The following is a 121,896-nucleotide window of genomic DNA, read 5'->3' on the forward strand; positions in this document are numbered from 1 at the left end:
TCCTGATCATATGTGACTGGCAATTTTTATTCCTGTCTGGAAGCTTTTAGAATTCTCCCTTTAGTGCTAATGTTCTGCATTTTCTTGACGATAGGCCTAGGTGTGGGTGTTTTTTCTTCATTCTGCTGGGCATGAAGTGGGATTTATTAATCTGGAAACTTATGACCTTCAATTAAGGGAAATAATTTGTTCTATAAGGTATTAAAGGGAAAATGTTAAAAATTCTAGATTCCAATTAAAATCTTTTGGAACCCAATCTCAGGACTGATGTCCCATCTATTGGCCATATTCTATTTGTTAGAGGCTGGTCAGCAAATTCAAAAGGAGGGGATTACACAAGCATGCACGGACCAGGAAGGGGATCATTGGGAGCCATCTTGAAGGCTGCCTACCACACCTTGCTTAAAAACAGACAAGAATCATAATCTCTTCACTTGATCTGCTTCTCCTGAGAATGAACCTGTGTTTTCTGATGGCAGTTTGAGGCCTCAGCTCTGATGGAGGGGATTTTCCTGAGATCTCCTACAGGGAGGAGAATTTTTGGGGGGAGAATATTTGATTTTCTTTTCCATAGATAAAAGTTTAAAACACTATTATTTGTTTTTGGTCAAGGAATGGAGAGTCAAACACTGCATGAGTAAATATGGTGAAAATAGTTTGTATTGCTGTGGAAGACTTTTTCCCCCCAGAACAGCAACTACAATAAATCTAAGAGATGACCTTATCCTACTAAGAATATTAACAAGAAAAATTACTAATAGGAAAATTAAGGTGAAGATTAGGATAATTAATCATTCAATTAATTTGAACAAAATATTCATTTGTCTTAATAATTGAGGTGTATAAGGATAAAAGATTACTTCTCCAAACCTATACAAATCGATGTATCAAAATTTATTTTCACTTCGCCAACAGAGACATTCATTACAAAAGTGATTATTCAAATTCAAATACAGTTATCTCATTTCTCAAAGAGAAGCCCAAAAATCCAGTAAATTAAAATTTGAGTTTTGAGGCTGTTTCCATAACTCCATCACTTCCAGTGGGGAAAATACCAGGCATTGAACACAATCTTGTTGGTTAATTAAGTTTTTCTCACTTCTTGCATTGATCGTGGGAACTACAGCACAGCTAGCTTTCCTTTCCCTATTTGCTGTAAGATAGACTAATTATTAAAATTTCCCAAACTCTGGGGAAAATGGATTATAGACTTTGGATTCAAATGTACAATTGAACACCTGTTCTCCCCTCTAATTCTGTGTGTGTGCACGCATGTGTGTGCATGCATGCACGCACACGGTGTGCCATAAATGGGCTGAACTTTATATTATTCCTCTCTCACACACAAAAATATCATAAGTTAGCATTGATTGTCAGTTAGGTGCAATATATGAGCTATTTTGAGTTCAGTCAAAGGTGACCAAATGTGACATTTTATTTAAGTGAGTTAGAAATTGGATGGGCATTGTGTGACACCTTCTCTCTCCGTGCCAATAGCTTACTTCCTATTATCAAATTCCACTCAAACTTAAACCTGCGGAAATTGACCAGCCCTGGAAGCAGTTATACGGTACAAGAAATGTTGGCCATGCTATTAAACTAAACTTTCCTTATATGCTGATGGAGTAGCTTATCATTTATTTGTGTGTTTTCAAACCAATGCTGAAATATTATTCTAAAATACATTTTAGTTAAAATAATAAAATTTGTGGCAAACCATAAGAGACTCTTAAATACAGAGAACAAACTGAGGGTTGATGGGGAGGGCAGGGGAGAAGGGAAAAAGGCTAATGGGCATTGAGGAGAGCAGTTGTTGGGATGAGGATTGGGTGTTGTATGTAAGGAATGAATCATGGGAATATACTCCCAAAGCCAAGAACACACTGTATACACTGTATGCTAGCTAACTTGACAATAAATTATATTTTTAAAAATAATAATAAAATTTTCATGTTTTAAAAAAACAGGCATTTTTTAAAGCTCCTGTTATGTGTCTACCACCAAACTAGGCATAATGGGACTGAAGGAGTAATAGAAATTATAATCCAACAATTTGCTGGTAAAACATAGCACATACAAGAGAATTTCACAATAGAAGTTATTCTATTCTATTTCCCACACATTCCTTTGGACTATGAAACTTGGAAGCATAATTCATGTTCTATTCAGTATATCACCAGTGTCTAACATAGTGACTGGAACAAAAAAAAAAAAAAAGATGCTTAAAAGATGGCTAATGGATGATGAATGAATCAATAAGAAAATCAATAATTAAATATGTAAATGAACCAGATGCATGATACAGAGTCCTATGGGAGTCAAACAGAGGAATATATTCCTGTAGGCTAGTGACCCAAGGAAATTATATAGGTAAGAGATGGGGTACCATAGATTGAATGTGTCACCCTAAAATTCATACGTTGAAACCTAACCTCCAATACAATGGTATTAAGAGTAGGGCCTCTGAGAATTGGTTAGATCATAAGGCACGGCCATCATGAATATGATTAGTGCCCTTATAAAAGAGACCCCAGAGAACTCTCTCCTCACTTCCACCATGTAAAGACACAGGGGAAGAACAGAGGTCTACAAACTTGAAGCAGGCACTCACCAGACACCAAGCGAGCCAGCACCTTAATCTTAGACTTCAAAGCCTTCAGAACTGTGAGAAAGAAATATGTGTTTCTTATAAACCACCTAATCTATGGTATCATTACTGTGTCAGCCTGAATGGACTAAGACATGGAATTTACTCAACTATTGGAAAATTGGGAATATTTTGGTAGGATAGAAAGAAGACACGACTGATGTTGAAGTTGTTTTCCTGAGAAAATACCTTTCACCACATTTTCCAAACACTCAGACACTAAGAGGTGGTCTCATAAAGACTACCTGGGCTGGGTTAAGATCCTTTCTCATTTCCTACCTGTGGCAGTGTAGCACACTGATTTAATTTCTCTACCTCAATTTGTCATAAACATTCTAGGAAAACTAACCAAACTGAACGAACTGCAATGATTAAATGGCATATGAAACCAAAGGGCTTAGAGCAGTACTCAGCACACCGTGAGTATTCAATTGGTGGTAGCTATTTTTGCAGAGACCAGCCAGCCCCCCACCAAATTCTGTCACCTCTTTCCCTTTCTACAGTGTTGTGACTGGAAGAGGCTGTGCAGTCAAAGACATTCCCAGCCTTTCTGCACATAGGTGTGAGTGACCGAGTGTCTAGTTCTCACCCATAGAATGTGAGAAGTGATATGGTCCCTTCCAGAACCTTCTTTGGGAAGCATATGTGTCTTCTCTGGGGCCCTTTTTATTCCTTCTTCTCTCAAATGATTGGGCCCTGTAACAATTCACTAAACCATTCATTATGTAAAGAGGCCTAGAATAATTTACTACTGAGAAAATTACTGAAAACATACCTTGCCATTATAATTAGAGACTCTTTGAGTTTCATCAGGATTACCTTACCTTCAATTGGAAATAGCCAGTAGGATAAAGCTTAGGTATCTTTTGACTTTGCTTTCTTCCTGAGCAAGATGGGACACAAAGGCCACAGGGTTCATTTATGTGGGTGTGTCCTGAAGTCAACATAATTACAGAAATACGTTCAGTGATCATCATGTCAAGACAGCAGGAATTATAGATCGTTTCAATGAGAAGAAGCCCCACTTTGAAAAGACTAACTTTAATAAAACTTGGCTTTGCTCTAACCAAAACATCTAATTTTGAAGCATCTTCCAAGAATGCTTATCACATTGCCAATCAAAAAAAAAAAAAAGCATCACATGATTGGTAAGATCTTAGAGAATCCATGTGTATTAGTTTGCTGGGGCTGCCATAATAAAGTGCCAGACTAGGTGGCTTAAACGATAGAAATTTATTTTCTAACAACTCTGGGGACTGGAAATTCAAGATTAAAGTGTCAGCAGGGTTGGTTTCATACTGAAACCTGTCTCCTTGGCTTATGGATGGCTGTCTTCTCCTTGTGTGCTCCCTCTGTAAATGTCTGTGTCCTCATATTCTTTCAAAAAAAATTATAATGCCTAGTTATTTTTAAGAGAGAGTGAGAGAGAGCACGAGCGGGGTGGGGTAGAGAGAGAGGGAGATACAATGCAGAGCTTGAACTCACAAACTGTGAGATCGTGACCCGAGCTGCAGTTGGACACTTAACTGACTGAGCCACTCAGGTACCCCTGTGTCCTCATATTCTTACAAGGACACCAGTCCTATTGGATTAGGACTCACCCTAATGACCCTATTTTACCTTCATTATACCCTTAAAGACCCTATCTCCAAATACAGTCACATTCTGAGACACTTGGGGTTAGAACTTCAACATATGAATTTTGGTGGCACGCACTTCAGTCCATAAAACCATGTGATCCAGAAATGGCCAAATCAAAAAATTGCAGTGCTGCCTCTATCAAAAATATCCTCCCCCAAACTGCCAGCATCCCTTCTAATATGTTTCAGATAGTAACGCGCCTCATTTTTCTCCTTTAGCATTAACTGGATGGAACTACCACGGCCTCCCAGTGGTTCCAGTATCTAAACTTCTTTTCTACCTAATACATCTACGAAAAGTGTCTTTTTAAGAAGCCTTTTTTGGAAACCGGGGATACAACTGATAACCTCAAAGAGTGAAGTGTTTATTTGCCAGGCACACAAATTCGTGGTGCTTTCTACAGTTGTGTCACATGTCACACATGATGTTCATTTATGTTTCTGCTTTCATGAAGGAGGGAGCTCTATACATCATAGGGTGTCCTTGCTTTGTCCTGAAATCCCAGACAACCTCCGGCCCTGGGCTCGTTGTCTGCTGCCCTGAAACTGGGCTCTTTCATCGGAGCTAGGTTTTGAATCACAGCCTCTTCATGTGGTTTTGGTTAGGAGGAGACTGAATACAAAGACATCTTCTACACAGATGCTCCCTGGTGTAAAAGACGATGAGTTTTGAAGGACTTGATTGAAATTTGGACAGAAGTTACATGTTTTATGAGAAAAGTAAATCATCTTCCCAGAACAGTTGGAAGGGGTGGAGTTCATTTATGTCTTGGCTCAGCTGGCAGCTATCTGGGCACTTAAGAATGAAGTAAATCATTTAATTGGAAACTCTGCAGTCACCTTTATGAATGCTGCTGCTGGACAACTGTGGATTCCACTGGCCAGCTTGCCACATTGGAGGAAGAGATTAGAATCACAAATTTGTGAAAACTTTCCAATGCTGGAGGAAGCATTTCAGCAGACTAATGTTGAAATGATAATATCTAGTCAATTTGTCAGAAGTCTGTAGACACTCAAAAATACTACAAAAGTCTGCCGAAAATTACTTCTGTTGAGATGGAAAAAGGATTCATAAGTCTTTTTCTTGCAAACATACATAGCATCAATGATGAAACTTCTGGAAAGATACCCTTTGATTTGAGGACAAAGGAAATGAAATCATAAATTCAAGCCCAAAAGAAAGAGTCTTGGAAATATCATAGTGTTTCATAAGTGGTGTTTCAAACCACTCTCACATAACAAAGTGCGTAATGAAGCATAATGAAAATGAATAAATACTCGGTTTGCCTCTTATTCCTTTATAATTCAGGGTTTTCAATGCTATTCCTGTGAAAATAAAAGTCAAAATCAAATGGATATCAAAGATACCTGTACATCGGTACTTCAATGTGCTCTCTACAATCTTACCACCTCATTATAACCTAACCAAACTGATATTAGGACAGTTTAGATCTTTCAACATTTTTTCAGAAAGTAGGGATAATTTTTATATGAAAAAATATTATTTCTATTCTTCATTATGAAATAAATTCCCAATCAATTAATTTCATTGCAGTAATATAAGTTTTGTTTTAGGAAGCAAAATCAGGTCCTAACCAAACTGAGGGTTCACATCCATCTGGATTTCAGAGCTAACCCATGACTGCTATATGCCTCTCACCTCCCCCTTTTTGGAACTAGACTGTTTACCACAGCCGTCCTATCTCTATACCAGCATTGTATCTTGGGTGTGTTAGGAGCAGACAACTTGCCCTTAGTTCCAAGATTTTTAGCTTAATAGAAACTATAATCAAGAAACCAAATCCATGGAGTCACATGGATTTACATGATAAAGCTCACTTAAATGATAAGCTCCTTGACTCAGAGCCTGAACCTCAGGCCCCAGTGTAAAGACTTAGGGGGAAGTTTGGGAAGGAGAAAGCATATTTTATCAGTGGAGTGGTAAAAATAATTCGTGACTAAAGGGAAGAATGGGGTCGTTTCAAAACATACCAACATTTGTGGACCTTATTCCCATAGTGGGGATCCATGCCTGGTTTTCTAGGGACATTCTGGGGGATGTCCAGCTGGGGACATCCAGCTACCATGTAAAAGTCCAATTTCCCTGGGACTGATTGTAAACACCAAAGGTAGTCATTCTGGAGGGCAACATTGCTGAACTCTCCGTCAACAGCCAGCAAAAATGACCAGTCATGTAAATGAGTCATCGTGGAAATCCGACCCTGTTAGGTATTCCAATGTCTGATGGGTGACTGCAACCACATGAAAGACTCCAAGTAAAAATGGCCCAGCTGAGCCATCCTCAAATTCCTGACCCCTCCAAATCATGAATTAAATGATTATTTTCAGCCACTTAATTTGTGGATGATTTTAAACAAAGCAGTAGAAACTTAGAACAGCAAACAGAAAATGTCTTGGGCTAATTTCAGAGTAACTTTATTGGATCAATAAATGTGGCTCATGGAGTCAAAGAGGCAGAAGCCAAGGCATATTCTTGAATGCAGATATCAGAAACTACTTAACAATCTCATCTGAGTCCTTCAACTAGAATGAGTGTGTTTAGCTCAGATTGCTATAACAAAATACTGTAGACCCAAACTACCATAGACTGGGTAGTTTCTCACTGTTCTGGAGACTAGAAATTCAAAGTCAGTATGCCAACACGGCCAGGTTCTGGTGACGGCCTGGGTCATATCTGACAGACTAGCACCTTTTCATTGTTCCTCACATGAAGGAGAACAAAAAGAAAAACAAGCACTCTAGTATCTCTTCTTATAAGGCACTAACCTCAGCGTGAGGACTCTACCCTCATGACTTAATTACCTTTCATTAGCCCCATTTTCAAATACTATCACTTTGGGGAATAGAATTTCAACACATGAATTTGAGGAGGGGACAAAAACATACATTCTGTATCAGAATGATTACTAAAATTTTTTTTTTTTCCATTTTTCCTCACCCAGACCCAAGTCCTTGATTGGGTTAGCTTTTGGCCATTATCAACAATTTGGACAGAACAGAGGCATAGTATTTACATTTGTAATTCTACTGTTTCAGTTAACTATTGCCATTATAATGCTATATCATAATGATAATAAGCAATCCTGAGTCTCAGTGGCATATACCAAGAACTGGTGATTACACAAGCATCTAGCGTTAGCTCAGGGTCAGCTAGGAAGCTCTTCTTATTGGCTGAAATTGCTCACATATCTACTATTAGCTTACTGTTGGGTGAAGTCCAACGGCCTCAGCTTTATGTGCCTCTTTTCTACATGTCTCTCATTTTCCACCAGGCTAGCCCAAACGTTTTCTCATGTTTACAGAGACACAAGAGAACATGAGAAACACTCAAGGTCTCTACATGCCAAGGCCAGAACTGGCCTACCTTCACCTCCACCACATTTCAGAGGACAAACTTATATTTAAGGGATAGGGAAATTATACTCCCTTTTTTTGTGTGACAGGAACTGCTAAGTCACATGTCACATGGCAAAGGCCATGGATACAGGGAGGGGTAAAATGCTGGGCCCATCAAAGCAACCCTTACAAAGGCTACACATAGTTGGTGGGAAAGCACTTATCAGAAGGAATCCACGCTGCCAAAAGAGGTTTAGGTTAAATCTGAGAAGCCAATTATAACCATAAAGTAAATTGTGTATAAAAGATTGTATGCATGTGTGAGTGTGTTTAGATTTCTTTCACTAAGTCGTCTAAAGTTTTCCTCAGATTCTCACACCAGTTTTAGAATCAAAACAACAACATTCACATAATCAGAATACATCGTGGCACTTCAGTCCCAATACGTTAGCTATAAAAGTTTGACACAGCTCTGCACTACCTGGGCCTCAAACTCTGTCTGTAAGCTGAAGGTGTTGCTTAGCTACTTAGCATTTATTAAGCAGAGTTTCCTATTATTCTTCCATTCTTCAAAAACCTCTGTGGACATACAATTTATTGAGATAGTAGTTTGTGTTTAGTCGTCATATATTCAATAACTCGGAGTAGCAAGAATAAAAGGGTAGACATTGAAACCAGGCAATGAAAACCTGTCCCAAATGTTTACTAGCTGTGAGAATTGGGCAATTTACTGAACCTCTTTGTGCTACAGTTTCCCCTTTCTATAAAATGGAAACAATCACAGTAGTATCTACCCCTCAGGTTGTAGAAAGGCAGAAATCATAGCCACTGCTGGAACTTTTTGTTCTAGCAACATACTATGGCTGCAATCCAGAGATAGGTTGCCAGCACTGAAACACTAGGATCTTGTTCATGCCCCAATCCCTGGCTCTCATCACCCCTCCAATGCTGTTGGCTCTGTATCAGAACACCGCTATGTGAAAACCAGTACCATGGCTGTGCTTGACAACAGAAAATAGCAGCCATGGAAAGATCACCTGTGCCTCACTCTATCTTTCAGATCTCAGGTGAGTATATCATATTGGTAGAAATAAATTATATTCACAACTGCAGCTGCAAAGGAGCTTACAAAATGCAAGGTTCTTTTCTGCCTCTCCATCTCCTGCAGTAGACCAAGGCAGGAACCCCTGGAAGACACCATGCTCATTTTATCAGATCTCTCAAGGGAAGAGGAGGGAGGAAGAATCTTATTTCCCTTAGGGTGAAGATTGTGGAAGCCATGGAGGCAAGGGGAGGGCAAAATCTCCCAAGAGGAGAGGATGGCTTTCTGTGGCTTCCACACAGAAACAACAGAACCATAACCACCACTTTGGAAACGAGTCGGAGCACACTCGTGTAGACCTCACCTCATCTCTGAGAGACATTAAGCCTATTTAACCTCAGCACTAACCTGCTACTAAAATCCTAGTATCATCCTCAAAGACACTGGTGAGAAATTAATGAGAGGATGAATAGGAAAGCAGTTATTGCAATAATGACAAAGCTACTGAATTCCATGGAGGGTCCCTCTGAATCTCCAAGGGCAGGGAATGTGCCCTGTTCTCTACTATTCACATGCATGGTGCCTGACCCAGAATTAGATGTCAATACATATTAATAGATTGTACCAACCAGAATGTACAATTCTACTGCTAATGATGATGCATAGAAATCTGGGGGTTAAGGAAGGGAATAAAGAGAAGAAATTCCTTTACAAAAATCATGGCAGAGAGGATATCTACTTTGCCTCTATGGAGAACAGGATTTTATCTTAACTAGAAGAAAAATTAAGCAATCATTCCAATGAAGAGTGAGTTCTAAAGAAGCAAGATATTATTGCCTTTTCATATTAAATCACTATGCAAAGCACTTAGACTTCTTATTCTATGTTTCCTTATGCACTCACTTATTTCATAAATTTCTGAACCTCATCTTCATAACTTGCAACCTTCAGAATTAACAGGACAGGTAAATTGGGTTCATTTGCTGCTTTGAAAACTATTATTTTACTACTTCTGAAATATACTAAAGAATATTAGGAGAATCAAGGCAATTCCCCTGTTTTCATGCATTTTTTTTCTAAAATCAAACAGTGTGCCAAGTACAGGACAGTCAATCGAGTATAGCCAACAATTCCTGAACCTCTACTCTGCCACTTACTCTGCTGGGCTGCATACATAAGACATCTTTAAAAAGACAGAGGCTCTACATCAACTGACCTGTGTTCGTGCCACACTATCACAATGACCACTATCACTTATCTTCTTTGAGCTGCTGTGTTCATAATTCTAAAAGGGTAAAGCCCCTGAACCCTTCTATAGGGCTGTAGATAATATCTACAAAAGCAAAATGTGAAAAATGTAAAATACTTACCACATTAAGAGGTTATTAGCACTGAGCAATTTGTAGAGTTTTAATTATTGAACTAGTCAGTTGATGTACTAAGACACAAATATTTCTAAAATACAAATTTGAATACCTGAAAATGACTTGCAGTTTGATGAATTTTCAAAAATTTAGCATGGGAAATATCAGTGACAGCTCACAAATTAATATGAGAAAAAGTAAAATTAAAAATTAGAAACCTTTCTAGAATTTATACTTTTAGTCTAACAGTCATGCTACAACTACCTTTTAAAATTAACAACTTCCTAACATTCTTTAAAAGTAAAGGATTCTTCACAATAACTTTTATGGAAATTTGTACTTTGCTTAGGCTGATAAAGACTCATATCAGATAGATAAAATATCTCTAGAGAAAGAAAATCAAATTACATGCATTATAAACTTCAGACTTGCAGACAGCAAATCAAATCTGGCTTGTCTATAACAATTACAAATCATGGAGTTGAATTTTGAATTACCAAAGTTTTGACTTTAGTGTCTCCTTAAAGTCCTGCTGAAAGAAAGAAAGAAAGAAAGAAAGAAAGAAAGAAGAAATCCAACAGTTGTTAGCAATAAATGATTTTGCAAAATACAACCTGTCAATCTCTGAATGCCAGACTCCATATTGATTTTATCCAGCAAATCTGTAAGATGCTTGTAGAGGAATGAATATCATTCACATTGTCCAGGTAGGTGTTCTTTTAGATGCAAAACCAATGACTTTAATATGAAAGAGAAACAAAGAGGTTGGCTTTTCATATCTCTAAAAACAACTGGTGATGGAGAAGCAAATGATTATTTTAGTGAGAACTTCTAATCAAGGTCTAAAATATCAGAAAGGAAAGCTAAACTTAAGAATTAATACTGTACTGTTGGGGGGAATGCAAACTGGTGCAGCCACTCGAGAAAACGGTGTGGAGATTCCTCAAAAAAAAAATTAAAAACAGAATTACCCAATGACCCAGCAATAGCACTACTAGGAATGTATCCAAAGGATACAGGAGTGCTTATGCATAGAGGCACATGTATCCCAATATTTGTGCTATCAAATATATCAACGATAGATAGATAGATAGATAGATAGATAGAGATAGATAGATATAAAATATATCAACAATTTGTGCTATCAAATATATCAACAATAGCCAAATTATGGAAAGAGCCCAGATGTCCATCAACTGATGAATGGATAAAGAAGATGTGGTTTATATATACAATAGAATACTACTTGGCAATGAGAAAGAATGAAATACTGCCGTTTGCAGCAACATGGATGGAACTGGAGGGTATTATGCTAAGTGAAACAAGTCAGAGAAAGACAGATATCATATGTTCTCACTCATATGTGGAATTTGAGAAACTTAACAGATGACCATGGGGGAAGGGAAGGAAAAAAAAAATACTTACAAACTGAGAGGGACTCAAACCATAAGAGACTCTTAAATACAGAGAACAAACTGAGGGTTGATGGAGGGAGGGCAGGGAGAGGGAAAATGGGTGATGCGCATCGAGGAGGGCACTGGTTGGGATGAGCACTGGGTGTTGTATGCAAGCAATGAATCATGGAAATCTACTGCCAAAGCCAAGAGCACACTGTGTATTCTGTATGTTAGCTAACTTGACAATAAATTATATTTAAAAATATATCTATTCACCTAATAAATGGAAAGAATATTAGAGCTCATCTTGCTATTTGCAAGTAAAATTACAGTGAATCAAGAAAATAAATAAAAACAATTAAAAAATAACTAGTGCTGTAGGTTACTGCTTCACCTCTATTTTATTTTCATTTTGTCATAATTAATTCCTCATGATTGCCTATTCTCTCTCCCCTTAAAGTCTTCCTTTGCCAGTTCCAGCAGGTGGGATTTTTCTCCCCCAAGAGTGTTGGTGAAACAGAATGGTCTTCCTAGGTCTCCCTCTCTTGCTGGCTCTTTGTTTAAAGCATCTACCACCACAAGGACAATTAAAATCCACATGGGGATATTACAAAGCTTTGAAGTCTGTCATCCCAGTTGCCACTGAGCAGATGGCTTAGCTCCTCTCTTCATCCCTCCAACCCTGGGCTTGGTAGCAGCTTCCCACAATTGAAATTCTTGAGGTTCCCTTGTCTTCTGGTTGCACTTCCTAATGTCTTCATAAACACATGTAATAGATTCCTTTTATTAAATTAGCTAACATGGTTTCTGCTGGCAGGCCAAATCCTCTCTGATAAAGGAGGATATGCTGGTGATTCTTTCTTCATCAAAGGCCTCACACAAAGTCATTTAACTACCTGGTAGCAACATTTTCCATGCCTCCAGTTCTGGTGAAAGAGTCATGGCAAATTTCAGCAAAACTCTAAGAAAGTCAGTGAGGTGGTTACTTCTAGGAAGATCAAAAGACCCACAACAAGTGGGAGTTTCAAACTTCCCACTGGGCTGGGCTGGTGTCAAAGAATTGCTTAGCTAACCAAACTCTCCAATAGCATTTTACTTTACAATTTGTACAGGTTTTTGTTCTTTATTATTATTATTATTTACTTATTTTGAGATAGAGAGGGCTGAGGGGCAGAGAGAGAGGCAGAAAGAGAGAATCCCAAGCAGGCTCTGCACTGTCAGTGTAGAGCTTGACATGGGGCTCAAACTTACTAACCATGAGATCATGACCTGAGCCAAAATCAAGAGTTGGACACTTAACTAGCTGAGCCACCCAGGTACCCCTGCACAGTTGTCTTAATTTCATGTAAGGTGATAAGAAAAGTAGTTCCAAGCTTCACGTCCATCTCTAGAGTGGGTGGGCGTGGTCTCTGAATTCTTCCTATATAGCAATTCTGGAGAACCCTCCACATTTATATATATAAATGGTGAGCAAGGTAACTATGTCACTGTTTCAGGAGCTTTAGATTTATCCTTTTCCCAACACCTGTTCCTTCTGGAATTTTCTATTGAAGTCTACAGCAACTCAATTCTATTTGTTCCTCAGTTCCAAATCCCTAGTATCATCTGTAATGCTCTCTTTCTGTTATACCCTACTCTAACCCATCAGCAAGTTCTCTTGACAAGACTTCTCATCCCTTCTGTCCCAGCATATTCCAAGCCACCATCATCTTCTGCCAGGATGGTTGCAATGGACTCCAAAGTGATTTCTTTGCTTTTGTTCTTGCACTCCTATAATCCCTTCTCAACACGGCAGCTAGAAAGACCCTTCAAAAAATGTCAACCTCATTACACTATCCCTCTACCTAAAACCCTCAGATGGCTCTCCAACATTCTCAGAGAAAACCCAAAGTCTTTATTATAAGATCTAGAATATCTTATAAGATCTTGAACAGTACATAATATGGACCCCCCTTCTCCTTTCTATCCTTATCTCCTACCCACTATCCCTCTTTCCAAGTCCATTACAGCAGCATGGGTACCTTCACTGACACTCAAATATGCAGGTAAGCTCCATGCTCCCATAATTATTACAAGAGCACTTCCCAAATACAAATTTTAAAAAAGAATCAAGACAGAAAGGAATGTAATTACTCATTAGAACATACAAGTTACATGGGGAGAAAATTTCCAAATGTCCTTGATAGCTCTCTATCCCCAGCTTTGGAAAAGCTCAAATGCCTATAAAAAGTGGTCACTGTTGAGTGCAAGTGTTTCAAGGTTTCTGCCCAAGCTTTGCCTCCTGTCCTGGTGCTGTATCTGAATCTCTCAGTTTTCATCACTCACTCAAGCTAGTGTTCATTCCCTGTCTGTCTGAATCTCACCTTGGTCTCTAGATGCTGTCTTTCATATCTCCCTTTGCTCCACCATAATTTGCTTCCTGAGGGCAGATCACACTTCCAGCCCCATGCCCAATTCCAGCCCTGTAAATAATAGATTTTAAATTGTAGTTTAAGCTTCCAATTTTTGAACAGAGATGACTCTGCCATTGAATAGCCAAATAAAGATTACAGAGAAAAATACCAATACAGACCCATATTTGAAGTCATTGTAGGATTGTGTTTCAGATTTCAGGATTGGCTTAAATTAAGCTCCATGGAAACACAGCATTATATGCTCCTAACCCATGTTTTAAAAATGGTTTCCTGGGGCGCCTGGGTGGCGCAGTCGGTTGAGCGTCCGACTTCAGCCGGGTCACGATCTCGCGGTCCGTGAGTTCGAGCCCCGCGTCGGGCTCTGGGCTGATGGCTCAGAGCCTGGAGCCTGTTTCCGATTCTGTGTCTCCCTCTCTCTCTGCCCCTCCCCCGTTCATGCTCTGTCTCTCTCTGTCCCAAAAATAAATAAACGTTGAAAATTTAAAAAAAAAAATGGTTTCCTGAAGTCACTGGAATAGTGATAACATTTGAGCCCTCTTGGCTGAAAGAAAATGAAGAGAAGCCAGGGAAATCAGAATGACATGGAAGTATTTATCTATTGCCTATAAGACACAAGAACTTAATATAAACATAGATGGCATGGAGAAAAATGAGTAAGATGTGTATTTGGGATATTTGAACTTCTACAAAAGAGTCACACAAAAGATGAGAAGCTCTTTTCACATCCTCCTCTCCTAGACTGTTAGTAAGCAAAACAAAGTATGAACAGCCAGTATCCCCATCCCTGTTTCTCTTGTTCTTTCCCTGATAGATGCTGTAGTAATCTTAGTTACATTGGGGAAATGGTATAAAGTCTCGGTCTCTCCCTCTTATTAAAGGAGTAAATACTCCTGAATGTAAGGCATGATGTGGTACATTTAACAAAATCTCAGAAGAGAAAACAGAACTGGATTCATAGACAGTTGGGTTTTCCACTCCCTCCAAATGCCTGAGACTCAAGTAAATAAGCCTTCTCAAAGGAGAAGGTCAATAGGGTCAGAGAAGGTAAATGGAGTCAAGGAAACTTGCTTCATCATTTATCAGTATAGAAGCCTGGATAGAATCTCCATATTTAGCATAAACAGTCATAGGAGGGAAAAAAAGGATCATGAAGAGGAAAGAGAAGGTGAAGGAAAGGAAAAATAATAATGGAGGGAGACACTGAGGGTGAAACACACAGCAAAGATTTGGGAGAACTTTTTATACCATAGACCCATTGTAGAATAGACTCAGGATGATATTTTTAAATTCATGAAATGACATACATAAGGTTGTAAAATGATCTAGTTACATTGTAAATACAGTTAGCAAATATTAAAGCAACAAATTTGTGATACAAAATATATGTGCTTCTTTATTATCCTATTAAATAACAATATACAATGGTAGCTGTGAAACTACCATAGTTTCAAAGTGGTGATAGACAAAGTATTACAGGACCTCCATAGTTGTAATGTAATGTAAAAGTAGCTGTGATTTCTACTGATGACAAGGTCATAGTACAGCTAATGTGACTGACGGATGTGGCCAAAATTCATAATGAAAGACCTGTTTGATTTTAGCTAGAGATCAATGAAAGTAAAAATGCAGTATTTCCCCCATCCAAGTTCATAGTACCTTGCCATTCTACTCAAGGATCCTTTGGGAGTCTATAGACCCCATACTCAGAGCCCCTGTAAAACACATATAAGCCAAGGAACAAAAGAAAATTTCTTTGGAATGCCTCACACTGAAACTAACTGGGAAAAAATACCGATGAAGACTTTTGCTTCAAAAGTTTTTGTTTGTTTGTTGTTGTTTATGTGACTATACCCAATGTTCAAAAACTTCACTCTTTCTTTAAAAAGAAATACAACTTGATGGACAACTCAGTTCAGTTTACTTTGAGGATTAAGTAAAGAAATACAACTTTGCTACTTGATGGACAACTCAGTTCGGTTTGAGGATTAAGTAAAGAAATACAATTTGCTACTTGGACAACTCAGTTCAGTTTGAGGATTGCTTCTGCAAGGCGAAGTTATAGATTTCATTACACAGCACATGTTGCTGTTTTGAGCAGTTTCGGTTTGGTTTTTATTTGTTCGCTATAATCTATAGAATGGGAACAAGATACCTGTTTCGTAAGGGGGGTTACTGCTCCAGATACACATTAAATGAATCCTCAAGGGAAGTTCTCTTCCCTTTTCATTCTTTGAACACCAGTGAGATCTTTGCACCAGCCAGGTTCCTGACAAAATGTAGCCCCTAGTCATAGGACAGAAATGTGAGAATTGATTGAAATAGATCCACCTTCAGCACTTAAAAAAAAAATTAAAGCATAAGGCTTTAACAGTCTCAGATAGTACCGGACGTTTAATTCCTAAATGCTGACATCTTATCTTTTTGGAGAAGTGAATTTTTATAGGGTTCATTTTTTTCTGAATAGAAAATTATGTTTGGATTTTTAATAGGAATTACTTGTATCCAAAGAGATCTTTTAAAATGCTGACAAGAGCTTATAGAAACACTTAAATTCTAAGGCTGAACCAGTTCCAGCATGCATTAAAACAATGGTGGAAGGAGATGAACTGAAAGGGCTACTTTCTTCTGTCTGGACTTGTGTACAATGCTTTTAAAGTCAGGAGTGGGGCATAAGCTCAGGGGATTAAGGATAATTCTCAATTTGGCAAGGGAATTTCCTTGAGGCAGGAAACACTAGCCCAAAGTGTATTAATGTACTTATGAAAGTGGTTACATCATTGTGGTTTGGGGAGTGATTTTTAAAGCTTAGCAAAATACAAAATTAATTTTTTATTTCTTTGTTCCAGATTTCTCTTCAAATCCCTACTGTGATAATTAAAAAAAAAATCTGCACTTTTGCTGGAAGCATATCCTTTTCCCAAATTTTGTCATTTGTTCAAATTTAAATTCATTCTTCCAAATATTTATCAAGTCTCTCATGTGTCAGATGCTGTGCTAGGAACCTGTCATACAAAGTGGAGTAAGAGACGGTCATTCCTATCAATAGACTTAATACGGCAGATGGCCCACATCCAAATTAATTGCAACAGGTCCCTCGATGTATCAAAGAAATCACTGCACTCTCATGTTGATCTAGCATGGCTCATAATAGCCAAGACCTGGAAACACCCTAAGTGTCCGTCAACAAATGGATAACGATGTGGTATAGACACACACACACATGTAAAGTGGAATGTTATTCATAAGAAAGAAGAAAATCCTGTCCTTTGCAAGATCATAGATGGACCTCGAGGGCAGAGAGGTCAGAAAAAGACACTGTATTATATCACTTAAATTTGGAATCTGAAAAAGCCAAATGTATAAGATCCGAGAGTAGAATGGTGATACCAGAGACTGTGGATTAGGGGAACTGGAGATCCGTTATAAACCTGCAAGGGTACCACCTTGCAACTGGTAGATAAATAAGTCCTAGGGATCTCATTCACAGATAGTGATTGTAGTTAAAAACACTGCATTATAAACTTCAGAGCTGCTAAGAGACTACCAGATCTTTTTTTTTAATGTTTTATTTATTTTTGAGAGAGAGACAGAACACAAGCTGGGGAGGGGCAGAGAGAGAGAGAGAGGGAGACACAGAAGCCGAAGCAGGCTCCAGACTCTGCGTTGTCAGCACAGAACCCAACACAGGGCTCAAACTCATGAACCGTGAGATCATGACCTGAGCCAAAGTCGGACGCTTAACCAACGGAGCCCCAGGCCCCTGAGACTACTAGATCTTAATAGTTCTCATCACAAAAAAAAGAAAGACTAATTATGTGACAGAAGTGTTAGCCAATGCTACGGTGGTAACATTTTGCAATATATAAATGTATCAAACCAACCAGTTTTATTCCTTAAACTTACTTGTTACACATACGCTTAAATGTTGTATGTCAATTCTATCTCAATAAATAAAAGTCAATTATTAACAAAAGTGTTTACCTAAAAAAAATAAATCCATGGACTGGTGAATGGATAAAGAAAATGTGATATATACGTACAATGAAACATTATTCAGCCTTAAAAAGAAGAAAATCATGTCATATGTTACAATACGAATGACCCTTGAGGACATTACGTAAGCAAAATAAGCCAGTCACAGAATGACAAATACTCAAATACTGTAGGTTTCCACTTATATGAAGTGTCCGAACCAGACTGATAGAAATAGAAAAGAGAAAGGTGGTTGCCCAGGGCTGGGGGAAGGGGAGGTAGGGAGTTGCTGTTTAATGGGTGTAGAGTTTCACTTATGCAGGATGGAACGGTTCTGAGGACCTGTTGTCCAACAACGTGCATGTGGCTGATGATACTATACTGCACACATGGAAATGGTTTGGGTGATTTTATGTGGGGTGGGTTTTTTTTGTACAATAAAAAATAAGAATTGCAGTAGAGAAGGTAGCACTGTTAGAGAAGTACTGAAGATGTAGACTGGAATGTCAGCACGGTGGAGGGAACGTGAGGTGCTATCTGGGAAATCAATCTGGAATGGCTTCCCAGAAGATGAGCAGCTTAGGATGAGATGTGACTGAGCACAAGTTTACCAGGCATGAGGCAGTGAGGACCTTGGGGACCCTACAAGGAGTTCCAAAGGGCTAGTGCAGAGTAGCAGGTGCTGCTAAAGAGGGGTCTGCCGAGTTGGAGAGGAGAAAGGTGTGGGGCCAGGTGCACTGAGCTGAGACATTCTAATTGGAAAGAATGTTACGCATGAGAGAGAGCTCAAATCTTGGTGTCTTAGCTTATGTTGCTATAACAAAATACCATAGACCAGGCGGCTTACACAATAGACATTTGTTTTTCATAGTTCTGGAGGCCAGGAAGTCTAACATCAAGGTGTCAGCAGATTGAGTTCCTGCTGAGGTCCCTCTTCCTGGCTTGCAGATGGCCACCTTCTCCCCGTGTGCTCACATGGCAGAGAGAATGGGGTTGTGTTTCTCTCTTCCTCTTCTTCAAGGACACTAATCCCATCCTGGGGTCTCATCCTCATGACCTCAAGTAAACCTGACTACCTCCCAAAGCCCCCACCTCCAAAGGTACCACATTGAGGGTCAGGGCTTCAACATTTGAATTGTGGGGCAGTGGGACTCACATTCATTCTGCAATCCTTGGCTTCACGGACAGCAGACAGCTGGTATGGTAAATCTAGAAGAAAGACCACTAACTACAAACTTGAGAAAAGCAGCAGAACATTACTCCCAGATCTGTGGACAAATAATGCAGATCTGAAAGGGTACCTGAGGTGCTAGTTTGGACCTCGGGCTCTAGATTCTGACTGAGGTGGGGTCATATTCTGGCTCTCTGGTTCCTGGCAGTAGTGTGGCCTTAAGAAATCCACGTGGGGGCACCTGGGTGGCTCAGTCGGTGCAGCTTCCAACTCTTAGTTTCAGCTCAGGTCATGATCTCATGGTTTGTGAGTTCAAGCCCTGCATCAGGCTCCATGCTGACAGTGCGGGGCCTACTTGGGATTCTTTCTCACCCCCTCCCTCTGCCCCTCCTCTCTCGCTCTGTCTCTCTCTCAAAAATTAACTTAATTTTTTAAAATGCATTAAAAAAAGAAATTCATGTAATGCCTCTGACCCTCAGGTTCCTCATCTGTGAAATGGCGGTGAAAATAATAATACCTACCCCATAAGGAGTCTTGGAATACCTAAATAAAGGACGTTTAGTGTGACATCTGGTGGAAAATAAACATTCAATAATAATCCCCATGGTTGTTTTTGTTATAATCTGATCCCAAAACTGCAAGCCACTCAAGGAAAAGCAGAACTAAAGTTTAGATCACAGACGGACCTTTTAAGTATGCTACTTGGTAACAATCATTTTTTTAATGTTTATTTATTTTTGAGAGAGAGAGTCCACAAGCAAGGTAGGAGCAGAGAGAGAAGGGGACAGAAGATTTGACGTGGGCTCTGCACTTACAGAAGTCAGCCCAACATGGGGCTCATATCAAGAACCTCGAGATCATGACCTGAGCTGAAGTTGGCCATTCGACTGACTGAGTCACCCATCTGCCCCACCAATGTTTTGAAGCTATCAATGAAGAAAACCCAGACACAGCATTTGCACACACACGTACACCCTAAACCTCTGAGTAGAAAAATGCAGCAAATCTACCTTAGTGTGAACTGTACTTAATAATGTGCTTATTTGCATAAACTCCCACACATTAATGTTAACAGATGTACTGAAGAAGATATCCAATAAAATGCTAAGACAAACAAAAAATAAGTGTCATCATTGTTTAGATCTTTTAAATATTTAGTAGTTCATTTTCATTTGTTTTTTTAACTGGCACAATTCTATTTTTACCTCCTTACGTAAAACATATCCAAGAAATGCATTATCCAAAGTAATTTCATTACTGGAAGAATATTCATTAAAATGTTCGTGAAGTCACGTGGTTTTGTATAATTTGCACTTTGTTCAAAACCTTTCAGGACTAAAGCATCTCGAATTTCAGAGTAGTAAACACCCTAAAACCTGTTCCCCACCTGCACTTCTTTTGGATGAATACTTTTCAATGGGCAAGAAGTCTATGATCCCAATCCAATGTTAGACCCAGACAAGCTGGATTCACTCAAACTGTTGTCGAAAACCAACCCAGGGACTTTGAAGCCAAAACAGAACACAAAGAGAGTTTGGGACAAGGAAAAACAATAGCTTTATTGCTTTGCTGGACAAAGGAGGCTAGAGAGGCTGCGGCCTTCAAAGCACTGCAAGCCCCCTCCAGCCCTCCCTCCCCCCAGGAAGGGGCTGAGGAATTTTATAGGGAAATACAGGATCTGGCTGGTTTTGACAGGATTGTGTACTTGCTGCCAGGCTCCCTTGTCCTGTCTTTAGGGTGGTCCTGGGTGCCTGAAATAAAAGGCTGAGGAGGGAGGAGAGGAGGTTTGCAGAAGAGAGGGGAAAGGTTGCTTTAAAATAGAGCTTCGCTAAAGCATTAGTGCAGCCATTTTGATTTTTGTTCAACTTCATGTTTTTAAATGGTTTCAGTTCCCCCGCTGTCATTGTATGCTTTCCAGTACTACGGAAGAGGGGTATCCTCTACTCATCTGGCTGCTTCCTGCTGGTCAGGGGCCATGTCAGGGGATTTTTACTACAGGAGGCTTTTCTACAGGAGTGTTTTTCCCAGTCACCTTTTTCTACCTCTTAACATAGATAGGGTGTGTTTACAGACATAAAGAGACAATAAAAGATGACCTTTATTTAGCAGTGCATATAGACCTGAGACCAGAAATAAAAGAGTTAGAAGAAAACAAAACAAAAAAAATGTTTGAGAAGATGGATTTAGGCCCATCTGGGATCCATGAGAAAAGAGCTAAGAACAAGTTGGTCAGTAGGACCTGCACCCATTCCCTCCAAAAGAGAAGGGTGATGAGCTAGAGATTATTGTAACCAGGTGGCCTGTTGCCAAATTTGTTCCGCAATAGTCTCAGCTTGGGAAGAAGTATTTATGTATGCACATCAGGATGTATCTGCAATGGCATAGACACTCCCTTGCTCGGCCAACTTATAATCTAAGGCCATGTGATTCCAAATTGCTTTTATGAATATAATGGATTATTATGGCCCTATACATCACCACTTGGGATTGGGAAACCTTATCAGTAGTCCAGTGTCCATTAGGGAGTCAGATACAGTTCTTTACTGCATGTATGAATGAGTCACAGTGATCCAGTGTTGACTCTGTTCTTGGAAGGCAAATCCAGCACTCAACAGCCTGTGCAGATGAGGCCCATGTCTGAGCAATGTGAATTATTTCTCGACCCAGCAGAGAAGGCAAGTAGAAGGCAAAGTGTAAATAACATTACACACCTATTTTTTTCTTAGATAAGTATCTCAAATCTCCCAAGGGTTGATTTTCCCACTGGGATTGGTTGTCTGACTTAATATATGGTGTAGATCACTTGTTTAACTCAAGTATGATGCACCCAAGGTTTTATTCCTGCCAATTTGAGGGATGTATGGGTCATCAAGAGAACATTGTAGGGTCCTTTCCACTTCTCTTCCAACTGATGGTCTGGGCCCTGTTCTTTCCAACTTTTGAGTAGCACCTGGTCACCAGCCTTAAAAGGGTACAGTGATGCTTCCATTTGTGCAAAGTTAATAACTGATTCAACTATTGGACGGTTTTAGTTTTGTTTCCTGAACCCAATGTATACCCTCCCTGCTATCTTGGGGAGTTAGGAATGGTCTACCATACAAAATTTCATAGGGGCTTAATTGGAGCCCACTTCCGGGGGGGGGGGTCACCTAGATGCAGAGAAGAGCAATTGGTCTGATCCCATATCAGGTGTGTTGCCTAGCACAGCTTTCCAATGGTCCTTTTTAAAGTACGATTCATTGTTTTCTGTTTTTCCCATAGACTGGGGCCTCCACGATGCATGTAATTTCCATTTAATGCCCAAGACCTTTCTTATGGAATTGCTGCTGCAATGGAAGATGATCCATTATCACTTTGGATAGAAGTAGGGAATCCACATCTTGGTAGTACTTCCTTGAGGGCTAATAATTTGGCCTTTCATAATGACATGGCTAAGAGAAGCGCTCTTGCTTCCATAACACGCTAGCCACTCATCACATCATATCCTGCTCGGCGCTGTCTGTGATCAAGAAGACTAGTGCCATCAGTGAACAAGTCCCAATCAGTCTGCGTCAATGGCTGGTCAGATAACTCAAGTGTGCTGGAGTACACAATTGCAAGAACTTCCAAAAAATTACAGAGAGAGACTGGTTCAAAGGAGAAGGCAGCAGAGTGGCTGAATTTCAAGAGCTCTCGGTATTGAAAGTGACATTTGGGTTATCCAAAAGAAAGTGCTTGCTATTTTCCCATTCGGCCTGCAGTCAACCAATAGCACTCTCCCCCTTTTGTTCTCATAATACTAATACTTAGTGGGGCACATGTATAACAATGGGCTGACCTAACATGAATTTCTGAAGCCCTGAGGGAGCACACCCCAACAATGTTGGATTCTTACCTGCACCTCTGGGTCTTGCCATTCAAAAGCCAATGCAATTGAGACTCACCTTCCAAAGGAATACAAAGGAAGGCATCTTTGAAGTCCAACACCATAAACCATCCATAGTCTCCTGGCGGTACACTCAACACACCGCACGGATTGGGTACTGTAGGATGGATATCCTGAACTATTTCACTGGTAAACCCTTAAACAAAGTGATATTCCTCTGAATGGGGCTTCCTCGCCAGTAGAACGGGAGTGTTGCAGGCAGACTGACAAGGGCTAATCAGTCCATGTTGTAAAAACCAATGGAGACTCAGTTGTATGGCTTTTAATGTTTCCTCCTTTAAAGGATTCTGTTTAACACAAGGACATTTGACTCCTTTTAATGATACTACTGTCAGAGTGGCTGACTTAGCTCACCCGGATATTCCCATGTGCCCAAACAGTGGTGCGCACTTGTTCATAGATATCAGATGGTTCTGGGCCTTCTTCCTTGTCTTCTTGGTTTATCGGCAGGAGCTGGAGCTTTAAGGCATTTTCAGGTGGAACTTGTAACCACAAATGGCATTTCCCAGGTGAGAAAGCTATCTGAGCATTTAATTTGCATAAAAGGTCTTGCCCGAAAAGAGGAATTGGACAGTCAGGCTTGTATAAAAAGCCATGTCTCAACTTCTGTTCACCTAATTTAGATTCCAGTGGTTGTAACAGAGACTGCTGTTGTGCCTGTCCAGTGATGCCCATCATGGACATAGAAGGGCTTAATGAAGCCAGTTTACTATTTTTTATTTAAAAAAATTTTTTTAATGTTTATCTATTTTTAAGATACAGAGAGACAGAGTGCAAGCATGGAGGGGGCAGAGAGAGAGAGAGGGAGACACAGAATCTGAAGCAGGCTCCAGGCTCTGAGCTGTCAGCACAGAATCTGACGCAGGGCTCGAACCCACCAGCCATGAGATCATGACCTGAGCCAAAGTCGGATGCTTAACCGACTGAGCCACCCAGGTGCCCTGCCAGCTTACTATTTTAAGACCATACAGGTTACTCCAGTATCCACCAAGATGTCTTTCAACTGGGACCCGCCGTTAATTGCAGCCAGGACTCCTGTAGAGCTATTCTAATAGGGACCAGAAGCCCCAGGTCCCTTCATTCACTATCCCTGTCCAATCCTTTACTGCGAGTGACCATCTGTTTCCCAGACCTTTCAGTCTGGCCTTCCTTTCCCAGTCTATAAAACTGCACAATCTCACTTCCAATGCCTTTCTTCTTTACAATATGCACATTGGTCTTTGCTTAACCTGAGATGTCCTGATTTGCCCATTTTGTTTGTGTCCCTTTTACCAGGTGCTGACAGCAAAACTCAAATCAGCCTTGCCTTTTGTTTTTCCCTAGCATTATAAGTCTTGTAAGCCATCACCACCAAATGGGCCAGCCCCAGAGTCATGGCAACCTCAACTTATTTAGCTTTTGCCTGATGTCAGCCTGATTGACCAGCTATGTATTCTCGGGGGCCTTGGGATCTAAATTGGCATATCAGGCTATAAGGTTTTTTAGGATAATCTTGACATGAAGGGTTTTGAGATTTCCAATTTAACAAATCCGAGGTAGAGAATGGACTGTGGGTCCAGTAATAAGTAGTCAGTTGGCCTTGCCCATTCACTCCAACAGGTAGTTGGTGCAACAGAAATTGTCCTGCCCCCACATCAGGTGGCCCTGTCCAAATTGGATGCCCTGTTGGGTCTTTAAGGGAAAGACCATACCCATTCCCAGGTCATAGTATGGGGGTCCCTCTTGTTTGCACCCTCTTTCCATCCTTCCACCTAGTAATGAAGGACAGAGGTGTGGAGAAACAGCCTCTTCCTGTGACCGCAAAGGGGCTGCTGAGGGTGGTGGTGCAAGGGGCTGACTGACCATAATTTGGATTAAAAGGATTCATTACACTCAAAATTAACAAGTCCTCTTTTATTTTGTATTCTGGGGTTCAAGAATCATCAAACACGGAAGGTTGCAATTTGCTTTGCACTGTCAACTTACTGCTGGTTGTACACCATCTTTGTTCTGCAATTGCAGAAATGCCTGTACATATGGAATCTCTTTCCCATTCCTTTGACAAAAGAACTCCAACTATAATAACAGTATAATAATTCCAGCTTCCATTCAGTGGCCACCTTTCCTCACTTTCCAAAACATACATGGGCCAGGCAGCATTACGGTAAAACACCAATCTCTTTTTTGACATAGAATCATAGCTATAGGTCCACCCATCAGCTAAGATTCTCCCTAGGGGGATGCTTAGGTGAAATAGAAGCAGCACCTCCCACATTATGTCACATACAAAAACCATGCATGCTGTTCATAAAAATCAAGGCCCAAAGCTCAGCCGTCTGACGCCAAGCTGGTGTTCTGGTCCCCTCCCCAAAAGTCAGAGTTCCACGGGCTCAATCAAATGGCTACCTAGATGCACTGAGAGCACCAAATCAAAACCCCCTATTTGGAGGCAGTCAAATGGGAGGAAGAAATCTCCAGCTTCCTCTGTCCCACCAAGCCTGTGGCCAACAGCTGTATGGCACCTGCAACCTGAGAACCTCCATTTTCTCCTGAACTACAGGCAAGATTCAAAGGGCCTCAGTGTGCACACTGGGGGACTTACCCCCAATTACAGCCAAAGAGTGGCTATGTTTCCCTTTCCCTACGTGCCTTCTTCTCCCCAAAGAAATTTCCTGCTACTGGGAATTTGGACAGCCACGAGCAGGGCTGGCACAGGAAGGTCCCCAGAGTGAAACGGATTTGGTGGCTGTTGAGGCAGTCCCAGAATCTGCTCCCCATGGGCTCCTCAAAGTACTCGTTTGGGCTTTTAGAACAGAGTTGGAACCAGGGAGCAATCCGCCTGACAGAAAACGAAGTCCTCAGTGGTCTGGCCTCCACAGGGTGTTTCTAGCTCTCTGCTCCTCCTGAGGGCAAGCTGGTGCAGAAATGGATCAAACCACACAGTGTCCCTTCGCGGTCACCAAATTTGTTGTCAAAAACTGACCTCTGTGCTTCGGAGCCAAAATATGAAGTTTGGGATAAAGAGGAACAATAGTTTTATTGCCTTGCTGGACAAAGGGGGGTACAGAGGCTATGGCCTTCGAAACTGCAAGCTCCCTCACACCCCGCAAGGAACGGGCTGAGGGGTTTTATAGGGAAATACAGGATCTGGCTGGTTCTGACAGGATTGTGTACTTGTTGCCAGGCTCCCTTGTCCTGTCTTTAGGGTGGTCCTGGGTGCTTGAAACAAAAGGCTGAGAAGGAGGAGAGGAGGTTTGCAGAAGAGAGGGAAACGTTACTTAAAGATAGAGCTTCAGGGAGCCTGGGTGGCTCAGTTAAGTGTCTGGCTCTTGGTTTCAGCTCAGGTCATAGTTTAGTGGTTTCAGGAGTTTGAGCCCTGCATGGGGCTCTGCTCAGGCAGTGCGGAGCCTGCTTGGGGTTCTGTCTCCCCCTCTTTCTTTGCTCCACTCCCACTTGCATCGTCTCTGTCTCTCTCGAGATAAATAAATAAAACTTAATTTTTGTTTTTAAATCGAGCTTCACTGAAGCATTAGTGCAGCCATTTTGATTTTTGTTCAACTTCAGGTTTTCAAGCGGTTTCAAAACCAAATACACTGAGAAGCTGCTCCCAACATAGGTGTCTCGAGGAAGGCTGCGTCTCTCCCCTATTCCCTACTGTCTGCGTAATCCTGGGATATGAGACACCAGAGTTGAAAGAGGCTTTACAAACCCCTCTAACCGAAGAGTGGGAGAATGAGAAGGCAGCCACAGGAAGTGACTGCCCAAAGGCACATAACTTCTGCAGCGGCCAGGACAAGTCCCAGAGACCTGCCCCCTCTATTCGACAACTCTGTATCACCCACACCTTCTCCCCATCAGTAAAGCAAAACTGCCTCTTCACATTGCTTCTTTGTAGACCAACACTACAGGAAGCACTGTTCCTTCCAACACCACACAGCACCTTGCACCGAGATGGGAATAAACCAGGGCGGGGGAGGGGCTAGCCCCGACCTCCCAGGGCAGCCAGCCTTCGAGGGGCAGGATTCGAGGGTGGTTGACGGCCCAGGCTCCACAGCCTATTGCCCACTTCCAAACTCCTAGCTTCTGACCTGGTCTTCCCATTCTGAGAAAGAAGAGTGGGACACTAGTTTCTTGACAGAAATGCTGTAAGGTTTTAATATTGCACGTAAAACACTTTTCACATGGGCTGACGTGAGTGTCACCAACTCTACCCAGTGAACGGCTGCTGGCGGCAGAAGCAGTTACTGTAACAGGGGTTGTGCTGGTGGTAGTAATCACGTGGTAGAGACAGCAGTAGTCACTCATGGAAGAAATGGTGGCCATCATGATAATAACAGCAATAGCGGCAGCCAGCGCTGGAGTAAGGTAGTTATCAGTACTGACGGTGTCATTGATGCAATGGTTAAGAACCCCGGTTTACGGTGCCTGGGTGACGCAGCTGGTTAAGTGTCCGACTTCAGCTCAGGTCACGATCTCACTGTCTGTGAGTCTGAGCCCCACACTGGGCTCTGTACTGACAGCTCAGAGCCTAGAACCTGCTTCAGATTCTCTCTCTCTCTCTCTCTCTCTCTCTCTCTCTCTGCCCCTCCCCTGCTCATGCTCTGTCTCTCACTCTCTCCAAAATAAACATAAAAAAAAAAAAAAAGAACCCTGGCTTTGGGGGAGGCATCTGGGTAGCTCAGTCAGTTAAGCATCTGACCCTTGATCTCAGGTCATGATCTCACAATTTGTGAGTTTGAGCCCCACTGATGGCACAGAGACTGCTTGGGATTCAGTCTTTCCTTCTCTCTATCCCCACCCCCACCCCCAGCTTGTGCTTGCTTTCTCTCCCTCCCTCCTTCTCCCTCCCTCTCTCAAAATAAATAAAAAAAATTAAAAAAAAAAAAAAGATCTCTGGCTTTGGAGCTGGAGGAGCTCCACCCAAAAGAGAAGGGGGTAAGATCTCTGTACCATGCTCATACAAAGCACACACACCTGGGGCGCCTGGGTGGCGCAGTCGGTTAAGCGTCCGACTTCAGCCAGGTCACGATCTCGCGGTCCGGGAGTTCGAGCCCCGCGTCGGGCTCTGGGCTGATGGCTCAGAGCCTGGAGCCTGTTTCCGATTCTGTGTCTCCCTCTCTCTCTGCCCCTCCCCCGTTCATGCTCTGTCTCTCTCTATCCCAAAAATAAATAAATGTTGAAAAAAAAAAAAATCAAAGCACACACACCTGCCCACAGATTGACTGGTGGTAAAGGCAACGAGGTAGCAACGGGGTCCAAGAGCCGCTCCCAACAATGGCCCGCCCTCTACAGGAAGGTTGAAGAAACCTCATCCTTACAGGCCTGGTGCCGTGGCACTCCGCCAAATTAGCCATTTTTAGAAGCACGCTGACCTCTGATTTGCAAACTTCCTTCCCAGTGTCTGGGCTGAGAAATTGTTCCGCGCTTCAAAACAGACCTGCACTGCCTGACGGCAGCTATTGGTGCTCTGCAGGAGGCAAGCAAGGCCCATCTGGTGAGCCTTTCTGAAGATGATGTTAGCTAGAACCCAATGGGTCGTCACCGGGATAAGAGGGCTATAAGCTACTAGCAGAGGGAAAGAGGGGGAAGGAACTAAAGCAGGGAAAGAACATCCGTTTCCCGGAACAAGCAGCCCTTACCAAGAAGACATATGGCTACCACAAAATACCCCCTTAGGCAAGCAGGTTTGAGCTGACTGGAGCTGAACACCTATGCAAAAGCCCCTCGAGTCGCCCTAAAGTTACCTTTAGCTCATTCTGATACCAAGATCCCCTCCTTGGGGCGCCTGGGTGGCTCAGTGGGTTAGGCATCCGACTTCAGCTCAAGTCACGATCTTGTGGTGCCTGAGTTTGAGCTCCCTGTCGGGCTCTGTGCTGACAGCTCAGAGCCTGGAGCCTCCTTCCGATCCTGTGTCTCCCTCTCTCTCTCTGCCCCTTACCTGCTCATGTCTATCTCAAAAATAAACTTTAAAAAAATAAAAAGTAAAAAACTTAAAATTTTTAAAAAAAAAACCCTTTGCTTTCAACACTTCCTTGTGTTGTGTTCAATTTAATGCATCCCACACGGTGAACCCTTGAGTTCAGTTATACAATTTGTAACCATTCATGCTAAACATGTAACATTTATGCCAAAAGACATCAGCTAGCCTGCCCCATATATGGAGAACATACTTAAGAATCCACTATGATTGGAAACATTTCATTCTTTTAAAAAACATTATCTTCGGGGTGCCCGGCTGGCTCAGTCAGTTGAGCTTCCGACTTCAGTTCAGGTCATGATCTCACAGTTCATGAGTTCAAGCCCCACGTCTGGCTGTGCTGACAGCTCGGAGCCTGGAGCCTGCTTCGGATTCTGTGTCTCCCTCACTCTGCCCCTCCCCCGCTCATGCTCTGTCCCTCTCTATCTCTCCAAAATGAATAAACGTTAAATAAAAAAAAAATTTGTTTTTAATTATCTTCTTCCTATTTTTGGTAGTTCTGAATATTAAATATTTTTCCATGGGTTCAAAAGTACCTACATATATGACTGCAAGTGGAAAAATAGGGGATAGAAATCATGTATTGGTAGTTTTTCCATTTTCATTTGTGTCTGAACTTTTAATACACATGCAGAGACATAAAGCATTAATGCAAGTCAAATGTTTCAGTAAACAGGTGCCATGGTTCAACTTTATAACAATTATAAATAAACCTGTTAGATTTTTCTGGACAATGCCAGCATTTGGATTTTTTTAAAAGAGGTCAATTTCTTATTGACAGTAAACAAACAAAACAAAAACAAAAACACTGGCTTTGGTACCAGAGTGTCTGGATTTGATGCCTACTTCTGCTGCATACTGGCTAGACCAGTTTTGACTAATTATTCAATTTCCCCAAGTTTTCTTTTCTTCATCTGTAATATGGTAATAAGAAAAGTCGCATTTTTTAACTGGCAACAAATCATTTGACACATCTCCTATCAACAGGTGGAGTCCACGTTCCTTCCCTTGGAGTCTGGGAGGGCTGATGTCTGCTTCTACCCCTAGAGTCCCATGGAAGGGACACCATGTGTTTTTCCTGTCATAAAAGGCCATGAAGTTTCCACCTTCTTCCCTGGATCACCAACTTCCCCTAGGTGTCCATGTGGGAGAGGCTTGGTAGAAGAAGCACTTTGCATGACAGGCCTAGCTATGCCCAGACTTCAAGCCAACCATCCATCCCTGTCAAGGAACCAAATGTATGAGTGAAGAAGCCATTTTGGAAACGGATCCTCGAGTCTCAGCCCTTTCCGCCCCCAGATATTTGAGTCTTAGCTGAGGCTCCAGCCATTGCAGGTGGATAAAAGCTGTGTTTACTGTGACCTGTCTGAATTCCTGACTCCCAGAACCTGTGAGCATAATAAGAGGGCTATTAGTTCACACCACTCAAATTGGGGAAGGTTTGTTAGGTAACATTAGTAAGAGGGACAAATAGCACCTATAATTATTTGGTGCATTAAAGGTGTTAAAATTGGTAACACACTCAGAATAGTGCCTGGAGCATTGCAACCCCTCAATAATATAAAATTATAGTATTATCGATACTTTTTTTTTTCTCTCAGCTCTCCTTTTTTGCCTTTTTCTCCTTGTCCTGGGTCTCACAGTTCCCTGCCTCCAATTTTAAATTGCTACCACCAGCATCTGTGGGATGTCTTTTCCCTCAAAATTGGCTGCAGAGTTGGATACAGTACCTCTCTACTTTCCTGCCACCCCAATTTCCTTCTCAAAGCAAGGACGTGTGTCTTTCTGACTGGATGTTTTTATTACTAATCACTATGAGGAACATACAAAGGAAAACCAAAATGAAAAAAATGCAAAAAGGTACAATGTGTTTTGAATTTCATAAAGATTTGAAAGCTATGGTCTCCTCTAGAGACTTGGGCCTCGTTCAGAGATCATCAGTAGGAGTTTGGTCCCCTTTCTGCTCTCTGTCGTCATTCCTAAAGTAAAATCAGGACATCCCCATCCCCTGACCTCAGAGGAAGAACATAGTGACTCGTCCATTCCTCCTTGAAGGTCTTTGTGCCAGCACTATACCTAAAGGATATTTGGTGGAATTTTGGAAGAAAGATGGACAGTCAAATAAGCCTCTCTGAGAATTTTTAGAGAAGTGTGATAGTAACCTCAAAGGACTTCTAAGATTGGAATGGTCACATTCCACCATTCTTCAAGCGAACATCTGTTCTTTACCTAATTTACCCACTGTTTCTCCTTTAAGCACTGTAATTCCTCTTCAGACTTCCATCTTCTCCCCCTCTTTTTTTCCTTCACACAAGTTCAGTCCAGCCCATTCTGCTCTGGGGGTGAGTCACTTAATCTCATTTCCTCCATCAAAAGCAAACTCCCAACACAAGCAAAATCAAAGGGCTCATTTGCCTTTTTGTCCAGTGGGCTCATCCAGACAGGATGGAGTAGGTGGAAGTCTGTTGAAGGCCAGATGGCCTCCAGTCATGTGAAAGCATTTCTGAGGGGGAGAGGTGCCCAACCCAGTTAAGGAAAGGAAGAGAGCGCCAGCCCCGGGACAGAGGAGAGCAGGAGTCGCCTCAGGCGAGTTGCTGGAAAGCATATCTTCTCAGCTTTGTCAAGTGCTATTTGTACCTGAAGGTAAGGAAAGGAAACGGATCTCTCTGCTGCATTTGATGACACGGATTCCATCCTTGAAACTCCACTTCTTGTCTTCCATGGCCTTCTCTTCCCGTTCTTCCCCCGCCCCACACCCTTCCTTCTCTTCCTTATTTGTGGTTCTCCTTCTGCCCACCCTCAACATCTTGAGGCTTCAGAACTTTACTCTCACCCTGGCTCTTCATCTCACATCTCCTCTGGGTGATACCATTCATTCCATGGTTTTCAATTTCTGTTACAGTAGACCCCCAAACGTCTGTCTGTGCCATGTCTATGTGGCATAGCTGACCTGTGGGAGATGGTCTATCATCAAGTAACAAGCTACTGCTGTCTCTGTATTTACACAATGGCATACATACCCACAGAAAACAGTCTTTAAACAAAATAAGACACAGAAGACAAAGACACTTATAAAGCATACTGTTAAGAACACAAACTCTAGAGCCAGAGTGCTGGTCTCTGCTCAGTTCTCCACTAATCTTGAGACCACGAGATCATCCGGGGAATTCTCTGCATCTCAGTTTTCTCATAAACTGGTGATGCTAATTGCAGTTTTCTCATGGAATTTTTGTGAATATCAAATGAGTGACTGTATACAAATTTCTGAGAAGTGTCTCTAGCACCTAGTAAGCATTTACTAGATTGTTACTATTATCATTATTTTTACAATAATAATAATTTTTTTTACTGTTTACTATTTTATAATAATAATTATTACTCATTTTTTACTTTCTCTTTCCCCAGCCTCTGTAAGTATCTTTTGGAAAAGGATACTCTTTGATCAGTCTTTTATTCTTCAGGAACTAGAACAGAGGTAGGCTTCATTGTAGATAGTCGATGATATTTAATGAGTGAAATAGCAAATGGATGTAAAAAAAAAAAGTAAAAAAAACTGGAAGGTTGAGGTGGGTGACTGAAAAGAAGTGGAAGGACAGAAGAAAAAAGGACAAGATTCGGATTAAGAAAAATGAGTCTTATAGGCCAGCAAATTCTGACAGGAAGATAATTTGAATGAAAAATTACTAGAAGGGAACCATGCTTCAGAATTATTGTGTCCTGTGGCATGGCATTTGATGAGAAATTCCCTTTTGCACTTAAATCTCCAAAGAAATTTCATCCGGCCCTCATGAATCAGTTTCAAAGTCAGGCTGAAGCATGAGTTTGGACGTTGCCAAAGAGCAGAGAGCCGTCTTTCTCCAACCATTGGAGAGAGCGTGGCCTTTTTCTCACTGGGCTGTCCTCTTGGCCTCTAAGAAGGCCTCAGCGTCCTACTTGTCAGAGAACCCTCCGGATCCCTGCCCGCGGGTGGAATGAGCAACAGCGGGAGATGACGTTTTGACACATGATAACTTCACCCACTCAAATGGAAAGCAGGGAGCTATCTGAGGGCAAAGGAGACAATTCCTGTGAAAACGTTCTGAGAGCTTCCTAAGGGTGAAGCTCTCTTGTTGTGAAATCTTGTTTTCATTTCTTGTTAGAGAAGCTTCTTTCCAAAGTTCTTTCCAGCTGCTTTAGGATTAAAATTAGCATGGACTAATGAGAAAGCATATAATATGCCCCTCCTCAAAGGAAGATGAAAGAAATGAAAAAATAATTTAAAAACGTGCCTAGCAAGGACCCATTCACAGCTCCTCTCTTCAAGTTATGATTTCCCTTGTCCAACCCCCACTTCATCATCTGTAATTTAGAGCCATTGTGCTTTTACCTGAATTTGAGACCTGAGCAGGTCGCTTCCTTATTTAAAACCCTTTGTCCTGCTTGGCCCAACCTACTTGGTCCGGACTACCTCTCTCAAAACTCTTGTCTCCAACTCTGGACTCTACACTTACCCAAATACTTGCAACCCTCCTGCAGAGCACCCTCCATGTTTGCTAGATTTAAGAAGGAAAAACCACTGGATACCTATTTAAATCTGAATTTCCAATAAATTTTTTAGTAGAAGTATGCCCTATGTAATATTTTTAGGACCTATCTATTCTAAAAAATTATCCATTGTATATATAAGATTCAAATTTAACTGGACATCCTATATTTTCCCTGGCAGCCTTGGCCGCATTCTACCCCACAGCCCATCCTTCAGGACACAACTTCCTGAACATATCTTCCTGCTTCCCCCAACCACCTAAGTCTGAGTTGTGTGGCTTCTCCCATGTTTACCCTTTTTATAGAACTGACTACACTCTTTACAATTGTCTGTTTACTTCTAAACCTCCATTATTAGATTATAAATTCTACAAGGTCAGGACTTATGTCACATTGATCACTCTATCCCCAAAGCCCAAAAGTGCCCACAGTATAACAGTTATTCAATATTTACTTATTAAATGAACAGAAATTCACTGTTTACAAAGCACCTTCACAACTCAGCAAATTATTTATTTCTATAGTTTATAAATGGAAACTTGTTTTCTGCCCCAGAGTAATCCAAGGGGATCGTTTTAAGTATCTGTCAGAGCACTGTATACTTTTGATCAAAATCTTCCAATAACCTTTTACCATCATTAGAATAACCCCCCAAGTTCTCTATGGTTCACAAGTCCCTGTGCGATCTAACACCTGGCTGTTACCTCCAGCTCTCTGATATCAGTCTTCTCCTTGCTCACTTGTCACCAAGCACTGGTGTCCTCGATGTCCTTGTCTTTGATGCTTCCAACCAAAGTTCTACCTCAGGGCCTCTGTGCTTGCATGTCTCTCTGCCTGGAATCCTTTCCTCAGGTATATGCAGGGTTCCCTGCCTCACTTCCTTCAGACTGGAGAGTCTCCTCCTAGTGAAAGCCTTCCCTGGCTACCCTCTCTAAAATAGGCCTCTTGTCACTCTCCAGGTCTTCACCCCACATAAGTTTTCTTCAAAGCACCTGTCATTTCAGAAGTAAAATATTCAAAGATGGCAGAGGAAGTGCTTGCTACCTAAGGGCTGGGTTACAGAGTAATCCAGGAGGAATAAAAACCACAAACAGAAGAAAACGTTGAAGTAAGTGACTGATTAAGAGAGAAACCATGGCTCCTGCAAAGGTTAGTTCAACTTTGTCCTTTTGGTCCCTGTGATACCTCCAACCTCCATCACCAACGTGGCAATAGACATGTTTAATTGCCTACTCAACATCCATTCCCACTTTCTCCCTTGCTAACAAAACACATTTTTGCTTGGAACAACTGATTTCAGTTGTATTTCAGTAGATGGATCATTCCTGATCTAAGCCAGGAGGTGGTAAATTTTTTTCTGAAGGACCCGATGATAAATAGATTAAGATTTATAGACTGTATGGTTGCCATCACAATGTGCCGTTATAGTGTGAATGCAGCCATAGAAAATATGTTAATCAATGGGTGTGGTTGTGTTCCAATAAAACTTTATTTACAAAAACAGGCAACAGACAGATTTGGGCTAGGAACCACAGCTTTCCAATTCTTGATCTAAGCTATCCTGTTCCCTATATTCCCAGTCTGCCACATAACTAGAAACAGGTGATTCTTTAACAAACATGAGATGAGGGATCTAAAGGCTGGCTGCGGGGGAGGGCACAGGATGGTTGCAGGACTAGCTTTCACTTTCCTGACAAAAGAAGAGCGATAACAGCTCTTTCTTTTTCTTCTTTCTTGGGTTACCACTAATATGGCTAGAGCTGCAGCAGCCGTTGTGAAACCATAATGGATAGGACAGGAGAATTGCTGAGTCTTAGCCCTGGCACCACTAAATCCTTGATCAATAGCAGCCTACCTCCAGAGTTCCTGAAATGTGAGAAAAGGAAACACTTGCTTACTAAATCTACCCTAGTTTGGTTTTCTGTTGCTACCAGCCATATGCATTCTTAATTGACTCAAAATACACATGCATGTGCACAGCCATGCACATACACAGAGAGATACACACTGGTACACAACAGGCATAAGAGTGTGTTCACCAAAGTGTTAACAGTAAACATCTCTTTCCCAAGTATCTGGTGGCCTCTCCTTTATACTTTTCTGTTCTGCATTATTGTTATAATCACAAATAACTTAGCATCTTTTTTTCATTTTAGGAAGAAAGAACAACTTTTCATTGTTTGGGCTCTCTCTGCTGATTTATTCACAAGAACCACTAACTTATTCCCTAAAAGTCCCTTACCTGTGCTGGAAAAAACAAGCAAACTTAAAGATCTGGCAAAGGAAGAGGAGGAACCAGGCAGATGGCCAATCACTGACTCAACATAGCAATGGCAGTTCTGTTGGGAAGCTGCTCACTCAGACCCTCTTAACAGAAGAGTCAGAACCTTCTTCCACTTGGTCCATCTCCATCCCTATTCTTTTTTGAGAAGACATTTGGGACTTGTTTCAAGGGTTGATTTTTGCATATTACCATCTTTTATGGTTTAAATTGTGCTTCTAACCACCCCCCACCATGCCCACCAAAGATAGGTTGAAGTACTAATCCCCAGAACTTCACAACATCAACTTATTTGGAAATAGGGTTATTGCAGATTTATTATCTAAGTTGAGATCACTCTAGAGCAAGGTGGCCTCCAATCCCAAACAGCTGGTATCCTTATAAGAAGACAACCTTATATGAAGACACAAAGACACACAGGGAAAATGCCACATTAACCACGAAGGCAAAGATTGGAGTGATGTGCCCCAAGCCAAGGAAGGCCCTGGATTGCCCATAAACCACCAGAAGCTAAGAGGAGTCAAAAAGGATTCCCCTACAGGCTTCAAAGGGAACACGGCCTCACCAATACCTTGCTGGCCCTCTGAACCATGAGACAATAAATTTCTATTATTTAAAACCACCCAGGTTGTGGCAGCCTTAAGAAACTAATAGAGCGTTTTTGTTTTTGCTTCTTTCTTCAAAGATAAAAACAATTGCTAGGCAACTTTTGAAAACACAAATATCCAGAAATGTACTTCACTTCCCAAACAACCTTGTGGAATAGGTGAAACTGTGTGTGGGTGTTACACATACATTTTTTAATGAGAAAGTTAAAGATAAAAGGTTCTTCTAAAAAAAAAAGTTGTTTATTTTTGGGACAGCAAGAGAGTGGGAGAGGGGCAGAAAGAGCGAGACAAAGGATTATTGGATAATTGGAAATAATTGTCTCCCAATTGGAAATAATTGTCTGGAAAGACTGTGGTCTTTAAATTCCTCACCCCCCCCCAAAAAAAAAACAAAGGATTCTCGGGGAAATGTACAACCAATGTAATGTCTGGGGCATGAAATACACAACATCAACATTGGATAATTTGTGGTGGCAGAAAGAATGCTGTCATAAATAATAAGGCGTTGACAAAAAGACACAGGATTAAACTTGAAAGGCTTTCCGTGGGCCACCGATGGGACCGTTTAAGCACCAAAAAGAAATTAATGACAGCAATGTGGTCAAAACACACAAATAAATAACACTTCATGAATTCATAATAATACCAATGACAACAACAACCAAGAAAACCCTAATTGGTCACCTTAAATTGTAGCAAAACCACCATCCCCATATTCTGAAGCCTAATGAAGAGAAAAAACTCAGGCATTTATCCTGCTTTTTGTATACCAAATGTTTTCAGGGAAACTAAATTATTGATAAAGTTCTTCCTTAGAGAAGAATTCCAGCTAATGAATGCAGAAGGAATGATTAAAAAAACAAAAAAATACCAGCATTTTGTAACCGCAAATGACAACAGATCTGAACAACAATTATCAACAGCTGCTGAAACCACTAGGCGCGAGTCCCTGAGAACGTTATGGGTCCCACTCATAACACCTGCATCCGCTTGTATTGGTGATCTATCCCTGTCCTAATACCACACATTTAGCAGCTTAAAACAACACACATTTTGTACCTCACCATTCTGTGGGTGAAGAGTCCAGGTGGGCTTGGCTGGTCTCCCGGCTGCAGATTTTAGAAGACCAGAACCAAGGTGTCAGCCGGCCTGGGCTATAACTGGGAGACTCTGGAAAGACCCGGCTTCCTAGTTCATTCAAGCTGTTGGCCACATAAGCTTTGGATTTGGTGCTGCCCTTGGCTCCAGAAGCCTTGCTCAGGACCCCATGGGTCACAGCCAGCGAGGGCACACCACACCTCTCATGCCCTCAGTCTCTCTCGCTTCCCCCCTACCTCATTCTGCATCTGTCTCCTGCTTCTTCTGACTTCGGCTGGGAAGGTTTCCTGCCTTTAAAGCACATGTGACTCAACTGAACCCACCTGGACAATCCTGGCTCCTCCTATTGGAAGGTCTGTAACCTTAGTTACAACTACAAACTACCCTTTGCCAGGTAGCATGACAGATTTACATGTTCCAGGAGTAGGGTGCAGACATCGTTGGAAAGTGGGGGAATAATTGGCCTACTACACCACTGACCAAGTTTAACCTCACTAAGGTGAGGCTGTTCAACCTCACTAAGGTGACCATCATATAACCGCCATGCTGTGAAAGGATTTCATTCTCAAATGGAACTGGAGGATAGAAAATGGAGAATTTCTTGCATGTGTCCTCAAGAAAATGAAACTTAACAGACTGACAGACTGGTTTCCCCCTAATTCCTGATTTATAGAAAACCAAAACATCCCTCAGCCAATGAACACCACCAAGAACCTCCACCCACCCCCAAGCCAATAAACTTGCTGCTTGAACTCTAGCTAAACTCCCCTCTCTTTGCACTCCCTGACCGTAAAAACACCAGACCCTAAACCCTCAAAGACACACCTGTAGCTTGCCATAGTTTGTGTGACCTGAACTGTAATTCCTCTGCTATCCCCAAATAAACTCAATTTTTGTCATTCAAACTTGCCTCAGTTTACCTCTTTATTTAGGTTGACAGTGCAATGATATAGATAGGACATGGTGTCATCTATGAATTATTCTAGCTGCTAGATCTAGCTAACAGTTTTACAGTAAGTTAGGAGGATAAAGAAACATTTTTCAAATGCCACCTGGTGCTATCAGCCAAACTGAGTTATATGGGAAATTCTATAGAGCAAATGACTCAGGATTCTCAACAACAACAGCAAAATGGCAGAGATAAATAAAAGGATGACTAAAATTCAGAACACTGACAACATCAAATACCCATGAGAATGTGAACAACAGGCATTCTCCCTCATTTATTGCTAGTGGGAATTCAAAATGGTACAGCTACTTTGGAAGACAGTTTGGCAATTTCTCAAAAGTAGATATCCTCTTACCATATGGTGAGCAATCATACACACTGGTATTTACCCAAAGGAGCTGCAAACTTATGTCCATAAAAAACCTGCATATGGGCATTTATAGTAGCTTTATTCATAAATGCCAAAACTTGGAAACAACCAAGATGTCCTTCTGTAGGTGAATGGATTAAATAAGCTGTGGCACATGCACACAGCAGAATATTTTTCAGCATTAAAAATATGTGATCTATCAAGCCATGAAAAGACACGGAGGAACCTTATATACACATGGCTAAGTGAAAGAAGCCAATCTGAAAAGGCTACACACATAACTGCAACTATATGACATTCTGGAAAAGGCAAAACTATGGAGATGGTAAAAAAAGATCAGTGCTTGCAAGAGGTTGGGGTAGTGGAGAGAGATGAATAGGGCACGGAGGAATTTTAAGGTAGTGAAAATACACCGTATGGAACCATAATGATGGATACATGTCATTATACATTTGATCAAACTAATAGACAGTACAATACCAAGAGTGAACCCTAAGGTAAAGTAAGTACTTTGAGTGATTATGATATGTCAATGCAGGTTCATGAGCTGTAACAAACGCACCGAGGATGTGGATAACAGAGGCGGCTGTGCATTGTGTTGGGCACAGGGGGTATACGAGAAATCTCTGCATCTTCTCAATTTCACTACAAGCCTAAAATTGCCATTAAAAGTACAGTCTTATAATAAAAACATAAAATAAAATAAAAAATGTTAAATATAACTACATGAAAGGTTGGGAGGAGGTAGGCAGTTGTAGATTAGAGAGATGTATGAGGCGCATTAACCAAATGCAATGGGTGGGCCACCTTTGGATCCTGATTTGATCAAACTAACTCTAAAAATACATTTTTGAAAAATGTTAGTAAAACTTGAAGACACATTGATTTTAGATGGTAATAAATAATTATTAGTGGGGCGCCTGGGTGGCTCAGACAGTTAAGTGTCTGACTCTTGATTTCTGCTCAGGTCATGATCTCACAGTTTCATGAGTTCGAGCCCCACATGGGGCTCTGCACTGGCAGCATGGAGCCTGCCTGGGAATCTCTCTTTCCCTCTGTCTCTGCTCCTCCCCTGCTTGCACGCTATCTCTGTCTCTTTCAAAATAAATAAATAAATAAACTTAAAAAAATAATAATTATTGTCTACTTTGTTAGGTGAATATTGTGGGCTTTCATGTGTGATATTGTGGGGTTTTGTGTTTTTATTTTTGTCTTTTTTTAAGTTCTGATTTGTTGGAGACACATACCAAAGTATTGATGGGTAAAATGATGTGATATCTAGGGTTTGTTTGAATATCTAGGAAGAGAAAAAAAAAGAGTTGTAGGAAGACACAAGCAAAACACGATTGGCAAAATCTTTTTTATTATTATCACTGAGGTATAATTGACATATTATATTAGTTTCAGGTGTACAACATAATGATTTGATATTTATATACACTGTAAAATGATCATCACCATAAATCTAGTTACTAAATGTCACCATACAAATTACAAAAAAAATTTTCTTTTCTTGTGAGGGAAACTTTTAGGATTTATTCTCTTGGTGACTTTCAAGTATGCACTACAATATTATTGACTATAGTCACCATGCTATACATTACATCCCCTGACTTATTTATTTTATAATTGGAAGTTTGTACCTCTTGACCTCTTTCACCCATCTCACCCATGACCAAATCTTAATAATTGTAAAATCTGAGTGGTGGATACAGAGTTCACTTCACTCTTCACTTTACCTTTGTGTATGTTTGAAAATCTTCTATGGGGCGCCTGGGTGGCTCGGTCGGTTAAGCGTCCGACTTCGGCTCAGGTCATGATCTCACGGTCCGTGAGTTCGAGCCCTGCGTCAGGCTCTGTGCTGACAGCTCAGAGCCCGGAGCCTGTTTCAGATTCTGTGTTTCCCTCTCTCTCTGCCCCTCCCCTGTTCATGCTCTGTCTCTGTCTCAAAAATAAATAAACGTTAAAAAAAAAAAATTAAAAAAAAAAAAAGAAAATCTTCTAAATAAAATGCCCTCTATGTGACTGGAGTTCTACAGCAGGAAAGCCAGGTCAAATCCTTTGGCTCTGCCTTCATAAAATATCTCAAATAAAACCATTTCTCACCGCAGCCATGTACATCCTAAATTACTGTAATAGTCATCTGATTTCCCCATTTCTCCCCTTACTCTTCACCGTTTTCCACAGAACAGCTTGAGTGATCTTTCTAAAACATAAATCATATCGTGTCATCCCTCTGCTCAAGCCCTCCAATAGGTGCCTACTACACATCAGTAAAAGTGAAAGTCTTACCAAGGTCTATAAGGCCCCATGTAATGTAGCCTCTAGCTTTGTGTCAAATTTATTTATCTATCATCCCTGCTATCTTGGCTTAATCCTCTTTAACTACCTGGCCTCCTTATTAGCTCCTCAAATGAAGTACACTCCTGGCTCAGGATCCTTGCACGTACGATTCTCTCTCTCCCAGGAGCACTCTTCCCAAAAATTCATGTCTTGTTCTCTCACTTCCTTCAAGACTTTTTTCAAATATTAGCCCCTGAGAGAGTTCTTCTTTGACCACTCCCTCTAAAAGAGCACTCAACACCCTTCTTTTTTTTTAATTTTTATTTTTTAAGTAGGTTCCAAACCCAATGAGGAGCTCAACACAGGACTTGAATGCACGACCCTGAGATCAAGACCTGAACTGAGATCAAGAGTTGGACACTTAACCAACCGAGCCACCTAGGTGGCCCTTTTAATCTCCCTGCCCTATTTTTCATCGTAATGATCACCATTTATGTGACATTATTATGTGTCTCCCTCACATGATAAATATAAGCTTCGTGAAGGTAAGAACAATATTTGGTTCAAAACTCTATCCCTGGCACCTAGGATGGAGCCCGATGCTCAAATATTTACTCTTTGAATGATATTGACTGAATGCAAATTTGAAGGTAGGTCTTTTTATTCACAGCCACAGTACCTGGTCATTTGTCTTCTTCATTTCTTTAGTCTTTCATTTTCTGATATTAAAAGAACCTAGCAAATTCTAGGTGTCTGAAAGCAAAGGCTACCATGTTATGACACACACAACCTCCTGAGTGAACTTAATATCCTTCTAGACCTACAGAACCAGAGAATATAATTCATCACCTGGAAAATTCTCAAAAGATGATTTTCTTGTGGATATGCTTTTGAATTCTTTGGCTAGAGCATGAAATTGCAGAAATTCAAGTTTCCCTTCTTATTGTGAGGCTAAGCACCCAAGGTTCACTTAACTGGGGTATTATAGTCAGATACAATTTTAAGGGTTAATCACGTGGATAAGGAAGCAGCACTTTGTCCCCTTGGTTTATAACCTTAGGCAAAGTCCCGACTTGCCTTAAAGTGCATGAACTGCTCATGCTTCAGTCTTCACTTCCATGTCCCTGAGCTTTTGTTCTTGCTTTGTACTTTCCCTTTGTATCAACCCTCTGTTTATTTTTATCCACAAGCTAGTTACCCAGCTTTTACCTTTTAGCTGAGACAATTTAAGGTAAACCTGAAATTAAACTGTACATTGGCAGAGAATTTGGCAGACGTGAGAAACAAATAGCAGTATCCCAGATTTTTTTAATGCTTTCATTTTTACTTCTCTTCAAGATAAACAATGTGAACATATATATTCTAATGCTCATGCATGTATTTTAATTAGTTTAGTGTAGCCCATGACTGACCATTACTGAATGGCAAGGAAGCACCTAAATTAAATCCTATGTTAAGGGGCGCCTGGGTGGCGCAGTCGGTTAAGCGTCCGACTTCAGCCAGGTCACGATCTCGAGGTCCAGGAGTTCGAGCCCCGCGTCGGGCTCTGGGCTGATGGCTCAGAGCCTGGAGCCTGTTTCCGATTCTGTGTCTCCCTCTCTCTCTGCCCCTCCCCCGTTCATGCTCTGTCTCTCTCTGTCCCAAAAATAAATAAATGTTGGGAAAAAAAAATTAAAAAAAAAAATCCTATGTTAAAGCAAAGGTTGCTGGAGAAACAGTAGGTTTTGCAGAGATACTAGCTGGAGTAGTGTTACCATAGGCCTGTAAAGTTTACAAAATATTTTCCTTCTGGTCTATTATTTCCTTCTTCCCTTACCTCAACCTTCCAAGGAAAATTATTCTTATTTCACAGATGAAGAGGCTAGAGTTTAGAGAGAAATGACCTACTTCATGTTGGAGGAGATCATTGAGAGGATATGACCGCTGGTTGACCCACCAGCTAGACCTGGGTAATGAGTGGCTCTTCAACCCCATCCCCTGTCCTTAGAAGGTAATTTCTGCCCACCATTCCCACAGTAGAAGCTGTTTCAAGGGCACAGCCTTGAGACAGTAAGGTGGTATTGAGAACATCTGGTCTGTGTACGTACAGTTAAGGCCTCTATAAATTTTAGAAATTTAGGTGGGTGGGTACAGAATCTATTCATGTTGCATCCATCCAAGACAAGCCTTGTATATAAGTAATCTTGTTTATTAAGCTTCCCTCTTACAATGTGCCATTCTAGGTATTTTCTACAGGATTTACCCTACTCTCCATTCTACCCAAGCCCAAGGGTTAGGGGAATATGACCTTGGCCAGCTACTGAGCACTCTCCATTCTCCTGACCATAGTGATTAGTTTGGAGACCCAAATTTGGTGGGTTTTGTGGAAACATAGTCTCTTTCTCTGTGATCACAAGTTTTAGGAAAAACTAAGCCAAAATTAACTCTGGCAAATCTCCTGGGTCAAATTTAGACAATATCTTCAACATGAGAAAGCTGGCCAACAGAACCAGTGTCAGAGGGAGAAAGAGATTGCATTTATTGGCTGACACAAACTTGAGCTGAACTTCCGGCCAAAGTGTTAGTCCAGAGTATAGCGAGACTAGACTCAAATCCAGGTACTACAATGGCCAATTCTCTCTTTTCATTACACCCAAGCAGTCCTAGCCTAGTAGTATCATAAGAGTCCATGTAACAAGCTTTTTGTCACTCAAAGGTTTTACCTCTATACTTTGGTGTCACAATAGCTGCTTTGGGGGCATCTAGGTTGCTCAATGGTTAAGCAACTGGCTCTTGATATCAGTCAGATCATGATCTCATGGTCATGAGATAGAGCCCTGGGTTGAGCTTCATGCTGAGCATATAGCCTGCTTGGGATTCTCTCTCCCTCTTTCTCTGCCTCTCTCTCTCTCTCTCTCTCTCTCTCTCTCAAAATAAATAAACATTAAAAAAAAATAGCTGGTTTCAAGGCCTACTGCATCACTTACCAGTTCTGTGATCTGGGGCAATTTACTTGACCCAAGACTCAAAAGCATCATCACTATAATGGGAATATATATCATGGGAGGACCTGTCTCATAAAGTTGTTACTGTCTGTCAAATATTTAACTGGCACATAGTAAACACCCAGGAAATTATAGTTTCCACTGTCATTATTCACTACTGAATGAGAGAACTTTAATACAATAAACCAGAGAAACATGAATCTTTCAGAGACTCATGTACCAATACATAAAAATCATTCAGTAGAATACATAACAGACCTTATAGCAGTGTTTGGTGCATGGATTCCCAGGAAATGGGATGGGAGAGGGGAAGGAGAAGGCCAGGAATTCTGGGTTTTGTTGAAAAGCCTATTCAGTGCTCCTGATACTAACAACTTCTTATACTGAAGAAAAGTTATTTAATGATGGATAACAAAAGAAAATTGGTATTTACTGAGTATCAGCCAAGTGTCAAGCATAAACAATACATCATTTATTCCCTACAAACACCCTATAAGGAGGTAGGCGTTATTACACCCATTTTATGGATCCAACAACTAAAGTTCTGAATGTAATGAATGGAAACACACTACTAGCAGGTAGAGCTAGGATTTAAAAGCAGTAATATCTGGTCTCAGACCCATGTTCTCTTTCCATAGTGGCCCATTTCAAATGGACCAGTATAGCAACCTCTACGTATTTGGAAAACACCTAAGTTCTCCCATAGATGTGGAGAGATAACTGTTACTCCCAGATCATAAACTCCTACAGGTATGTCTAGTATCTCACTTCTGAGAGAAGGGGACCCAACACCTTAAATCATGGAACCAAGAGAATCTTATGCCAATTGTATCCCTCATTCCAGACACCCCATCTTCTCCCCTTCAATTCCTTCATGATTCTGAACCCTCAGTGAGTTGAATCATTATCTACTAGAGCCCCAGTAGAGTTACCATCAAAATATCCAGATTGTGTTTCCAAACTTCACTTATTACCTGTGTGATTAAGAATTTTCTCTACCTCTCTATGAAATAGGAATAATAATATTTGCATATTATTATTGCACAATATTGCATAATATTATTTCATATTTATTGAGGTAATGTTAGTAAAAAAGCCCAAGAGAGAACCAACCATAGAACAAAATGAAAACTGCACTTCATACATGTTTACTTGTTTCACTCCATTGTATTTGTTGTCTTTTCCTTCTCTGTTTCAACATAAATTCTTAGGAAAGCAAACTATATTTCTTATTTTTCAATTCCAATGCCTGACGCCATGCTGTATGCACAACTGGAAACTATTGATTTATGAACCTTTCACTAACCCCTAGAATACTACTTCTTTCCAGTTCCTTGGTCTCCAAACCAACCTCCTAAAATTGGGGTAGCAGTTATAAATGAGGCTTTGTAACAACTGAAAAATAACTTCACAGCATCCACCAAGAGACTCTTCACCAGTTACCACATTTTCTGCCGCCCTTCCAATGTACAGAAATGACCATATCAAAAAGCTCCATAGTGAAAGGTTGTGGATGTGATGAATCGCACAGTATTTTTAGCACGTGTCCTGTTCCAACTGCAAAATATCTTCAAATGTTCATGTAATTTGTAGCTGTCTTGGAAGGGACTGTATCATCAAGGAGAGTTTGCTTTTATTATTCTTACTGTAGTTCCCCTCCAAACGTTCAGCATTTTCACCATCAAAGATAGTCTTGGTTTTAGCTATTCTCAAGCACAGTAAAATAAAAACTACAGCTTTCTCTGTTTATTAAATACTCCAGGACATTGTTTTTGGACCTATGCCCCAAAACATAAAAATAAAAGCAAAACCACAAACATGTAAGGTGGTCAAATAAATTTTAGAAATGTTGCCCATTTAAGAACCTTCTTGGAAATGGGGCACCTGGGTGGCTCAGTCGGTTGAGCGCCCGACTTCGGCTCAGGTCATGATCTCACAGGTCATGAGTTCGGGCCTACATCAGGCTCTGTGCTGACAGCTCAGAGTCTGGAGCCTGCTTCGGATTCTGTGTCTCCCTCTTCCTCTGCCCCCTGCCCCCACTCATACTCTGTCTCTGCCTCTCAAAAATAAAGAAATAAAGTAATAATAATTAAAAAAGAACCTTCTTGGAAAGTCACAATGCTCATTTGCATATTTAAAATTCATAATAAACCTGTTCTAAAGGAGTCTTTTATTTTTTTTTTTAATTTTTTTTAACGTTTATTTATTTTTGAGACAGAGAGAGACAGAGTATGAACGGGGGAGGGGCAGATAGAGGGAGACACAGAATCTGAAACAGGCTCCGGGCCCTGAGCCATCAGCCCAGAGCCCGACGCGGGGCTCGAACTCACGGACCGCGAGATCGTGACCTGGCTGAAGTCGGACGCTCAACCGACTGCGCCACCCAGGCGCCCCTAAAGGAGTCTTTTAACTTAACATAATTCTTCCTTTCATGGACCTTGTTTAGGTAATACTAGGTAACAGTAAAGAATCACTGTTCATTTTGTTAAACATAACAATGTCTGTAGTGGGTGCTACATGGGCCACCCTGATCCACCTTGGGAAGTTAAAGATTATTCTCTATGCTGCTGGGAGTACTGCCAGCTAATAGCCCCCTGCTATGTGCCCTCTCCAGAAACTGCCCTCAAATTGCTATTGGCTGAAGAGAGACACCTACTTCAAGGTTATACCTGCTTCCTAGGAACAGCACAGTCAATATGGGAGCATCATAGGAGTATAAAGGCCCAACTTCCTCCCCTAGACTCCAGACAACGGAGAAGTCCTCAGCTTTGTAGCTTTCCATGGGGGCCAGCTGAGTCCTTTATAGAGCCTGCCTACCAGCTCAATGTTGTTTCCTTTCCTTCCCTCCTATGGATTCTAATCCTGAAAAGCCTAATAAGCTTTCTGCCTGCTACTCCTCATCTGAGTTTGCTTTACAGGGAACCCAACTTGCAACAATAGCATGGGGGAATGTTTTTACCTATTGGAGATAACCCTTGAAGAATTTAAGGATGAGATGATATGATGTCTCACAATTGCAAAGAGAAAAATGAATGTGTGGAAATAGAAGAAAAAAGATTGGCAAAATGCTAGTAATTGTTGAGACTGAGCAAAGAGTGCATAGAGGTTCTTTGTAACATTAGTCTTTTGTATGTGTTTGAAATTCTCCATTTTAAAGTGTTTTTAAGATATTATTCCCGAAGCTTCCAGAGAATCCTCTTTTCAAGGAATACTGTCATCTTGGGACATATTTGATGCTCCTTTTGTCTTAACAAGGAGATAAATCAACCCTGGAAGTTTCCCAATCACTTCCTAGGACACAGAATAATTTTCACTGACTCTGGATCTGAGTTCTTCAGATGGACCTCATTAATGCTCACGAAAATGTCACAGATGCTAATGAACACCCAGCTCCCTACAACCAGCTGAGGTGGCTGGAGAGGCTTGGAAATCAGTTGTTGCCTGATGATAGACCCACTCTTCAAAGTAACCTAAAAGTGCAGAGCTTGCTGGACTGAAAACTCCTTCGGATGTAGGAGAGGGAGTGGAATGATGTAGAAAAAGCCTCAGGAAACGAAACCAACACAGCAGAGCCAATCAACCATCGGAACTGCCACTTGGACAGTTGGAAACCAAGAGCTGTAATTACTTCTCATCTGGAACATTAGCCTTTCCTTGAAATCCTGGGAAATGACCTGGGGGCAGCTCCAGGGGACTTTGTAAATAAGACGCAGAACAGGATTCTTTGCCTCTCAGACCTGAGTAGCCCAGGATGGATCTGTTAGCAACTCAGAAATGGAAGAATAAAACAATTAATAAGGGAAGGCAAACCGGTTGGCTATTGGGCTTTTTCCCCCTTAATTAAGAGGCCCTTTCTTGGAGTAGCCTCAAATGTTGAGGTCCTATTCATCGAGCCATCTGCTCTGCCTGCAGTTCTTCTCCCCACATTTCCTCCCAGAGGAGTCTTTTGAGCTTCAAGACGGGAGGGACCTGCCTGGAGCTGAATTGCATCTCTAACTGAATCTATTTTAAGGTTCCTTTTGTGAACCTAATGGCGATCTCCTGTCATTTCCCACTTTCCATGACTGATGGTGTCTCCTCTGAAGACTGGGGAGAGCCCATTTCTCCCCCAGGGTTTCTGTTTGACATAGACAGACACTCACCACTGCAGAAACGTCTGGCATGGCAACGTGTGACAACACATTCACCTTCATCCTTCAGGGTCAGAGAAACAGATTGCCCCAGAACTTTCTCTGTTCCTCATTCTCACAGACAAGTGCCTCAGTCAAGAGTGCCTTTGAGCCAAGAGCTGTGTAGTCTCCCCCTAGTCCAAAGTGCTCCTCTGATTTATCAGACTCTTTGTGACCCACGGCCTTCATACTTCTTGAACCTTCACTTCACCTTTTAGCTCTAGCCATGCTGGCTTCCTTCCAGGTCCTAAACATGCCAATCACATCGCCTCTCTACTTTGCACTTTGCACTTATGTTCCCTTCCCCGAAATGTTCTTCTCCTGGTCACTGTTGCATGGTTGGCTCCTTCTTGTCATTTACATCTCAGCCTGAATGTCACCTCCTCGGAGAAACTTTCCCTGACTACCCAGACTGGAGTGGCTCCCTCGTCACCCTCTATCACATCACTCCACTGCAATTGTCTGCACAGCACTGATACTTTCATTTGTTTCTTTCCTGTCTCCCTCCCCCTCACCCAGTACGACAGCTCCACAGGACCACAGACTTTCTTCTGCTGGTTCGCTGCTTGCCCACAATGCCTGGAATTGTATCTGGCATGTCAGGAGTGCTTAATAAATCATTGTTGAGTTAATTAGTGATTAATTGATCCTGTTTTCCATTGCATCTTCCTAACAATGCCAAAGGTACACGTGACTATTCCTTTTTAACAAAGGAGTAAAGGGAGGTTTAAAAATTAAGTAAGACGGACAAGGTCACTCAGATTTAGGGAGGAACAGGTTCAGGATTCCAATCAATGGCTGATTCTACCTTCTTGGAAGTCAGGTCTGTGAGACCTCAGGTGCGATGTGAGAACAGGCCAATCCAATGTGTGTCTGCAACATCTACAGATGTAATTTTGCTTTGTACCTGGGATGTGTGGCCCATAATGCACATCAGGGACTATCTCATTTTGTGCCACCCATTGTGCTAGGGAACGTGCCAACCTGCCAAGGGAGAATGACCGGACCAAGGCAAACACATAACATCCAAAAGTGACCTTCAAACTGAGTTCCCCTGACTCCTCATTCCATGCCACACCATATATGGCAGCACAGGTCCTACCTTCCTGGTGGTGATGGAAGGAAAGCCGGGCAGAGGCCAGACTCCAGGGGCCCTCCATGCCAAGTGCCCATATGGGCCTGTATGTGCCTCAGAAGAGGGCGCCATATTCCATTTTACACATTATTAAACAGCCTGCCCTCTCTTAATTTACTTGCTTCCTCAGAGAATTCAGATGTCTGGAAGTAAACTCCTTTCAGCCTATTGGACACTAGAAGTTTTTGGAAAAGTAGCTGAAGGCACTAAAAACCTATTCATCTCAGAGGGGTGAGTTGTTAGCTCTTGATCAGTTGCTGACTCATCACGTCCCTTCCTAATTAATAGATGAATCTAAATGTGCAGTATTCTAACTAAGCCCCAGTCTGGGAGTTCACAAAGATGAAATACTATTACACTGAGGGCTTTTGCATCTTGTGCGTCCAGCGTTTTTCCCCCTTTTTCTCTCTTTCCCTTAGAACATTCATACTTCAAAATAAAATCCCCCAGGGTTCCTGGGTGGCTCAGGCGGTTGAGCGCCAACTTCGAATTGGGTCATGATCTCCGGGTTGGTGAGCCTGTGCTGACAGCTCAGAGCCTGAATCCTGTTTCAGATCCTGTGTCTCCCACTCTCTCTGCTCTCTCCCCCACTCATGTTCTCTCTCTCTCTCTCTCTCTCTCTCTCTCTCCTCTCTCAAAAGCAAAATATAAAACATTAAAACAATTTTAAATAAAATAAAATAAAATCTCCCTTGGGAATCCACAATATTTGATGAGTAAGATATAATGAGCATAAGCCAGGAATCTTTCAATTCTAAAGCATGTTAAACATTGTCTAGAAGGAGATGTACCAACATGTTTACAGTGTTTGTCTTTGGGGGTGGGACTTGGGATGAATTATTTTCCCTCTGCATATTTCTGTAGTGATGTCCTACAGGAAGCATGTATTACCTTTACAGTGAAGGAGAAAACACTGGATCTTGGAAAAGTCAGTGAAACCGGAAGGTAAAGCTGTAGCTAACAGCTCCAGGCTGGGTTAGGGAGCCACACGCAGAGTTGGCTTCAGCCAGCCGAGCAGGAAAAGGTACTACAATTTAAAGTTTTTGCCATTCAAAGCAGAAATAAAACCATGGGTCCTTCCCTCGTGACAGCAGAAAGACAGCAGGACCTGGAGCTGGGAGAGGTTAAAAAAAAAAAAAAAAACAGACCCAAAAGAGGGAATTCTTTTTATAAGCACCTTTGATTTGGATAGCAGGCACATGGCTCTGTTTTTAAGGAAGTGTTGCTGGGCTCAGCCTCACCGCCTTCCAGCAGGTGGCCAAAACCAGCAGGCTTCTCACAAGCCACTCAGTGCTGTTTGTTTCCTTCATGCTGACTTTTCCTGCCTCCTATAAAATAGTTAGCAGGGGAAGGAGACTCAGGAAGCGTTCAGAGATGAGCACTGAAGAAAAGAGTGTGTCAAAATGAAACAATAAAGCCTAGGAAAACCCAGGCAAGAGAGGAGAGAAAAATCTTCTCTGTGCTCTTAAACAACTAGGAAAAGCAATAGTTGAAAGAAAGACGCAGCAACCCTTTGGCTTTTCTATTTGTAAATATTTTCTTCCCCTATGCCATACTCCCACCTCCCTCCAAGAAAGTCTAAAAACAAAACTTTTCCCGAGCTGTGTCCAAGACCTGCTCCAACTGCTCCTAAGCCCCCACGGTGGCTGGGGGTGGAGGTAAGAGGATGTCAGCCAACTTGGGTTTCATGGCCCCTGCAATGCAGTCTCAGACCCAGGGATTTCCTGGGGCATCCGGCAACAGAGAAAGCACATAGGTTTGCTTATGAAGGCATGCTAAGGCTATTGGAGAGAAGGCAGCTCAGGGCCAGAATTCTCAATAAAAACATAAGCCCACAGCTAGAAGTGAGAAGCAAAAGAAAAGAAACCAGGACTTTCCCTTGGAACAGGATGCAGTTACACAGTGCTGCCTCAACCCGGGTGGTGGCGCTGTGATGTGTGGTTGGCTTTGTGGGGGTTGAAAACTGGTCCAGGGACTGATTCAGAGTTGGCAACTTTGGCAGGATGCTCACGTGAGTTTTACAGACCTCAGCAAAGGGACCCTACTAGAGGGGACGACAGCCAGGCCCAAAGAGAATGTAAGGCTTTCTGAGACTCATTTATTCATTTCCTTTGGTTGTACATATGAACTTGGGACGTTGGGCCAGGCACTAGGAATACAACAAGGATCAGAAGCATATGTGTGCTCACCCCTTCATTCCCCATGAAACTTATTAGCTAATTAGGAAGACAGATATTAACCATATACAAATCATAGACAAAAAAGTCAGAATTAAAACTACAGTTAAATGATATGAAGCATTGTGGCTTTGGAAGGCTAATCTCACTGCGTGAATTATGAATTTTCGAAAGATACAGAGGGTTCAGGCAGATAGAGGCTGATAAAAAGCTGGTCTGCAGTGCAGGGTTAGGTGTGCGGCAACAGTGGGCCACCTGACTACAGCTTTGCTGAGGTTTGAGCTGCAGGAAAGACACGCTTACCTAGCAAGACTGTGTCGAGCAGATGTGGAAACAGGGCCCAAAAGGGTTATACCAGTAATGATCAGACACCGACCAGGCAACGCACCCCACTGCCTGAGGCGATCAGGGCAAGGCTAGAAGTCAGGACTGTTTAAGGAAAATTCCTCCTCTTGGACTGCACGAGTAGGAGTAAGAATCCCTCCCCCACATTCCCTGTATTTGTTCTCTCAACCCATTGGGTTTAGCCATGAAGTCTATGGTCAGTCAGGGTCGTGTGGTCACGTACCTGGGGAAGGCTCAGCAGACTGCGTCAATTAGCTCTGACCTTCATAAGTCCAGAACACAAAACCATTTCTGGTTATCGGAGTATCTTCCTAGGCATTTTTAGGACTCTTTGCCCCCACAAGGTCTTTAGATAGATCTGAAGAATATAGTAATAAAACTACACCCACTTTCTATTCTATTTTTCATCCCAAACTGTATCAGCTATTAACAAATATATGACCTCTTGAGGGTGAAGCCACTGTTTGGGAGTTGCAATACAAGACTTTGGCCATGACCAATGCAGTGGACAGAGAAAAGCCAAACTCAGATCGCATGATAGGGAGTGACCCCTAAGATGTTGTGGATAAGTCTCATTATCCACGTGGATCATCACAAATCCAAGAGTAATGGTTTCTTAATTTGTTCCTCAATGCTATTCTAAAAAACAGCCTCGGGGCTCCTGGGTGGCGCAGTCGGTTAAGCGTCTGACTTCAGCCAGGTCACGATCTCGCGGTCCGTGAGTTCGAGCCCCGCGTCGGGCTCTGGGCTGATGGCTCAGAGCCTGGAGCCTGTTTCCGATTCTGTGTCTCCCTCTCTCTCTGCCCCTCCCCCGTTCATGCTCTGTCTCTCTCTGTCCCAAAAATAAATAAACGTTGAAAAAAAAAAAAAAAAACAAAAACAAAAAAAAACAGCCTCACCTAGGCCAAACTTAGATGATTTAAAACTAGAAGCTCTCTCTAGGGACACCTGGGTGGCTCAGTCAGTTAAGCATCTGACTCTTGATTTCGGCTCAGGTCGTGATCTCAGGGTTTGTGAGATGAGCCCCGTGCCAGGCTCTGCACTGACAGTGTGGAGCCTGTTTGGGATTCTCTCTCTCTTCCTCTCTCTCTCTGCCCCTGCCTCAGTCATGCTCTCTCTCTCTTTCCCTCTCAAAATAAATAAATAAACATTTTTTAAAATAAATAAATAAAAGTAGGAGCTCTCACAGCAGAACTTTCTGGTAGAAGCATACATGGTGCTTAGTTGTATCTTGAACTCCTGACTTACAGACTTGGCAGAAGAACCATGTAAATGCTAAAAATAACTTCTGTCCACTAGACTCTTAGAAGTATGAACTTGGATGGTGTTGAGAAAACTGGACAGCGACATGCAAAAGAATGAAATTGAATCACTTTCTTACACAATACACAAAAATAAATTCAAAATGGATTAAAAACTTAACTGTGAGACAGAAAGCCATTAAAATCCTAGAGGAGAACACAGGCAGTAACCTCTTTGACATTAGCCATAGCAGCTTCTTACTAGATATGTCTCCTGAGGCAAGGGAAACAAAAGCAAAAATAAACTATTGGGACCTCATCAAAATAAAAAGTTTCTGCACAGTGAAGGAAACAATCAACAAAACTAAGAGGCACGTGACAGAATGGGAGAAGATATTTGCAAATGACATATCTGATAAAGCGTTAGTATGCAAAATATATAAAGAACTTATAAAACTCAACACCCAAAAAACAATCCAGTTAAAAAATGGGCAGAAGACATGAAGAGACATTTTTCATGGCCAATAGATACATGAAAAGATGCTCAACATCACTCATCATTAGGGAAATATGAATCAAAACTACAATGAGATATCACCTCACACTAGTCAGGATGATTACAACTAACAACACAGGAAACAACAGGTGTTGGCGAGGATGCAGAGAAAAGGGAACGTTCTTACACTGTTGATGGGAATGCAAACCCGTGCAGCCAGTCTGGAAAACAGTATGGAGGGTCCTCGAAAAAAGTTAAAAATAGAACTACCCAATGACCCAGCAATTGCACTGGTAGGTATTTACCCAAAAGATTCAAAAACCACTAATTTGAAGGGATACATGCACCCTGATGTTTATAGCAGCATTATCTACAATAGCCAAGCTATGGAAACAGCCCAACTGTCTACTGACTGATGAATGGATAAATAAGATGTGGTACATATACAATGGATTGTTACTCAGCCATAAAAAAGAATGAAATCTTGCCATTTGCAACAGCATGGATGGAGCTGGAGAGTATTATGCTAAGTGAAATAAGTCAGTCAGAGAAAGACAAATACCATATGATTTCACTCATATGTGGAATTTAAGAAAGAAAACAAACATGGGGTGGGGGGAAGAGAGGAAAACCAAGAAACACACTCTTAAGTATAGAGAACAAACTGATGGATACCAGAGGGGAGGTATGTGGTTAAAAAGGTGATGGGGATTAAGGAGTGCACTTGTGATGAGCACTGGGTATTATATGGAAGTGCTGAGTCACTAAATTGTACACCTAACACTAATATTACACTATAGGTTAACTAACTGGAATTTAAATAAAAACTTGGAGGAAAAAAAAGAAGTATGAATTTGGCAAGGTTCTCTTTTTCTTATTATCAATTTTTTAAAGAGCTGTGTTTGCTCTTGAGTCCTGCATGTATAGAATAGTGCCAAACCCAGCATCACTGAACTATGTGCTGTGTGGATCACCACACAACGTAACAGTGTGAACTGCACGCAGTGTGAGCTAACACCCAGTGTAGAACTGTGAACTGCATGCGGTGTGAGTTAATGCCCAGTGTGGTAATGTGAAGTATATAGGACATGAACTAATACACACAGTGAGAACTAATACACTGTGGAGCAGGGTGAACCGCTAAGCAGTGTGAACAAATGTGAACTCCAGTAGTGTGAACTAATACACAGTATCGTTGACCCTTGAGCAACATGGAGATTAGGGGCATCATACCCTGCACAATCAAAAACCCATGTATAACGTTGGACTTTCCAAAAACTTAACAATTAATGGATTACTATTAACTGGAATCCTTAGAGATAACAGAGTCAATTAATACATATTTTGTATATGTATTATTTAGTGTATTGACACAACAAACTAAGCTAGGGAAAATGTTATTAGGAGAATCATAAGAAAAAAATACATTCACTGTACTATATTTATAAAAAAAAAAACCCACGTGTTAGTGGACCCATGCAGTTCAAACCTGTATTACTCAAGGGTCATCTGTATAGTAGTGTAAACCTTTATTGTGGACTAATACACAGAGTACTGACATGAACGGATTAACCATGTAAACAACCACACAGTGTAACTGTGTATACACTGCAGCCTGAACCACCACATCATGTGGTAATAGGAACCATCATATACATAATAATATTCATAATAATGGGACGCTTGGGTGGCTCAGTCCGTTGAGCGTCTAATTCTTGATCTCAGCTCAGGTCACGGTCATGGGATTAAACCCTGCAGTGGGGTCTGTGCTGAGTGTGGAGCCTGCTTGGGATTCTCTCTCTCTCCCTTTCTCTCTGCACCTCCTCTGTGCACGTGCTCACTCTTTCTCTTTCTCTCTCTAAAAAAAAATGTTTAAGTAATAATAATAATAATGTTCAGTACCACAGTGTTAACTATCACACAAGTTTTTTTCTGTGCAGGTCATACAATCTTTGAAACTTTTCCATAAACCCAGAATGACTCCAAAATAAAAGTTATGCTCAAGAAAGATTTCACTAAGTTGTATTGTCTTCGGTTTTCAAACATCCTCCTGTTCCAGCAGCCTATTACAATATCACAACCTAAATATGTCAAAATAATTATTGTAGTTAAGTTGAAATTTGATTCTGAGCTTTCTTACTAAAAATTGTGAAACAAGCAATTACAGAATTCCTAGTATTAGAAAGAATGAAACTTACTAGTTCCTTAGCACAAGCATAAGTTTTTCCCGGAAAATCATCTCAAGTGAGACTTTATTAATGGGACACCAAGTGCTATGGACGGCAATGTTCTCAGAGGCAAGTGCAATGATAAATTTCAAAAGGTCTTTGAAGTGACTTTCCATGGAAGTTAAAGGTAAAGCTGCACAATAATTCCAGGAAAGCAATTCCCAAAAGGCTAAATAAGCTAATGCTAGATGTTTAACAGCCTGGTGGCACAGCGTGATAAGGTTACAATGCAGATCTCCTAGGAGGGAGACAGAAGGCATGCTCCGTTCACCATTCTCCACAATTTCATCTTCCTTCAGGAGGGCTTCTGTTTGGAGCTGGGAAGCAGAGAGCTCAAAGTGGGCTCTGATCTGACCTAGAATACAAAGATTCTGAGTAGCTAACCGGAGATAATACCTATGAAATGAAGAGACACGGTTACAGGATTGTATATAAGAAGGGAAAACTTCTTGAATTTCACATTTAATTGATAAAACAATGGACACATTACTCAGTCTCTTTCAACAGTGGATAATGATAACTGCCTTGCAGAACTGTCGTGAGCACCTAGAAATCCACCTGGCCGATAATGATTACTGACGGTAATAACACTTACAGACAACAACAACACTAGCTGTCATGTGGAGTGCTTGCTCAAGTCATGCTCACATGTACATACTAAACCCTTTAGAGCTATCATCTTCCTTAATCTTCATTATTACCCAATATCGTTGGTATTTTCTCATTTCTTCAGAAGAAGAAACACACCTAGAAAGTTAAAACAACTTACTGAGGGCACAAAGCTAGTATTTGTCACAGCCAAATCTGAATTCAAAGGTCAGCTTCAAAACTGACTAGCTAAGTCACCTTGGGTAAGTTATTCAACTTCTATATGCCTTAGTTTCTATATCTGTGAAATGGGATAATAACAATACTTCCTTCATGGGGTTGTTGCAGGATTACATGAAACAAGAAATATAACATGTTTAACACAGTAAATCTTCAATGAATGACAGGGTTTTATATTATGTAAACATCAGATGGGAAGGAGTTAAGGCTAACACTTTGTAAAAATGGAGGCAAGCACTTAACCAAACTTTCACTTGGATCAAAGGCTACCAGAGCTCTCGCTGGGAAGCAAATTGTAGTAAAATTAGACTTTTCCTCAGAAAGCAGCAATATATCTGATGTAACATATGGACAGCATTTAATGTAGTCTTCAAGGTTTTATGAATCATAACCACCATTACCAACATACCGTTTTTGTCCCTAATTGAATATACATCAAGGAACTTCAGACCACAGAAAGAGGTACAACACCAAGGGTCCTCCATTTGCAAGATTAATGTCCCTGATTAAGGTTCCATTTCTCTTTAAATATTATAAGAATGCTCATGTCCTATTTCCATTATTTCTGCCATATATTCATGTAACAGATTTTAATATTATAAATTTTCTTTAAGTTGAATCACTTTTTTATTAATTCAGGCTCTACTGAACTACAAAAAAAAAGTACCATCCATAATTAATATCTGTGTATGTGGATCATGACCTTAAGAAAATCGAGATGATACTAAAATAAATTGAGAGTTTAAGAAAAACCAAGCAGCAGGCTTACGTTTTAAAGACACCACTGAACTAGGCATTGAAATGGATTTGGATGCCAAACGCTGTTGGAATCTCTTCTATACTTACCTTCAAGTGTTCAGCTTTAACGTCTACTGGAACAGAGAAAAACATGACCTCCCACAACCAATCATTTTATCTTTGTATTCAGGTTCACCATGAAACCAAAAGTGTGCCACCTCCATGTAACAGCCTCAGTGTGTCTGACTCAGGGCAACTTTCTTGCCTCATACTTACAAAACCTAAGTTGTTATTATATACACTTCTTTTTGAAATGGGACAAGATTCTATTAGTTTTCAGGAAAATATAAATTAAAACTACAGGACAGAATTACTATACACTCAACACAATGGCTAAATTTTAAGAAGACAGACAATATCAAATGCTGGTAAAATATGGAGAACAACTGAATTGTCCTAACTGCCATTCGAAAAGTAAGTTTGTACAAATACCCTGTACAAAACTTTGGCAATATCTGTCAAGCTAAACCCATGTCTATCACATGACCCAGCAAATCCATTCCTACTTAAACACCCAACACAGTTGGGTTTTTGTGTTCACACAAATGAAAACAACCTAAGTATTTATGAAAGGTAGATAATGCATGTAATGCATAATTAAACTGTAGTATATTCACACCAGGAAAGCTACACAGCTGTGAGAGTGATCAATCTACAAATGCCCATAGCAGGATAGATGCAGACATAATACTGAAGGAGAGTAGCTGTGATCTTTCCTCTTTCATCTTTGATTTTATCTATTTGGGTCCTCTTTTTCAGAAGTCTGGCTAGGGGTTTATCAATTTTGTTTATTCTTTCAAAAAACCAGGTCTTAGTTTCATTGATCTGTTCTACTGGTTTTTTTGTTTTGTTTGTGTGTGTGTGTGTGTTGTTTTGTTTTGTTTTTAGATTCTATATTGTTTATTTCTGCTCTAATCTTTATTATTTCCCTTCTTCAGCTGGCTTTGGCCTTTCTTTGCTGCTGTGTTTCTAGTTCCTTTAGGTGTAAGGTTAGGTTCTTTATTTGGGACCTTTCTTGCTTCTTGAGATAGACTTAATTTGCAATGTATTTTCTTCTTAAGACTGCCTTTGCTACATGTTTTCATTTTCATTTGTTTCCATGTATTTGAAAATGTCTTCTTCAATTTCCTGGTTAACCCATTTATTCCTTAGTAGGATGTCTTTAACCTCCACATATTGAGGGCTTTCCAAATTTTTTCTTATATTTGATTTCAAATTTCGTACTATTGATTTCAATTTTCATCTGAAAATATGCATGGTATGAGATCTCAGTCTTTTTATACCTGTTGAGGGCTGATTTGTGACCCAATATGTGATCTATTCTGGGGAACGTTCCATGTGCACTTGAGATGAATGTGTATTTTGTTGCTTTAGGATAACATGTTCTGAAAATATCTGTTAAGTCCATATGGTCCAGTATGTCATTCAGAGCCATTGTTTCCTGGTTGATTTTCTGCTGAGATTATCTGTCCATTCTGTAAGGGAAGTATTAAAGTCTCCTATAGTTATGGTGTGAGAGTGGCAACACAAATGGGTTTCTACTCTTTAATTCCACTTACCTAAATTTCACATTTTTCACATGTATAATTCCATAAAAAATTCTAGCAGACACAAAGAATATCTCTGCTTATGAGATTGCATATTTACCACCTTATTTGAGAGGGTTCTGACCCTGATGATTTTCTATATATTATTTAATTTGTTCAGATTTGACACAAATTGAATCATAATTTAATTGAATTTAAAGTGAAGGGTACTGGTTGAAATTTGTAAGTAAAACAATTAATTATTTTTTTATTTTTATTTGAGAGAGAGAGAGAGAGAGCGTGAGACTGGCAGGGCAAAGAGAGAGGGAGACACAGAATCTGAAGAAGGCTCCAGGCTCCATGCTATCAGCACAGAGCCCAATACAGGGCTCGAACCCACAAACTGTGAGATCATGACCTGAGCCGAAGTCAGACACTTAACCAACTGAGCCACCCAGGCACCCCAAATAAAACAATTAAACCTTTCTCTAAGTAGTGTAGATGGCAAATATGGAGTACAGAAACCACCACCCTCCACTGGAATGCTCACAGAGGATATGACAAATCAGCCACATATTCTATTCCATTCTGTTGGGAGTCTCCATCTTCTAGTCAAACAGCAGTTCATTAAGACAGGAGGTATAGAACAGAGTTAATAGAAGATATGGCGATACTTTTCGTTTAACCCAAATTAGTCTTTATGCTGCATAGTCGCCCTCCTGTTCTGCTGCTCCAACCAGACTAATCCAATCTGTTAGGGCAGGGTGGGCCATCCACGCTGCCGGGTGGGGGGGCAGATGCACCTTTTATAGCTCAGGGTTCCCTCCAAGCTGCATTGCCAAACAGGGCCAGGAAATAGAACATGGATAGGCCACGGCTGTATTTATTTCCTACACGGGCTCCAATCAAGGTCAGCAGGGGAGCAGTGGAAGGTCATCTATACTCAGGGCACTCCCCAGAACGCGGCACCAAAACGTCCTTTTAATACGATCTCAAATTCTTCTCCTTTCTCTGATTGTGAGAAATCCCTTTTATTTATTTTTAAGTTATATTTATTTATTTTAACTTTTATTTTTTTTGAGAGAGAGCATGCGTGAGAGCATGGGGGAGGGGCAGAGAGGATCCAAAGAGGGCTCTGTACTGACAACAGAGAGACCAACGAGGGCTCCAACCCATGCCCTGAGATCATGACAGGAGACGAAGTCAGACTTCCAATCATCTAAGCCACCCAGGCGCCCTGAGAAAGGCCTTTTAAACTCTTCCAGACCTCCTGTGGTGGAAGACTAATAAGACCACACGTGGACCTACCTCTCATCACTCCTCACTTCTATGGCAGATGTTCTTTCTCATTATAATGCTATTATAATCGGCTGATATCTCTTAAAACCAGGGCACCAGAGGGGCTTTGGCCCAGCCTTTCACTCGCTTTAGTCATATTCTTTCTATGCTCTCAGCTGCTCTCAGCTGCACGCTCAAAATATGCAAACTATTCGTAGCATGTTTTCTTTTCTTCTCTTTGCAAGGTCTAACCTGAACATTTGCTACAAAACAAAGCACGCCTCTGAGCAAGACATCCCACTCATCACGAAGAGCCGGCCCAGTAAGAAGCTGCCAGTCCCTCACCCAGCTCACCACTGACATTCGAAAGCCATTCCCCTTGTGACGCCCTCACTTCCTGCTTCCTTCCCATGCTTCACCTCTTCACTCCTGCCCACCTGTCTGGCTTCACGTTCACCCATCAGATCACCAAATCTGATTTTGCTCCTGTAGTACCAATCATGCCTCGCTTCCGAGACAACAGCATTTGCCCACAGGCCCGTGCAGATGCGTGGTTTCTTGGGATAATAACTGCAGAAGGAATAATATAGAAAAAGAAACACTGCGAGCATGAGACAAAGATGCCTGTTTTTTAAGCCGGGGATGGCTGAGCTTAGAAAGCCCTAAAACCGGACCTTAGAAAGCCCTAAAACATCTTATCACCTACTAACTAGTTCCTCCTGGCTCACTCAGCTCCAGCCACAAGAGCCTCATCAAAGCTTCCAGAACACGTTAGCCCCTCTGGGCTTTTGTACTTGCAATTCCTGCAGCCTGGACTGCTTCTCCCTCAGGCATCTGCCTGGCTCGCTCCAGTGCTCCTTCATGTCTTTATTCAAACATGCCCTTCTCAGTGAGGTGGTCTCTGATGACCCCAGCTAAAATATAACATTCCATTCCCCCCGTGTCCCATCCCCCTTTCCTGCTTTACTTTCCTCCCTAGCATTTATCAACTATTTGTAATAGAAGGTATTTTAGGAAGACTTATTGATTTTGCTTGTCCAACTGTTTCTGCTTTTGGAATGTAAGCCCCCGTGAGCAGAAGGATTTTGCCTCCTTCACCTGCTGTGTGCCCTAGAGCAGAGCCTGACACATGTTAGGTACTCAATACATATTTGTTGGCTCAATAAATCAATGACCTGGTAATAAAGTGTTAAAACAGGAAGTAGAAACCTATTAGAATGTATTTTAGTCAGCTTGGGCTGCTGCTATAACATAATACCTTAGACAGGTGGCTTAAATAGCAGACATTTATTTCTCACAGTTCTGGAGGCTGGGAAGTCCAAGATCAAGGTGCTGGCAGATTCAGTTCCTGGTGAGGGTCTATTTCCTGGTTCATCGGCAGCTGTCCTCTTGCTGTGGCTCATATTGCCTTTCCTTTGTGAGTATAAGTGAAGAGATCTCTCTTCTTTCTTCTTCTTATAGGGTAGTAACCCCATCATGTGAACCCCACCCTCATGATTTCATCTAAACATAATTACATCCCACTGGCCCCACCATTAAATACTATTACACTGGGGTTTGGGGTTTCAATATAGGAATGGGAGTAGGAAGGGATGCCTGAGTATCTCAGTCTGTTAAACATTCAATTCAATTTCAACTCAGGTCACGATCTCAGGATTCATGAGTTCGAGCCCTGCATCAGGCTCCTAGTTGGCAGTGGGGGGCCTGCTTGCGATTCTCTCTCTTCCCCTCTCTCTCTGCCCCTCCCCTGCTTGCTCTGTCTCAAAACAAATAAATAAACTTTTAAAAACAAGGAATGGGGATGGAGTGATAAAAAAATCAGTAAGGGGTGCCTGGGGGGCTCAGTCAGTTAAGCGTCCGACTTCAGCTCAGGTCATGATCTCACAGTTTGGGGGTTTGAGCACCATGTCAGGCTCTGTGCTAACAGCTTATATCCTGGAACCTGCTTCAGATTCTATGTCTCCCTCTCTCTCTGCCCCTCCCCTGTTTGCACTCTGTCTCTCTCTCTCAAAAATAAACATTAAAAAAATTAAACATTCAGTCAGTAACAGAATATAAGCTTGATAGCAGGAATTTTTGTCTCTTTTTGTTTACTGATGTAGTCCTTACATCTAGAATAGTGCCTGACATATAATAATCACTCAGGAAATATTTATTAAATAAGAACAGGAGAAATTGTAATTGTCGAGCTAAAGTACAAGGGCCATCATCAAATCACAGAAGTAACAGTAATATATACGGATGCAATTTTTGCTCTCTAAACATAGGGATTTCATCAAGACTATTAGTTAGGATGTTGGTTTTTATGCTGCTAGAGAAGACCCAAGTAAACTGTGGTTTAAGCTGGGGAGCCAAATATCATGAACTAGATAGATGTTTATTTCTCTCTTATGTAACAATCCAAACTGATAGAGCAGTTCAATTCTGCCAAGTCCTCAGAGATCAGAATGCTTACTATTTTGCTAGTCTCCCATCTTTAAGGTGTGGCCTGCATCTCTGGTACAAGACGGCTTCCTTTCCTTGTCTGCAAAACAGACACCTGGAGGGGAAGAGGGTAGGAGATAACTTGCATTACAGGGCACTCCTGGAAGTTATGCCCAGTGATACCATCTAGGACATATCTACAAGTTTTGCTCATATCGCATTGACTAGAAATGAATCATGTGGTCACATCAAGCTATAACCTAGAAAGGAAAATTTAATCTCTATTTTGAACTATAAATCCAGGCTTTTATTATGATAGAAGCAGAGGTGAGTAGATCTGGGGGAGAAGCAGCAGACTATGCCATGGCATACAATTTAAAATGACCATGTAGAATTAAGACATACTTTGTATAATTAGTTATTGAAGCTGGATCCTACACAGAGTTTCATTGCACTCTAACCAATGTCTGTTTGAAATTCATTTTCTCTAACCAATGTCTGTTTGAAAATTTCATGGGTAAGAGTTCTAAAAATTAATTGCCTCAGCACATATTGTGGGATTTTGATGGTGTTTGAGTTAAAAGGAGGATTTGTCAACTTCAGTGAGAACACAGTAAGCAAACAAAGGTTTAAGTGCTTGCTTGTCAGAACTTTCCTTCTCTTGTTGCAGTTGAAGACATGGGGAGGAACCTGCGCTAGGCTGCTGAAGGGTGAGAGTCCATACTGTTAACCTTAAAAATAAAACTGTCAGTTATTTTACCAGCAAAAATCGGTTCATCCAGGAATAGTGGAGAATTGCAACACAAAAGAAGCAAGCTATGGGAAATCCAGCAAAGGAGAGGAACAGTATTTTATGAAGAAGAAGGAGGACATTGGGTGAGGCTGTTTGAACAAAAGCCCCTTGGAAAAAAGCAAGAATTTAAGATGATGGTTTTTCATTGGCTGAGTTGCAAGGGTGGTCCATTTCTTGTAGGAGAGGCGATGTGTACCTTTTCCCTGTCCAGGCCTGTAATTGACAATTCTTCCTGCAACTGACAAGCTGTATGGCTCCCCTTCCAGCTTCCCAACTCCACTTTAGTGTGGTTTCCCATTACTAATTTCCACAATATGGAGGAAGATGGGAGATGCCTCAGCTGACAGCTTGCCTCCCACCAGATATGTGAGTGAAGTCATTCTGGGTCATCCAGCTGAATCCACAACACTAGCCAATCAGAGACCTATGACAGACATCAGCAGAGAGAAGCTAGATAACTAGATGTCATCCAAGGATAGAAAGTGGTCGGGATAGATGGGGCTTTGCAAGACTCCTGAGGAGATGGGCAACCTATGTGGTGCTGACAAAGCTTCACCTGAGCCAGCCACCATCAAAAAGCAGAAACAAACAAAAACTTGACCTGATAATTCTTTGAAATTCCTCAATCTCTAGGTTATTCTGGTGTCCTCCCCAGAGGACAAGTACCTGGAATAAGGATTCTGTTTCTAAGAGATAATTTTTGATTCAGGCTCTTCCAAGCAATGCCTGTCCCACCCCGATTGTGCTCTAGGGTCCTGCCAGGGGGCCCCCCACACACCTGCTGCTCCCACTGGTTCTGCTCCAATGTACAGAAAAGGAAAGTGGGTGCTTTTGGTTATTCTTTTTTTTTTTAATTTTTTTCAACGTTTATTTATTTTTGAGACAGAGACAAAGCATGAACGGGGGAGGGTCAGAGAGAGGGAGACACAGAATCTGAAACAGGCTCCAGGCTCTGAGCTGTCAGCACAGAGCCTGACACGGGGCTCGAACTCACGGACCGCGAGATCATGACCTGAGCCGAAGTCGGCCGCTTAACCGACTGAGCCACCCAGGCGCCCCTTGGTTATTCTTTTTAAAGAACTTGGGATACAGCTTAATAAATCTGGAATTTGATTTTGTAAATATCCCTTTCTTGTTGCAATGTTTAAGTTCATCCCTAACCTAAAGCCTAAAACAGAGTACCTGCCCTCTTGCAAATGAGATTTTTGCATTTAGGACTCTAAAGGGTTTACTGGAACATCACTTCTCAGAGAACAACTCACTAGCTCTGCAGGCTAATGCAAACTCTCCCATTCATAAATTTTGGCACCTTAGCCAACTTGAGGAAACTGAGGCCCATTTCCTTCATATATGCAGTGAGGATAATAAGGCCTCTAAAACCAGCCCTAGTGAAAAATGCATCAAAACATAAGTGAAAGTGATCTTTAACTATACACATAAGGGTTTGTTTTTTTTTTCAAGTTTCTATTTCTCCTTAAAATTAATGTTTGTAGGGATTGAGGGACAATTTTCCTTACGTTCTAGAAAGTTCTCCCTTGGCTTCAACCCTACTGGTGATAAAATGAGGATTGCATTCAGAGTTTTACACTGTGTTCTTCTGACTCTGCATCCACCCATGATTGTAAGACCACCAGTTCCCCTTATTGAATATTGTATCCTTATAAACTCCTGGGGCTCCTCAGAGGTATTTCCTGAGTGCTTAGCATTTTAGTCCTTTCAAATACAAGGTGGCTTATGCCATGGTTATTCTTGCTCCTTCCCTGTCTAATAATCTGCAAGGCCTCAGAGTCTCACAAAGCAGTCACCACAGTCCAGGACATCTCTCTAAGAGAACTACAGTGGCTCAAGTCAAACATGGAAGATGTTGATGTGCAATTTCTGTTCTTGCCTTTTGGTTCTTGCTTCCACCTTCTTATCGTCAGCCCGACATTGCCTCTGTTTGGAAATTAGTCCCATTTTTTTTTCTTTTAACTTAGTTCTTTTAACTTGTCTGTCCCAAGACATCAGTCTTAGCTGGGAGTGCTGTCAGATGTCATCTCCATAATGAAGGGAAGACAGGCTCACACCACCTTCATATTACACTCAGTTCCATGGGTCTTGGTGCCCGGCTTCTGGTGCTCCCACTTCTTAGTGAGAATTTGATGAGCCTGCCCTTCTTTTTATACATATATATAAAAAAAAATTTTTAGAGAGGGAGGGAGTGAGGCGAGGGAAAGAGAGAATCTTAAGTAGGCTCCACGTCCTGGCACAGAGCTTGACATAGGGCTGAATCTTGCCATTGTGAGATCATGATGTGAGCTAAAATCAAGAATCAGATACTTAACCAACTGAGCCACGTAGGTGCCTTCTGATTCATTTTATCCCTTTCTTCAGTATAGTCAGCCACGAGTGCATGACACTGAGCTGGAATGTAATTTACAACAAGGACATTGTACCCCAAATCTCCTTCCTCTCTGATCTGAGGCATGTTATTGAATTAAGCTAGTATTTTTCATTTCTTCCTTCCCTCATCAAAATTCTACATACGGATGTGCTTTTGCCCTTCATGCATATGGACTCGCACCATCACTCCCTGTGCCCAGGCACTTATAAATTCTAGGAAGGACACAGCCCTGGCCAAATCTAAAACAGCCACCACACTTCTTTTTGAGTTGTAGAAGTAGCAATCTCTTTTCACAACCTTACACGAGAAATGAAATTCCATGGATTTGTGAGCTAGTTAAACTATTTAGGTCATTCAAGTTTGTCATTTGCCAATACCTATGGATTACTACTAGGTATGGAGAGAGCATAATTGGGATTTGTTACAAGTACCATGTAAACTCTGAACTTGATAAATGTCACCATGTAATCATCTTTCATGGGAGAGAAAATTGGAATATTGTGATTAGCTGTATGTTCTCCTTTCTCATAATATTTCTTGCTTCTTTTCTTCCTGATTTTTAGTCTTATTTCTGGATCTTAATAAAGTCAAAATAGATTGTTTACTGCTTAAAATTTCTTTGTTTTATGCTTTGAGGTATACCAAGATAAAAAAAAAAGTTACCAGTCAATCAAACATACCAAGTCTTTGCTATAAAAAGAGAGAAAAATATTCAGGATATTCTAGACATAAAACTATTCCAATTTTTAATCCTGTTTTACAGAAATCGGAGACTTGGCTCTAAATTTAGCTGGCTCTGACCTGCTTCACCTAGACTCACTTACCATTAACAATGAGAAAGAATTTTAAAACTCCCCAATTCCTGTCAGTTCATGTTATTAATAAAAAGCATTTCCTTAATCCTTCACCTAAAAGCAGTTTCATTATAGTTTCAAAGTTCATGGGGAGAATTCTGCTCCAAATGTTATCATTTTTTAAAGAAAACTTTATTTCAAAAGAAATGGAAATTAAGCAACTTGATAACACTATGTTTATAAACTATTCACTTTTTAAAAAGGAAATTCAAAGGGACAGTAGGTTCATCTCATGAATTTGTCCTAAAAATTGCAACTGTTTCTTTCAAGACTTGTGGAACAGCAGGTGGCCAAGGGGTCATCTTTATTAAAATGAAAGCTTTTGACCCTGAGTCACCAGCCTTTGAATTTTCCTCTGGAGGGGGAAAGAGTTAATTTATATTTTTTTCCATTTTTTTCCCATGAAGAAAAGGCCCGAGGCTCTGAATTACTGAGCTTAATGCCAAGACTGCAAAAAAATAATGAGAACCTAATTATAGATTATTTCATCAACATCTCAAAGGGCTTCATACCTGTTAAAATACCACTGTACCCTTCCTGTGTAGATAAGCATGTGGTTTGGTGTGAGAGCAAGAAACTAAATCTCTTTGCAAACACCTTTTCCTATTTGTTTAACTTTGTCTTAATTTCTTTGCCTTCCATTCAGTACCACAAATTAAGAGGCTGGTACTTAGCCACTCTGGCCATGCCACTCCAAATAGAGCTTCTTGACACGCCAGCTAAAGAAAAAGCCCCCAGGAGCAGCTTACAGGTCTGTCTCCCATGACCCCCTTTTGACCAAGAATGTGGTCCTCAGGCAGTATGTATTTCAGTCCTATCACTTTGATATAAGTAAATCTTCATCCTTTGAAGGGAGGGACTGAGCAGAGGGAATGGGGCAAATTCAACCTGAACTAAGGCTGATGATGCAGGGTACTTTTGGTAATAGAACTACATTGGAAAAAGCTGGTTCCAAAGAGATATCTGTGTTGGGGAAATATTATTGGCAATAAGTCCAATTCCTATAGTCACCACTAAAAAAGGATAACATATTTGGAGATACACGTTATAATACTTTTTTCGGCCTTTCTGTTTTATAATCATAACTCCATATTTGAAACCAGAGAGTTTTCCAGAGGTCTGTACCTAGGCATCTCAAGGCCAACTTTCATTCTAAACCTAATAATTATTATGAGATCATATGAAGTATGAATCTTAGCCCTAAGTGTAATCTCCCTATCTCTAAGTCCACCCAAATATTCATTTTAACCTTTACTATTATATTTTTATTTGCTTTGAATGATCTTAGAATGAGGGAAGTTGGCATACACCTAAAGAAAGAGAACATAGCTGAATAAATAAGCTAAATGAGTCAGACACTGCAAAAGGAGTAGGGGCCACAAAGAATAATGAGACACTGTTCCTGTTCTTGAAGAACTTACAGACTAATGAAAGAAAAACAGTAACAGAGAAACATGATTTCACCATAATATGACAAGTACTATAGAAAGATATGCCCTGGATGCAATGAGGGCTCAAAATCAGGGTATTTTGTCCATCCTAGAAGTTCAGGATAGACTTCTTGGAAAAGATAATGTCTAAGCTAAGCCTTAAAATCATAAGTAGGGGAGGGGCCCCTGGGTGGCTCATTCGGCTGAGTGTCCGACTTTGGCTCAGGTCATGATCTCGCAGTCTGTGAGTTCGAGCCCCGTGTCGGGCTCTGTGATGACAGCCTGGAGCCCAGAGCCTGCTTCGGATTCTGTGTCTCCTTCTCTCTCTGCCCTTCCCCAGCTCATGTTCTGTCTCTCTCTCTGTCAAAAATAAATAAACATTTTTTTAAAAATTTTTAAATCAAAAGTAGGGGAGAAACACTTCCACTGCAGAGTAAGGACCTCCAAAACTCCATTTCTCCATAAGAGCAATGAGAAAACTGACAAACTATTTTTAAAAGCAACTTTTGGGGCGCCTGGGTGGCGCAGTCGGTTAAGCGTCCGACTTCAGCCAGGTCACGATCTCACAGTCTGTGAGTTCGAGCCCCGCGTCAGGCTCTGGGCTGATGGCTCGGAGCCTGGAGCCTGTTTCTGATTCTGTGTCTCCCTCTCTCTCTGCCCCTCCCCCGTTCATGCTCTGTCTCTGTCTGTCCCAAAAATAAATAAAAACGTTGAAAAAAAAAAAATTAAAAAAAAAAAAAGCAACTTTTCAGAACCCTGGGTATTAACTAAAGGCTTATCACAATATGAGGAGTGTTTATTAAGTAAAAACAGCTAAATCATGGTAAGAAAGGTGAGTTTACTGTGCTTTAACTTAACCTCATTCCCATACTCCTCTTTCCAGCTCTTCAGTAGCCTTGGAAACTAGCATTCTCACAACTATGATAGCTGTGAAAAAACAGCAGTCTAAGAGACACAGGATGGGGCAGAATGGATTTGAAGCACTGCAAAAAAACCCATCCCCACAGAATTGTCGCTATTTAACCTTTCTGATGCTCCCTTGTAAACGCCCCAGTCACAGGGTTTGTCCTCAGGTAACCTGACTCAGCTATGACTCCTTGGGAAAATTTCTTTTTTTTTCTTTTTTTTTTTTTTTTTACTGTTGATTTATCATTGGGAGACTGAGAGACACAGAGCGTAAAGGGGAGGGGCAGAGACAGGGGGGGACACAGAATCCGAAGCAGGCTCCAGGCTCTGAGCTGTCAGCACAGAGCCCAACACAGGGCTCGAACCTACAAACCATGAGATCATGACCCAAGCCAAAGTAGGACACTCAACCAACTGAGCCACCCAGGCACCCCATCCTTGGGAAAATTTCTAATCCCAGGGCATTTGTCAGAAGTAATCAGCAGCAATTGTTAACATCATAGCTGCCTAAACTGGGGATATAAGCTGGGATTAAGAGGCCTCCCAAAAAACTGAAACAAAAATTCTAGGGAATGAAATGTCTATAGAGGGTTTTGAAAATCTCTGGCATATTCCTGGGGATCTAGAAGGCCATGTCCCTGCCAAGAAAGATCTGGGAAAATGCTAAGCTTTCACCCCTGACTAACCTTGAGGCTCTTTGCAAGTAGTAAGGGAAAGATAAGGTGAAGTTATAAGTTGCCAAAGTGTTGAAGGCATGACACAACAAACTATACAGAGTCCCTTGGCAAAGAGTGACAACTAATTGCTGATAGGATTTAAGGTAATTTCGTCCAATCATTAGTTGATCACTAAGCTAACTGAGCAGAGACTATAGTGATCATGTACAACACGGCATACAAATATTACAAAATTAGTTCAGAAAGTCATTAAACAAACAACAAACAGCAAAACAACAGACTCTAGGTAGTGGGGGAGGATTTGGTTTCCAAAGTTGCTGTTCCAAAATATATGAGAAAAACCACAAGAAAATTAAAGCGGAACCATAGAAAATATCTGTTTAACACAATAGAAGATAGTAATGGAGAAATAGAGAAAGAAAACAAATCATACAGGAAAGAAATAGCAAAACAATAGATATAAATCCTATCTTATCAGGAACCACATTAAATGTAAATAGAATAAACACTCTAATCAAAAGGCAAACTTTGGAAGAATGGATACAAAAACATGATCCAACTATTGACTGTCTACAAGAGACACACTTTAGATTCAAAGACACAAATAGGTTGAAAGTAAAAGAACAGGGGCGCCAGGGTGGCTCAGTCAGTTAAGCATCCGACTTCAGCTAGGGTCATGATCTCACGGTTCATGGGTTCAAGCTCTGCGTCAGGCTCTGTGCTGACAGCTCAGAGCCTGGAGTCTGCTTCGGATTCTGTGTCTCCCTCTCTCTGCCCCTCCCCTGCTCATTCTCTGTCTCTCTCTCTCAAAAATAAGTAAGCATTAAAAAAAGTAATAAAAAAAAAAAAGCAAAAGAACAGCAAGCAAATAATATACAAAAGAGAGTCAAGTGACAATGCTGATATTGGACAAAATAGACTTTAAGATAAAAATTGTTTCTAGAGACATAGAATAGGTTATAATGATAAAAGGATCAATCCTTCAGGAAGCTATCATAACATATAACTTTTGTTCCCTCTTCTTTCAGTCCCATATGAGAAAACAAAGATATATAAAGGAAAAGATATACACATACACCCCAAATGTATTCCAAGTGTGGAATAAAATACAAATATTAACATAAAGAAAATATCTGATTAAAAAGCGTTATTGGTGGAGGGTAGGAGGACTGGTTTACTACCTTGGGCTTGTCTTTATATACTCTGAAATTCTGAATAATCATGCTTTGGCTAGAGATTTCGTTTATTCACCCTTGAAGGGAGGAGGAAACACACACAAACACACAAACAGGCACACAGACAGCACATATGCACACACACAGACATGACTAGATCAGAGTCCAAATTCTTACTTTATGCTTATCAAGTGTCCATAGAATTAACTGAACCTTCCAACCTTCAGGCAAGCTCAGGCTCTTACTCCCTGCAGAGGATGTTTAGCAGCGCTGTGCTGACCTTCAGAGAAAAAGCCTAGAAGGAGGTCCATGGGAAGCAACATCAGAAAACCATGTCATTTCACAAATGCTTTGATGTATGTTTTATGTATGTATTGTGTAAGAAATCCTTACATATTCATAAATTCTAGTTAATTCAATGTATGTATATAATTTTACATGATTTTACAATGAACACAAGGGTGATTGATTCGTAATTTTATTTTTCGATAAAATTTGCTTCTGTGAAAAAATAAAACTGATGGAATGAAATCTTGTCAAGAAAATTACTAATATTTCTTGTTTTGCTGTTAATTTTAATTATCCTAATTAGTCTGGACTCTCCTGGTCTTGTCTTCTGGCTCAGACATTAATCAGTGACTTAACCTTATACAAGTCATTTTTTCTCTTTACGTACCTAGTGATGAAGTTGCACTAGAAAGTCTTCAAAAGTTTCCTTTCAGCTCCACTAATATTTGCATTTCTGAAGTATAGATTAAAATTTTGTCATAATCTAATTACATATTAAATTCCCCTTGCCCCACCATACAAGCTACAGTAAGAAAATCACTAATAAACTAAACATCAGAGAAAATGTCTCAGTTTAACTCAGGAAGGGAGGTAAATGGGGAATTAATCTCTTAGTTGATTAAGTGTGGACTTCACAATTGCTTATTTTTCTATAATTCCCAAAAAGTCCAAAGCATAGTGCCGAGTTATAGCCAGATCGCATACAAAACGACTTTTGGAATTTTAGAAGGTTTAGAAGTACTTAACTATTCCATTTTTAAACTGCTTGCTTCAGAAATTTTTATAGAGTAACTAATAGAAATGTGTTTTCAAAGAAATGTACGTATTTCTATAAATGTAAAACTGCTCAGCATCTATTTCTTCGGCCTGCATAGCCCATGGAAATGTATGCCATGATGGTAGAAGAGTCTCCTAGATTATATAGCACTGTTTCTGAGCACAACTACCACACGGTAAATATTCTATAATAGATGTGTGACAAATGTTGTTATTATCTCCATTAAGTTATTCAGTTAGAGGTTATACTTTCATTGCTATGCAAATATGTTTAAACAATGACCTATATGCAAATATGTACGTCTACAGCAACAAGAGTAGATAATACCAATATTACATTTCCTCTGACTTCAGCCAAGCATAAATGCAACAAATGGGTTTATTGCTCCACTGTGTTGAGCTCAAAAGGGGAGATTTAAATTTGAATAGTCCTAAATGGCTCTCTACACTTAGGTAGCACTCCCTTGACCATCTGCCAATATGCACGTTTCCTAATATAGAACACTGTTCCTGCGGGCAAATTCATCTCCTCAATTTTCTAGAAGCTACAGAAAAGCTCAGCATAGGCACAGGCTCAAATCTTCCCTTAGAAATGGTAAACACCTCAAACAATGGAAATCATCCATTTCCTTGAAAAATTAAAATACAATTTGGCATACATACTTTCTCTGGGCACGACCTACCCTTAGTAATGCTCAGTGGTTGACTAGATATTTATTTGAATCATTTAGGAGCTATTTGGAGACAGATGACTTTAAATCACATCTTTAAACAAAGCAAAATAGATTTAGACTTCCACAAACATCTGTTAATTTTTCATACACACTGAATCCACTAAGATAATTCACCCTATGGAATATCTTACAACGAGGAGCTCCTTTCATAACACTGAAGAAGGGAAAATTCAGTTATGCAAATGATTTCCATTCAAACTGTGCCCAGTGAATAACAGAAAGGGTAAGTGATTCAAACTGTATGCTAATCACCTTCACTTCTACAGAGCTCTAGGAAAGCCAAAGCCAACAAGGTCAAATTTACAGTAAGATTTTAGAATGACAGTATCCTGAGGGTGGAAGTCCTTTCAGATCTTCCATATAATGGAGAACAAATCTGGACTGCTAGGAGTTTTCTCTACTTGTATCTACTTCATGGATGACATTTTCCTCTGCTAACATATTAGAATGATTTGTGGAATGAAACAATACCTGATGATCTTCCTCAAACTATTCAACTTGGACCAAATTAAAAAGTGGTTGTAATTATCCTGCAGCTGTGCCTAAAACCACCCATGGTCCTTGGCAACTGAGGGGGAGATAATGGCTGCCACTACTTGGTCACAGCCCCAGGAAACTCTGAGTAGAGAAAGATCAGTCCTAACTTCTTGTGAGACTTGAGATTCCATTGAGGATGACCAAGAAGAAGATTCTGTGGCTGAAAACCTTGGCCAGGGGTCACATGGTATTTGGGACATCTGCAAGGTTCTGGTGTGTTTAGAGTAGCAAATTTTGGTACAGAGGTGTCTTTCAGATATCTCCCACACTGGTTTTAATGTAGTTACAAAAAAGAAGATGATTCTACCATTCCTTCAGTTTCCCAGGGGCTTTCTATTTTGAGTAGTTTTTAAGTATTGAGAACTTACTTCTGGAACAGACAGTGTACTAAACAGTATGTAATTTTATTTAATCTTCAGGACAATAATATAAAATAGAATATGTTACATTCATTCTGCATTTGAGGAATCTTTAGGTAAGGAAGCTTAAGTAAGTTATTTACACCAAAAGCAAGGACAGAACTAGGATTTGAAACCTAGTCTGAATGACTTCCAAAGGCCATGCTCTTAGACAGACGCTCTTAGACAGAAATTAACTAAGGTGTTCATATTCATGCACTCATTTAGCTACAGGTAGTCATGTAGAAGACAGAAGGTGAGTATCAATGGAATGTTTCTCAAAAGGATAAAGATGGGGTGCCTGGGTGGCTCAGTTGGTTAAGCATCCAACTCTTGATTTTGGCTCAGGTCATGATCTGAGATCATAGTTTATGCGATCGAGTCCCACAGCAGGCGCCGTGCTGACAGCACGTGCTGACAGAATGTGGGATTCTCTCCCTCTCTCTCTCTCTGTCCCTCCCCTGTTCATACCTTCTCTTGCTCTCTCTCAAAATAAATAAATAAACATTTTTTAAAGGCTAAATATCTTTTATGGGATGAACAATACCCCACCACCTATTCATATATTGGAGTCCTAACCCCAGAACTTTAGAATGTGACTGTTTGAAGATAGGGTCTTTACAGAGGTAATTAAGTTAAAATGAGGTCATTAGGATAGACCCTAATGCAATATTACTGGAGATTTGGACACAGACATGTACTGAGGGGAGACAATGTGAAGACACAGGGAGAAGATGGCCATCTATAAGTCAAAGAGAGCATCTTAGGAGAGACCTTCCCCCATGGGCCTGAGAAGAAACCATCTCAGTCTCTGATTTAAGACTTTCAGCTTCCAGAACTGTAAGAAAATTAATTTCTGTTGTTTAAGCCACCCAGTCTGTGGTACTTTGTTATGACGGCCTCACAAATTAATACAGACCTCCTTCTCCAGAATAGGAGGAATTTTTCCCTTCAGATGGGTGTGTTTATTATTCAAATTTAAATTTCATTCTTATAAGATTTTGATCTATTCCAAAGGATGGGATAAGTGCTAATTCAGATTAGGTCTCCCAGGACTTTTGCCAAGCGGGTTGGTCAAGTAGGAAGAAGTCCAAAAGCACACTATTTCTCCAGGAGGTATATGGACCAATTGAAGCTCAGTTGACATCTTCAAAAGCATCCTCACCAACACAGGATTGCCACATTTTCTCATGAATGGCTTTAATGGCAGGAATTTAGATTCTTGGAAAGGAGTACAGAATAGTCCTCTGGTAAACTACCAAGCACACTTTAATTCCCCTTACCATCATGAGGTCCCAAGTCTTCTGGTTGGGGGCAACATGCTAAAAGTCAGTTCCTCTATGGGTTTAACCTCCAGACTGTGTGCTCAGTAGGAGCTGCCCAGGAATCATAAACAAGAATAACAGGTGACAGTGTTGTAACAAGAGGAGATTGGTGACTAGACTATTCTTTTACCCTTAGAATTTCCTGGCCAGCCAGAGAAAACTGGGGCTGAGAAAACTGAGCCATGTGTTCATCAGGATTGGAGGGATAAAAGCAGGAACAGGAACATGAGTAAGAGATGACAATAGTTGGGTGCTACGGATCAGCAGAGGGAAGTGAGGACTGAAGTCAGACCTAAAACCTCCACTGCAGAAGGTCGGCATGGCTATCTCTTTAAAGGATGAGAAGGCACACTCTATTGCATGGAGGATGAGTGTTTAAAAAGGGTGAACTACCCATGAAAATAGATATGTTGGAGGGCAAAGACTTGACTGCAAGTGAATGAAAGTGGTACCTAAGCAACTAGGAAGAAAAAAGAAACATTTTCACCAAGAACAAGATGCTCTAGCAGGCGATGTTGCCATGGCATTTCAAAGTGCTAGTTGCACCAGAATCTTGGCTGTAAATTGAAATGGAGCCATAATCAGGTTGCATTCAAACGCGGGCATATTATAATTAATTTTTTGAACCAATGTTTTTTATTAAGTTTCTCTCCACAAAAGTCAGCACTTCTCTTCAATTCCTGTCACATTCATGTTATCTAGCTCCTGCTCAAGATTTCTTGGTAGAAAGGCTAAATATCCAGCTTCCTTGTTTATAAATAATAACACAATGATTTAAGCTAAAATATTGGAAGTGTATCGCTTATTAAGATATAGTCAAACCTCTTTAGAGCAAATTGGTCACACGTAAGGAAAAATTATAATTTCAGAACCAAATACATGCTATGAAGACAATATTGGTTAAGGGGATGGAAAATAACTCAGGAATTATCTATTTGCTTCTCTGAGACAAGGATATTTGAACAGAGACCAGAGTGATGAAAAGAAAGCAGGTGTGAAAAGATCTGAAAGGAAATCCTACCAGAGGAACTGGAAGTGGAAAGGCCCTAAGGTAGGACTGAACCTGACACGATTGAGTGACAATAATAAGAGCAGTAAGACTAAAATGTAGTGTGTGAGGGGGCAAATGGGAGAGATGAGTTTGGAGACTCAATAGGGGACAGATTGTGTAAGACACTGTTGGGTAAACCAAGGAATCTGGATTTTATTCTAAGTGCAATCAGAGACTCCTAAAGACTTTTAGCAGAAAAGTGATATTATCTGATTTATCTTTTCCAAAGATCCCAGTGGCTTTTCTGAGGAGACTGAAAAGAAAACAAGACAATCCAGGAGGCAATTTCAAACCAAACGATGAAGGTGGCTTGAAGTACAGTTTGGTTAGTGGTGATGGTGAGGTAAATGGTCAATTGACTGAAAGCTGTGAGGAAAGAATGAATCACAGAAGAGTCGAAGAGGAATCTTAGGTTTAGGGCCTGAGGACAGTGATACCATTTATAGAGATAGGAAACCTTGGGGAAGAATAAATATGCTCAGAGGGACTATCAATAGTTCTGCTTTGTTCATGTTAAGTTTGGGATACCAAGTAGGCCTCTGAACCTTGGGCTCAGATTAGCATGTTGCAATAAACCTATGGATTTGGGTTCCATACTCATCAATCTGGTACACTTTAGCAGCATAAGGTAGATAAGATTATGTAGGGTGTGATTTAGGGAGCTGAGAGAAGAACTTCTGGGTCACTCCCATATTTTGAGATCTGGTGAAGGGATGAAGCCAGTAAGGAAGGTAGAGAAAAAAATGACCAATACAGGAGGAAGAAAACCAAAGTAAAAGGGCATAGTCAACCATCACAAATGCTGCTGGGAATTCAAATTTAAAAATAACAAAGAATTGACCATCGGGTTTAGAATTAATGGGAGTGAAAGGGGGTGGACACTTTGAATAAAGCAGACTCAAGAAGTTGTTCTTTGAATAGAGAACAATGAGATGGACTGGAGGAGGTTCTGAGGCCAAGAGAAAGATATTTTCTAGTAGGACAATGTGTATGAATATATGGTAAGCCCAGTAAGCATAATCCAATGGAGAGAAGTTGATTGATTGTAATAATTAGGCTAGGCTAAGTTATTCTGCAATTAGAAATGAAAAACAAAATCTCATTTGAACACAATAAAATTGTATTGCTCACTTTCAACCATAGTTACTGGTGTAGGGAGAGCTGGGTTGAGGGTGCAGTTCTCTGTTTTGGCTTCCACAGTCATTCAAAGGGGCTCCTCCCACTTCAATACAAACCCTCTAAATTCCTTTAAGGGAGAGAGAGGTTTACGGGGGTGGGGGGGTGGGGGGGATGTTTGATGGAAAGGTCTACAAGTGGTTTAGTATATGTTACTTTTCACCCACATCCTATTGGCCAGAATTCCAGTCATATGGATCCACTAATACGAGAGAATGACCAAAATGGTCTTCCAATGTAGTCAGCTGGAAAACCAGGTTTGATAGATACCTATCATTGTCACAGCAAATGTCCCTACTTATGGTTTCCAAATATGTAATTCATTCTTTTTCACTCACACAGAACATGCTCACCCTTGCCCAAGGAGGCAACCCAGAGATCCAATCTGCAGTGAAACTAACTCCAAGTCCAGGATTTCCGGGTGACCTCTCCATTTCTGAATGTAGCTTTCATTATATTAGCATTTGTGAACTAAAGATAGTTACCTTCCTCCACTTCGGCATACAATGTGCAGTGGTGGGACAGGGACAAAATAACTATGTAGACACTTCCAATCATAAAAAGGAAGACTGGAAGACGCTTAGTAGCCACTGGTCTGTACCAATTCTGAAATACCACTGGGTCAACTTTGTGAAGGTCTTCTACCACAGAAGAGGTGAAGCTCCTTGAAAGACCCCAATTCTGCTCTCTTCAGGAGAAACTCACTTGCCCTTTGTTCTTCATAATTCTTGATTTGAATCTAGGATCTTCTGGTTTTTTAATCCATGTTGGCCACATCTAATGTGGGTGTTGGACAGCATGCCTTCGTTGAGAACCGCAAAGCTCATATGGTCCACTTCCTGCATGAGGGCTGTTTTGAGATTCCCTGAACAGTGAGGTTATCTTTTAGGCAAGGCTCAAGAATCCTTTAGCAGCAAACTCTCTCAAAGAATTACTATGCTTCTGATTTACTTGTCTCTAGTGAGATCCATGAGCTGTTTACTATATTTAAGGTTATTTTATAGATTTGGATCACAGATTTATTTCTTTAGTTCTTCACCACAGACCTGCCTCTCTCTTTAACTTGAGGTGTAAAGCTTAGTAGACAGGCCATTTCTTCTACTCAAAGTTGATCTCTGCCTTAAAGCTGAGTCACTCCATTCAACTGAGAAGTCACATTGGGTCTTTGTCTCTCAAAACCTTTTGAAACAACATCTCTTCCTTTGAGTCCAGTGGTAATTGACTTTTCCAATTCTGCAGGACCTTGGCTTTGTAGATCTTATTCCTTTTCATTTTTGCATATAACTGCCTATTTTTTCCTTAGCTCATCTCTTTTTTGCACCATATTTTATTGATTATAAGATGCCCATTTGTTTCTCATTTTAATATCTTTGACACTGGGCTGCATTTCATAACTGATGCAATAAAAAGTCATTATGGGAGAGCTTAATTGAGTTTTCTCTTCCTTTCTGAGTAGTACATAAAATAAAGGTGTGTCTTACAATCTATAACATAACATAGTCTATGAACTATAGAAATAACTTGCAAAATGTAATTAATAATAAGCAATATAAATCTATTAACATTACTGTTCAATCCCTTCCTTAAGAACTATAAGCTCAGGGGCACCTGGGTGGCTCAGTCAGTTGAGCATCTGACTCTTGATTTCAGCTCAGGTCATGATCCCAGGGTCGTGGGATCAAGCCCCACATTGGGCTCCATACTGAACATGGAGCCTGCTTGAGATTCTCTCTCTCTCTCTCTCTCTCTCTCTCTCTCTCTCTTCCCCTTGCCTGCTCATGCTTGCACTCTCTCTCTCTCTCTCTCTCCCTCTCAAAAAAAAATCTTATATAAAAAAAAGAACTGTAAGCTCAGTATGTAGGTGTCTTTCCAAGTGACCACAGGTGTCAGTTTTATGAGTTTTGCCACCACATATGTGGATCTTCCATTATCTAGATTTCTATTCTTGTTTTCTCAACACTTGCCACTCAACTGCTAAGCAAATATCATGATACCCTAGGCAGGCACAGTTTTCCCTGCCACCTCTAAGAAGATGCTATATACACATGCTTGCACAGTTTGGTTTGGTCTTTTGCTCCTCCCTTCCTGTGAGAACAGTATATCTCAAGTAAATCTGACCCTTCGGCCTAAGTCCCAAGATAAGACCTACAGGGCAGAGCTGAACAAATGAGAAACACCATGAAATCCAAAACATACTAGGTTTACGTGATTTTAGAGATGATTTCTATTAACCATTCAAGGAATAAATAATCCTTGTTTCATGTAAATTGCATCACAGAATATTAAAAAAAGAAATATACTAACTCATTCTATGAGGTTACTGTAACATTGGTATTAAAAAAGAACAGTACAAGAAAAAAATATTTAAGCCAATCTTATTTAAAATTATAAAAGCAAGGGGTGCCCGGATGGCTCAGTTGAGCATCTGACTCTTGACTTTGGCTCAGGTCACAATCTCAGGATTTGTGGGTTCGAGCTCTGCCTCAGGCATAGAGCCTGCTTGGGATTGTTTCTCTCTGCTACTGCTGTTTCTTGTGTGTGTGCTCTCTCAAAAATAATTTTAAAAAAATAACTACTTAGAAATATATAGAGGCAAAATTTTAAACATATACAAGTCTAACAAAAGTAATGGTGTGTTAAAAATATAACTAAAATGGGTTAATCCCAGGAGAGCAAAGAAAATCTATTACTATAGTACCAGAAGAACATACTAAAGGAAAAACATAATTATCTCAGCCAGTGAAGAATCACTAAATTCTACTCCTGAAGCCAATATTACCCTATATGTTAACTAACTAGAATTAAATAAAACCTTTAAAAAAATCACCTAAAAAAATAATACCATGAAGAAAACCTCTATGCAAACTAAAAAATAAGGAAAATATTTACCTTAATAAGAGTTACATATTAAAAGAACCATACTATATTTCTTTCCTTACAACCAAACATTAAAGGGATTTCTTAGAACAAAAGTACAAAACAAGTATACAACTAAGATCATTTACATTCAGCAATGTACAAAGCCCTAGCCAAGATAAAGAAATAAGATGTAAGAACTGAGGGGCTCCTGGGTCAGTCAGTTAAGCATCTGACCCTTGATATCAGCTCAGGTTATGATCTTGAGGTCATGAGATGGAGCCCTGAGTAGGGCTCCAAGCTGGTTGTGGAACTTACTTGGGATTCTCTCTCTCCCTCTCTCTCTCTCTCTGATCCTCCTCAACTCGCACACCCACTCTTTCTCTCTCAAAATAAACTTAAAAAATGTAATAATTGAGAAATAATAGAAATTATGTGCAGATTTGTAAACAATATAATTATAAGAATTCCCAGATGATCTGCCAACAAACTATCAGAACTAAGATAATTCAGCAAGGTTTCTAGATGAAATTGACCAAAAAAAAAAAATTGAGCAGCCTTCCTTATATGGCTAATAATCAATTAGAAAATAAATGGAGACAGAATTCAGCAGGTACGCAACATGGAGAGCTGAACTCAGGGAGCAAGAAGCCACGAAAGGTAGGGAACCACTTTTGTGGGAGGAGAGAGGACAGAGACTGGGGGGGGGGGGAGTAAGAATATGGGACAAGCACCCTTCCCCAAAAGCAGCTGGAGAGAAAGTGGAAAATTGGAAACAGGCACAGGGACTAAACTCCAAAAGGGACAAAGGAGAAAGGACAAAGGAGAGGGTTTAAATTCCAGTAAGACTATAAACAAGGGGAGCACAAAGGCTGCAACTCCACAGCTCAATACCTGGCAGTACTCTGGTGGGAAGGGCGAATCCCCAGGAACAGACTGGGGTCCGGGAGGTTCTTGGGCCACATGGGGAAAAGCAGTTCCACTGCTGGAAGGACATTTGGTACAGACTGTTGAAGCCACCTGGTCCCAGCAGACCCCAGAAGGCAGCCACATTCGCTGGTGCTGGGGCAAGTTCGTTGAGGGTGAAGCCTGGTGCCAGATGTGTGTTGTGATTTTCCATAACTCCTGAAAAGCTACTGCTACACTGTCTCGCGAACATTTTCTCGGATGGGCTGGCACCTGACCACAGTCTCGGGGCACAGGCAACAACAGGGTCCCATGGGTGTACCTGGGTGCAGCCGATATTTGGCCATTGCTTATTTGGCCATTGCTTGGTGAGACCTCCCATGGAAGGGCAGAGCGGGTCAAAGCCGCAGTCCTTTGGAAGTAAGGGGACGGGAAAAACAGCCACATCTGAGACAAAACTCAGGAGAGAGGTACTGCCTGGGACCTGGTCACGGAGAGTGAAGAAGCACGGAGTGGACGAGAGCTGAAGACAGAGGACGGGTGCGCAATTGCTGATCCAGGAGAATAGACTGGGTAGCTGGGTGGCGCCATTTTCACCACTCCCTTGCATGCGCATACGCACCTACGAGCACTGCAACAATCCACCCAAGTAGGCTATCAGCGCCACCTAGTGGAGAGCAGAGCTGTTACACTTAGCGCCACCCAACTGGGCCAACCTCACTCTTCAAGAACACAAGTCTCACCGCCTGGTTAGTTTATGAACTATAAAGCACATCATAGTCTGACTTCTAGGGGAAAACGAAGCAATTTCAGTCCTACTTCAATCTGTTACCAGGTTCATCTATTCAATTTTCTTTCTTTTTTTTTCTTTTTTCTTTTTTTCTTTAATAATTCTTTTCTTTTTCTGGAATACAGAAAGAGAAAAAAATTCATTTTTACTTTGAATTTTTATTAAAAATATTTAATTTTTATTACTATATTTTTTACTTTTGTGTAAACTTTTTCAAATTTTACTTTACTTCCATCATTTTATTTATTTATTTTTTTTCATATTTTTTTTTCTTTTTTTTTTTTTTATATATGAAGTTTATTGACAAATTGGTTTCCATACAACACCCAGTGCTCATCCCAAAAGGTGCCCTCCTCAATACCCATCACCCACCCGCCCCTCCCTCCCACCCCCCATCAACCCTCAGTTTGTTCTCAGTTTTTAACAGTCTCTTCCATCATTTTATTTTAGTCTACTTCAGTGTATTCACCTTTTCAAATTTTCAAACAATTTCTTTTTTTTCTTTTTCTTTTTTTCTCTTTTTCATTTCTTTTCTTTCTTGAATGCAGAAAGAGAAAAACTTCATTTTTACTTTCAATTTCTATTAAAAATATTTTCATTTAATTTTTATAACTATATTTTTTGCTTTTATGTAATTTTTTTTCAAATTCTATTTTAGTTCCATCATTTTATTTTAGTCTACTAGAGTGTATTCGCTTTTTCAAATTTTCCAACGATTTTTTTTCTTTTTTTATCTTTTTTCTTTTTTTTTTATTTCTTTCCTTTTTTCTTAAATACACAAAATGAAAAAAAATTCATATTTATTTTTAATTTTTATTAAAAATATTTTCCTTAATTTTTTTTCTACTATATTCTTCACTTTTGTGTATTTTTTTTCAAATTCTATTTTACACCCATCATGTCATTTTAGTCTACTTCAGTGTATTCATTTTTTCAAATTCTCAAATGATTTCCTTTTTTCTCCCCCCGCTTTTTTTCCCTCTAATCTGTCAAACCACTTTCAATACCCAGACCAAAACACACCTAGGATCTAGCATTATCTATTCGATTTTTGTGAGTATGTGTGTTTTTAATTTTTAATTTTAATATTTTTTTAATTTCAATTTTTTCTTAATTTCAATTTTTCTACCTCATTAATTCCTTTTCTCCCTCCAAAATGACAGAATTAATGAATTCATCCCAAAAGAAAGAACACAAAGAAACAACAGCCAGGGATTTACCCAACACAGATACAAGCAAGATGTCTGCACCAGAATTTAGAATCATGATAATAAGAATCTAGCTGGAGTTGAAAATAGATTAGAATCCCTTTCTGCAGAAATAAAAGAAGTAAAAAATAGCCAGAATAAAATTAAAAATGCTATAACTAAGCTGCAATCATGGATGGATGAAGCAGAGGCAAGGATAGAGGAGGCAGAACAGAGAATCAGTGATCTAGAGGACAAACTTATAGAGAATAATGAAGCAGAAAAAAAGAGGGAGATTAAGGCAAAAAAGCATGATTTAAGAATTAGAGAAATCAGTGACTTATTAAAAAGGAACAACATCAGAATCATAGGGGTCCCAGAAGAGGAACAAAGAGAAATAGGGGTAGAAGGGTTATGTGAGCAAATCATAGCGGAAAACTTTCCTAACCTGGGGAAAGACACAGACATCAAAATCCAGGAAGCACAGAGGACCCCCATTAGATTCAACAAAAACCGACCATCAATAAGGCATATCATAGTCAAATTCACAAAATACTCAGGCAAGGAGAGAATCACGAAAGCAACAAGGGAAAAAAAGTCCCTAACAAACAAGAGAAGACAGATCAGGCTTGCAGCAGACCTATCCACAGAAACTTGGCAGACCAGAAGGAATGGCAGGATATATTCAGTGTGCTGAATCAGAAAAATATGCAGCCAAGAATTCTTTACCCAGCAAGGCTGTCATTCAAAATAGAAGGAGAGATAAAAAGTTTCCCAAACAACAATTAAGGGAGTTTGTGACCACTAAACCGTCCTTCAAGAAATTTTATGGGGGACTTTCTGAGGGGAGAAAAGATGAAAATATATACATATAAATAAATAAATACCAAAGGCAAAAACATTAGAAAAGACCAGAGAACACCACCAGAAACTCCAACTCTACAAGCATCATAATGGCAATAAATTCATATCTTTCAGTACTCACTCTAAACGTCAATGGACTCAATGCTCCAATCAAAAGACATAGGGTAACAGAATAGATAAGAAAACAAGATCCATCTATATGCTGTTTACAAGAGACCCACTTTAGACCTAAAGTCACCTTCAGATTGAAAATAAGGGATGGAGAACCATCTATCATGCTAATGGTCAACAAAAGAAAGCCGAAGTAGCCAAACATATCAGACAATCTAGACTCTAAAATAAAGACTGTATCAAGAGATCAGAAGGGCATTATATCATAATCAAGGGGTCTACAGACCAAGAAGACCTAACATAAACATTTATGCCCCAAATGTGAGAGCACCCAAATATATAAAACAATTAATCACAAACATAAAGAAACTCATCGATAGTAATACCATAATAGTAGGAGACTTCAACACCCCACTCACAGCAATGGACAGATCATCTAATCAAAAAATCTACAAGGAAACAATGGCTTTGAATGACACACTGGACCAGATGGACTTAACAGATATATTCAGAACATTTTATCCTAAAGCAGCAGACTATACATCCTTCTCAGGTACACACGGAATGTTCTCCAGAATAGCCCACATACTGGGACACAAATCAGCCCTAAGTAAGTACAAAAAGATTGAGATCACACCGTGCATAATTTCAGACCACAATGCTATGAAACTCAAAATCAACCACAAGAAAAAATTTGGAAAGGTAACAAATACTTGAAGACTGAAGAACATCCTACTAAAGAATGAATGGGCTAACCAAGCACTTAAAGAGGAAATTAAAAAGTATATGGAAGTCAATGAAAATGATAACACCACAACCCAAAACTTCTGGGACGCAGCAAAGGCGGTCATAAGAGGAAAGTATATAGCAATCCAGGTCTTCCTAAAGAAGGAAAAAAGATCTCAGATACACAACCTAACCTTACGGCTTAAGGAGCTAGAAAAAGAACAGCAAATAAAACCCAAAACCAGCAGAAGACAGGAAATAATAAAGATTAGAGCAGAAAGTAATGCTATTGAAACCAAAAAAAAAAAAAAAAACAGTAGAACAGATCAATGAAACTAGAAGCTGGTTCTTTGAAAGAATTCACAAAATTTATAAACCACTAGCCAGTTTGATCAAGAAGAAAAAGGAAAGGACCCAAATAAATAAAACAAAGAATGAAAGAGGAGAGATCACAACCAACACAACAGAAATAAAAGCAATAATAACAGAATATTATGAGCAATTATACATCAATAAAATGGGTAATCTGGAAGAAATGGACAAATTCCTAGAAACATATACACTACCAAAACTGAAACAGGAAGATATAGAAAATTTGAACAGACCCATAACCAGTAAGGAAATCGAATTAGTAATCAAAAATCTGCCAAAAAACAAGAGTCCAGGGCCAGATGGCTTTCCAGGGGAATTCTACCAAACATTTAAGGAAGAGTTAACACCTATTCTCTTGCAACTGTTCAAAACATAGAAATGGAAGGAAAACTTCCAAACTCTTTCTATGAAGCCAGCATTACCTTGATTCCAAAACCAGGCAGAGACCCACTAAAAAGGAGAACTATAGACCAATTTCCCTGATGAACATGGATGCAAAAATCCTCAACAAGATATTAGCCAACCAGATCCAACAATACATTAAAAAAATTATTCACCACAACCAAGTGGGATTTATACCTGGGATGCAGGGCTGGTTCAATATCCACAAAACAATTAACGTGATTCGTCACATCAGTAAAAGAAAGGACAAGAACGATATGATCCTCTCAATAGATGCAGAGAAAGCATTTGACAAAATACAGCATCCTTTCTTGATAAAAACCCTCAAGAAAGTAGGGTTAAAAGGAGTATACCTCGAGATCATAAAAGCCATATATGAACAACCCAATGCTAATATCATCCTCAATGGGGAAAAACTGAGAGCTTTCCCCCTAAGGTCAGGAACAAGACAGGGATGTCCACTCTCGCCACTGTTATTCAACATAGTATTGGAAGTCTTAGCCTCTGCAATCAGACAACACAAAGAAATAAAAGGTATCCAAATCGGCCAGGAGGAGGTCAAACTTTCAGTCGTCACAGATGACATGATAGTCTATATGGAAAACCCAAAAGATTCCACCCAAAATCTGCTAGAATTGATTCATGAATTCAGCAAAGTTGCAGGATATGAAATCAATGCACAGAAATTGGTTGCATTCCTATACACCAACAAAGAAGTGACAGAGAAATCAAGGAATCGATCCCATTTATAGTTGCACAAAAACCATAAAATACCTAGGAATAAATCTAACCAAAGAGGTAAAAAATCTATATACTGAAAACTATAGAAAGCTTATGAAAGAAATTGAAGAAGACCCAAAAAATGGAAAAAGATTCCATGCTCCTGGATAGGAAGAACAAATGTTGTTAAAATGTCGATACTACCCAAAGCAATCTACATATTCAATGCAATCCCTATCAAAGTAACACCAGAATTCCTCACAGAGCTAGAACAAATAATCCTAAAATTTGTACGGAACCAGAAAAGACCCCGAATAGCAAAAGCAATCTTGAAAAAGAAAACCAAAGCAGGAGGTATCACAATCCCAGACTTCAAGCTATACAACAAAGCTATAATCATCAAGACAGTATGGTTCTGGCACAAGAACAGACACTCAGATCAATGGAACAGAATAGAGAACCCAGAAATGGACCCACAAACATATGGCCAACTAACCTTTGACAAAGCAGGAAAGAATATCCAATGGAATAAAGACAGTCTCTTCAGCAAGTGGTGCTGGGAAAACTGGACAGCGACATGCAAAAGAATGAACCTGGACCATTTTCTTACATTATACACAAAAATAAACTCAAAATGGATGAAAGACCTCAATGTATTACAGGAAGCCATCAAAATCCTTGAGGAGAAAGCAGGCAAAAACCTCTTTGATCTTGGCCGCAGCAACTTCTTACTCAACACGTCTCCAGAGGCAAGGGAAACAAAAGCAAAAATGAACTACTGGGACCTCATCAAAATAAAAAGCTTCTGCACAGCAAAGGAAACAATCAGCAAAACTAAAAGGCAACCGACAGAATGGGAGAAGATATTTGCAAAGGACATATCAGATAAAGGGTTAGTATCCAAAATCTATAAAGAACTTATCAAACTCAACACCCAAAAAAACAAATAATCCAATGAAGAAATGGGCAAAAGACATGAATAGACACTTCTCCAAGGAAGACATCCAGATGGCCAAGTGACACATGAAAAAATGCTCAACATCACTCCTCATCAGGGAAATACAAATCAAAACCACAATGAGATACCACCTTACACCTGTCAGAATGGCTAGCATTAATAACTCAAGCAACAACATATGTTTGCAAGGATGCAGAGAAAGAGGATCTCTTTTGCATTACTGGTGGCAATGCAAGCTGGTGCAGCCACTCTGGAAAACAGTATGGAGGTTCCTTAAAAAACTAAAAATAGATATCTTAAAATGTCAGTTTAGGCCAAATAACTTGTTGAATACAATGCAGTTTCAATCAAAATTTCACAGGGCTTTGATTTGTTGTTCTGTAGTATTATGCCTTGTGGAATGACAAGCCAAGTGTAAATTTCATTATGGAAGACAAAAGATTTTAGAAGAAGGTAAGAGAGTTGCCCTATCTGAAATCAAGAATCATCACCAAGTTGCAGTAACTGACACAATCTAGTATCAGCACAGGAATGGAAGGAAAGACAACTGGAAAGGAATTAAAAAAAACAGAAACAAACCCTTGTCTATATGGCCCAGACAGGGTATCAGTTTTCTATCACTGCTATAACAAATTACCACAAACTTGATGGTTTAATGACACAAATGTATTTATATTACATCTCAATAGTTTAGAAATCCAACATGGGTCTTATCAAACCAATATAAATGAATAAGCAGTACTATGCTTGTTTCTAGCATCTCTAAGCGTGAATCAATTTGTCTTTTCCCACTTCTAGAAGCCACTTACATTCCTTGACTTGTCACCTCATCTTCAACTTCAAAGCCAGCAATGTTGTCTCTCACCATTCTCTGGAGTCATATCTCCTTCTGCCTTCTGATCTTCTTCTGTCTTCCTTGTCTACTTTTAAGGATCCTGGTGGTTACACTGGGTCTACCTGGGTAATCAAGGATACTCTCCATATCGTAAAGTCAGCTGATTAGCAACCCTAATTCCACCTGCAACACCAATTCCCTTTTTCCATGTAACCTCACATATTTATTTACAAGTCCTGATGATTATGATGCAGACCTCTTTGAAGGGCTGTTACTCTGCCTACCGCAAGACAGCATTAAAAAAAAATCCTTGGGCACCAAATGCATCCAGGCTTAGCAAAGCCTGAAGTTTATACAAGTTAGAACAGCTGCTCTCTTTAAGAAAAAGAATACAAAAATATTTTTGGAAGATTTATAGAAATATATGACTGTGTGATCACAGTGCAAAAACTCTTTCTGCGGTCTTAGAAGGGTCCACTAAAAGTGAGGATACTTGAAACTTGTAGTAATTATGCCCCTGAGCAAAAGGTAGACTAATATAAGTAAGTTGGAATCATTTGTCAGCTATATGGATAAAGATAAAAATAAATACCTAGATCACCTCTACCAAAAAAAAGATAATCAGTAGATTACAAACATAAATACAAAACAAAGCTTCAAAACATTTAGATGAAAATAGAGAAAAATATTTTTATAACCTTGAGATAAATAGGGATTTTTAAAGTATTTATCCTAAGGACAAAATGGAGATTTTAACCACATGAAAACTTAAATCTTTTATTAAAACTTTAAACTCTCCAGTTTCCTTTAGACTCCCACTCTGCTGTGTCTGCATTCAGTCCTTGCCCCTCCTATTCTGGTTTCTTGGTTGCTGCAGGAGGGGAAAGATTATGTGGCATGCTGTCCAAGGAAGTAATAATTTCAGGGTTGGCTGTACAACAAAGACAGATGGTCCCTTGCATGGGAGATGGACAGCATGCAGTTCCAGTGTCACACTGTCCAACACCCTCTCTGATGGAAGGAACTCAAAATCTGTATAATCATTGAGTGTTCAAGACTGCTGGAAAATGTCTGCTCCATGTAGCATATTATCCATGAAAGAATTGCCTTGGCTAGTCTTGTAATAATCTTCCTGACTATGGTATTTTTCCTTCAGGAAGAAAGGGGCTTGGATGAGTACTAGAAAGCAGGAATATTTGGAATTAGAGGGAAAAATCAGCATGGAAGAAAAGACACCCATCGTCGTCAGTCTTTCCCACCAGGCTGCTCTACACGAAATTAAGAGTTTCCAACGATCACCTCATGTTCAAATGTAAGCTCCTGTTTATAAACAAAAATGAATTTAAAATCTAAAAAAACATCATCTAAAGATCCATACATTTAAAATCTTGTAGGAAATGCTGGAGCCAGATTTCAAGCCTGGGGAGGCTCTTGAGTGCTCATGTTTAACGAAGTCCTGCTTCCTCGTCTTTGGATCTTCTGCCACAGGTAGAAGAGCTTAACTAAAACACACAGCCAGCCACCTTTTCATTCATGCCTGTGCTGCTCTAAATCCTGAGATTGCACAGAGAAAAAGCAATGAAGTCTGGTCCCCAATGTTCCTTTGACTGCCATTGCTTCCAAGTGCCAAAGGGAGCCAGGGAGCTTGAAGGTTGTCACAGACACTCTCTTGAAAAGAAATAGCATGTCAGATGCCTCAAATATCTCCCGCTTTCAGCCAATTCCTTTGGCAGCTGGCACAAGTGCTACTGTCTCTTGAGTTTCTCTGACAGAAGCAAGGAAGGGGCCAGCTAGGTTTTCTTGAATCCGTGTCTTGCACAAACACCTGCCACTTCTCCATGCTTCTGCCATTGGGTCTGATGGCTGCTCAAGCTACAACAGCCAGCCCCAATTTTTGTTAGGTTGTTTTTGCCATTCCTGTCATTACCACAACATGGGGAGGAGGTAGGAGTTAAGGAGGAAATGACATGCATCTAGTATATTCTGCTACTTTTTTTTCTCCAAGACTTTCTTCTCTCTCTTGGTTTAGGAAACCAATGCTAAAAACAGCAGGAAGTGTGTCTGCATCTCGGCAGCAGCAGCTCCCACCATTTTCTTTTCATGCCAATGAAACTATGTGCTGAGACCAGTTATCTCAACCCCCCCTCGTGTTCCCTTTCTTATAGTGTATAAGTCCCACATCATTCATGCAACAAATATATCTTAAGCAACCTGCCAGGGCTGTGCACTCTCTCCTAGAGATATAAAGGTGGATGGAATATGGTTTCCTGTCAATTCATGAGCAGGACAGTGTAGAAATGCTAACAATATAATGCTACCTAGGCTGCGTGTGGGAGCACAGAGGTGGGGCCCCCAGCCCAGCCTGGAGGGATGAGAAAGAGCTTCCTAGAGGAAGCAACACTGCTGCTAGGTCTTACATGAGTAGGACACATCCAGCTAAGGAACAAACCAGGCAGAGGGAATGATAAGCACTAATGCAGGACTTCTCAGTCTTGGAACTCCCAGCATTTTGTGCCAGATAATTCTTTACTGCAGGGGAGGAGGGCTGTCCTGTACATTGCACAACGCTTAGCAGCATCCCTGGCTTTTTTCAAATGTTAGTTTATTTATTTTGAGAGAGAGCAAGAGCACACGTGAGTGGGGGAGGGGCAGAGAGAGAGGGAGAGAATCCCAGGCAGGCTCTAGGGGCTCAATCTCACGAACTGTGAGGTCATGACCTGAACCAAAATCAACAGTCAGACATTTAACCGACTAAGCCACCCAGGCACCCCAACAGCATCCCTGGCTTCTATTCCTTAGATGACAGTAGCATCCTCTTCCTCAGTTGTGGTAATCATAAATGTCTCTGCACATTGTCAAATTTTACCCCTAGGGACAAAACTGTCACTCTTTGAGAACCACTGCACTAAGCATGGAAAAGCTAGAAGCAGCTTGGCATAGCTGGAGTATAAATCACGAGACCGAGAGCAACTAGCATTGGAGGTGGAGAAATAAGCAAAAGCCAGATCTCCAAAGGCTTCTCAACTTTAGGAAAAAGTGTTCTCTCTTTTGAAAAAATGGGAATAGTGATACGTTCCCCAGAGGAAGGTGGTAAGGGCTAAGTGAGATCATATATGTAAAGAACATAGCACAGGGCTTGTCACACATGAGAAGAGATTTTTTTCCCTGTCTCCTGCTCAGTCCCACCATCCAGCATGGGAGTTAGGGGGCTGCACAAGGAGGGAAGTGAGTGGTGGGCAGGGCCTCAGAGGCAGGAACAATGAAGCCACAGGCAGAGTTGTCAAATGTGGAGTTGGACCTGCCCCCACAGGCTAATGGAAGCTTGAAGTCCCTCCATCCCCATGACGTTGACTTTACCCACTTCTGAGCTTATCTTTCCAGAACACCTGGCTCACATGTGTTAGTTAGTCAGACACACTTCTTTGTGTAATGTTAATCTCAACCCAGCAAACAGCCACACTGTTCCTTATATAGACATACTAGGTCATGGAAAAGAGGGAGTCGACATGATAATAAATAGAAAACCCTTCAGGACCTCCATATCTAGGGTGGGGAAAATAGCAGCCCTGCTCCTCCTGTCAGAAAAAAACTAAGCTGTCTCTAAGCCAACAAGGTCAGACCCCGGTCAGGCATCAGTGTCTCTCAGAAGCCAGTGCTGGTGGCCTGTCCCCATCAGGCCTTGAGCTTCACTTCTCCAAGCGACTCACGGCACTCATACACCCCTTCTATCGCAGCCATCAGCATGCTGCATTCTAATTGATTTGTTGTTTGGTTTTTTCACTAACCAATGACTTAAGTAACTCAAAGGCAAGCATCCTGTGCTTCTCTGATCCTCGTTGAATTAATGTGCCCAGACACACAGCCCCAGTACAGAATTTCAAATGGCCTATTGAATGCGAGCAAGCAAAGATTTTAAAACTAGGGCATGCTTGCCCTCTCCACATGGCACAGGTGCATCACATTGTAGCTGGCACTCAGTGTGCTTTAAGTTCCTTATCTCAGAGTTTTTGAGGTCCTATGTTGGTTTCCTAGGGCTGCCATTAACATGCCATAAAATTAAAACAACTCTGATGACTTAAATCAACAGAGATTTATTCTCTCACAACTCCAGAGGCCAGAAGTCTGAAATCAGCATCACAGGGCCAAAATCAAACTGCTGGTTGGGCCATGATCCATTCAGAGGCTCTATAGGAAATTCAGATCCTTGCCTCTTCCAGATTCTGAGGGCTGTGGGCATTTCTGGGCATTTTGTGACCTCAATCTCCACCTCCATGACCACACTGTTTCTTCTTCTTCTGTGTCTCTCCTCTGTGTGTCTATTATAAGGACACTTCTCATTAGACTTAAGACCTGGATGTTCTAGGATGATCCCTTGATCTCAAGATCCTTAACTTAATTACATCTACAAAGTCTTCTTTTCCAAAAAAGCCACATGTGTGTGTTCTGGGGATCAGTCAAGGACATTTCTTTTTGGAGGTCACCAGTCAAGCCACTATCCCATACTTCAACCAAAATGCATTGTTTAGAAACCCAGTTGGGTATGGCTACTTCCTCTAAGATTTTAGCCTGTTGGAATCCAGCTTTATATATTTAGAATTAAATAGAGAATGTGGGTTCTTTTGAGCTCTACATAGCTATATTATGTAACATGTGCTGTTTAGAAATATTTTTCTTTCCTCCAGCATGTTGTAGCAGAAAGACCAGTGTGCTCGTAGTTAAGCATATGAATGGAGTCCCAAGTTTGCACCTTGAAAACAAATTAGCTACACGTTCCTTATTTGTAAATCAAGGGCCTTGGACAAGTTCACAGGTTTCTTTACCTCATTACCCATATCTTCTTTCATTTACTCTTCATAAAAAGCCTTCAAGGTGGGAATTATGACAATACTGATTCTTATAAATCAGGAAACTGTGGTTTAACCTGATTAAGCAATTTTCCCATTATCACAATGCAGGTCAGTCTAAGACATGGTCTGGTGTATAAGCCCAGTCTTTGCTAGGCTCCAAACTCTCCCCTTTCCATTGAACCATGCTGCCATGTCTTCAACCATATCTGAGAAGGAAGCTCTCCATTTTACCCTAAATTACTCAAATATAGGATTTGATCAAAGATCCATATTCAAAATACTACACACACACATACACATGCACTTACGCACGCACACGCACATTCTCTATTCACAAAAGATTCTATAAATAATTGAAGATCTGTTTCCATCTGCCTTGTACTAAGTGCTGACAGGGCCCTGAACAGAGGCCTGTGTCAGCATTCTTTAGAGGCTTTGCGGGTATTTGATAACTATTTGCAGTGAAACAAACTCACTGTCAAGTAGGCTAGTTTTGGTATGAAAGTTTCTGCAAAGCAAAAAAATCTCTTCTCCTGGATTATCAACCCAACCTCAAAAAGGTAGTGATCCTGTTATGACTATTTTCTTGTCATTGCTGGCTTTCATCCTGATTTTGTGGTCCAGCAGACAAATAGCCAACCCTAGCTGAAGGCCAAACTTGAAGAAAGGGAAGAGCAATAAAAAACTGTCAACTGTCACCTCATCTGGTGAACAGGAATTTCCTCCAAGGAATCTATATTTTGAAATATTTAGTCCTCCATATTGCATTTGCAAAGTAATAATCCATCTTATATTTTTTGAATTGCAGACCCAGGTAAATGCCAATCAGAGATTCTGCTGAGAAGTTCATTAGCATTTCCATTCTGAGTGAATGTACTTCTATGAAAAACTCCAGCTCGAAGCACCAAGATCTAATACTATCCTAGGTCTTAACATCTCACGTGAGATGTTAAGGATGATAAAGTCAGAATACTGGGGGGGCGCCTGGGTGGCGCAGTCGGTTAAGTGTCCGACTTCAGCCAGGTCACGATCTCGCGGTCCGTGAGTTCGAGCCCCGCGTCAGGCTCTGGGCTGATGGCTCAGAGCCTGGAGCCTGTTTCCGATTCTGTGTCTCCCTCTCTCTCTCTGCCCCTCCCCCGCTCATGCTCTGTCTCTCTCTGTCCCAAAAATAAATAAACATTGAAAAAAAAAATTAAAAAAAAAAAGTCAGAATACTGGGGAGTCGCAAGGGGTTGGTGAGGTGGAGAAAGGGTAGGAAGACAGTACCTTGAGTTGCCGCTAGAGGCTGGAGTACTGACCCCCCACATTTGGGGATCTGAGATGGAAAACCACCATGTTAGGCAGAGTGGGTGTCATCCTGGAGCAGGGCCCATACTGATGGCTCATGCTGACCGCAGAGTTTATGAGCTTGCGACCACCTGAAGGCAAAGCTAGTCTGTCACTGAGAAATGACAGGTTACACCTTCAGTTTTCTCAAGAGCCTTATGAGGCCAAGGTTTTGAGACCAAACTGCACATACAACATTTAGCTCTGACTTCACCCATGAGCACAGGTTCACCCTTAGTCTCCTGACTAGGCAGGATGACCGAGTTTCCTGGACACAACGAACATCATTGCACCTAAACACACATGCCACACTCCCTTCCTCCTTCAAATCTTTGCTTAATGAACATCATCTCAACAACACATATGACAATCACTCTATTTTAAATAACCCTCCCCCTGACCAAGGCACACCTGATGCTTCTTATTCATCTTTTTCTTGTAGCTATAGTAATGGCCAGCTTTTAATAAACCCTCTTATTATATGTTCTATTTCTTTTCTACTTTCTATCTCCCCTGGTGGAATATAAGATTTTTAAGATCCATGACGACAGGAATCTTTGTCAGTTTCATTCATGATGGAATCCAAGCACTTACAACAGTATCTGACACATTGTGAGCTCTCAACAAAATATTTAATGAATAAATGAATGCAAACATCAGCACAAAATGGCAAGTATAGAAGATCTTAACATAGAGAGATGGTGAATGGTAGAACTATGTTTGGAGGATGATCTTTTTTGTTTGTTGAGGGTAAAAAATATTTTATTTGTTTACTTACTATCATAGAAATGACCACCAGTAATGCTGGGGAACCACATATATGTGGTAGAAAATATCAGGAAATGCTTCCTGGCAATGCCGAGGTACATCCCACTTCTAGAGACTCCTTATTTAGAGCCCAAACCTTGGAGTCAGCTTCCAAAGGCTCAAGCTCTGAGTCTACCACTTTCTTTACCTTGTGCATGATAACTAAACTCTCTAGATCTCAGTAAACTGGAATATGAAGGTAGTAATAATACCAGGTTTAAGTAAGATAATCCATGGAAAAACCTAGAACTTTGTCTAATAATTTCCACTATTATTATATATTTAAATTAAATCCTAAAATACTTTTAGTTCATCTTGACTTGATAAACTTTCAGCTGATAGAACATAACCATGTATAAATCAATAAATAAAACCAACCACAAACACCCAACCATGCTCAGAGTGATTTCCTAGAACCTTACTAAAGTATAGTCAATCTGTTTCAGAAAATCTGTCCCACCAAGGTCCCAGTTCATAAATCTGTTTTTTTAAGGTTTATTTATTTTTGAGAGAGAGAGAGAGAGTGCGCAAGAGAGTGCACAAGTGGTAGAGGGGCAGAGAAAGAGAAAGGGAGACACAGAATCTGAAGCAGGCTCCAGGCTCTGAGTTGTCAGTGCAGAGCCTGGCGCGGGGCTGGAACCCACAAGCTGTGAGATCATGACCTGAGCAGAAGTTGGACGCTTAACTGACTGAGCCACCCAGGTGCCCCGCCCCACTCCATCGCCCCAGTTCACAAATCTTACTTTATATTGCTGATCTCATTCTATCACTTTGGCTTCCCTAGCTCCTCATGCTGCTTCAAGAAATCTAACTCAGATTAACTCCATCAGCTCTTCCAACTCCGATCAAGTAAGTAGGCTACGCAACCAAAATAGTACATCAGGATCTGAAGTTGTGAGCTGCTGCCTAACCAACCCAACTGATTCTCCTTGACCGAAGGCCTTAAACATTCTCAAGCAGAAAACTTGAATCCACGACTTATTTTCTTTTATGTTATACGAGATATTTACTCATTCATTCATACATTCAGTGTTCACTGAGCATTGGTCTATGTGTTTATGTACTGACATTAATGCCAGGATAAAATAATTTAATATACAAAAACAAAATATACTGTGTAAATTATCCCCAAGACTTGCAATATATTCAATGACATGTAATACATTTTCTAGCATAGTCAATAGAAACTGGGTGACTGTACATCTTGCTACCTGTGAATCACAGTAATAAACTATCAAGGCAAAAGGCAGATAGACCAATTCAGATCAATAGAGCTTAATGTTGCTGCAAACTTATTAAATGCCATGCCACCACTGCCTCTCTCATGAAGGATGAATTGCCTAAGGAATATTAATAAATTTCCAAAATGAAAAATCTTATATAAGACCATATCTAACCGAGACATACATCATTCCTTTTACAATTCAGATTTTCACATCCATAAATGGGACAATAAATTTTGGGGAAAGCTATTCAACAGGCAGTGGCTTCTGTTCTTGCTCCTGGCATTCTCTGTTAGTGATAGTATCATCGGGAGTCCAAAGAATTGAGCTCTGTTTTGATCTTGGGAAAATCCAATTCTGACGCCACAAAAATGAACTACTCTTTTCTTTTACCATTACCATTACCATCTGATCACGGTAAATGCTATCTCTCTGGTTTGATGTGATTAAATTACAATCCCTTGTATTGTTATTACCCTCGCTCCTCTCCAGTTGGATTTTTCTAAAGGAGTCGCTCTTTGTGGGATGCTAGCCACAGCGACGTAGCATGGTGCACAGAGAGCCTTATGAAAGTTGTGCCTTTCAGCACTCGGATGACATATGGTGGCACGGACAAGATTGCAGAGGCAAATGACAAAGTCTGCAGGCTTGGAGTTGAAGGAATTTAATTATAGTTTTAGCTCAGAGTCTGAATTTCTTGGGGCACATCCAAGGTCTCTACCTCAGTGTGGGCATCTATAAAATAGGTAAAGCACGGTTCATCATCTGGCTTCTCACAAGAAAATTATCACCCACAACAATTCCTATTCAGGAGCTCTGGCTCTGCAAGGCTAGTTAGATGGGAACAACAATTTTTAAAACACAGGTGGAGATCTGCTGGTGAAATTGGGCAAATTAAACCATCATAATTATTAAATATAGAGGTAAGGCAATAGAATTAAGACAAGAATAGTAACGAGCACCATTTCTTGAGCACATGGCAGATGCCAGCCATTCTGCAGGCTGCCCTACGAACCTCCTTGTGAAATAAGTACTTATCCTTTTATTTTGTTTATTTTTTTAATGTTTATTTTTGACAGAGACAGACAGAGCATGAGTGGGGGAGGGGAAGAGAGAGAGAGGAAGACACAGAATCTGAAGCAGGATCCAGGCTCGGAGCTGTCAGCACGGAGCCTGATGCGGGGCTCAAACTCAGAGACCTCGAGATCGTGACCTGAGCTGAAGTCGGACGCTCAACCGGCTCAGGCACCCAGGCTCCCCAAGTACGTATTCTTATTCCCATCTTTTCAGACAAATGAACCAAATGAGACTTATAGACCTCAAATAGCTTGGCCATGTGCCCACATCTAAGTAGCAGAGCCTGCAGTTAAATCCAGCTTCCCCTCTGATGCCTATAAACAAGCTGTAGCTATGTAATTGTCATGAGATTTAGAAGAATTCAGGAGGAAGAGGTGAGCTTCCATTCGTTTTACAGATATCTCAACATCTCCAGTGATTAGAAGTGTGTGTCCATCTGTCAGTTTGTAAAACACCAACTCACGTGCTCCTTTCTTCTCCTTTGTTAGTCATTTCCTAAATCACAGCAAATCTGCAGCCGTCTTTGGGATTTTCCACAAAACAATGCGATTTCAGCGCACCAGCTTCAGTGTGTCACTCCTGGTAACAGCTCATGTATGTGCAACAGGGATTTTCACTATTCTTTCCTGTCATGATTCTAGAGTCTCTGGTAGCCATCAGTCTCCCAAAGCGATGGAAATTCCCATGTTTAAGGCTCTTGTGTCCACATCTGATTTTTTTTTTTTTTTTTTTTTACTTCTAGTGAGAATTTACCATTGGAGAATGAACAATCTGGCGGCTACACCACCTGTCCACTCCACACACTCCCCTTGCTACCTCTAGGTCTTGGTCCATGCTGTTTTTCTCTACCTGAGAAAGGTCTTTCCCTTCTATATCTGGCGCAGTTGTATTGATTGTGTTCATCCTTCACGGCCCAGGTCAAATAGCACAGCTTCTAGAAAGCTTTCTCTAAACACCCAGATAAAATTAATCTCTTCTCTGTGTTTCTATTAGTATTTTATACTTTATTATGAACATTAGCATAGAAAAAGCTATGTTCATCTCCCCTGTTGTACCTCATTCCCTGCACCTAATACAGGGCTTGGAACAAAACACATTCATGGGATTGCACTGACAAATTACCCCCGACTTGCAAATTTTGAGGAATTGGAAAGATGGTGTGTCAAGGATCATTCTGGATACACTGCAAAGGCTCCCTTGGGAAGTAAATACTACATTATATTTAACTTTCCACTTCTATGTAAGGATTTTATGGAGATAAAATTCATTCCGAAAGGATCGAAGAAGAGAAACAGAAGATTGGGCTGGGTGGGGGCACAAGCATAGGGAAGGCAGTGAGGCAGACATGGAAGCCCCCATGGAAGCACATTTGCTCGGCCTCACAGTTCTTATCTGTAGCCTTCACTACACATTTGTGAAGTGCTGGGCAGCTCCCAAAAATATCTATTACAAGAATCATCTAATGCAAGAAGTGTGACCCCTCTTTGCTAACAAAAATAACTGAGTTTCAGAAAATTGCCTAAAGGTCACATTGGAGATCATACAATTGGTTGGAGGCTGAGATAACACTAGGACCTAGGTGGGGCTGGTGGGGTGGGGGTGGGGGAGTTGTTTTGTTTAGTTTTGTTTTATTCCACTCTGTGCTCTTTGCCTTGCAGCATATACGGTGTCAATCAATAACTTTCAACCGGCAGTTGTCCTCAGCTCACTCTTCTCCTTCATTATCCTTTTTTATCACTTTTTCCAAATCCCTTCACTTTTCTCCCTGAAATCCCTGCACAGACTCTTGTATATTGTCACTGTGAAGAAAGAGCCCTGTAAACAATGCCAGGTGCTCTGTCTTGCCTTAAATCATTAAACCCCGAGTCTGCAGCAGGAAAGTGACTATTGGCAGCAAATTGGTCTTTTCAGATACACCTGTTCATACAGAGAACTGTCACTCCTGGGAGAACCATCCTAAAATATTGACTGTTCTACTTTCAGAGTTCTCCAAGGTACTAACATTTAATGCACTTGGGGGAAAAAAGTGCTGTTTGCTAATAGTATTTCATGTCTACTGCTCTATAGCTGCACAAATTTCAAGTCAACAAAAGTATATTGAGCATCTAATACGGGTCATGCCCTGTTCTGAACACTGAAGATTCTCCACGTTAAATGAAATATGGTCCCTGGCATCACTGTGGTCTTAAGAATAGTGAGTTATAATACAATAACGGGGTGTAACACAATAGGGTGGAGTTATGCAACATGAACTGAGCAGAATGGTACCACTACCAGTTTATGCCTTCCTTCAGCTTTTTCAAAGCCACTAACCCGTCCAGCCGACACACTGCCTCTTCCCAGGCGACATTCCTTTCTATTGTCTGCAACAGTTCATACCCTCACCACCCCTCACCTCTCTCCCACCTAACACTCGATCCTTATGCTTAGCCAAAACTTCGTCTGTTACCTGTTAGAAAAAATTTAAGAAGTCATTAATCTTCTGAGCACTGCTGCTCCATCCAGTGTGTCAGTACAGACTTATTGCACCTGCTTCCCTCTTTGTCCCTTGCTCTCCCATCTTGTAGATGTGATGCTTCTATTTGCACTGGTACCCCGTATCCTCTTGCCTCTCCAAGACCTCACAATACCAAACAGCCTCTACGCGTGCTTTCTAGCCAACATTTTCCACCTTCCCTGGTCCTTTGCTCTTACCAGACAGATATACAAGTCCCTCCCATCCTCCTAGTGTCCAAGTCAGAAACCTAAGAGTCCTCCTTGACTCTTCTCCCTTCCTCTGCATCTAATCAGTCACCACACATATAGATTCAAACTCCTAAAGACCTCTTATATCCACCCCATCTGCACTCGGTACCACTGCCTCAGTTCGAGCCACAATCCTTTCTCACAATGGTCATTCCAGTAGTCTGACTAGTTCTCTCTTGCTCCATTTTGTTCTCTCCAATCTAATGGACAACACGCTTCCAGAGAGCTTTCTAAAATCTGCAAATAACCATGCTACTACTCCGTTTAACATCTTTTCATGGCTCCCTTTTGCCTGTGGAATAAAATTAGACTCACTTACATAATGCACAAAACTTTCCCAGATCTGCCTCCTACCTACCTGGCCAGCCATTCTGCCTCTCCCACTGGCATTCCAAACTTCTTAAACTGGTTTCCTCCCACATCTTTATTCCTTTGTTCATGCTCCTCCTCTACCTAAAACACATTGCCTCTTCCATATTCTAGCCTTGACAAGTCCTTTTCTTTCAAGAATTCAGAAAGATTTCCCTGACTTCTGTTAGGTGCCTCCCCTGTGCTCACATGCACCGACAGTGTGGTCTGTAACGTCAGATGCTTAGAGAAACCAGAAAAGGAAAGTAATTTCCCCCGTCAAAGTATTGTCTGTCTTGGGGACTTTATCCAAACAGTCCATGTCTTATTTGGGGCTCTGCTTCTTTGAAAATCTAGTGCTAAATTATCGTGACCTCACTCATTTCCCTTTTTGCTATGAAACTCTTGTTTGTATAGAACCTAATTTTCATGTCAGGGGGAATTGCTTCAGAAATTCCAGTGCAAAGCACAGCAGATGCAGACAGCTCTGGGAAAAGAACAGTCAAAGGCAGTTAATCACGAGCCCCTGCTTTTCAGTGGGCAAAGCCAGATGCTACCGTTGTAGGTCAGTGACAGGTAAACTGCAAATAAAGTAAATTATCACAGAGGCCATTTCAGGTGCCGAAGCCTTTATTGGCGTTCTTCATTCTTCAGGAGAAAACACGCACTTGTTTTCCATCAGAAGTGAATAAAGACATCACTCCTCTGTCTGGATCATAAAAAGATCGCCCGGTTATATATAATAAGTCCACTGGTAGCCCCTGTCCTCAGGATAGGTTCTGACCGTTACAGAGGTGAGCTAACAATGGTGCACTGCCTAGGTTGGCCTTGGGAATCCTTTTGCCTGGGTTTAAACCCTGGCTTGGCCACCTACTGGCTGCATGGCCTGAGCATGACCTTGACCTCGACCTCTCAGTGTTCCAGTCTGCTCCTCTACAAGAGGAGATTAATGAAGACAATAAAAGTTACCTCACAGGATTGCTGCAAAGATTAAATGACATCCGCAAAATACCCAACACAAGGTAAATGTGCAGTAAGTGGTCTATGGTTGTCTCAGTGCTAAATGGCAAATCCTAATGGAATCCATTAAGAGGCAAGCGCTCTTCTTACACAAATTTTGCTCACATTTCACCCCCTCTCCTAAGCTTTACCTCTAACCATTGTTCTCTTGATAGCACAGTGCAGCTTCATCTGGGACCATGGTTGAAAAGAGGTTTGGACCGATGCAGACAATTTTACCGCAAAGATCTTTTTTTTTAATTCCAACATTTTTTCAATAATTTTAATTCCAGGAGGGAAATCTGGAGTCCCTGACTCTATATTTCAGGAAAAGATCCCTGCCCAAGATTCAGTTTGATCCCTCCGTTTTCCTATGAGGTCACTCAGAAGCCCCCCAACTCAGATATTTTTTACTCAGTGGGTTTTAATTCATTACTGTCACTATTCATCCTGATGTTCAACTTGTCACATATTTGGCCAGTAGCATGTCTTTTGACCTACGTCTTGTGTCCTTAATGGTATGTTTCTTTCATTTTTCATATATTTCTTTACTTTTTACCTTCTGCTTTAAGATGTTGTAGGCTCATCTTGTACACTCCTTGTCCCAGAGCTGGAATCAGTTATTTTTCCAAGGACTCCTGGTTCTTTTTAGTGGGGAATGCTATTTGAGAAACCAGCAACTTATAGCCATTATTACTTCTGGACCCCGTAGCTCTGCGTCCAGGTCCAGTCATCTGATAAAGGGGTCAGTGACATGGTAGCAACGCTCAAAGCTCAGAGCACCCCACTCCTTGATCTGCCTAGGGATGAGGCCTCTAGTTATGTTGACTTTTACCATCTTCTCTTAATGAATTCAACAGCAGGAAGCTATAGAAGGATCTTCAGGACCCTTGAGTGTTCCACCTTCCTATTAGAAGGTCAAGAGTGCACAGATGTTTCATGCCATCATACTGGGCACGTGGGGCACAGAAGGATCCCTCCACAAAGATTAATGTTGCCCAGACTGTGAATAAAGAAAAATGCCCAACACCTGCCAGATGTAGAGGTCAGCAGAACTTACTTTGGTGCTTTCTTTAAAAACTTGATTATGGCCCTTAGTACCTAAAGCAAAATTTTAAGTTCATCAAAACTGCAGAAGATATTCCAAAGTAAAAGGAAAAACCTATTTTATTTTGATCTGATCACTTCAATAAAGGAAGGAAAGAAGGAAGTGGGGGGAGGGAGGAAGGAAGGAAAGGAGGGAGGAAGGAAGGCGGAGAAGGGAGATGATTTCAACTTTTTGTTTTATGAAATCTCACTTTTTACTTATTTATATATCAATGCAAAAAATCTATCATTAATTAAAATATATGGACAACTATGGACAGATGCAGTCTGAGCTATGGATGAAGAGACAGATATAGATATATATTGTACACACACACACACACACACACACACACAAAGTATTTAGGATGGGTCGAAATCAGAGGAAACATTTTCTAGTTTCTTTTTCCAAGGATTTGAATCTTTTTTGAGCATGTACAATCCATTCTGTTACATTGTGCTCTGTCTTGCTTTTTCGTTTTTCTCAAATTTGTTTCATCATATTCCCTTAAGAAAGAGTAGCCTATAAGTTCATTGAATTAAAAGAAAATTGTCAAAGGATAAGCAATTTCTTGTGTAGGAACCAGGGACTGGGTCCAGTGATTCACAGATGCAACCCCAATTGGTACCAATGTAAGGAGATTCTGCTGTTGTCCCCATTTCACAGATGCAAATGAAAAGAGACAGCTAGGCATGGGCACTTTTCACTTCACAGAACTGCCTCATCCTGCAACATTCTTAGCTCTAAATTTTGCAATGTCAACTCTTACTTTTTTTTTCTTAGCACTTATTTTCCATTCTCTTAATGGGTCTGAAGGTTCTTCTGAGATCTTCCTGGAGTCTTCAGGTCTATCCTGTGGGTCTATTTTTGTGTCTCTCGCATGCACGAGTGCACACACATACACACATGTGTGTGCTTGTTTCACCATAGACCTAGATTTCCTCATTCACTCAGCAAATATATATGGAACACCTGCCCTGCTCCAGGCTCCATTCTACACATGAAGGATACAAGAAGCCTATGTGAAGCTTGCACTTTGCACCTGTCACAGATATTAAAGAAATGTATCAAACAAAAAATCATTTATTACAGTTGTAATAAAATGCCATAGTAGAGTATGGAATGACAGCTCCTAACTTGGGGACCTAACCCAAAATTGAGGGGAAAAAACATCATTTTTATTAAGGACATATTGCACTGATCCCTCCACAGGCACATCCACCTGCTTCCTGATGGTGTGAACCAGTTCCACTCCTCCCCCTTGCTTTCTCACTGCTTGAAGCAACTGTACATCTTTGCTCCATGATACCTTGTCCCTATATCAGACCAAAGGTTGCAGAAATCTCAAAGCATTTGGGGGTTCAACAGATGCCTGCATTCTGATTGTCATGATTCATTCTCCTATGCTAGTTGTTTAACATATACATGCCATAGCTTCTATCTTTAACCTATGGATATGTGTCTTTGGATTTGACATTCTGCCTCAGGTATCCTTTCTCCTGATTGCTCTTACCTGTTAAATGCATGCTATAAAAATTGACACAGGAGGGTTTTTACTGCACTTAGCTCTTCTTACTCATTCCCTCAATCACAAAATGTATACTGGACACTTACCATGTGCCAGGCATTGTGGTACCTACTGAATACATAACCCGGGAACAGAGAAGGCATGACCCCAGCCCTCATGGAAGATTCTCTGTTGCTATATGATTCCTCAAATACTTACTAAAATTTTTTTTAAAAGGCTTAGCACTGTCATAGATGCGATGCAGCAGAAAATAACACCTCTGACCCTGCAAGAATTTAAGTTTTTATGAAGGAGACAACCCCCAGCACACAAAACAATACATGAGAGTACCCTGTTGACAAAGGAAGGTGGAGAGGGATTTGAGTGTCCAGGAGAGATTTATTTGAGGAGATGAGGTTTCAAAAGTGCTTTGAAGAAAAAAATAATCTTGATAACTGATGAGAAGAGAGAAGGCCATGGACAGAAATAATAGAGGACCACCTAAAAAAGGCTGGAGAGAAGACAGCAAAGAGACAGGATTATCCAGATTGCAAGCTCACAAAAAGGAAAAAAAAAAAAAAAGGTGGGGCATTAAGTGGTAAGTTATTGAGGATTGTTGTTTTTTTTTTTAATTTTTTAAGTGTTTTTTTTTTTTTTTTTTTTTTTTTTTTTTGAGAGAGAGAAAGCTTGAGCTGGGGAGGGGTAGAGAGAGAAGGAGACACAGAATCCAAAGCAGGCTCCAGGCTCTGAGCTGTCAGCACAGAGCCCGATGCGGGGCTCGAACCCACAAACTGTGAGATCATGACCTGAGCTGAAGTAGGACGCGTAACCGACTGAGCCACCCAGGTGACCTGAGAATTGTTATCATAGATGATGTGAAACTAATCTTCTCATGGTAAGTGAAGAGTTCATGGATCCCTTTCTAGTTATGGTTACGCTGCGAAAATTGTCTTTGAAAACGTATCTGGGTATGAGGAACAAAGAAATAAGAGGCAGGGAGACAGATGAGAACATTGTTGATTTGATTCAGGTATGATAAAATGTGTACAAGTGTGTATCCAATGGGACTAGCAGCAAGGAATCCAAGAGATAATATATAAGCCTGTGCTGCAGTCTGAATGGAAGGGATGAGGGAACGGTGGATAGGCATACCGGAGAGAGAATGTGGGAGATGCGGGGGTGAAAGATAGACCAAATGGATAGCAGAAGAATCTTGGTTAAGTTGGGGTTTGTTGTATTTTATTTGGTGGTGGATCTTTTGCATGAAAATGTCCTATGGTCACTTGAAACCATGGGCCCAATGCCTGGGTAAGAAGTCTAGCCTGGAAATCAGGATATCATTGAGGCAGAAGGGATGTCCAACTCTGAAAACAGATGAGCTCTGTGGATAGAGGGGATGCAGAGATCAATTCAAACCTTCAGAAGCCAGAACAAGTTAGCAGTGACTATCTATTAGAAATAAGAAAACAGAATAATTAGACTTCAGATGATAAGAATGTCTATGCCATTGACACCAGACATTTATTATGCTTACACATTTCTTGGGAAAATGTAAATGCTAATTTGAAAAAAAAAAAAAAAAGAAAAAAACCTCTTCATTAAGTTGTCCACGTTCTAATTTTGTGGTTTCTAGAGAGGTCAACACTGTTGGTTTATAAGAGGCCAGCTTCCATAATTACCTGACAAATGTTCATGATGGGTGGGAAAATGGTGAACTCCCCATAAAGACAATGAGAAGATGGAAGCTGATTTATTTCCAGTTCCTCCATAAATCATAAGAAAACTTGAAAGTTTCAATTAAGAACAAAAATGGCCTCCAGACAATTTAGTAAAGGTAGGGATTGATTTCCCCCAGGTTCTTGTCACTGTTGGTTTAAGGCCTATGTTAAAAAGCTTCGGTGATGGGTAACAAGCTTCTATTTCCAAGACTCTTGTAAACAATGTGCGATCTTGTCATGGAGTATGTTCCACATATATCAACGTATTTGTCAGTGAACTCTCATGACCCCTCTTCCCAATCACATACAAAAGAAGCATTTAAATTTTAAATTGCCATTTCACTTTTAAAATACCAGACAGTGAAGATATAATTGGAAAGATATAATCCATGAGATTTATTTCTGAATGCAGACACCAGTTCCAATAGTCAAAACTTTTAAAAAATCAAAACATGTTCCAAGCGTTAGTATTCAGTCTTAGTCTGGCTCTGCCTTAAGTGAAACATATTTCAATCCATATACTATGCCTGCGTTCAGGAAGTTGTTCCCAACTGGAATATTAACCATGGTGTTGCTAGTTCCTTGCCTTTAAGTGTCTCTCTCACTAGGCAATAGCTGATAGTTTTAGAATCTCACTCCATCATCTTGGTCGGATGAGATCTTACCTAGTTCCAATGTCATTTTCCCTCTGAAATCATTCGTTCATGCATTCAACAAACGGTAAGTGCTGGGTGGATACATACAAAGAAGACAGAAGAGATCCTTGATCTTACAAAGCTTTCATCTGTGAGTTTGTATGTGTGTGTGGAGGGCCAGAGTGGGGAGGGATTGGGAAGAAAAGATAAACAAATGAGAGGCCAGCACAATTTCAGAGGTAAGTGCTGTGAAGAAGGAAATAAAGAGTGAATTGAGCCAGGGTGGGGAGGGGACTCCTGAGCTCAGGTCTCCAAGAAAACAAGGAGCCATCCATGAGCATATCTGGGGAGAGCGAGTTCCATGCAGCAGTTCTGAGGCGACAGCAAGTTAGACTTATGTAGAAATGGAAAGAAGGTTGAGATACTTGCAGCACTAAGATGGCACACCGATTGTACATGTCACAGCTGTTATGACTTGGAGCCGAGAGGAAAGTGGAGAGAGATGAGGACGGCATGGGACAGCTCAGGTTGAGTCTTAGAAGTCTTGGCTGGGGGCTGGGTTTTATTTTAAGCATAACAGGAAGCCACTGAAGAGCTTGAGACAGAACATGATTTGGTTTGTAGTTTTTATTTTTATTTATTATTTTTAATTTTTGTTTTTGAGAGAGTGTGAGCAGGGGAGGAGCAGAGAGAGAGGGAGGCACAGAATCGGAAGCAGGTTCCAGGCCGTGAGCTGTCAGCACAGAGCCTGACATGGGGCTCGAACTCACTAACCGTGAGATCATGACCTGAGCCAAAGTCGGACGCTTAACCGACTGAGTCACCCACACACCCCTGGTTTGTATGTTTTTAAAACGCTACTTACTGCTGTGCAGAGAAAGCACTGTAGGGTGGCAAGAATGGAAGAAAGGAGACCAGGGGAACCGGTTACTGGAGAAGACCCGAGGAAAGTGCACAACTGCTTGAATTTGGGAGAAAAGTGGGAATGGAGGTGAACTGGCAGGTTCAAAATTTAGGGGAAGGGTGTGGCTGGACCAGCTGATGGACTGAATGAGGGAGATCAAGGAAAGGGCCAGTTCATGGATGATGACCTCTATGTTTTTGGCTTCATCAGCTGGGAGATGTGGAGGGCCAGAGATTATTTGGAGAGTTGGAGCAGGAAATTAAGGGATCACCCCCCAACTCTTACCAGTAACTTCTTACTAGTAACCTCCTTAACACTTTAAATACATCTTTTTTTTTTTAATTTTTTTTTTCAACGTTTTTTTTATTTATTTTTGGGACAGAGAGAGACAGAGCATGAACAGGGGAGGGGCAGAGAGAGAGGGAGACACAGAATCGGAAACAGGCTCCAGGCTCTGAGCCGTCAGCCCAGAGCCCGACGCGGGGCTCGAACTCACGGACCGCGAGATCGTGACCTGGCTGAAGTCGGACGCTTTAACCGACCGCGCCACCCAGGCGCCCCATCACTTTAAATACATCTTGTCCCGGTGTGTGCCATGTTTTATTGCAACTTGCATTTTAATAGATTTTGAGTCCCTAGAAAGGATCCTGTTTTATTCATATCCCAGATACTACCAAAGTGTCTGGCACATAGTAGGTGCTCCAAATATACTTACTCAATAACACATGAATTGAAGTAAAATGTTTCAAGTCCAGTCGCTTGTCTTTTTGGAAAAGTCGTGTTTGCGTAATTGAATATAACCTTTTACTTTGATTTATAAACTATGTTATTCACACTGGGAAATAAATACCATAAATTAAAAAAAGAGCTATAATTGTGATTTAGATGTATTATAATTAAAAGAAGCCTCTATTTACATGTAAAACAGGTGATATATTATGTAGAGAAGAAACCACAGAAGTTGTTTATAAACAAGAAATCTTTGGAGTCCCTACAGGGCTTGGATTAGTCCCTCTGAATTTAGTAGGGTTTCCATACATATTTATTTAATAAATGGAATTGAAAGTGATGGAGTATTTTACCTAAAAGCCTTCACTGGTCTATAAAAATTATATACAAGCAGAGTACTTCAAAATAAACTATTAAAATCTAGGAAGGATTTAAATTTGCTCTCTTGGAAAAGAGAACCATTGATATTTAAAGGCCCTCATAAGGTATCAGTCAACTTTTCATGTGAATTGACCCCTGGAGATTATACTTTCTGGGGCTGCACAGCATTTGCTATTTCAGTACAGTGTTCATTGCATGTAACTTACTGTTTTTGTTGTGGCTGCTTCACTATATCTCATACTTATAGGAAAATGAAATGTTTAAACCACAGAATCCCAGGTGGTTCAGCCGACAGGTGTAAAAGCAAGGTGATACAGAAATAAAACATTGTCAGGTTTTGATTACTGGGAGGAGAAGTTTTGATGCAGCATGCGGGCTTGAGTTTTGTTTTTTTTTCTTTTCTAAGCCAGAGTGTTCTATAAAATCCCCACCTACACAACCACTAACAAAAAGCACAGAGAAAAATCATCCCCTGGGTGCGGTAAGGAACAAATTAGAAGAAAGGCTGGTCTTCCTTCCTTGTAGCTAATATACAAGAAATTACAGAAACACACGAGCTCAAATGGAGAAATAGGATGGATGAGGACTCTGGTTTATGGCTGAGAACTGAAGCCACTGCAAGCCAGGAATCCTGCATTTCCTGTCTATCAGGACCTGACCAGTCGGTCACAGGGTAAGGTGGGACACAGAAGAGGATGGATGCTAATGAATGAAGAGCCAACAACAATAAACAGAAGCATTACCCACTGGACCTCTTAGTAAACAAGCCCTGTGCCACACACATGGCCATAAGCTTTGTGTTTGTTGTCACTAAGTCCACAATCATGGCAAAAGAAACGGCAATTCAAAAACATTGAGAAACGTATTCAAAACTATATTTCTTAGGGCACCTGGGTGGCTCAGCCGGTTAAGCATCTGATTCTTGATTTCAGCTCAGGTCATGATCGAGTTTGTAAGATTGAGCCCCACGTCAGGCTCTGTGCTGACGGCGTGGAGCCTGCTTGGGATTCTCTCCCCCTCTCTCTCTGCCCCTCCTCCACTCACGCTCTTTCTCTCTCTCAAAATAAACAAATAAATAAATGTTAAAACAAACAAACAAACAAACAAACATAAAACTATGTTTCTAGTAAGAGGCAGGCCAGAATCCAAACCCAGGTACACTGGATCTAAAACATTGCCTTGAACTAGTGAGTGATGCAGGCTGGTCTCGCCTTATCTGCCAGGGACTTCAACAGGAGGTTTGGGGGAAAGGTTTAGCACTGCAGTCTCCTAAGCAGCTTCCTTAGAACCACCTGTGAACTTTTTTTTTCCCATTTGGGGTGCAGAACTCTACTGTACCTCAACTTCCCTCTCTGGCACTCAGGAGTTCGGAGTCCGTGTTCAGAGGTACCACAAGCGAAACTCAGAGTACCTCTTTTGCCACAACATGTAAGCGTCACCAGCTCTCCAGCCTGCGTGTCTGTGTCTGTGCCACTTACCGCCCAATGGCTAAGCCAATATCACATGTTTAGGTGAAGTTCAGGAACACAATTGAATGGGTGAAAGTCTAAATGAGAAGTATGTTGCACGGGGTGGGGGGCGGGGGGAAGTACGATGGGAATCAATCAGATCAAGTTTCTTACCTCAATCTGTCATAAAGTATTGGGAATAATCTAAATTTAAAGTGCTTTATGCAATATAGTTCTTGAGAGCAATGAGAAATACAATTCAGCATGTTTTTTCAAGATCTTCCAACATTATATCATATTATCAAAAGTCTTTCCAGACATTTCATATGTTTTCCCCAAACTGCTTTAGATTGCAAACACCAAGTTCTTTTCCTGCTAACATCTCACAAAAGCCCCTGGAGGAGGAAGCTGTGATATGTCTTCATTCCAGGGTGCTGTCCTCACTCCCGGTGTTCACTGCTCCAATGCCGGCTCTCCTGCAATGCCCCTCATGCCCTCCGGTTAACCTGTACTGGAAGCCTTGAGTTTAAAGCCAAATTAGTTAAAACTCTTAACTTTTCACTTGGGCCCTGAGAGTGACTTTGGGTCTTTATGAATGTGTGTGCGTTCCTCTGATTCTAATAGAAAGTAATAATGTGTATATGTGTGTCTGTGTATTTCTTGGCAAAATGAATAAATCTCTTATCTCTTTCTTTTTTTAATGGTTATTTATTTTTGAGAGAGAGAGAGAGGAATTGAGAGAGAAACAGAGGATCCAAAGCAGGCTCTGTGCTGACAGCAGAGAGACCAATGCGGGACTTGAACTCATGAACTGTGAGATCATGACCTAAGCCACAGTCAAACACTAAACCAACTGAGCCACCCAGGTGCCCCTGAACCTCTAATCTCTTAATTACAGTCTGAATGCCAAAAGAACAGATTTTAGGATTCGACCTATTTCCTTTCCTTCCAGACAATGTGGATTGACTTTTCCTTTTCACGGGCAGGTAAGTAGATAGATGGATAACCGATAGATGGAATTGATAGATAAATGGATGGATGAGAAAGAGAGGTGGGGGGTGGGGTGACGGCAGACTCTACATTTTTTATTAATGTTTATTTATTTTTGAGAGAGAGAGCAGAGGAGGGGCAGAGAGAGAGAGGGAGACACAGAATCTAAAGTAGGTTCCAGGCTCTGAGTTATAACGCAGAGCCCAATGCAGGGCTCAAACCCACGAACCGTGAGATCATGAAGTCAGACGCGTAACTGACTTAGCCACTCAGCACCCTGACAGACTCTAAATCTAGGTTTGGGTCATCCTGAATGAAAACCTATTTCGGTGCTCATAAGGCTCCTGAGAATGATCCTTCTGTCACCTCTCGCTCTCTTTGAGCCGTGTACTCTGGTCTGCTTTCTTCCTTCCATTTCAAAGCAGTAGGTAGCTGAAGCAGTTCCCCTGGAAATCTTGGCCTGCTGTTTCATAGACTCATTTATCCTGTCTTCTGCTTTTGACCCCAGCTGCTTCCCCCACCTCGTGCACTCCGACTCACTGGCCATAACAGCAAAGGCCCAGGGCGTTCCGTGAAGTTTTCTTTCAGAAGGCCATGCCGGGCTTCTAAGTTCACCAAAGGGGTGTCCTCAGCTTGGCGAGTGCTGCAGACAGCAAACCACCAGCACCAGCTGACACGTGAGGTTTCTGTGCAAAGCCTGCCCTATGTGGCCCTTCCTGCCAACAAACGTGCTCCATCAAAGAAACACCAGGCAGAGGTCCTGATGCTCTTGAGCCTATGGATTCCAGAGTCAGCAAAAGGAAAATATGGTGAACAACCAGTTAAGGTCCCCTGACCCCAGAGCCAGCTCCCAGGTGAAGGCAACAGTTCCAGAACTCTGTTCCTCCCAGTGTGTGATGCTACATCAGTTAAAAATTTATTCTTATTGACAAGCACCTCAGTGAGAACTAAATTAGACTGCTTTTTTTCGAACATGTAGCCATTCTCATCTTCATAGAAGCAAGAAATATTATTAAAGAGGGAGAGGAAAAAATAACGGGGCGATACAGGGCATGTGAGGAAGAAACTAGAGAAGTCCTAGGTAAGACTAGCACAGTGCCCTATTGAGGGATGCGGGCAATAGGAGCCTAGACCATTTTAGTCTTGGTGTGAAGGCTCTAAGCCTTGGAGAGGGCGATGGGGGGCGGGAGGGATCGTGTCCTTTCACTACCCGTAAAGTGGTGGGAGGGGTGGTTCAAAATCGAGTAAACCTCATTTCTCATTTCTTATTACTTCTATTCAGGTTCTCCTTCACACCCCACTCAGGCCCCTCCGGCCCCTTCTGACAGTCTTCTACCATCCCAGACATGTCACCCAGAATTTTCCCTAAGCCCTTTCCTAACTTACTTTCTATCACTTCCTGCCCTCTAGCATGTTTTACACATTTGCTGACATATAAACAGACTTCCATCTGTGTTGTTCCCCCACCGTAGCTCCACTGTAGCTAGAGAAGGGCCTAGCCAGAGCAGACCCCCACTAAGCATATGTTGACACTTTGCATGAATGAATGAGCAAAGGACAGCATGGCCACCCACAGAACCCGTTTCAAGATCCAACCTCTTCTCTCCTCCTTCAGACACCGTGGTTTGACTTTTCTTGTTTATGTTCATCAGAGCAGAAGTCGACATCCTGATCACCTACTACTAAGACAAAAGAAGGGGTCACGTTCACGAGAATCTCAAAGTTATACAAGCCACACCAAGTGAAGGTGAGGCCATAGATGGGAGTTTGTCAGTCTGGGCATGCGTTAGATTCCACAAACTAGCATGGTTGAGGCTTTCAACCACCTGCATGCTGGACTTCAGATGCCAGAGGGTGCCTGGTGGTCCTGCAGCACAGGTGAGATCAGGTGAGCAGGACGAGAACAGGGACTGAATGACCGTGTTGCTGCCTGGTAACCGGCTGTGTAACAGCATCACATGTGAGGCTGCTGCACCCGACCCAAACCTACCTGCCGGGATTTCCATGGTCCTTTCTGGAAAATGATTAGGGCCGATTTCAATACCCAGATAGGACTGAGATCCAGTGGTTTAGGGAAACCACTTACCTTGCCTGCAATCCCTCCTCGGTATTTCTGTAGCGCAAGAAACAGCCTATTTCCCTACGGGCCATGTCGCACAAGGGTAGGTGCGTTACAGCATATAAAGCAAACCTGTGAGTGTTGCAGGGAAGCTGCTAAGTATAAATGTCAGGCTTCCAAAATCTGGCTTTGAACCCAGTGCCCAGGAAAGTGGGTTATACCACTTATACCATTCTTTTCATGTGAAAAGACATTCTCATTTCCCAACCATAAGGTCACCAAATAAATTCTGAAGTGAAATTGGTTTATAATTTGGGACCTGCCTAGAATACTGCAGATTTAAAATCTGTAACACAAGGCAGATAAATCAAAGATCACACTGGCAAAGACACATCCTGACAAGTATACTGGGCAATTTATGAACTGTTTACACTGGTTTTATTGAAATCTGGGCAGAAGCTGTGGCTAATGGCTTGCGTTACCCAAAGCATAGTAAGAGCTCAAGTGATAGTAGCTGTATTTTAAGAACGACAAAGGCCAAAGACTATGGTTAATGTCTGATGTGGAAACTCTAAGACACCGCAGTGGTGGTTTTAGAAGATGCTGTTTGTAAAGATTTTGGATTATTGCCCCTTTTAGTTACTTAGGTGTAAGAAGGTATTTTTCTTCTAGGCTTCCAATGTCTTTTTTGGGCCCTAAATCCAATCACCTGTGAATCTGTGCACACTTCTGAAGGAGCTCTGTGTTAAGGGACTCTGGGGATGCCTATACCTTCTTTCCAGGTGTGCTAGTTGCATTAAAGGGCAGTTGTCTCCCCAACAGTCTTCACACCTTCCTCCACAATAAACATATCAGGTATTGCCTTTGCAGCCCAATCCTGGAGGCCAACGCACTCACACTGGGGAATGAGCAGGCACAGACTCACTGAACAAGAATCAGCAGCATGGGAGCACCTGAGTGGCTCAGTTGGTTGAGCGTCTGACTTCGGCTCAGGTCGTGATCTCATGGTTCGTGAGTTCGAGCCCTCGCATCAGGTTCACCACTGTCAGCACAGAGCCTGCTTCGGATCCTCTGTCCGCCTCTCTCTCTGCCCCTCCCCCCACTTGCGCTCTCTCAAAATTAAATAAAAACGTTTAAAAAACAGAATCAGTAGTATGGCTATGAGCTGACCTCCTTTCCTACTCCTACAAATATACAGTCTTACTTTATATAAATTATATTGACCTATAAATCAGGTTCTCCCTATTAGTTTCCACTCAATAATATCACTTTCAAGATGTACACAGGTGCTGTATGATTATTGCTTCTTCATCCTAGATAACAGGTTTTTGGGTGCCCTTGTCTCATTTTACTTACTCTTTCTTCAGCCATGGTTTCCTCCAGCTTCTCGCTACCACAAACTGTGATGCAAACAGGGATCCTTAGACGTGTTGAAGAGAAGTCTATAACCAAGAACAGGGTTGTGGGAGTGTTAGGAGATACACATATATAATTTCATTAGTACTGCCAGATTTCTCTCCCGCAGGTTTCTACCAGTTTATACTTTCTCCAGAATATGAGAATTCCCATTTCATTCCCATCGCCAGTGCTCGCTATTTTCCTAATTATCAATCTCAGAAGCATAAAAAATTGTCTCAGCCTTGTATTATCCATCTGAGGAGTATAAAGGATTATATCTTTACTATTTTAATTTATAATTCTCTGATTATTTGTAAGCATAAGAATCTCTGATACTTAAAAGCACTTAGGTTCCCCCTGCTTGTGAATTACCAATTCACGTCTGTTCATTATTTTCTACTTTGTTTTATTTTAACTGCACATCAATAGACACTTCTATTATGTTCTAGGTAATAATCCCTGTGGTTTTTAATGTTGCAGATATAGTTCCTGGTCCCCAATTGGTAAGTTGTTTTGTTACCTTCACTGCCAAAAAATCCTTCATTTTCTTGCAGTCCGAATCCAACAACCCACTCTTTTTTTTTGAGATCTTAAAAAAAAAATTTTTTTACATGTATACATTTACTTCAAAGAAGCATGTCCACAACATACTGTTAGAAGAAGAACAATGAGTTCTAAACCAGCATGTATACTATGATCCTACTTATGTATAATTATTCACAAGTAATAAGTATGCCCCCTTCATTGGTTTGGGTATAAAATAAAGTCATATTTCTTTTACTATCCAAATTATAATATCACCAATCCTATTCTACTCAGTTTAACAGAAAATATCACTTTTCCTTCTTGGCTCTCCTTGCCCAAGATTCCTCAAAGTTAGTTTTGTTGATCTTTTCACAGAACTAACTCTTGGTTTTGTTGATTTGTTCCTACTGTTTTTCTATTCTTTATTTCATTTATATCTGCTTTACTCTTTATCATTTTCTTCCTTCTGCTAACTTTGCTCAACCCACTTTTAACTTTTAGGGTATGTGCTTCAGTGTTTTATTTAGAAAGTCACATTTTTAAGTGTAGCTTTCTAAGTGGTATAGACTTCAAAAACATCAATTTTAACTTTCTTCACATGAAAAGCAAATTTCTTCCATGATACCAACTAAAAAGTCCTTCTTTGTGGTGTAATTTGTATTATTTAATAAGGACTAGATTCTGAGCTCTTCTTTATATCAGCCCTCTTTGAATTCATTTATTCTTTTATCCATTAATTCACTTAACAAATATTTATTGAGCTCCTGCTATAACTGAGACATTATTTTATGTGCTGGGAAAACAGACAAAAGTTCCTGATTACCACAGAGCTTATCTTGGGGTAGGTAGGAAGTGTAGAGCCCTAAAAGTCATTTTAAGCATTTTGGTGTTTGGGGCGCCTGGGTGGCTCCGTCAGTGAAGCGTCTGACAGGTCATGATCTTAGCCCCATGTCGGGCTCTGTGCTGACAGCTTGGAGCCTGGAGCCTGCCTCAGATTCTATGTCTCCTTCTCTCTCTGCCCCTTCCTCGCCCATTCTCTGTCCCTGTCTCAAAAATAAAACATTTAAAAAATTAAGAATTTTGGAGTTTACCAAAATAACAATAACAATAAAATAACAGCTGATACACATATTGCATTACCATATGCCAGGCACTGTTCCAAGGACGTTATACATATTAATTTACCTAATCCTCTCGACAACCCCACCTGAATGATGAGGAAGCCACAGCACAAATAGCTTAAGTAACTTGCCCAAGATCAGGTAGCTGGGTCACATGACTGATTGGGTCCGATTCTAGAGCCTGTGCTCTTACACACTGCCTTGCACAGTCTCTGACTGGGATGGGAAACCACTGTATGAATACCCTAACTGACCTAGATGTTAGGTTTACTTAGGCTACTATGTTGACACCAGGCTGTAGGTGGGGCAAGAGTAGAAAACGAAGACCAATTAGGGACTATTTCAAGAGGCACAACAAGAGATGATGGTGATTTGGACTAATTAGTGGCAATGGAGGAGGTATGAGGAGTCACATTCTGGATTTGTTGACAACTGGGCAGTGGAGTATTGAAGAGAGAGGAGTCACTGATGATTTCAAGGTTTTCAAAGATGCAGTTGTCATTTTACTAAATGGGGAAGAGTTCCTAAAGAACAAATCAAGGGAAGAAAACTCCCTTAATCTTTTAGATGCCATTATGTAAGGGGATCAGTAAGATGTCATCAGACACTCAAGTGAGATTTGAATACACTGTTGTATATGTGAGTCTGGAGTTGAGAGTCCAGATCTGTCCAAGAGATAAAATTCATAACATTGCCGTATCAACTTAAAAAACTAGAAGAAATCACCAAGGAAGAGAGAATAGGTCAAAAAGGTCCAAGGACTGATCTTGGTGTATTCCAGCATTAAGAAGGCACAGAGACGCAGAGGAGATGAAGAAAGAAAATTAAGATGAGCAGCCAGTGAAGGTGGTGTAAAACTAGGAGGCTACAGTTCTATAGAAGCCAAGTGAATCGAGTGTTTGGAGGAGAAAGTAATCTACTTTATCAAATACCAAGAGCAGGTGACACTGAATACCACTCTTTGTTTTTCTAAACTGATGTTTCAGCAACACTGCCACAAGATCTTATTAGTCATAATCATTTAGTGGTTTTCTTTTATTTCTTGTTGGTTTACGTAAAAACTCATAAATCTACAAGGAGATAGTTTTGTGTCCTTTCCTCATTTCCTATGAACTTGCCTCTGTGGGAGTTGTTAGAAATGCCCACCGATATTTCCCTATCTTCCCCTTTCTACGTCCATTAATAGGATTCCACTTCCTGCCTTGCCAGTACATGGGTGGGGCCATGTGGCTATTTCTGGCCAACTGAGTTTTGAGCAAGTGACATTGTTGCTTTGGAACCACAGCATTTAATTGTGGATGCCAGACCTTCCCAAGTTGTCATCTTCCCTTAGACGTAATGACTGGCAATGTTTAAGATGATGGCTTTTCCATCAGCCTCCCTCTCCGAGGGACAACGAGCCCGACCCCTCTGCCAACCCATAAGGAACGTTTAGTGTGAGCAAGAAATAAACTTGTGGAGGCGAAGCCGTGGTGGCCGCTGTCCTGCCCTCAGCTGTCTCGTGGGACAGCGATCACAGGCAAGTTCTCAGCTCCCTCCTGCCTTGGGTTCCGGCCGGTGCTCTTGCCAAAACGGCGGTATCTCCCCCGTGGGCCCAACCAAAATCACCTTCCAAGTGTCTTCACAAAGATTTTTGGCCAAGGAGACCTTGCACCTGCCTCCACGACGGCATCCTCAGCCTGGGGCGCCGGAGCTCAGGCGGCCCCGCGCAGCCCCCCAGCGGAGCGCGCTCCAGGAGCCCCGCGCAGCCGCGGCCGCCGCTCGGACTGCGGTGGGGAAGCCCTGCCAACCCCCCACCCCACCCCCCCGGGCCCGCCTCCTCGCCCGCGCCCCGGCTGCGGCGACCGCGGCTTCGAGGACCCAACCCCCGGCCCTGCCGGAGCGAGGGTGGCCGTGACCCCAAGGGCAACGTACAGCGCCATCTTTCCCGTCTTCAGCCGCATTTCCGGGGAAGTGGGCCCGGAGGCCGTCGACCACGGATACGCGATACGCGCCCACCGCGCTGGGGGCGCTGCCTACACCTAGGAGACGCTCGGGCCGCGCAGAGTTCAGGGGCCGCCCGCAGCCCCGCCCCCCGGGCCTGCGCCCGCCCCGTCCTTCCTCCCGCCCGCCTCCTGGCGCCCTCTGGACGCCCAGGAGTGGCTCAGGCGGACGGCCGGGGTCTCGGGACACCTGCCCGCCTCCATCGCCTGCCGCCCGTGGGGGAGGAGGGCGCCGTGCGTGGGCCCAGCAACTGGCTCAAGGGCCTGACCGCCGTGGGCGTCAACTTCACCACCTTCGACCTCCTGCAGCTGGTGCTGAGGCATCTGCAGACCGGCCGCTATTGACACAGGGAGCTGAGCTTCGCAGTGCGTGCGGGGGACCACTGACCCTTTTGTGTCTGAGCACGTGGGGCCAGGGTGCGCTTGGTTCCACCCTGGGAACCACCTCGGAGCACGCTGTAGAACAAGCTGGGCGCCTGTACTCTGTCCCAGAGTAAAGCCAGCGGCTCCTGAAATGCCACGTTGGGACTGGTGGGCGGGGGCTCCCAGAGTCTCCCCCTCCCCGCTTCCCAGGGCTGGCGCTGTCTCCTGGAGGCTTTGCCTTAAATGCCCAGAGCTGGGAGTGACCAGCGCCACCTCCTGGCACTCTGTGACCTTGGACATGCTCCTAGTTGTACTGACCACCTGCCCAGGGGGCTGAGAGCCAGACTCCACCTGCACAACGGGAGGAAACTCCACCGAGTGTAAGGAGAGGCCTGGCCTGCGGGCCCTAGTGAGGTGGGGCCAACCTCCTGCTCATCTGGAGCTATAAATGCAGCCTTGCCCAGCCCTGCCCCTCCCTACCTGTGCCGCCTTTCCCAGATGACCCGACGCCTCTGTCACCAGAGGAGAGAACAGGCTTCTCCCAAGAGAAGGACCCTGGACTCAACAGCCAAAGTAGGGCCCCAGGAGTGGGTCTTCCTCTCTGTTGCCCACTCACCCAGTTTGTGATGGTCCCGGGAGGGTCATACCTCCTCCAGGCAGCAGGATTTGAAGAGTTGACATGGATTTGGGTATGAGTCCTAATCTGGTGGCATCTGTTGAAAACTGGGCGCCCAGGTCGCCTCCTCTGGGCGGGAAAGTTCCCATCCCTCTCCCACAAGTCACATCAATGAAGCCGGCCTCAGGCCCTGACCCTCTGTCCGTGGCACAGCAGCTCCTGGGGGGACTTGTGGCAGCTGTCACCGCCCTGGCTCCCCCCTGAGTGGACACTTGGCCAAGAACAGGGTGATTTAAGGCCCACAGGGTTTTCTGATTTCCATAAACAGAGTGCAGAGAGGCAGCTAGCAGCGTGATCTTCCAAAGTGGGAGCTCCTGAGACAGTGTGTGGCCTAGGTGTGGCAGCTCGCAGGGGTTGAGGTGCCTCAGGGAAGAGGTCTCATGGAGAAGTCCACCGGGGCCTGCTAGGTATCGCAGGGATACAGAAACACTCATTTCCGAGTGACGTTTGGAGTTTCTTGATACCCTTTGGTTTTGGTTTTCAGTCTGGCTGACCCCACACCTGAGCTGTGCGGTCTGGTTCCAGGCAGAGGGTGACCAGAGGGCCATTTTTCATAGATGGCTCCGCAGCCACCGTGTGTGAAAGGGTCTGAGAGGGCGCGTTTGGTTCCTGAACATTTCCAGTGGTGACTTTCGTGTCTCTTCTTTCTTCTGTCACCTTTCTGTTCTTGCCTTTGATTTGTGGGTATGAAGACCCCATCAGGCAGCCTGAGACTCTTCCCCCAGGGTCCCAGGCAGCCTGCGATGACTGTCCTGTTGGGTGGGCTTCCCTGCTCCTCTCCTGGCCTTGCCCGGTGCCCAGGCTGGGAAGGAGAAGCAGACCCGTTTCAGGGAGATGAGGTGGGGACCCAAGGGTCCTCAGGTGAGAGAAAGCAGCAGGGGCCAGGGGTCCACTCCAGGCAAGTGACACCAAATGAATGGTCTGAGCCGCAGGCTGGGCAGCAGAGGAGAGGGTTCCAGGTCCTGCTGGCGGGGGTGTTCCTCCCCAAGGTGGCTCCCAGCCAAGTGGGCCTCCAGAGCACGCCCATCCTCAGCCCTGCACACAGTGGGGCTGTGCCCTCTGCAGTCACACGCCTCCCACTGGTGTCCCTCCTGATCTGGAGTAACATTTTGATGCCATGAAGACACTTTGTTTATATACTTTAAAGACTGTTTCTAAGAGAGTATTATTTAATATGAAAATGACCAAAAAGAAACCAAAGAAAGAAAGAAACTCTTGGGGTTTTTAAGCAACTAAAAACATTTAGGTTTTATGGAGTGTAGCATCCTGATTTGGTCTCTCTCTCTCTCTCTCTCTCTTCTAATCTCTTTGAACTAGTCAGGACCATGATGAAGAGTAATGATGGGAGTAGGTATCCTCATATTATCAAATGGCATTACATAATGTTTGTAGTAGGCTTTAATCAAGTTAAGTAATTTCCAGTTATTTCTAGTTGTCCAGATTTTTTTTTTCAATCATAAATAGGAATTGGATGCTATCAAATGCACTTTCAGCATCTATTTCGTTAACATGTGATTTTTCTTCTTTAATCCATTTGGTGGAGTGAATCTCAGTTATAAACCATATTTGGATTCCTGAGATAAACCCTACTTAATCATGATACATTGTTACATCGTAGGATTAATATCTCATTTGCATTTAGGCACTTCTATTTGCAAGTGAAAAGCGTCTATAATTTTCTTTCTCATTTCTTCATGTTTGGAAGAATGGTTTTTCTAGTCTCATAAAATGAATTGGGTCTAAACAAAACCATCATTCTATACACCTTAAACCTACACAGTGATGTTTGTCAACTATTTCTTAATAAAACTGGAAATAAATGAATTGGACATGTCTTTCTGTTTTCCGGAAATAAATCACCAGGATAGGAATTATCTGTTCCTTGGTAATTTGCTGAAAGGCAATGCAAAAATTAAAAGATCTTATTTATTTTAACATTTTTAAATAAACCATTTTAGTTTTTGGTTTGATTAATATTCTTTAATACTTTGACTCAGTGATCTCTGCATGTATCTTTATTTTTGTGGATCAAGTGAGTTAAGCATCAATAACAATGCCTGGGTCAATAAATGTTGTAATATAAATGTTCACTTATTGTCGTAATTTTTGTTTTATTTCCTATCTGGGTCTAACATTGCACATCACTGATTCTTTTTTAGTTGAACAATCAGTTTACTTGACTTCAGTTTTTACTATGGTAAAGATCTTTAAAGCTATACATTTTCCACTGAACACTGCCTTAGCTATATTCCATAAATTCTGTCATATAATAATTTGGTAAATCCATTCTAGTTATTTTATCAATTTATCATTATTTGTCCTTTCCCCCAAGGGTTAATATTATGATTTTAGTTTCCAAATCTGTGCCAGCTTTTCAGCTTTCCTTTTGTTACTGATTTCTAATGTGATTGAGTTTTCCTGTTAAGTTGATTCTTTTATTGGTTCAAACTTCTTTATCACATAGCTTTTTTATGGCCTATGAGTGTTTGATGAGCACTCAGCAATGCTAAAAAAATTTCTATGTATGTTTTAATTTATATTTCTGTATAAGTCTATTATCAAGGACATATTAATTATGTTACTCAAATCTTCTAGTACACTTAATTTTTTGTCTATTTGGTCAGTAAGTTTCCAAGAAACGTGCCAAAACACTACCCCACTGTCTTCTTATAGACAGTGTAATTGGATTCAGCCCCTTTGCCTGCTCCTAAAGTTCAGTGCTCCCCAACAAGCTAAATGTTAGCACCACTTAACATTACTCCACAAAGCCTGGCCAAGGCTGAGCTGAATCTGTGGGTTTGGGGCCTCACCGTGACTCAGGCATAGACAACAGACCACCAAGGAAAAATGAGTACAAATTAAAAAGATTCCCCATGCACGGTACTCTGTACTCTTCCTTAGATCTCCCGGGAGATTCTTACAATTTGACAGGAGCTTCCCAGTTCCCAGTACAACCTGTGTTCCACAGGCGCTAATGTTCAGCGGGTCACAGTTACATCCCAATAAGCATAGAAAGGCCTAAACGGTGATTGAACAAAGAACTGAATACATTCCTCCAGTACGTACTCACCTCTGTAGCATCCCCAGATTTGAGATCAGGTTAAGAAGCTACCGGCACAGGTAGGGTTGACGTTTTGTCAGCT

The 121,896-nt window shown here is 41.3% G+C and overlaps 1 long non-coding RNA gene across 1 annotated transcript; it reads right to left on the bottom strand.

The window, feature by feature from the left end:
* Positions 1-55,373: 55,373 nt before the first annotated feature.
* On the bottom strand, positions 55,374-117,761 carry LOC124520594 (uncharacterized). The gene is made up of 3 exons (XR_006964343.1): positions 117,647-117,761; positions 114,045-114,130; positions 55,374-56,128 (listed from the first exon to the last, which is right to left on the bottom strand). It is a non-coding gene; the product is annotated as an uncharacterized LOC124520594 (long non-coding RNA).
* Between the last annotated feature and the right edge of the window lie 4,135 nt (positions 117,762-121,896).

This window comes from Lynx rufus, unplaced genomic scaffold (assembly GCF_022079265.1).
Source record: "Lynx rufus isolate CCGP_SWC_20201006 ecotype Redwood Valley unplaced genomic scaffold, mLynRuf1.p SCAF_3, whole genome shotgun sequence".
Lineage (NCBI taxonomy): Eukaryota > Metazoa > Chordata > Mammalia > Carnivora > Felidae > Lynx > Lynx rufus.